Below are 144,179 nucleotides of genomic sequence, written 5' to 3' on the forward strand. Positions count from 1 at the left end.
GCAATACTACTCTACACATTGCAGTGGCAGAGCGGTTACACTTGATAATTTAGTTGTAAAAACAACAGAACATAACCACTCTGCCTCTGCAATGGAGGTAGAAATAAGAGAAACTGTAAATGAAATGAAAGCTATTGCAAGCACCTCCAATGATTCTACAGGATCTATTTTAAGAGAGGTTGCACAGCATGTCCCCAGTCATGTTGCTAGTAATATGCCTATAATTCCTAATTTGAGAAGAATTATTCAAAGACAAAAGCAGGCAAGTCACATACAATTATCTACACCACATACTTTTTCTGATATTAGAATTCCACATGATCTGTCTATTTCTTTTGCTGATGAACCTTTCCTTCTGCATGATAACGAAAACCCTCAGAAACGAATTCTTATTTTTAGTACCCCACGTAACCTTGCTAAGTTAGAAAATAGTGAAATTTGGATGATGGATGGGACGTTTAAAAGTACACCCCATCCTTTCACTCAAATTTACACTATACATGCAAAAATTAACAATAATGTAATCCCCTTAGTATATAGTTTGCTACCTGATAAGACTTCTGCAACATACTCTGAACTTTTATCAGTTATTAAAAGTAAAACTTCTCAAAGTCCTAGGAAAATAATAGTCGATTTTGAATTGAGCATGATCAATGTGATCACTAAAACGTACACGGATACCCAAATTCAGGGATGTTTTTTCCATTTTTCCCAGGCATTTTGGCGTAAATTACAAAAAACATCCCTAGTTGCAGAATACTGTCGAGATAGCAAACTACAGTTTGAATTAAAAAAATTAACAGCACTTTGTTTTGTTCCTCCCGATAGTGTGGACGAGTACTACACTGCTATTACAGAATCTGTTTTTTATACAAGTAATGAAGAAAAATTGGCACCCATCCTAAATTATTTCGAGGACACATGGATTGGGCACCTAAGCAGATCGGGTCGCAGGAGGAAGCCACAATTCCATGTGGAGTGGTGGAACTGTTACACGAGCTGTTTAGAGGGAGAAGCAAAAACAAATAATGCCATTGAGGGATGGCATAACTCCTTCAACCATACAATTGGCAAACCTCATCCTAATTTCTATTCTTTCTTGGAAACTTTGAAGAAGGAGCAAAGTTTTCAAGAAATGAGACTTTCCCAAACACTTGCTGGTAGTCTAAACCCACGAGTAACTCAAAAAACAAAGGAAATGTCTGAGAGACTATTGGCTATATTACAACAATTTACGTTGTGTGTGGCTCTAGACTACCTGGAAAATCTTGCTAACATTCTTTCTTTTTAAAAATAGTTATCTTCTTACTTTCCTGCTTTGCTAAAAATTTAAATAACCTTTAATTTCAATTGGCATACAAATCTTTCACAAACATTTTTTGCAAAATTTCGAGTCGAGTCTACTAATTTTTCCCTTTTTTTTCCAATCTTAAATTTTTTCCAAACTACCAAACTTTCCAAAACGACTTTCCTATTTTCCAAAATTTAAATTTGACTCATACACCATCCAAAAAATCCAAAATATCTGTACCTATCCAAACGTTCACATGTCAATCCATTTTACGAAATGCACATTGCTGCATAAACAACCATAAAAAAATCAATCTTTTTTTCACAAATTATGAATACGCAATTTTTTTTTTTTTTTAAATGAAGATTTAAATCATTTATATTAGTACCGAAGTGTTGAAATGAACCTTTTTTCTTGAAACATTTTTTAATGTCACAGTTAATTAAAAAATGTTTTGCTACAATTAACTTTCCTCGACCCGACATAGGCATACACTAATGACATGAACGTGGACATGCTTTTTTACAATTTAAACATCAATTAGTTATTCCGCAACCTCTCCTTATTCTTTATTTACTATATATGTATCATTTTTTAACTTTATATCTATAAATAAATGTGAAAAAGTTTCCTACCTGGACGCAGATCAGCTTCCTGCTGCTTCCTCCTCCGATGCTCTCCAAAATGGCGCCTTACGTTTACGTTCACGTCATGACGTCATCGCGTGCATCAATGTAAAAAAAGGACTATTTTATTTACTATTTCATTAAAAATATGTTTATTAATAATAATAAATAATGTATATTTTTTATTAAATATGTACATTATGTTATAAAAAAGAATAAAACTAAAATGTATTTCCTATGTTTTTTTTAATAAAGAATTATTTATTAAACCTTACTTGTTTACTGTTGTTTATGATTTATTTTTTAATTAAACATGTTTAATATATGTTATAATTTCTAAAATTACTAATTGTGTTCCTTACCTCCACTCTATTTTCTTTTTTCTTTCATACTTGCGTTTTCTTCTCTTTTCACTCCTTCCTTTATTGTTCCGCGGGTTGTATCTTCTTAAGCTGCCGAAATAAATGAAGGACAATTTATCACATAGACTTCAATACAAAAGCGTGGGAATTTTTTCAAAATAAGTTCTATTTTCTAATTTCTTTTTTGTTTTGTTAAAATTAAATGTTAAATTATTTTTAAAAAACTCAAATAATATTTTTAATATTACTTTAATTTTTTTATTATTTTAAAAAAATACTTTTTAAAACTATTTTAATATATTTATTTTTTAATAGAAACTTTTATGTATTAATGTCTTGTATCATTAGAATTTTTTTTTTAAATTATTTATTTATTCAACTTATATATTATTAAATTAATTCTACTAATTTTACAGTATACTCCAGGTTTTTTTTTTATACTTTATTTTATTTTTAATAATTACTCTTTTAATACTTAATTTTGTATATTTAATTTAAATTCTCTATTATTTTACATTATCTTTTTTAATATTGTAATACTACAAAAGTACTCTTTGTTTTTTTAAATTATTAATATTATTAATTACATTTTAAAAAAGAAAGCTAAAAATGCTCAAGTATTAATCTTTTTTAATACTACTCATTTATTTTTCTTTATTTATTTATTTATTTATACACAAAAAATACTCTTTCAAATTTTTAAAATACTCAAGTATTAATCTTTTATAATACTACTCATATGTATTTACTATTTCTAATTTATTTATTTTATTATAATCAAAAATTACTCTTTCATATTTGATAAATACTCAAATATTAATTAATTATTATTTCAAACATCTTTTTTCTTTATTTCTAAAAAATTAAAAAAAATGCGTTGTAAAGGTATATGCGTTGTAATAGTACTTACCATATAAAAGCATGCGTTGTAAATGCATGCGTTGTAAAAGCTTTTGCGTTGTAAAAAATGCGTTGTAATAGCACTGCGTTGTAAAAGTTGTGTTGTAAAGGTTGTTTCCCAATTAGAAGCTGTGTCCTTTCTAAACAATTCACTTTGAATCCTATTGTCTTGTACAAATAATTCTATGTCCAAATATGAGATTCTATTGCAATGATGACATGCAGTAAACTTGTCATGGTTGTATGACAGTGAACCATTGGAATTCGAGCACCTAAGAAAACAAATTTGGGGGGGAATTCACGACTTAGTGCTCACTGCAGAAACCCTTCACTGTCATTGGTTATAGATTACTTTTAAATCTTTTTCACTGTTGCTTACCTGTGGGGCTTCTTCTTTGCTGCTAAAACTTGCCATTTGCACAAAGTGGAGGGAGGGCGGCGGAAGTAACCAGAGGGGTCGCCATTTTGTCTGGTAGCGGTCTAGTGGTTGGACGCCAGCCTATTTAAGCAGTGCGCTGACACGGACGCGCAGCGCTGCCTGGGCGAAGCTGTGTTTAATACGCTTAATGCGTCATACTAAATGCCAGATCATTAATTAAACACAGTACAGAATGTGTGTTATTACTGAATAAATTTGAAATCAAGTTGGCCTTCATTACTGAGTCATGGGCAGATAATGCTTCAGGACCAGATCTAGTGAAGGCAACTCCCCTAGGTTTTCATTACTATACGTAGGACAGATCACACAGAAGGGGGGGGGGGGCTGGCTGTCATCTATCATGACTCGGTGGAACCTACTTTCCATGATGCCTCCAATACTTTCTGTGAGGCCTTAGTCTTCAGTATTCATACGGTACATTATAGCACCTTTAAAGATATACTGCTTTACCCTCCCCCCGGCTAAAAGCGGACTTCCGGAAACGCTGGGCACCCTGCTTGAGGAAGGGCTATGCCTAGACTCTTATACGGTGCTGGGTGATTTTAATTTCCATCTGGAGGTCCCCTTGGATCCAGATACCTCCTGACTGGAGCAAATTATGGGGGCTGGAGACCTTAGGCAGTTAGTGAAGGTCCCGATTCATGAAAAAGGGAACACCCTGGATGAGATTTATTCCAAGAACCAAGACCTAGTTTGTACTACAGCTCTCCCTTTGCTGTGGTCCGATCACTGTGCCATTCAATTTGAATTGAAGACTTCTGTGGGCTATTTAGCCAGTGTAAAGCCAACCCAGGAGATTGAAACTAGGGCATGGGGAAATGAGGAAAGGGAAGAAATTAGGAGAAACCCTGAGGCGCTCAATGCACCCCCTCCCCCCAGGAGTGGAAGAGGCCACATCAGCCTATACACAATGGCTAGATGCAACTTGTAACACTTTAGCCCCAGTAAAAAAGTGGACCCCCAAACGGGTTCAACCCTCAGCGCCCTGGTACTCTGAGGAACTTAGAGATAAAAATTGGCCTGCAAAGCATTTAGAATGGGATTGGTGGAGAAGGTATGCAAGTGCTGACAAGGAAAGGTATAGACACAGCATCACCATCGATAAACAGCTACTTCTCGAAACCAAAAGAAAGTTTTTCAGAAAACAAATAGCATTAGCCAAATCTAACTCGAAACAACTTTTTAAAACAATTAAAAAACTTGCCACGCCTAATGTCCCTAAGAGGCTGAGCAGCCCTGATCTCAGTGATAAACTGGGCAACTTTTTTAAACAAAAAGAAGAAATTATTTTCGCCTTGTTCCCCCTAGATGACAAAAGGGTAAAAGTGCAGCCGCTCATGGAAGGACGTGACAGTCCCTGCCCTCTACCGGTTTTAGAACAATTTTCACCCCTTGAGATACCAGAAACGATTAAACTTCTGAACTCTATTATCTCTGGAGCCCCTACTAATCATTGCCCAGGGATGGTTATGAAACAAATCCCAGAAGTTATTGGGACAGCACTCACACCCATGCTGAATGTCATATTTAGCTCAAGCATATTTCCCAGGAAGTGGAAGAAGGCCTCTGTTCTTCCTTTGTTGAAGAAACCGACCCTAGACCCAAAAGAAAGCAATAATTACAGGCCAATTTCAGGACTTCCACTCCCTGCCAAATTTTTTGAAAAAGCTGTGAATATCCAACTCAGTTCGTTCCTTCAATCTAATTACACTCTGGACCAGTCCCAATACGGGTTTAGAGCAGATCACAGCACTGAGCTGGCTCTAATAAAATTCACTGAAGAAATTAGAGAGGCCCTTGACAGGGGAGGCAATACCATACTGATCCTACTGGATCTGTCCGCGGCCTTCGACACGGTCCATCACGAAGTGTTGATGGACCGGCTGTTTGACGCAGGAATAGAAGGCCGTGCATGGAAACTCCTGCAATCATTTCTCTCCGATAGATTGCAAACTGTGGATTTGGACAGCAATATGTCAAAACCATTTTCCCTCCTGTGTGGGGTGCCACAGGGCTCGTCGCTTAGCACGACGCTTTTCAATGTTTATGTGGCACCCCTGGGAGGAGTCATTAGATCCTTTAGCTTCCAACTCACCTCCTATGCCGACAACACTCAAATTGTGTTGTCATTGACAGAGGGGGTGGAAAATGAAAAAGGGGCAAGTTTCCATGATTGTATGGGTGCCATCTCTGGATGGGTGTCCTCCAACTGTCTAAAATTAAACTCTAGCAAAACCGAGATCATAAAGTTTGAAAACAATCCGCTTGTGTGGACACCTGAGTGGTGACCAGAAGACCTGGGATCCTGCCCCTCACCCACTAGAAAAGCAAGGAACCTCGGGTGGTGGTGTTCAATAAGCTCACCATGGGTGACGAAATAAGTGCGGTGATCTCGGCCTGCTTTTTGGCACTCAGAATCATAAGAAAAATCACTGAAAACAGCCTCAAGACAGTGGCAACGGCCCTCATAATGTCAAACCTTGACTACTGTAATGGCTTATATCTTAATGCCCAAAAACAACATATTAATCGGCTTCAACTTGCTCAAAATGCAGCGGCTGGACTGCTATCAGGGATCCCAAAATGTGTCTCTGTAAAGGAGGAACTTAGGCAACTTCACTGGCTCCCGGTGAAACAAAGAATACGCTTCAAAGCACTTTGTACCGTCTTCAAGGCCATTAATGGAGTAGGACCTGATTTCCTGAGGCATAAATTTCAGTGGTATGTCCCTGGAAGAATGTTGCGCTCAACAGGAGCTAAACAAGTTCTAGTCCCCTCATTCAAAAAAGTTAATTGGGTAGGCAGGAGCTTTATCACCTGCGCTTCTAGGGCTTGGAACAATCTCCCCTTTTATCTTCCCTTTTATCTCAGGAATGCCCCGGATCTCCTCTCCTTTAGAGAAGGGTTGAAAACATGGCTCTTTTCCCAGTAGCACACATCTTCACATTCCCTAGCAGGCAGTGCTTAGCGCCAGGATACCCCAGGGTAACCGTGCGCTCTATAAGTGCGATTAACATAACATAACATAACATGAGAATTGGCTCCATGGAATTTCGTTGTTCAGTCCATTAGTATGGGTTCTCAAGAGAAAGACCCAACGTTGCTCTTTATCCAGGAGTTTAGATTCAAAGGGATTTGTTCCAATACAGTCCATTGTAGGTCTTGTACTGTGTGTCCCTAAAACAATGAAGCATGCAGACATTTTTGTTGTAGCCCTTCCGCAATGTAAATTACTTTTTTGTTCACAAATGCGTACTTTTACCATCCTAGTGGTCATCCCAATATAATGTAATTGGCACGGACAGGTAATCATATAGATTACGTTCTGAGTATTACAATTGGTGAAGCGTAGTTGTTCCCACAAAGTGTTGTCTTTGAACTGTATCTTCTTGCTCTTCTTTGTCAGATTACAGACACTGCATGTCCGACATAGATGATGGCCAGATAGAGGTGTTAAAAATGACTGTTGTATCTCACTATTGGTCTTTCGTGGCCTAGTGTGTACTAGTAGATCTTTAAGGTTTTTTCCCCTTCTGTGTGGGAACATGGGTTTAGGAAAAATCAAATCCCTACAATTTAACACACGCCACTGTGTGTTGAATATTTTGTTTATATGATTGCTGGCTGTGCTATATGTAGTAATACATATGGGTCTTTCTTCCTGGTTTTGGCATTCTGATTTCTAGTAGGCCCTCCCTGTTGTTGTTCCGAACACGTTTAAATGCTTTATTTACCACTTGTACGGGGTAATTCCTACTCACCAGTTTCTGGTGTAGGTCTGTTGCCTGTTCTTTAAAATCACTTATGTCTGTACAATTCCTTCTTAGCCATAGGAATTGGCCAAATGGGAGGTTGTTACGCAGGTGTCTAGGGTGAAAGCTATCATAGATCAGGAGGCACTTCTTTGCTGTCGGTTTTATGTGTGTGGTTGTTTTTAGGGCACCATTTTGGCAGATAATATTGAGATCTAAGAACACTAGTTCTTGGTCTGATATAGTGCTTGTAAATTTCAAGAAAGAACTCATTCTGGATATTCAGCCATTTCAGGAACCTTTTTGCTGTTTCTTAAATTCCGTTCCATATTACAGGAATGTCATCTATGTAGCCTAGAACCAAAGGCCAGGGGCCATTTTTCTGAAGACATCCCAGCATGAATCTATGCCAGAGGGTAAACAGCAATAGGTAAAAAACAGGGCTTTTTCACAACAATCATACAAAACTGGCAATTTATTAAATAGTAAATATCCTGAAAGATTTTAACACCTTAAACACCATAAACGATGATGGCTCTTTTCCAAGAAAATACCCCTCCCATGATGCATCATGAGTAGCCAACAACGGGGGCCATTTGTAATATGTTAGCGGTCTAGTAGATCATTGCAAGATATGTCCAGAACATGCAGCCCATAGAACACAGAACATAGCCCAATGGGTATTAATTATGACAACTCCACATCGGTCTTACACCGAACTGAAAGCATAAACCACTAAGGGTCATTCTTCTGGTTAATACTCCTTCACGATTATTAACAGCCAAACAACGGGGGCCTTTTGTAAAATGCTAGGGGTGTATTAGATCTTTTACAGAATACGTCCTGAACATGCAGCCCATAGCACACAGATCATAGCCTGTAAGGTAAAAATTAAGACAACCAAACAGAAAGCTTAAATAATGATGGCTCGTTTTTCCCAATAATACCCCTCCCATGATGCATCAGAAATAGCCAGTGATGACGGCCATTTTGAAAGTTAGCGAGCTAGACAAACATTGCATGAGGCATCAGGTACGTGCAACCTGGGTCTTTAAGGACAGAGCGGCAAGACACTTCCTCTATCCACGGAGCTACGGGCAGGCAGCGAATTCTGAGAGAGGGAGTAGCTTTGGAGTAGTAAGTATGGCATAGCCGCATTGCGCTGCAAAGCAGAAACTTGTTTCCGAATGCTTCCTGTAACCTGCATCAGCAATTTTAAAAGAACACTGTCTATCTTTTAGAGTGTGACTGGTGGCGTCCCTTCCCTCCTGTTCAGAGCTTATAGGGCATGGTTATCTCTCATGAAAAGTACTTTTTATCAACTTTGCTAAAATAATTAGCACTTAGCCATGACGATATTATAGTGTGTGTATTTTCTGTTACGCGTTGTATTGTCTTGTTTGTATTCAACTACTCACAGAGTTCAACGTCACTTTAAAAAAGTCACGCCGATTGAAAAATATACCACTTAAAAATATATCATGGTTTTTCCACTAGATGGTGATATGATTTGCATTGTGTTGGTAAGTTAACCCATGTTTTTTACATTATCATGTTTACATTATCATGTTTACATTATCATTCAAGATATGAATCAAGCAAGACAACCATATTAGGTGGTCATTGAAGCAACATACCTATTGGGTATTGTATGATTTAATTTAAATAATCAGTATATCGGCATAGAGTGAATACACTTACTTGTTGTAAGGAGTGATTACAAGGGATCGACTCTATTTGGTGCTGATGAAAAAGCCACAGGGGCAGGGTTTGAAACATGTAGACTGGGAGGCTACACATAAATTACATCGTGCACCTCCCAATAATTCCCTTTTTAATGCTATCAGCCACTAGATTCAATAAAGTTTAGGTTCCTAGTGGCCAGGTATTTTTACTATTTTTTCTCTCCACATCGAACTGACCCTTTTCACTCCCTATTCATTTTTAGATGTCGCCTAGCGGTGCAGCACAAGCGCTGCACACTTTGCAAGGCATGCAGTATACACTATAGGTGAGGGAGGCCCGCCCACTTTTTCATTGGCTTGTGGCTTTGTTGTTTCTAAATGCTGCCTTCTGATTGGTTTAGAGGCTGCTAGTCCCGCCTTATGACGGCCATGTCTCCTTCCATGGTTACTGGCCCCTTTACTGCGTGTTTCCTGAGCACTACTTTATACCCGTGTAAATGTAAATTGATACTTGTATAGCGCACTACTCACCCGCAAGGGTCTCAAGGCGCTTGTACGAATACCACTGTGGAACCCATCCTGGCTTTCCCTGTGAGGCGTCCACTCCTGGGCACCCCCAAGGTGAAGGCCAGGCATCCTTAGCGTTGTGGGGGCCGTTGTGGAGATTAAGCAAGCTATTGCCCAGAGTTGCAGAGTGGGACTCCATGATTGGAATGGCACCGAGGCGAGAATTATCAGGTCTGTGGAATTTTTGAGCCCAAGACACGCCAAGGCGGGGAATTGAACCCTGGTCCCGGGCTAGACCTCTGCATCAGGGTCTGCCGCTCTAATCATTGAGCCACACTTCTCCACCCCTGCCACCCCTCCCGTTCTACGTGCCTTCTCTCCTGCCCCACCCACTCCCATTTTACTTGCCTTAATCACGCCCGCCCACACGCACTCCCGTCTGCAATGTATTAGGTCTCGCGTAAATGCGAGTCCTCTTGCATTGCAAATGCATGTTTTAGTAACCATCACGGAAGAGAGGAATACACATATGCGCATCTATCTCTGCGCATCAGCAAGGCTTCTGCCCAAGCTGGGGCCATTTTATGATCAGGCTTAACGTCACTCACTCATATAAATAGGTCACGGGGTTCCGCCTGAAAAGTAAAGGTTCACCCTGACCCAAAAATGGTGGCCCATCGGGACATTGCTGCGCCTGCACGCGCGGGTATATGGTTGAAAGTGTGAGCATGCACGCTGATGGGGCCTCTGGCTTGCCAGTAAACATCCTGGCGAGATTTGAACACAGAATTTGGGCGGCAGGAAGAGGCACGTCCGCCATCTTGTTTGTTGTAGTAACTTGGAGGTGGATGGATTGTGGTGGGCGGTATCGTACAAACAGCTTTCACGCCAGAGGATTGTTGCATTTTTTTTAATCGAGGGCAGACCGGTGAAGAATGAGGTAAGAGCTGCTATGGTGTTATGCGGCAAGGGATGGTTGCCAGCAGACTCATCCGGGAGAGGTAGGCAGGCTGGGCTCATGGGGGCATGTTTTAAAGGAGGGCTGTGTTCAATGAGTGGCCTACACCCCCGGACTCAGTGCTTTCTCCCACCTGTCGTGTCCTGCTGGTGGAGGCCGTTGTTCTGGGGCAGGCGAGGGCTTTCAGTGTAAGGTTGGGGGATTCCGGCACCATTCCTGCATCAGCAGCCAGGCTCTGAGTTGCTGTCAGCCACTGCTTGTATTTGGAAACCGAAGTTGGTGTATTATCCAACATAACGAGTAGTTGGATGTAAAATTGTCAGCTTCAATGCACTCTTGTCTTGCTGCTAAAATCGTCAGCTTCAATGCACTTTTGTCTTGCTGGAGTTTATCAGTTGTGTGTCTATGGGGGAGGAGAGCTCCGCAATATGCACGCTGTAGCACCCTAAACAGTGTGTATACTTGAAGGCCATTCTCTTCTTCGTCTCTTTGGGTCAGGCCTCATTCTAATAAGTCGTTCTATTCCGGCCACTCCAGTCTAGGACCCCAGTACACATAGTTTTCACCAACTTTCTATCCTGTTAATGTGGCTACTTGGAGATAATTCTGCTGTCACTTTCCTCGTGCTGAGGTCTGGCGCGCGGCATGTCATTGTCAAGCAGCAGAGGATAATGGCTGCCCTGATTAAAATGTAGTTACGCTGCCTATTTCACAGTAATGAAAGTAAGCCCATCCTAGAATTAAAGTTACATTTCCATGTGGTTTTTTTCTCCTGTGTCCATATTCTTTCCCTCCATCGTTACGTTCGAGGAAGGAATGTGACTGTTCTGGCTCCTGTTGTTTTAAACGTTCTGCACAATGCGTGCCGAGGGTGACATTTATTAATTGGGCCCTGCTTTTAACTTTTGCACACATTTTTCCTCACGTTTAAAATACTAATTACTTTAACCTGTTCAGTGAAACCGTAAGTCCTTTCAAGCATAGAAACGCTCTCTTGCAGAATGTTTCAGTGACTCCGATGTTCTTACCATGGAGTTTATTGTTGCTTTTGTTTGTTTCTACTTGTAAGTATCCCTGCTCTTTCAAGTAGCTCGAGCAATTGAAAACATCCACTTGTCGATAACAAAAACTTCACGAGTTAATATTTAGAATGTATTCCTTGCAATAACCCAACACATATCACTGTTTCACTGCAAAAAGCTTTTTGTCTGTATAGCTAAAAACCTATAAGGTCCCAAAGGTGAGACCAATTGCATTGCAAATGCTTGTTATAATATAGTCCCCACCTCTCAAAAGTGCTCCCACGTCTCTGTCGGTCATAGCACGCCCCGCCCCGCAGCGGGGCGGGAAGAACCAGATAGTGAAGCATGCCACCAAGGGTCCTGTTGGTGGGTGAGGGTTATTTTAGGAAAAATAAGTATTTTCCCTCAGGGAATATCTGGAGTGAATTCTAACCTAGTGGATCTTTTTCCTCGGCAGTAATGCGCATGCGCGGGCTCCCGTGCATGCACAGTTCTCAGAAGAAGACGCGCTGGAGAAGGATCGAAGCTCAGGGATGCCGCTGATAAGGTAAGGTTACTTAACAATTGATTTTGTAATGTATTTAAGACTGTGGGCGGGAGGTGGGTGGGAGGCAGGCGGGAGGCGGGATGTGCGTAAGGGAACTATGCAGAGAGTGTGGAGATTGGTTTCATCTCCGCGCCTATCCGCGTAGGTCCCTTACGCACATTACGCCCACCCTTAACCGTGAGCCTTCTTCCTTTGGTGAGCTGCTCGAAGTCCTCTTGCAACTCTTGTGCCTCTGGCCCGTGGGTCATCTAGAAGGTATTCTTTAGCTTCAGTGGGCTCCCCTGATTGCTCAGGACCTGCTCTGACTTACCTGCTTGTGGTGAGTCACTTGGACCTTGCTGTTCCTGACACTGCACCTTTTTCTTCAACTATGTTGGTTGCCGTTGCCAAGACTTGTTGGTGCCCCTGCTGGACACTGACCCCTTGGCTATTGATTTTCGACCTGGGACAGCTTGCGCACTGTCCCTGGTCCTCCTCTGCATCCCCTGGTCCGTACAGCTGCAACTTCAAGGGCACCATCAACTCTCCTGCTTCGACGACATTGGTGGGCATTTCATCTTCCTGGTCACTCCTGAGTGGCGTAGACTCTGTCCCTTCTACTTGCAGGTACCTCTCACCTTGAATCCACCTTTAGGTTCCACCGGACACTTTCACCTTCTTCGCCAGCGGCATCTTTTCCAAAGTCCTCCATTGTGGTCTATGGCGGTTTCTGACGTCACTTCACACCTATGCACCTGGCTTCCCTGGTGTAGGTAACCTGGTTCCTGGGGTATCCATGGGTGGGGGACTCTCCAACTTTCCATCTTCCACTGGGATTATTCGGGTTCCGCTGGGAAGGGTCCTTCTTCTTTAAAATTGCAAACGCAACTTACCTATTGACTAACATTGAACACGCTGTCCTGTTCCCACTCTGCACACGACCTCCGTGGGGTTCCTAGATACTCACCTAAGGTGGTTCCTTGGGTCCCCGGCTCATCTACATCTTCTGGGTCCATTCTCGACTTTGGTCGTGGTTTGCATTCCACTATTTTAGTACATGATTTGGTCTCCCCTTTGTATTCTGGGGTATTTACGAATTCCATTGCCAAAGTATTGTGCGTATTGTGTTGTTTCTCTGGGTAGGAGATAATGCATTGTGTTAGTGAGTTTTAATAATAAATACATATTTTTTATAACTACACTGTGTGGTTCTTTTTTACTTAACCCATACCATAAGATGAAGTACTCGTAAAACAAGATGCTTTCCACTCCTTCTGGACTACGTCTGAGGGCTGCTTTCTACAGCTACCACTTAGAGAGTTTTCTAAGGTTGTCCAAAACCACTTAAATCACCTTAAGGGTTGTCTGGATGCTACACTTACATAAGTGAGCACCATATACCATGCCAGCTTCTCACAGATAGGTATCAATAATGCAGTTGTTTTCCATCTATCTGTTTCAAGTGACATGAAAGCAAATGTTGAAATATCCAAATGTCACTTGCAACCCAGAGGTTTTAGTTTAGTTTAGTTGTATTTAACAGTTTGATATCTTGCCAATACAAACATTTCATTGTATACATTAAAATACAACGCCTATCTTAAAAATCTCAAATAATCATAAAAACCTTACTTTGTACCTGTATACATATCGCTCTATAATACACTGGTCATAAGTGCACAAATATTCTAAATACCAATAGTAAAAAATATCAGTTGTGCAAAATGCATTTGTTTAGGTGCAAAAATATGATAATAGCAGGACTTCAACTCAGTGGCGGCTGGCACAGGTAAGAGCGTTGAGACGGTACAGGGTGGGGGGAGAAGTCGACAGACACCAGGTTAGTTAAAATTAAATAAAAAAATGAATAAAAACACTTTCCTAGCAGGATGCGGCGAGCGTAAGGTAAGTATTATTTTTATTTTTTATTTAATCTAAACTAACCCATCGTCTGTAGATTTTGAACCCTCCAGCCAGCCCTGCATATGCCCTGCCTCACCACTCTTACCTGTGCTGGCCGCCACTGCCTCAACTTCTTTTATTCAGAGGCAATTCAGTGAGAGACAGAACGCGTATGCACCAGCAATGATTTACCATTAATATAAAACTATCAAATTGTTTAGGTACTAAATGCCATTATAGCAGGCTTCAACTTCTTTTAAAGAATACAATAGGAGGCAGAGCACAGATCATATGTACAAAATATTCTAAAAAACACTATCAAAGTTGTACCGATGGTATAGCAATGTCATTAATTATTTGTACCAAATACAGTTATTTCGTTGAAAAATGCAAAAAGCGATATTGTTATTATTTGCGAAAAATTTGATTATTTGTGTAGAAAAAGCAATTTTTGCAGCAAGTGATAAGAACCATATAAAATAAAAAGAGTGGATACCTTAAAGATCCATGGTGTGCATGCTTCATAGCTTATACTATACTATAACATTAATAGATAGAAGCGATCTCACAGGACTCTTAATTCATAGATAATTGAATCAACCCATCTCATTCCAGAAAACAAATTTATTACTAAGAGACACAAATCAACTACCCGTTCAGCAGCCCAAGATTCACTCTATTGACAACCACCAAGGTACAATTTGATGTTAGATACAGCATCACACATCCTTCCCCTGTTCTGCTGGATGAGGGACAGTGGCGTCATGCGAGGGGCATACACAATATAGTTCCAGCACCTTACCCAGATGGTGTATGAAAAATTCATGTACAAACATAGGCAGGAAGAGGACAATCTTGGTCCTACACAAGCTTCTACTTGCAACTGAGGCACCATAGATCTGGCACCATAATAGAGCATGGGATCAGTTTCTAAGACTGCCAGAAACACACAAGGGTTGGCATAGCCTCCTGAGAGATATCTACTCCTCCTCAGCATCCATTCTTGGGAGGCAGGAACACTAGAAAGTCTAGTATGGTTGGCATTAAACCCACCATAGCTACATCACATATATCACAATGCCTCTCCCAGATGCTGGAGGGCATGCAGAGCCCTAAGCAGAGGCATGACACATGTCTTACGCCTAGTTTGGGTGGAGCTATTGAAGCTTCTACAGAGTGTACTGACTTACCCATTGTCCCACACACTGAAGGTGATGATCCTGGGCCTTAGGTGGGCAGACCGGAGAGCAATGATGATGTATAAATGGCATATGAGCCACCAGTGCCTGGGGATGGCAAATGTAATGATAACGCATAATTGGAAAAAAGCTGAATGCCTGCACTGACTATGCAGTAACATATACTATGAACTATACTTGCCATGGAATGACTGACTAGCAACTTGAATGGCACACATCTATTGTTTCATCGTAAATGGAAGCCTATCAATGAGCAGCTAAGCAGTGACATGTCTAACTCAGCTCAAGGCCATGCTGGAGAGCACTGGGACTCTTCCACTGAGGCACAGAGACAAGAACGCTCATTGGCCTATAAATGTCCCGGCCTGTACCTAGAGGGAACTGTGATACATTGTTGACTGAGCTGCCTAGTAGTGGGACTTGGTTGTAATTTTCTGGAGAGTGGACACTATAGGGTGGGCAGCCTTCTGTAGTTGGGTTTGGCAGAAGAAAGAGGAGTTGTTCAAGGGGAAGGGTCCAGGGACCGTACCAGAGGAGCTTGCCCTGTTTTTTTCTCTGACTATTCTTGTACTGAATGTGACCAAATATTGCGTATTACCTGCCCTGAAACCCACCCCAAGTGGAAGTGAGCTGGATGATTACCCCTATATACACAAATAAACTAATAAAAAGATGTAAAAAGAAAAGTGCATGTAACTGGGACCTGCCGCTGCACCCCGCCACACTTGTTAAAACACTTCTTCCTCAAAAACACACATTTTGTCTGGCATTCTTACATCCTACCTCCCCAACCTTAATAACATCCCCCACTCCCTTACCCATTCTAATATTTAAAACACAACAAAAAAAACACATGGGATTCTGCTACTCTTCCCCATCACCTGAGTAAATTCCCACCCAAGAAACCTGTCACACTCCCTATCTTTCGCTGCAGACTGAGTCTACCTCAGGAGTGGACCATCATTATGGATGGTGGGGCTCCACTGCCTCCATTTTACAAAGCATGTTGAGTATCTGTACGGGTTAGCAAAGTTCAGCCCGACAGACACTCACCATATCGGGGTCAGGCAACCAGGTGCTTTACGGGGGCTAATGCACAGACACCTGGCAGCTTGAGCCAAGTGCTGCCGGGCTGAAGATTTCACAGCCCCGAAGGCAGTAACCTCATCAGCCTCTCAAAGTCCTGTGAGGTCCTTCCCACATGACAAGAGGAAGCATCACCAACAGAGTCATCCCTGGGCGCTTCAAGTTTAATCTCTGAAGTGCCAAGGGCTGACTGTCTATTAATGACCCTTCATCACAGCGGGGGTGGGGTCAGAAATTCTTATGACCCAACTCTGTCAGGAGTTAGGGAATATTCTCCTCTTACTGGCTGAAACATGACAAGATTAGACACTGAGAGGAGGTGGCTGCTGGATCTTCTATGTTTCCTTCCCTGGCTAAGGTCTCCACCTCCTCCGCCTAACCTTGAGTTTCCCCCTCCTGCTACTCGCTGGCCCTGCCACCTCCGCAGCCAGGTAATTGCTTGTTTGAATGTTTGTGCACATGCACGTATGAATGTGTGTATATTTGTGCATGGGTGGATGAATGCTTGCAAGAATGTGCATGTGTATTCTTGTTATGGTAGGTATGTGTATGGGTGCTTGTTAATTCATGGATGTGAGTAAATGTGCTTGTGAATGGGTGGGTGGAAGTATTTGTGCACACTTGTAAAAGTATGGGTGGAAGTGAGAGTGCACACGTGTGCCTGCGCATGCCCCACTATTCCTAAAAATTACAAGACGCCACTGCTTTGCCTCCCTGTCTCAAGTCACACTCTGAAAGTCAGACATGAGAGAGACTCACAAAGGCGGGCAAGTTGACAGTCAAACTCTATTTCCCTCCTTCCTCGTGCTTCTTGAGAATTAGGGTAGGCTGTGAAACAGTATCCGGCAGAGCACAGGCTATAGGATAAGGCGTTATACTTTTCTGACATCAGACCTGTGAAAAAACGTGAAAATCCTTTTTACTGCTCTGATGTCTGAGAAGGAAATAACAAGGTTTTGAAGCCTCTTATTGCAAATGTCTTTCTATAGAATCCTTATATAACAATGAAGTTGTGATAAGACTATCAGAGGATGGCATTGGACAGAACTCCAAGTTTGAAAGTGAGTTATTCAGTGATCTGATGTAGGAGCAGTAAAAAGGAGTTTTGTTTTTTGGTTGTTTTACTTTATAGCAGTGACAATGTTTCCTCTGCATTTCCCAGACTTTAGGGGAATGTGGGTGATGCTTTGGTGTTACCAACGAAAGTATTCCCTGCACAGACATGTAGGCACAGTAAATATCTTTCCTGCCATCAGCAGCCCATCGGAGCCACTCAAACACTACTTGCTTTGTGCATAGTGTCACCGATTTGTACCTATTTCCTAATTCATATTGTGAGAAGATATCACAGCCCATGAGTTTGAAAAGGGGAAGGAAAACCCTTGGGATGTGATATATGGTGGCAGGATGCTAGGCATGTTTAACTTTATTGGAAATGTTTCCTACCACGGCCTGTTTCACTTGTTGGAAATAGGTGCTTCTGTATATACTGTTTTATATTTAAAAAAAGGGGTGTGAGGGAGTGAGGCCATCTAAGATGGCCGGGTGGATGTGATCCACAGTGGCTCTGCTACCACCATTAAGCAAATTAAGAAGCAACGGCACAGTTTTGCGGAACAAAGTCATAGAATGGCATTGTAACGACTTAGGCAACTGACGACAAGCCTTTTCCAGAATCAAAATTGAAGTTTGAAAGCCGATGGAGACAGAACACGGAACAACTGACCCTGCTGTAATTCCACTTAAGATGATACAGCGGTCGGAGCAGGAGACACCAGTGCGCTCTGATGGTGCCCAGTGAGAGTGGGTGAGAGGCACTTTGGTGGTCAGGCAGACAGACGCCTTAAGATGAGGGTCTTCAGTCACTGGTCCCACATGGGAGAGGCAACTTGAAGACCCAGGAACTCCAGAGGAGCCCAATGGCTGGGACTGCACCTGAGGGCCTGTAGCAGCGACAAGAGGGCCCCGACGTGCCTCCTTAGATGCCCATGGGGACATGGAGAGACACAGAGGGACCAGCCGAGTGCATAGTGAGAGACACCGGGTTTACCATGGTGCTTTACCTGACTTTAGCATGTCGGACTAGTAGTTGTGAGGGGAAAGAGTGAGGGCGGAAAGCATCGGCGAACCACCGCATGACATGCTTATCTGGCTGGGAGTCATGCTGTGGGAGTCATGCTATGAGGAGTTGAAATGTAGCATTGAGCCATCTTTAGCCTGGAAAGTTCACTACATGGGCAGCAAAACAGGCTCCCAGTCTCACTTTGATATGGTGGCTGCCAACAAGACCCATGAGGTGGCTCTGAAACAGGGTTAAGAATCATGAAGAGGGCACAGGGCCTCAGACCAGACACTGGAAGTCCACTTGGGCCCCATACGCACTAAGACCACCTCCTGCAATAAGTTATCCGATGTCTTCCTCGGCGAGGTGGAGGCTGTCTTGACTGGGCCAATAGCTCAAGTACTGCTCCTCCCCCAGTGAGGGTGTGACTACAGGAGACAGAAAAATCATGCTTGTTAGTGGTGTAGCCTCCACGTGGTGCCCTCAGTGGGCAGTCAGCGGTGGCAGAGGATCGTGGGTTATAGGAGGCGAGACGGGTCATGAGACGGAGGTGGCTGGCTGACTACCCCACATACTAATACAACAGCTCTTTATGCCGCTGAAAAAACAGCATAGGAGGGTCTCTAACTACTTCACCCCAGCGGAGAGAAGAGATTCCCAGGAGTTCAAAGAGTCAGGAAGTATAATGACTCTCACTAAAGAGGATTTGCTTTCTACCTTGCGAGATTTCAAGGCGGAGCACAGAGCAGAACTTAAAATGGATATGGCCTCATCCATGGACAAACTGAAGGCAGGTCTGATTGACCTCCCTTCAATAATATATAGATTCTTTAGCTACCAAAGTGCTAGATTTAGAAACCAAGACCCTGGAGCTGGAACAATGTACAAGCGACTTGGGTAACCTAACTCAAGAGTTTGCCGCCCAACTGCAAGTAGCCTTGTTGAAAAATAAAGATTTGGAAAACAGGTCCAGAGGGGATAATATCATCATTCGAGATCAGGATGAAGGGGTAGAAGGACCAGACCTGCAGGCTTTTGTTACAGGCCTGTTCACGGAAATACTTGGAGACAGTCAGACAAAGATTAAGGTAGAGAGTGTCCGTCCGGTGCGAAGACAAGTCCCTGGAGACCGGAAATGCACACAGGACATTAGTGGATAAATGCACTTGTTTAAATTGGAGGAGCTTAGCCTCCAAGCAGCCCAGAGAAAAGATACAATCATGCTTCAGGGATTTACGTGCTCCCTATACCAAGATGTAACTCACGCAACCCTTGCCCGCCACCAACAGTTCAGACTGGTGACTGAAAAACTGAGACTCGATTATATTATGTACTGCTGGACCTATCCCTTCGGTTTGATGTTTGATTTCTGTAATAAAACCCATCATGTAACCGACCTTACGGACCAAGAGAAAGGGCCCAGTGGCTTTCTCAACAACGTGTGCAAAACCCAAAGAATCATTGATCCAGACCACCACAAGCACAAAATGCAGTTGATACTAGACACCTCGGACACCGAGCACTGATCGTGCTACAGAAACTGGGCGAGACTTTTTCTCAGAACATTGTTATTGTTATTGTTATATGCATTTGTAGCGCGCTCATATACAAATATACCTGAGAGGATCAAATGCCAGAGTTTAAAACAAGAAGGTTTTTAGCTTTTTCTTAAAGGTCCGGGAATCTTGGATGCTGCAAAGAGCCAATGGCAATGCGTTCCATGTCAGAGCAGCTTTCCGGACAAGGGTGCATCCGCCAAGCCTTTGATGAAAAAAACGGGGGATCTGAGCCAGTAATTGGGAGGAGGAACGCAGCTGTCTCGCCAGGACATAAAAGGAGAACCTCTTTTGTAAGTAACTGGGCCCCCGGCCATACAGGGCACTATGGGCAATCGACAAGATTTTAACATGGCAAGGACAGAGGCATTGTGTCTAACCTTGGGCACTGTGGGGTTAGGATCTAAACCTCACTGAGACATTGCCTATAGAATAAAATACTAAGCAGGCGCTTTGTCAATCTGAGCCTGGTGCTAGCTAGGAGACAGATATGGATAGAAGGTGTTGCGGATTGGCTCAGGGATGTGAGCCAGTGGGCGAAAGCGGAGGAGGTATGCATGAAGTCGGCATGGAAGGATGAGAAGGTAGAGGAGGATTTGCTGGCATGGGATGCTATGTTGGCGGACTTAAAAAATGAAGCTACATCCTCATCTCAGGGGGTCCCTGAAGGGGGAGAATCCTCACCAAGGGGGTAGTAGTACAAAAACATCCAGGCCATGTTTATGATAATAGTTGAAGGGAAGACTGTGGTAAAGTGTAGCAACCGGACAACCTGACACAGAACATTGAGGGGGGGCCACCAGAGTAGTGGGGGTGTTGTTTGCTATGAAATGAGAAAAATGAAAAATCTGGTTCATATTTTGTTAAGACGGACTGCGCAAAACATTAAATGTTATGATATGGTAATCCGAAAGAAGGAATACTTGCACATTTGCTTGTAATGTCAAGTTTTATAAATGTCAATAAACATTTATTAAAAAAAATAAACTAACGATACCTATGTACACTGGGGTAGCATGCTCTGATCGAGTCACCCACCACAATGCGTGACCAATGTACTTGTAATGTTGGATTGGGACTTGTTGTCCCAGGGATTTGGATTATTTATTTGTTTTGTAGCTTTGGGGTCAGTGGATGGTTCTTCTCAGGGTTAATAAGAAAGCACAGTGGAGAAACTAGGGTTCTTCTCATTGACTGTCAGGTGGGGACAAATGGACTAAAATATGAGCCACAGGAGATTTCTGTTTCTGAGATGATCACCACATTATCATGGAATGTGAGAGGCTTAAATTTGCCTCTCAAATGTCAGAACGTATTGAAATACCTGCTGTATCAGCACTATGACGTTGTGGCAGTGCAGTAGACTCACTTCAAAAGATCAGAGGACTACAGATTGAAACTTAAACAATACCCCATAATTTACAAATCTTCAGCAAGTCCAAAGCAGAGAGATGTAGCCTTATTATTTTATTCAGCCATGAAGTTTCAGCCCGAGGGATACAAAACAGACAAAGAAGGGAGGATAGTGATGGTGAAGGGACGACTAAGGGGTAGGCTATGATTGTTTATGACGACATATGCACCTAACACTAACCAGATTCCCTTTATCACCTCCTTAATAACAATGGTAGGGGGCTACGTGGAAGGTGTGATCGTGATGATGGGATATTTAAATCTAACATGGCATTCTAGTCTAGACAGCACACACCCACACAGAACCCCCACAGGCAGCTTTTGAAAAGGGTTAAAACAGGCTATACAGGACTTATGACTCTTGGATGGCTGGAGAACATGATACCCCACCACAAAAGATTTTACCTTCTTCTCACACGTCCAACAGGCATACTCACGCTTAGATCATATTTTTATTAGTCAGGCCCTTCTGAGTGACTTGAGAGCATCAAAGATCGATTATGGTTTTGATCATGCGCTGACATCAGTGTGTCTCGACTGGGGAACTCTCTCACCCAGATACTCACGCTGGTTCACTAGTGCATGAGAAGCTTGCCAGAGATGACTTTGGAAAGCAATTCAGGAATATTTCCAAACAAACTTACCCCAGGATTCCACACCATCAAATAATTGGGACACTTTTAAGGCAGTTCTAAGGGGTAGATGCATCAAAATCAATTTGACCCTTAACAAGCACAGAACAAAGGCGCCTTGGAGGAGGAGTTGCGGGAATTGGAGTGTGATCACAAAACCATCCCTTAGATTACCCTCCAGCAACATCTGACTGCATTGTAGTGGAAATTTAAGGCAATCTACACTAATGGGTGGAACTCACACTCCTGCGTTTAAAGCACACCTCATATGAAAACGGCAACAAGGTGGGTGCCCACCTAGCAAAACAGCTAAGGGTTAAGAGGGAAAAGGAATGCATAGGGAATATTCTTGACTCTGAAGGGGAACTAGAGGGTTTAGATGTGGATAAGGCATACATTTTGACACATTTTATGAACAAATATACCAGACAGAAGACACAAACACACCATCTCAGCTCAAATACCTCGCTTCCACAGATTTGACACAAGTAACTCCCATTCAAAATGAGCTCCTAAGTGCACCCATTACAGAAGAGGAAGTGTGGCCGGCGATTAAAGCACTGAAATATCATAAATCTCCAGGCCCAGATGGACTGTCAGCCTCATTTAATAAAACATTTTGAGAAGAAGTGTTACATCACCTAATCAGACTCTTTAACCATATCGCACAAGGAGCAGCAGTCACCTCCTCCATGGATGAAGCTCTAATAACAGTTATCCCGAAACCAGGAAAGGACCTTTATCATTGTAGGTCCTACAGGCTAATACCACTACTTCACTTAGACGCCAAACTATATTTCAAAAGACTGGCCACTAGATTAGACGACCTGATGCCAGACCTTATCCATCCTGGTCAATCGGGTTTTATTAAAGTTTGACAAACCCATAATAATGAAAATAGAGTGCCCCACCTAATTGAGAAGGCTTCCAAAAGAGAGGTGCCAGTGGTCCTATTAGGCTTAGACGCCGAAAAGGCATTTGATAGGGTGGACTGGTCCTTCCTTTTCCGTATACTACGACGGTTTGGCTTATGTGAGGCCTTCATTCAGATCATTAGAGCTAACTATACAAAGCCCAATCTAGGATAATAACTAATGGAGTGGGATCAGAGCCTTTTCAGCTAGGAAGAAGGACAAGACAGGGGTGCCCACTCTCCCCGCTACTCTTTCCATGAAGTATTGAAACCCTGGCAGCGAGAATTAGCACTACACCTGCAATTAGTGGCATTAGGTTCAGTTCCGAGAAACATAAGATCGTGTTATTTAATGACGATGTCCTCTTGACACTCTCTACCCCGCACACTTCACCGATTGCCCTACTAAAGGAACTCCAGTGCTTTGAAGAAATTGCAGGCTTCTGTTTCAACCTATGTAAGTCATATCGGTTGAACATAAAATTATCAGAAACAGATATGGCAGTGTAAGTATACACTGTTAAAAATAAAATAAAAATTTCCCTTTTGTGTCACTAATTAATTCCTATATTGAAGTCACAATCAGTTTACACCGAACCAAAAAAATACATATAATTAATTATTAAGCAATGTAGCACAACGTAAACAAACTTTATGTTCTTGTCATTTTATTTTATGTATCAAAGTCAAATATAAAACAATATTCACCATATAAAGCTCATTTATAACACCTCTTTGTGCATATTGATATATAAACAATTGCAGATCAATAACCACTTTCCAAATATATTTTCATATTCTAATATTCCTTTATACAATTGTTGACACAATCACTGAAATGTATATACAATTCTGAGTGTAATATGTTCTGCTGCAATGGTTGGAATACATATGAATACAAGGACATAATTAATTTGTATTGTTTTTAATATATTGTTTTTAACATATTCATATGTATTCCAACCATTGCAGCAGAACATATTTCACTCAGAATGGTATATAAATTTCAGTGATTATGTCAACAATTGTATAAAGGAATATTAGAATATGAAAATATATTTGGAAAGTGGTTATTGATCTGCAATTGTTTATATATCAATATGTACAAAGAGGTGTTAATAATGAGCTTTATATGGTGAATATTGTTTCATATTTGACTTTGATACATAAAATAAAATGAAAAGAACATAAAGTTTGTTTACGTTGTGCTACATTGCTTAATAATTAATTATATATATATATATTTTGTTCGGTGTAGACTGATTGTGACTTCAATATAGGAATTAATTAGTGACACAAAAGGGAATTTTTTATTTTTAACAGTGTTATATAACCCGGTCCCTTTTGGTACAACTTGGGTAACTCTCTCTCTTTTTGGACAGTGTTAGTATACACTACCTCATTTCAATGGGCGAAGCACGACTAAATGTACTTACGATCGCCTCTACTATAGGGGGCTTACATCGAGCAAACTATCCCCCTTTTCTTCAACAACTAAAGAAAAAGCTCAAGTAATGGTCGCCAATGTACATTTCTTGCATAGGCCGCATACAAGCGGTTAAAATGTCAGCCCTCCCGAAACGGCTGTACCTATTTCAGGCGCTCCCCATTAGACTGGTCTGATATTTCCTCCCTACACTACGAACACACATAACACAGTTTATCTGGCAAATCGGATGGGTCCGCTATCTTTCAAACTGCTCAGATGGTCGAAGGAAGAGGGAGGCTTAGCTGTACCAGACTTTTATCTTTATTACAAGGCAGCCCAGCTACGGGTCATCACCGAATTGTCGTTAAGCGAATCTGATAAGCACTGGCTGCACATGGATATGGCAATTGTTGGTAGAGTTACTTAGGATGTGTTATGGAAACCTAGGGAAGACCAACCAACAAATACCTATCTAAGCATGCCGATAAAAATAACTCTTCAAATTTGGGAAGAGGTAAATAAATGCATGGAGTGGACAACATTCCCTCTCCATACACACCAATACGTTTCAATCCGACATTCCCTCCAGCTATGCACCAGGTTCCTTCAACACTTGGCGAGAGGGAGGGTCCCTTACCTTATTAGACCTTTTCAATAACAATGACCTATTGGCCTTTCAACACTGTCAAAGTAATTTTTCCCTTTCTAATGCTGAACAATTTCACGATCTACAACTAAAGCATTGGGCGTTGCATCCTGAAGTTAGGGCAGCAGCCACCAGAGAACTTACACCCATAGAACAGTTTGCTGTGAAGAGCAGACTCATCTAGAAGTGTGACAACCTTTCTTTATTCCCTTTTGCTCTCAGCGCTACATTACTCACAGCCACGCCACAAAGACTTCTGGGAACATACACTGGGAATAAAAAATACATGACAGACAGTGGAAGACATTGTTGAAAGATACAGCCAACACTAATCACTCTCTGGGCATGAGAAAAGCCCATTATAAGATAGTTTATGATTGGTATCTGTGTCCCACAAGGTTAAAAAAATTATTCCCAAACACCTCGTATCTCTGTTGGAGGGGCTGTGGTATGTTATGGGACTTTCGCTACATCTGGTGGGACTGTTCAACAATCCGTCCTTTTTGGACAGAAGTTTTAGCACAAATCAAGGATGTGCTTGGTTATCCTCTTCCTGATACCCCTGAGTTTGCACTGTTAGGTCTACAAGATGAATGTTTGAAACATTAAAAAAAAAATGATAGAGCAATAATATGGACCTGTCTAGGAGTAGCCAAACTAGCAATTGTGTCTGCTAGGAACAAAAAAGAGTCACTAGCCTTGACACAATGGCATGCTCGTTTGTGGAGGGCCCTTTAGATGGAAAGGATGGCAGACATCTTTAGGGAAGATTTTTTCAAGAACTTTGAATGTACGCAGGCCGTTAGTAACTTACCTCTTATGAGACCTCCCCCTGGTAGCATGTCCCCCAACTACAAGAGCGCTATACCTCTTTCAGTTCTAATCCCTCAACTCATAGTCTGAGTCTACTTAGTCGCTTGATACCTATCCCCACTCTCGATAATCTGTGACTTGTCCACAACCATCCATGCCATATCCAATACAATTACTTCTATACAGCAATCTTAGATTTATTTATTTATTTATGTTGTTGGGAAGGAAGGGAACCAGAGGTAGGAGGGAGGAACACGGGGTGTCAGGGGAGTTCTAATATGTTGAATTGTATTTAGAAGAGGCAGATTATAATTATTATACAGTTACGCATGAAACACTTCCATTATTGATTTGAAACTGTGTAACCTGTTGGACTAAAGTAGGAAGCCATGGAAGTGTCTCCAAACATGTCATGCCACTGTTTGCACAGTATGAAAAATTTATAAAAAAAAGTTTGAGAAAAAAAAGGGGTTGTGGTATGGAAAGACAGAGAGGAGTAATCGGTTTCAAGACTATTATTTGGGATGGATGGTAGCTAACCACAAGAAATAATGTCATTATTCTTGATAGATCCAGTAAAAGTTTCATTAATCTAAACCTAAACTCAACCCCTGGCAGCTGGGGTACAGAGCACACTTAACTTAAGAAGACGTGTAAATCATTTAGAATTTCAAAAATGGTAAACAGTCAAAAACACAACACAGTAAAAATCTCACTTCAATTTATGAAAATAGAGACTATCTTAATGAACAAAATGACACAGAGAGGAAAAAATCCCAGTACGGGGCGGACCGGAGAGATGTACTTTTAAAGTTTCAACTAAAAATAGTGCCACAAATAGCACAAAAAACTGCAAAACGCCAAACTCTGGCATGATAGAACAAGCACACTAGACTAGGTGAAAGTCAAAGGTTGAGGCTGACCATGAAGGATTGCTGGTCAGATACAGGGACCATCTTCATCCCGGTAGAAAGTTTACTTTTTGACTTAGACACTTTTGAGGAGAAAAAGTGGTTGTTGGTGGGGATATGATGCAGGCTGAATCCGAGCCAAGGCTTCAGTTTAAACTGGTCAGTCACGTTCAGTTGAAACTGGTCAGCCAGGTTTAGTTAAAACTGGTCAGCCAGGTTCAGTTCAAACTGGTCAGCCAGGCTCTTTTCAAGAAAGACATTTCCTTGCAGCTTTTATACCCTTACAACTTAACAGTAGGTAAGCCAACTGACCCTTGGAGTTTACTTCTTTGTCCTGAGTAAAAGTGGTAGCAGGTTGTGTTCTTACGGTTCTACCCACAGGTCACAAAAGCAGGGACTCTCCTTCTTCTGTCTTCCACAGTTACAGAAGTGTTCTGAAGAAGGTGGCCAGGGGTGCCAGATTTATGCCTTGCACTAGGCTTTGGGTTGGGGTGACTCCTGGCCCCTCCCTGACCAATAGGGAAAAGCTCTCAAGGGTCACCATACTCACTTTTACAGTTGTTCTAATGTGGCTTACTGTAAACAACCCCACAGTGCACCTCTCTTCCTAAAATCAAGATGGCATATAAAATCTTCCCCTGGGCAGAACGCCTGTTCCCAACCTAGTGTTGTGGCCAGGGAAATGAGTGAACCTTCCACTGTGGCAACTTAAAAGAAATTCTGGTGGCAGCTCCTCTCTCACTGGAACTGGAGCCTGGCTGGATAGAAGGACAATACAGGAAGCATTCCCAGAGTTGTGAGATCCATCTGCCTGTGACAGAGTAGGCATTCTTTGTAGATATGCAAGGGGCTGAGCATAGCCCGCAGGCCAACCTGTCACAGAAAAATAACTTCTCTCCACACCAAAGGCATTCTAGAAGTCAATTCAAACCTAATCAAGGAGCTGTTCAGCCCGAGGGGGACAGCTGGAAGCTCAGGCAAAGAGGCTTTTAAAGGCTATAGGCAGGCTATAGATAATTTAAAAAATATATATCTTTTGTTAAATAGTTGGTACAAACCCAACTTTACCAATAAATTGGATTTGTAATAACTATTTTAAAAAGTCCAAGAAAGAACTTTTTATATCGTTCCTTGGTGAAGGTAATTGTATTAACTTAACTAAGACATCCCAATGCTTTTCTATGGAACAGCTACTCCTGCTACAATGAATATAGATTTTAGACATTGTCACTGTAAGGAGATGTTTAACATCAAACGTTTACGTCTTGCTTTTAAATATCATGCATTGTGCACCATGGGCATTCAATGCCTAATTATGGGGGGCTTATTGATATTTAAAAATAGGGGTTAAGCTTGTCAAAAAAGGTTTATTTTGAAAGGTCGAATTTGCAATTTCAACCTACATAGCTAACTTACAGGTGACATGCCTACAATCATGTTTTGCATTGTTACTGTAGTGGTGACACAATAGGTGCTGCAGTCCACTAGTGACATTTAACTTATAGGCCCTGGGTACACTTCGTACCATGGTCTGAGGACTTTTAGGTAAGTTGAACATGCTGATTTGGAAAATAGACAATTTTGACTTGTTGTAAGGGTCAGAGTACATTCACTTAGGCCTGGTTAGCAGAGTCCCAGTGCACAAACCTAAAAATTCAGAAGCGTCAGTCTAAAACATTTGGGGCTGATCATGCAAAAAATGCATTTTCCTGCAAATACCAAATACTAACTTCTTTCATTGTTGGCTGACTGACTGAGGTGGGCAACTATAATATATTAAAATCTAGACATTAATATGACACTGAATTCCTGGAGGCATCTTAACAACTGAAGAAAGGGTTAGAAGAGAGAGCTCAACCCTAAAGAAGAAGAAATTGTATTGATTGTTTTAAAGAAATATAATACTTAATACACTTGTAAATTTGGCCCCACCTTCTAGTTTTAGAGGATGGGCACATATAAGCGTACACTTTGTTCTTACAAATGTTGACTAGCCAAAATTAGTGAATTTAGTTTAAAGCATAAGCGTATATAGTTACCTTTGTGATAAACTCCCAAGTGTTGTGTATATAGCATCAAAAAAAGATTCAAATCACTCTTGTGCACACCTCTGGAGTCACAGCATTGCAAGAGTGAATTTGCTTTCCACCACTCTGCCAGGAGTGCCAGCAAGGAAACACTTTTCTAGTCTCTGTCTCACCCAGGTTCGCCAAACTTGTTTGGTTCTACAGGGACTCGAAAAAAAAACAATGAGTGGCACATTGCATTAAAACACCATCGCTTACCCTGGCCACATCACGCGAGTGTATGCAGGTCCATGTCAGACAATGGAGTTATGGTGTGCTAAGCAGAGGCTTTCTCTCACAGAGGCTCGGCCGAGAACGATACTGCACTGCTCCCACTGTCTACAAGCAAGTTGGAGTAACATCAGTGCTTAAATTGGGGAAAAGTGCCAAGGCTCTCGTCAGGAGGCCAATGCAACTTGCACCACACATTGCCGCTACCATGCTGCCAATGATAATAACAACACAACTACTAACCATCACCCTCCTACAAGTGTGACAATTCGGACTGTTCCAGGCTCCCAAAGCTATATGAATGGTTTGTGTGGCAGGTAGTAGTAATTTTTTATGCACATTGAATTAATAATTAACTGATGTTGTGGTAATCTCTAAATTAGCCAAACAGCGCCACCTTGTGGCAGACTGTCACAAGCACCGATGTGCCGGTGTTGAGCACTGGAAACCTGCGTCTCAATTTAGGCACCAAGTAAAATACTCAGGTGTTTACGCTAAATTGCACCCCTGTCTTCCTCCTAACAATTAGCCCTCAGGATCTTTTATTTACCTACTAAAAGTGGTGGTGGGGAAAAATACTACATAACACAATGACCATATCATACCTGAAAGTACCACAGACTCCGACTGTAAGGGTTGTCAATTTATTATAAGGCGAAGAATAATAAAATGTATACACATCTTAAGATTAGCATATAGTGATATAGAAAAATCAATACAGAGCCGATTCTACGGACATAAGTAATTTGGAACAACAGGAATACAATGATGAATTCAAGGATCAGGATACAGCTCAAGATAGAAGCAGAGTCTAAATCCTTTTTCATTAGAAATAAAACAAATCTGTCCCTACACTATACTAAGAGGAGATGCTATCTAATACCCTTCCATCTATTCCCATCAGCACGTGTTGACTTCCTGAGAAGTACTCACGTCAAATGGGTTAAGGTGCTTACGGCTAGGAGCAGGTTCTAAGATGCTCCTTTCTCTCCGAAAGCTAGCAGAAGTCTGGGGTCACTGTCCCTGCGCATCATACAATATAGAATTCAATTCTTGGTTTCATCCTCGTAAAACTTTCCATTGCAACTTTTTCTATCTGGGGAGGTTCACGCTCTTTAATTAAGACTTCTTTGTTCAGCGTGGTGACCTTGATTCCCAGACCAGCCAGACACAAAAGATATCCTCCCTTCTCACTTCCAACTGTCTTCAAAGCATTCCTTGTATCTTCTCTGATCTGAAAATAACGAGTTGGCATTCCAATACCTGCAGTAGGCTGAGAACACTGCTATTTCTTGAACACAACAAGCATTTCATTATTTATTTCTCGAGAAGCCAAGGAGGTGCAAAAACAAGTACAGTCTTGGGCCTAGGAAGTCGGGCATCTTTAAACAACGAACAGTTACATTATATGGTTATAAATTGTCTTGCTCTCTGTATATGCAGGCATGACAATACATACATAATCGTATTATAACATTGCACTACCATGAATGTTAAATGTGTCTACTGAATACATGTTCATAATCATAAAACACTGCAAATGATATACTTGTGTGTAGGTGCATGACAATCATGACTATAGTGCACCCATACAAATAGAGTGCTGAAAGCGCTCTATCACAGGTATGGAAGTAGAAGAAAGTGGAAAGGGAAGAGAATGGTAAGGACCGTTCAAGAGGGCAGCAGGATGCCAGGGCAATTCCATAATGATTTAAGGGAAGGGAGTCAGGGAGTCTTGCTGAAGAAAAATGAAGGAATGCCCAGTTAAAAGATGTACACTTTGCTGACTTCCCATACGCGCGCTGTATACAACTCGCTGCTGACCCATTGCATGTCACATGGAGCGGTCCTATGGTGGCGCCGTTCTGGAACGGAGTAGAGAAAGAAATTACTGAGACCTAGGCATCCCAATTGAATTGACCCCTCCCCCCCATGGTGGCCTTACTGGGGCTGGTGGAGGAATTGTTCATAGGCTTAGCTTGCGTGGTGGCCAAGCGGGATATAGAGCGTGTATGGAAGCAACCAGCGACGCCTCCGCTATCAGTCTGGCGCGCAGGAAAGGACTGGTGTGCACAGCAAGAAAAACATATATAGGTAGCCTGTGGGTGTCAGCAAAAACATGAAAGGGTGTGGGAGAAATAGTGGGCTTATCATGGCCTGTATGTTTAGGGGGTTGGAGCCCGTGGGGCCGCTGTTGATGCTATAATTTAGGTTTATCGGTACGAACAAGTTGTTATACTGAATAAAACGTAAAAAGCATTTTAGAGTCTAATACATGAAAAGAATTTACAAACTAGTTTATGTTAAATGAGAGTATTTATCCTAGCAGCAGACAGCTGTCTTCTAATACTCTAAAAATATAGCTTTAATGAAGTTGCTGTCCTGTGCTATCTTAAGGCCCCCAATGTGGGGAATGTCTCTATGTCTTTGTTTTGTTTCTGAGGCTGGGATTTGTTTGATGTGTAAAGGTGGAAGAAGCCCTCTGTGCCACCCTAAGGTTGTGTTCATAACTTGCATGTGCATGCCATCATCCCTGACTCGCCCTGGCTCTCTCTGCAGGGCCCCTCGCTGCCTGTTCCAAGAACAAGAAATCGTTTAGTATCCTACAGCCTCCTAACATTCATATCTGGCGATGAGAAATATGACATTCAAAACACTGGAGACCGACCACTGCCAGGCTGGCCCTTAGATCACATTTCGAAGAAGAACTGGCATGCACAATCTGAGAGCAATTTGTTCCCTGGCATTTATTTGCAGTAGGCATGAGGGAGAAAATATAGTTGTTTAAATTAGGGACGCACCGATCTGTAACATTGGGAAAAGGTTAGCAAATCATAGTTGTGTGCTGTGCAATGGAACCGCAAAACAATTGACCTGCTGACTGATGATAGGGATATACGAATAAAAACCAGAAAGGCATTATCAAAACCAATGGGTTCGTGTATGGCACATTACTAAGCTTCGGTTGAAAATAATAAAAATTACAAAATATAGCAGGAGCAATGCAGGCCACCATAACACCAAAAGCCAGTGCAAAGCAGATGGTGATAGTCTCAGTGCAAGGTTCCCATAATCACACAGAATAGACTGGTGTGTCCTCCCTCACACAAGAGGACAGGCATTGCTTGTGCAGGAGAACTACAAGCATTACTCACATAATCAATCAATCAATCAATCAAACATTTATAAAGCACAGCAAGTCATCCATGAGGGTCTCGAGGCACTGGAGGTGTTGGTTGCTGTGCGGTGGTGTGCTCATTCGAACATCCAGGTGTTGAGTTCTCTCATTGCTGGAGCAACAATGTGGTCCTGAGGTGCAGGAGAAGGTTGCTCCATGCCTTGGCTGGAAAGGAGTGTCCTCTGCTGGTGGTTCGGTGGGTCCATGGGGTTTCTGCGGGGGAGATGGAAGCAGATCGAAGGCGTCTGGTCCGTCAGAAAGAATACAGTGCAGGTACTAACTGTGCATGTTTACTGGCACAAAAAATCTACACAACATGGCATCAGCCTCATTCACTCACTGAGTGGGAGCATAGTTAGCGTATTATGAGGGGTGAAACACAGGCTCTTGCTGCCCCTGTGGCGCAGGGGGACCTTCAGCCCTTCAGGGGACCCCAAACCGCTCAGAAGAACCCCTTTCAGCACCAAGGGCAATTCAAAGGTGTCAGATATGGCGGCTCTGGGGCCCCTCTTCACGTTCTGCAGGGGGGACCCATCATTTGCGTTACTCCACTGGATGGCAGCATGGCGGCGGTCATCTTTGACTTTAGCAACCAAAGGCTGCCTGCATATTTTATGCAAACAATCACCTCAAAAATCCAAGCTTCCACTGCAACCATGATGTTATGGGAGCAGTGTCCTTGCTATCTGGGCCGTCCCCATGCTTTCCCCAAACCTAGCATGCTCGCCATGCACCCCCTGAGCATTGTGCTCTCCCGGCAACCCTCATGTCTTCACTGCTGCCCCTTACCGTCTCTACAAGACCAACGCCCCTCTGCAACCTCAAGTTCTCCAATCCACGTCAATGGCTCAAGGAAGTAACCAGTATCAGCACCCAGAGGGAAAGGTAGGAAGATGGCCCGCCAACCAGAATGCTTCCCTAACAATATTTGTGCAGGTGCACAAAGGGAGCATTCTGAGGCCGGCAGCTCACAGCGTCCCTCCCGCAGCGCTGGAGCACGAGCAGTCTCACACCTGAATGTTTGAGTGACAGAAACGGCCCCATTTCCCCACAGCCCTGCTTCTGCCTCTCCTCAAGCAGGATAGGTTTGCAGATAGCAGTCACCGCTTCCCTTTGCATTTGCCTACAGAAGAACAAACGGACAAAGAAAAGGAAAAAAGAAATGTAAAAATACGTTTTTTCTTATGGAGTTAGATTATACTGAGATGAATTTATAGCCTAAAGCAATGGCATTATCTTATTATTATTTTTTTTTTTTTATTATTAGATCAAAGACATGTACAGTGTTTGAAGGAAATGAAGTGCTGAGAGTCAGACAGGATGGTGCAGCTATCAAAAGAGATCAGATCTTGGCAGGTAGTGGCTTCAACTGTATCCAACATCTCTAGAACACACAAACATGCAGCTTTGTTACATAAAATCCGGCAAATTTTCCATAAACAGGGGCTTATTTACAAGCCCCTTGCGCCACAGGTACGCCACTTTTCCCCATATTAAAAGTGACGTACTGGCGGGCGCAAGGGGCTTGTACATAAGCCCCCCAGTGTTTCAAGGCCACAGTGAGATCACGTCATTTGCATACAGCATTCTGCTGGACCGACCTCAAGCGTCCCTACTTCTTGAAATAAGTTCTAGGATGCACAACGGGTGCACATCCTCTAACGTTTAATGAGACGCACATCTCCCACTGAAGAAGCGTCCTGTGCAGCCACGGCCCGTATGGGCATGCCACCGGGCGGTGCCGTGGCTGGTCCTGTGAAACACATATTTCTTGACTCAGTTTTCATCACCCGTGACCTCTGGTTCTGAAGTTGAATGTGCCCCCAGAAGCCATGCAGGCATTCCGCTTCCCTTCATATTGGGCCCAAATAGCCCAGTGAAACTAGTCAAGAAACCACCTCTGCCGGTTCTTAAAACAGGTTCTGAGAGGAGAAGAATCAGAAACACGCGAGGCCAGAATACCTTCTCTTTCACCCTCCCCAACCTATCATATTCGGTCCAGTCTTCTCCAAAATAATGTGTGCGCGTTCCGCTGGCATTAATCTTGAACTCCAGGATCAACAGTGGAGTCAGTGTGTGTGAACAATCCCTTCTCCAAAAACGCGAACGTGATGACAGGGATCACAATTTAAAGATGTTGAATAGCTTGAGGTGACATACACCCTTCCTTTCCTGAGGATTCTGGGTGTGCCTCTCTGAGTTGGCTGGAGAGAGACCCCTGGGGTATTCCAACCACGCATAAAATCTATAGTAGTCAGAGGGGCAGATTTACAAGCCCCTTGAGTCATTTTTGCACCGCTGTTGCGTCACTTTGTGTAACGCAGCAGCAGAATAAAAATGTGGCCCATTTACATCGTGACGCATCTAGGGAGATGCGTCACGTTGAAAAAAAACCTGCGTCACATTATACCTGCGTCAGGTATAATGGGGCAGATTTATGTTGCACTTGCGCCACTTTTGCGCCGCCGTTGCGTCACTTTTGTGACGCAGCAGCGGCGCAAATCCTACGCCATGGTGCGGGGTATTTACAACGTGACGCATCTGGGAGATGCGTCAAGTTGTAAAGCCCTGCGCCACATGTAGGCGTTCCAGGGCAGGTGGGGGCGTTCCGGCGCAGGAACGCCTCCTAAAAGTGGCTGAGTGAAATCTACAAGATTTCACTCAGTCACTTTTAGGCCCATGCTGCGTCAAAACCCTGCGCCTGCTTGAAGCAGGCGTAAGGATTGACGCAGCATTGTAAAGATAGGGCCCCCCAGAGCATTGCTGGAGCTGCGTCGCGCTTGCGACGCAACTCCAGCAATGCGCCACTTTTACGGCACAGATGCGTCACGCATCTGTGCCGTTTTTGCCCCATGGTGCGCCGCATTATAAATGCGGCGCATCCATGGTGGCGCAGCTGTGGCGCATAATAACTGGCGCATCCCTGCTGATATGCAGGGATGCGCCAGTTATTATAAATCTGCCCCAATGTATGCAGGGTGGGCGTTCCAAAGTAAAAAAGCCTCGTAGAAGTGATGCAGTGAAATCTACAAGATTTCACTGCGCCACTTCTAGGACGCCACTGCGCCAAATTCTTACGCCTGCTTGAAGCAGGCATAAGGAGTGACGCAGCACAATGATGATATGCCTCCCCCTGCATTGCTGGAGCTGTGTCGTGCTTGTGACACCACTCCAGCAAAGCGTGACTTTTGCGTCAACAGATGCGTCAGAAATTCTGACGCATCTGTCAATCCTTGCGCCATGGTGCGCCGTATTGTAAATATGACTCATCCATTGTGGCGCAAGGGTTTCTAATGGTGGCGCAGGGAAAGTGACGCATCTTTATATATGCGTCACTTTCTTGTAAATCTGCCCCAGAGTATCTTTACCACACCTTCTAAGCTGGTAAACAAAAATTAATGACATTTCTTGTTCAATATACTTTAATATATTTAAAAATTTGTAATTGTATTGCATTTATTTTGGATTTACTGAATTTAGGTACTGTTGTCCATATAGGATAGTTATGGGGAACATTCTACAGAAGCCCCTGGACAGGGAATCAAATACATCTAAGCTCTGTTAAAAGAGAGGATTGTAAATAATGAATAAAAAACACATTAGGCATTTGGAAGGAGTAGAAATTAGCCTTGGGAAGTCTTGGAGATAAACAAATGTAGGGGTTTAGAATATGCCAAGCCAATCATCTCCCTTCTATTATTCATAACAAATGACTTTTAATAATAGAAAATGTGATTGCCATGAAATGACACACCTAATGTCTTTTCCAAATATTGCCAGAATTAGGAACATCAGTTAAACTGCGCTTTCCTCTTCGGAAGCAGATGGACAAAAATACATCTCAAAATATTTCATTAATTCTCCTAAATTTTGGCCAAAGATTTCTGATTACTATCATAAATATTTAGAGAAAATTGTGTATAAATAAAAAAACTGAGATAATTGCGAAATGGCAATAGATTTAACAAAATGGTGGTATCACATTGCCTACTTTTGAATAATTTCTCGCATACCACTTATGGATACATTTCCTATCACTTAGCATGCAAAATAAAGACTTAGGGACATAACAACAACCGGCGATAATTATCGCTAAGCGCACTTAGCGCTAGGATAATTATCGCCGGCTAGCGTTGATTTTTATCGCTGAGATAGCGTGCTATTAGCAACGCTTATCTCAATAGCAATAAAAATCCTCACGCTAAGTGGCTAACGTGAGATTATCGCTGGAAACCCAGCGATAATCTCACGTTAGCTTGTTGATAGGGACAGACAAACTTAGCCATGATATCCTCCTTCCATAGGATATCATAGCTAAGTCAAAAAATTACCAGACGTAAAAAAGCAGCGTTAACCGCGGTTAGCGCTGCTTTTTTTGTCTCTAACAGGGTTAGCGATATTCTTGATAATTGGAGAAATGTCGCTTAGCGACATTTCTCCTATTATTTTACTCTGGAACGCCCCCTTTGCATCTCATAAGAGATGCAAGGGGAAGCGTAGAGTAAAAGGGTGTAAACATGCGAATTTGCATGTTAGCACCCTGTTGTTGATAGGGTGCTAGTTTTATCTCTGCTTTTTTGGCTTTTAAAGCCAAAAAAGCAGTGATAGAGCCCTTGTTGATATGCCCCAATATTCGCATCCTTGCATTGACAAGAGAGAGCTGATTTATACCCAAGCCTTTAAGAGGTTTCTAGCAGACGAACCATTTAATTCAATTCCCATTTCTGAGCAATTAGATTGCCTAGCTTATGAAAGAGTTCATGCTATTGAATATCAAAAATGCTTTCAGAAATATCAATCTCATTTTTATGGATTTGTCTTTTACTGAGAAATAGGCTCGTGTTTCTTGCTCTCCCACACATTTAAAATGTTATCAATTAATGATAAAAGCATTTCTGTAACTTGCACTCGTACATGGAGTACTTCGTTTCTCTAAATGTAATGTCCCAATTTGAAAGTCTAGCTTATGGTAAATAAACAACATATACAAAGATGAAACAGTATATTACCAGAAATTATCGAACATATTCAAATACCATAGAATAACAGAAAGCACAATGACAGATGCATACCTTATTGCAACTTTATAAAACGGTCTTGTACAAATACAAAACATCTTTCCAACTTATGAAAATTCAGAAATGCCTCAGGAGGGAGTTGGAGATCTACGGCCAGGAAGTCTTATGAATATTATTAGCTGAAAGTACGTAAAAATAAATGCACAATATTCATAAATGATAAAAATTGAAGTTAGGCCCATCTTTTCAGCAAAACGATTAACATTATACACAATAATCTTTTAATCAGGTTCTTCATGTGTTAACACCATTGTCTCAGGCCAGCTCAAAACACCTAGGGGCATATCTACAAGGCGGCGATATAAAATTATCGCCGCTTTTGTGGCCGTTTTCGGCCGAAAAGTGGAGATAATTTTATTGCTATATTAGCAAGGTCACGCTATCGCGTGAAACCTTGCCTTAGCGCCTGAATTCCTAACGCCCATCTTTGCATCTCTAATGAGATGCAAAGTGGGCGTTCCTCCCCAGGATAACGGGAGAAATATTGCTAAGCGACATTTCTCCTATTATCAAGCCTCACGCAAAGCAGCATAGCGACAAGAGAAGTAGCGTTAACCTCTGTTATCGCTACTTTCCTTACGCCTGCTTTGAAACTGACTTAGTCATGATATCCTATGTAAGGTGGATATCATGGCTAAGTATGTGAGGCCCTATCAGCAAGCTTTCACTAAACTTCGTGAGATTATCGCTGGGTTTCCAGCGATAATCTCATGTTTGGCAGTTAGCGCTAGGATTTTTATCGCTTTTGAGATAAGCGTTGCTAATAGCACGCTATCTCAGCGATAGAGAAATCCACGCTAGCCTGCGATAATTATCCCAGCACTAAGTGCGCTTAGCGATAATTATCGCCGATTGTTGCTGATATGCCCCCTAATACCTGAGCAAACGAGAACATGGTGTTTCTGAAGTTACTTTGACTCTGTGTGATAGATTGGCAATTTAGCTTAAAACGTAAACCAATTCACGGTTATTATAGAATGCAGGTGATAGCCTACACAAATCAAATCAGTCAAATAAATATAGAGTATAGCTTTATAGCCCTTCTGCCTCGGGCAATACTGGTGGTAGTTAAAGGCCCTGAACTAGACATATAACCCTGAGCCACAGGTGTGGGCTTATAACAAGGGTGAGGACCTTTAACAACCAGTGAAGCCAGAGGCTATAAGGATGTTATACAAATTACACCCACCGAGGGTAGAATGTTCTAAATTAGAAAGGGAAAACAGAAAGACAAACATTGAATGTTTGAACCGAAGGCTTATACAAGCCATTATAAGCCTGGACCTACTCCATCGTCTTCTATTGAGTTCTCAACTTTCCAATGCTATAATACAGTTTACAAACAAGGGAAATTATAAAACATTCATTTCTCACTTGACAATACAGTTGTTTTACCAACAGAGCATTAAGTGAATCAAGGGATGAAGTAAAGAAACAAATTGGGATACTTGAAAACAGTCTTTGAAAGTAAATGTTTAAACACAGCAATTAGTTAATTGTAGATTTCAAAAACAACATTTGTTTTACCACTGAACCAAATTAGTGACACTTGCTGCCATTCAAAACAATAGTGTTATTTATTTGTGGCAGCCTATGTTCTTGTTCACTAGTGCCTGATGACAAAATGTCCATATCTTCAGGACTAGTTTTGTAAATCTGCACTGGTATACCAAATGTTTCTAGCCCTATTAGGAAGGCTTTTTGAACAATAGGCCATAGATTAAACTACAAACAGGTTTTCCCCACTTTCAGCTAGAACCAAAACCAATCGTGCAGTCAGCATTTGTTCTGTTGGTTTTCTTCCAGTCAAATGCATCGGTCTCTGTTCATAGGGGATGCTATGATTCCACAGCCTTGAGAAAGAAGGAAAGAATTCCTGAAGCATGTACTATTCTAAGATCTTCTGCCCCAGTTAAATCTCTAAATGGAAAGAAACTGAGTAATAGTGTTTAAAGGGGTCTCTCTGCCTTGATAATTTCCTAAATGAACCAGACTACCATTCCTACACTGTAGCTCCCTAGGTTTAACCACACCCTGAGACAGTTCATATCTCTGCTTTAGATGTGTGTGTGCCACAGTAATCCAAAATGATAGACCCAACCCTTGCTGAGAAGCCTTCTCTCTCTGACAATACTCACTTAAAAAACTCTAACCCTCAGAGGTTCAAACTAAAATTACATTCTTCTACATGTAAAGAAATGGTTTCTGCATGTCTGTGCAATCCACAGCCAATATTTCTCCATGTCATGGATCCCCATTCATACACAGGTGTGTAAGTAAGGCTACTGTATCCAGAGACAGTGTCAAAATATTTAACCCCCTTCCAATAGAAGATCTGAATGCCCCGAATTTTCCCATGAGTCACTGAGTTCTCAACTACAGAAAGTGGACGAAGCTACCAGCCAAGACTTTTCTGCTTAATAAGAGAAAATGGAAAACCATATAAGAGTGACTGTACTAGCACATATATCCAATGTGATTAATAGTTTTTCTTTTAATGTGTTAACTTTATGCTATAAAAATAACTTATTTCAGAACAGGACCTGGTAAAAATAGGTTTCTGCGCATATTTAAAAGCTTTCCACCTGAGTGATGCCAATTACCTGTAATATATAATAGAATCTCATTTCAGCCCTTTAAACAAAAGTTTATTTATTTATTTAGAGTTTTTTGTTATAGCGCTGGTTAGACCCGAAGGTATCGGAGCGCTTTACAACATTAGCAGTGGAGAGGTTACATAGAACGGCAGTAGTATAAGCATTGACTTGTGACAAGTCAAAAGTATCGGCGTGCTTTACAAAAATGTGTAGCATAGAAATCACATCAATATAACAATGGTATATACATTGACTTGTGAATGACGTCTGTTCGGGGAGGGGGAAGAAGTCCAAGGAATGAGACGGGGGTGGGCGAGGTAGGAGACTTAGATTTAAAGTGGCGGCAAGTCGTAGTGGTCAGGATTCTGAGCTTGGGCGACAGCTATCCATTTGGGAGGGATCCGTTGAGGAAGAAGTCTTTGAGCTGCTAATTTTAGGAAGGAGGGAGTAGTCCTGATAGGGACTGGGATGGCGTTCCATATTCTGGGCGCATTTTCTGAGAAGGACCGAGATAGGGTTTTCGGAGGAATGAGGAGTAGAGTGTTTGTACTCTTAAGGAACCTTGTTTAGCCTGCCTTCTTGAGTTTGGAAGCCAGGTATGCAGGTTTTCCAATGTGCAGGGCTTTGTGCGTGAGACAGGCAGTTCTGAAATTGGCACGCATTTCGATTGGGAGCCATTTTAGATCTCTGAGAGCCGGGGAGATGTGTTTGTATTTCTTGACTCCGGTGACCAATCTGGCTGCCGCATTCAGAGTTGATCTGAGGGGAGCAAGGTGAGACTTTGCTCTTCCTGTGAGTGTTGCGTTCCCGTAGTCTAGTCTGGACAGCACTAGGGATTGAATAACTTGTTTGAGGTCATTTGGAGGGATGAAGGGTTTTATTTTATTGAGAAGTTTTAGGTTTAGGAAGGCGCTGTTTGCGGTGATCTTGATGTGTTTCGTCATGTCTAATTTTGGGTCCAGAGTAATTCCTAGCGACTTTACGGAATCGGCCAGGGTGAGAATGTAGTTGAGAGCATCAATGGCTTCTAGCCATTCTGTTATTTGGGGGTTCTGTTCCTTGTTGGAAATGAGGAGGATTTCTGTTTTATCTTGGTTGAGTTTCAGGTGATTGAGGGATAGCCAGCGTTGGACTTCTCTTAGAGTGTCGTTTAGTCTCTGAATGTCATCGATGGAGGAGGTTTCTAGATAGATCTGTGTATCGTCCGCATAGAGGTGGAAGGGGATGTTGTTGTTTTTTAGTAGGATGGTGAGGGGTTCCATGTATATGTTGAATAGTTGTGGGGAGAGAACTGATCCTTGGGGGACACCCCTGTTGACGGGGATTAGGTCAGACATGTGACTTTTGATTTATATTCGTTGGGTGCGGTTCTCCAGGAAGGAGGAGAACCACTGTAAAACCACATCTTCTGCACCGACTCTTTCTTGGAGTACCTTAGTGAGTAGTTTGTGGTCAACCGTGTCAAAGGCTGGCGATAGGTTCAGGAGTAAACAACAGCGATCCGTATCGAGTGATTTGTGTACATCATCTATCACATTCAGTATCGCTGTCTCAGTGCTGCACCATTTTCTGAAATCCGATTGGTGGGGGTCAAGGAGGTTGGTGTTGTCCAAGTGTAGATTGATGGAGGACACATCTTTCCAGGATTTTAGCGAGGAATGGGAGATTGAAGATGGGTCTGAAGTTATTAAGATCGCTTGTGTCAGAGCCCGTTTTTTTGAGTAATGGCGTGACTTGTCCGATTTTGAGACAATCAGGCATGAGTCCGGTTCTCAGGAAACTGTTAATAATCTTAGTCCAGAGCAGGGCTAGTGTGAGCTTGAGTTCTTTGGCCAGTTGGGCAGGGATGGGGTCTGCAAAGTGTGCTGAGGGTTTGGAACTGGAAATCATTTTGATGATCTCTGATTCAGAGATGGGGTTGAAGGATTTCCATCTGTTAGGGTGGTGCTTGCGTGTGATATCTTCTGTCCTTGGGCCAGAGCTTGTGTTGGGGGGGCTGTGGTGACCGTCCAGGGAGAGCTCAATGTTAGTGATTTGTTCATTTAAAAAGTTGGCAAAATTATCACAGAGGTCTTTGGAGGGTTGCATTGAGGATGAAGGGGGCTTGGAAGTTTGTTGCCTGATGATATTGAAGAGTTCTTAGGGCCTATTTTTAGCATTGTCTAGAGTGTCACAGAAGACGGAAGTTTTTACTTTCTTGATGTGTTTTTTATATTTCCTACGTTCTGATTTGAGTCGATCAAGGAGTATTGTGGACGGGTTGTTCTGCCAGAGTCTTTCTGTAGTTCTTAATTGCCTTCTTTCCAAGTTTAGATCTGTGTTGAACCAAGATCCAGCTGGAATGTTCCTGGCTCTTTTTTGTTTCATGGGAGCTATTTGGTCCAGAATGGAAGTCATTATTGTGTTGTAATTTGAAGTGAGTTCTGTTGTGGAGAGGTCGCTTGTGTGGGAGGGAAGGAGTGAACTAGCCCTTTCTTCCAGGTCAGCTAATGGAATCTGTCTTAGATTTCTTGCCCAGTGGGGGGGTTACTGAGTGCTGGGCAGGCATGGGGTTGTTTGGTTGAATTAGAATATAATGGTATGGTGGTCTAACCAGTCAACAGAAATAATGCAGTCGATGGAGACTACGTCTACTTGAGCAATGATGGCATCTAGTTTTGAGCCTCTGTTATGTTGTTCTGTGCAATGTTGGGTAAGGTTGTTGTTGAGTAACAGTTCGGTCAGGGATTGGATCACTGGGTTGTTTTCATCCTCCCAGTGCAGATTGAGGTCACCTAGTATAATGTGGTTGGAATCCCGGAGTGAGCTGTGAGTTATCAAGTCGGACAGGTGTTTTCTGAATGAGGTGGTGTTGCCTGGCGGGTGCTAAAGGAGGTGGTAGTATAGTTGTTTGTTGCCCCCTGTCTTAAAGGTGACTGTTAAGTATTCAAACGTGTTGTATTTGAAGGAGTCGGTTTCCATTACGGCGATGTTGCTCTTGTGTATGATAGCGATACCCCCTCCTCGCTGTTTTTTTCTGTCTTTATTGATGATTGAGAAGCCTAGGGGCACAAGCCTGTTGAAGTTTGGGGAAGAGAGCTCATTCAGCCAAGTCTCAGTGATGAGCGCGATGTCAATGTCATGGGTAAGGATAGTTTCTGCCAGTTCTGTAGCATGCTTGGTGGCCGATCTGCAATTTATGAGAATGTAGTTGGTCTTCCCATTGTTATTGAGTTTCTTTTCAGGAGGGGCCTTGGGGATATTGTTGAGGAAGGCTGGAGGTCTTGAGGTTCTAGTGGGGGGGCGGTCTCTTCCAATTCCGTTGATGACCTGGATCTTGGAGCTTGGGGTGACAGTGGAGTCAGTACCATAGGAGGTGGCAAGATCAATCGCCTCTTTCGCGGACATTGCGGCTCTTGTTCATTTGGGTCTCTGTGGCTGGTTCAAGAGGGGAGTTGTGTTCCAGTAGTGCCATTGAGCCTTGGGGGAAGTTGAGATTTTGGTGTTGGTAAGTGTGGATGTAGGGTGTGGGCGTTTTTTTGAGGTCCACTATTACCGTTTCTATCTGGCTTTTCAACTTGAGTCTCTGAGTCGTCTCCAGGGTGTAGGGGGAGTCAGGGATTGGGCTGTCCTAATCGAGGTGGTCCTGGGAGGGAGAGAGCTTGTCGTCGGGAGATTGGCTATTGGTATAGGAGTTACCTATGTTGTCCCTTTGGGTGGGCAAGGACAAGAGGTGTGAAAGAACATGACGTGATTCAGGAGGCCACCTAATGCACGCTGGCAAAGGGAGGAGGTTCTGAGTCCTTGACTGAGGGTCAGTTAAGCTAGTTGTTTGTTGGGCGAAGAATATTGTGGAGGGGAGTGCATGGTTGGTCAGCAGGGGGTTGGAGAGTGTTATCTGAGATATAACTCCAATTAGTTGTGGGATGGAGGTAGGTATTGTGTGCATCAAAGGTGGGGAAGTGGGAGGTGAGATTAGTGTTCACCGGGGAGACGGTGGTGATTTGGGCGGAAGTCGTGAGATTATTATGTGAGTTCTCGGTGGGGGACAGTATGTCTTGTGATAGGGGGTTGCTCACGTGAGAGTAAGTTGATTGAGTGAGGGTGTTTTGCAGCGAGGGGAAGAGGGAGTTGAATGCATCTAGGTTGTCATTGTTGGCTTGGATCATGACTTTGCCATTGGTGTAGATTGTTGCAGAGGTGTTGCCACTACGTGTAGGGAGGTATGGGATTGAGAACGTCAGTTTGCAGATGAAGGGAGTGTTAGTTGTTTTGGATATGAGAAGGTGAGATCTAAAAGTGGAGTTCCACTTTCGGGGCTTTCAGTATGGAAAATGAGATCCATTTTCAACTGGCCTTTGGAGGAGCGATGGTATAAGTCAGCGAAAAGTGTTTCTGGGTGTTGTCTGATTCGTCTGTGCTTGAAGTTTATTTTTGCCTTTAGTGAGGGGTTGGGAGGGAGGATGATGGAGAAGGAGTTAGGGCCATAAGGTTTCATGCAATTTGGTGGAGAGGCACAGAGGGAGGTTGAGGTGGCAGGTGGCATTTTGTCTCATTAGGATAGGTGGATAGCTACCCCAAGCTCTACTCAGTTTATTGAACTTAGAAGAGTAAGGAATGAGTGGTGTTCGATGTTTGTATTTCTCTCAGTGGCTTAGTGGCAGCTGGAGATGACCCTATTTTATTTATATTTTTCTTACCGAGAGTACCTGCTCAGCATTCAATGCGCTGGCCTTCAGGTATAGGTCAGTTGGGTAGGAGATCCGCTTTCTGATCAGTGGTGTAAGATATTGGGTTCAATGTCGAGTTATTTGCCTAGAGGGCATTAACAGTTACGTGCATATTGTCAGCAACAAATTTGGCTCCCAACCTCAGTGTTGGTACGAGATTATTGACTACATTCCATTTCGCTCCAGCCTCATTGGTGGTGGATAGCAGTTACAGAAATATTGCCAGCACAATATTTGGCTTCAACTTTTGTCCTTAGCACCGTTACGTGCATGTAGTCTGCAGAGTATTTGGTTCCAGCCTTGGTAGAGTTATAGAAACAGTTGCAAGCATGTTGTCAGTAATATATATTTGGCTCCAAGCCACAGTGGTGGTCGAAAGACAAGATTGAGAAAAGAGGGGTGTTGTCACAATAGTGGGTGGGGTTTCTCATTAGTTTTCTCTCAGTTGCTACCCTTGCGCTGTTTTATTTGGGCTAGGTGTTGCTGGTGGCCTGTACCGCCAACTTGGGGCCAGGCATTAACTTTTTCTTTAATACAGCTTATGGGCACATTAACCACAACAAATTTGGCCACAGCCTCAGTGGTGGTTGAAAAACACAGGTGAGATGGGTTGTATTTTCAGGCTGGAGGTTGTATTCTCTTTCTGGAATAAATCTCGGGAGATTCCTCTTGTTGATTTTGCTGGATTCCGGTGGGTGACTGTTAGATCTGGCCTGGAGCCGCCATATTAGGTACAGGCATGGCGTCTTCCTCTAGGGGGCACGCATTGTACGGTCTGTGGACCACGTCACTCGTTTCTGAGGCTGCTCCCCGTCTCCCTTTACATCGGGACAGTAGTGATTAATCAGGGACCCGGGGAGAGGTGAGGCTCTTCTGGAGGGCTGTCAGGTGCAGGCTGTTAGAATGAGACTTGCTCAGCCATCTTAGGGACAGGCAAGGCTACTGCAGTGAAAGTTTGGCATGATCTGGTGAGCAAACCCTTAATTTCATTACTTGGGTACTCACCGGTGTATCCGGACTGGGGGAGTGTGCTGGGTGGCCGTCTTAGATGGGAGGGGGCTCCTCGCTCCCTCGGATGAATGTGCTTGATATCCTCTCCTGATCCGCCATCTTAGGTCCAGGCATGGCATCAGGCATGGCGTCTTCTTCTAGGGGACAGGCCTCGTGGCCACGTCACCCATTCCTGAAACTTTCCCACGTCTCCCGTTGCAGCGGGACATCGGAGGAGTGTGCCGGCGGACGTCTTAGACGGGAGGGGGCTCCTCGCTCCCTCGGATGCCTGCGCTCGGAGTCCCCTTCTGCTATGGAGCTGGTCACCGTGGCTGCAGCATGGAGTTGGTCTCGTGGCTGCCGTCGTCGGTTGTAGGAAGGGCCTTCAAACGTGCATTGAAACCGGTCCAAGCATGGCTATCGCGGGCCGTCGTTGTTGAACCCTCGGCTGATCGCTCGCCTGGGGCATCAGATTTGGCATTGGAGGCAGCGAGTCGTAGAATCGGCAGTCCCAGCAGGGTTGTTGGACCCGGCCTCGTAGAATGGCCCTCCGTGCCCCCGCACCACCGAACCCTGGTGCCTGCAGCCCAAGCACGCGGCCCAGCCGACCTTTCCCACCAGGACACCTGCACCAACCCCGGACATCCCCGTCCATGGCCTCTCTCCTTCCGGCCACCCCGGGCCCGCGTGCCCACTCCCTGCAACAAGATGGCCGCCCGGCTCCAGCGCGACCCGGGCCTCAAGGCGCCACTCCGGCTGGAGGACATCACGCTTCCAAGGGATGAGAGAGGGAGGAGCAGTTTCTATCGCACCTCTGAACTCCCCTGGGACGATGGGTTTCGATCGGCCCTCCGGCCTCCCTGCGGGCTGGCTCCGTGCCTGCTGGGTGTCTGGGACTCCTCCCGACCCGGCCCTGAAAGGATCAAAAGACAATAGCAGGAAACCCCGACAAGCGGCCCCCAGGTGACAAGAACCCTGCCTGCGCAGACTCCGGACATCAAAGCGGGGTCGACCTATAACAAGGGGTGCTCTGAGACTGTCCGGCAGATTCGACGCTGGAACAACGAGAGCCTGCTGACGTGGTCGCGGCTCCTGGAACTGGACCCCACCTGAGCCCTGCTGAGTGACTCGCGGCTCCCTGAAGATCGTAAGACCTCCGAACTTGTACCTGAGCCCTGCTGAGTGACTCGCGGCTCCCTGAAGATCGTAAGACCTCCGAACTTGTACCTGAGCCCTGCTGAGTGACTCGCGGCTCCCTGAAGATCGTAAGACCTCCGAACTTGTACCTGAGCCCTGCTGAGTGACTCGCGGCTCCCTGAAGATCGTAAGACCTCCGAACTTGTACCTGAGCCCTGCTGAGTGACTCGCGGCTCCCTGAAGATCGTAAGACCTCCGAACCTGCACCTGAGCCCGCTGAGTGACTCGCGGCTCCCCCAGACTCTCACGGTCCCGCCGGACCCCGACTCCGACCACGTATCCCCCAGCTCGAGGATTGTGAGCTGTGCGCCGGATACGTCCCTGCTTGGAACCGTTACCAGAGACAGTCCCGCTACCCCCTACCTTTCCGAGACTCTTGAGCCCGTGCTCATCTTGTACATATTTGCAGTGATACCTATTTGATAAAGCTTGTTTCTGAGAATACCCAGTGTGGTCTCTCTGTGTCGTGTGGTGCCAGAAGTACGATCCTAGTTGCGAGATTCCTCCCCCTGGGGAATCTCTCGCCAGTGCCCGGCTACAATACAACACGGGTGGGACTCAGGGAAGTCAGGACCCCTTTCCGGGCTCCTCTGAGGTCGCCGTCTAACATTGGTGGCAAGCGACGGGATTCGGGCCCATCACCTAGAGATCGTACAGTGGACAACGGACGCACGACCAACAAAGATGGCAGAAGGAAGCGCCATGAGCTCCGCAGAAACCAACGCCAACAGAGTGTTCCAGGTGGAGCATCTGGAAGAATACACACACAAAGAGCTAAAACAATTTTGCAAAGAACTTAAAATAGCTACCACTGGCCTCAACACTAAGGAAGACTTGCAGAAAGCACTGAAAACTTGGGTGGAGACCGGGGCATCCCGCCCGGAAGGCACGGGGGAGTGCCCCGATGAAGCCGAACCCCCTCCAAGTAAAAGCAGCGACAATCAGGTGCAAGGCATTGTACCAGACGGGGGCCTATCCCCGGGAGAACTCGCGGACAGAGAGAGGAGCCGCAGTCATGAACTCGAGTTAGCCAAACTCAAAATCGAGGGCGAATTGAAGTTAGCGGAGAAAAAGCTAGCGGTAGAGCAAATGCGCGTACAAGGCGAACTGGAAGAAAAGAAGCTCCAACGGGAGCACGAAGGAAGGAAGCTCCAACTAGAGCACGAACGCAGCTTAAAAGAACTCGAGCTCAAGGCCCGAAATGAGGACGGGAGGCCCTCGGGGAACCGAGAGACGGCCCCCCCAGCGGAACAGAAGGTCCACATCCCCAAGGATGTGGTCAAAGAATATTATAAAAACGATGACATTCAGCAATGGTTTCGGGCCTACGAGGTCGCCATGACCTCCCATCGGATTCCACAGAAGGACTGGGGGGCGGGGTTGTGGGGGCGGTTTCTGAGCGAAGGAAGGGACACCCTGCTCGACCTACCCCTCTCCCTGCAGACCTCCTACAGCCACATGAAAGAGGCTCTCCTCACAAGATACGGCCTCACCCCAGAAATGTACCGCCAACGGTTCCGGGACTGCAGGAAGATCCCGGGCACCACCTGGGTGGAGTATGTAAACTTTTTTAGTCGGGCCTTCGATGGGTGGGTCAAGGGCAGCAAGGTCACCACCCTTGCCGAACTCACTGACCTCATGTTATGGGAACATCTGGCTGCAAACTGCTTCGTAGAGCTACGCCAACATCTGCTGGATAGCAAGCTCACAGATCCCCGGAAGCTGGCTGTGGAGGCCGACCACTGGACCAACACCCGGGTCTCCCGGGGCATGGTAGGAGAGTACCCCCGAACCAGTCAGGGACCACCCCGCCAGAGAGGGGGAGGGAACCAGGGAGGGCCGAGAGAGTCCCAGCCTAGCCCCCCGAAGACACCACCTCCACCTTTCCCGGCGCCCCCCCCGCCAGTAACAGGGCCCCCTGGGAGACGAGGACACCGGGTGACCGTCACATGTTTTCGTTGCCAGAAACCCGGGCACTACGCCAATGACCCAGAGTGCCCCATGGCCACCCAAGTCACCCCTGCGAGACAGATAGCCAACGTAGCCCTGGGGGAGGAGGTTGAGGAAGCCGAGGAGTGGGAACCCGCCGCTATGGCCCTAGTATCCCTGGGAGATAGGGAAATGATCCCTGGTAGCCTCCTACCGTCCAACACACAGAAATATGGGCAGCTCGTCAAGATCAATGGCCACCAGGTAGAGGCCCTGCGGGACACCGGGGCCAGTATCACCGGTGTCCTCAGGCACCTAGTTCCCGAGGAGCAGATCCTCCCCAATGTCTTTTGCCCCGTAATCTCTGCAGACAATAGGGAAAGTATGTGTCAGGTAGCCCTGGTGCCATTTGAGTGGGGAGGGGTGATGGGTAAACTCAAGGTGGCCGTAAGAACCTCCCAGCCGGTCGACTGCCTCTTAGGGAACGACCTGGAGAGTTCTCCCTTGAAGCACGTAGAGCGCAAGGCCCACCTAGGAATGATGGGACTCCCCGAGTGGGTGTGTGCCACCACCCGATCTATGACAGCCCGACTCACTCCCCGGAGAGAAGTCGAGAGCATCCCGGTCAAAGAAGCCCGTACCGTCCCCGCCGAGGGTCCTCCCGTTCCCCCATCGGAAGGGTCCGTCGCCAGCGACGGACCCGCACCATCCGACCCCGCCCCGGTCCCCGAGTTGGGGGATCTACCCGAGTTGGCCCATTGGCGCCACGAGGGCGGGCCCACCCGGGAAGAATTTTGCCGGGAGCAAGCCACCTGTCCTTCCCTGGTCGGGCTGCGGCGCCAGGCCGAGGGCCAAGCCGCAGGTGACCAGACCGGAACGCACCGAATCTATTGGGAAAATAACATCCTGTATAGTGAGCAGAAATCAGTGGAGCTGGGATCCGGACGGGTACTGGTGGTACCCCTCCGCTTCCGGGATTTCCTCCTGGGCTTAGCCCACGATGTCCCCCTCGCCGGTCACCTGGGTCAGGACAAGACCTACAGCCGTCTCGTGACCCATTTTTATTGGCCTAAGATGAAAGCAGCGGTAGAGGCACACTGCAAGTCCTGCCCCACGTGCCAAGCCAGTGGAAAGACTGGGGGGAAGCGCAAGGCTCCCCTCCAACCCTTCCCGGTCGTCAATACCCCCTTCGAACGAGTCGGAATCGACATCGTGGGGCCACTGGACCCCCCCACCTCCCAAGGTCACCGTTTCATCTTGGTCCTAGTAGACCACGCCACCCGCTATCCAGAGGCTATTCCCCTGCGCACCATTACGGCCCCCGTGGTGGGCCGGGCCCTGATGGGGATCTTTTCCAGGGTGGGTTTCCCCCGCGAGGTCGTGAGCGATCGCGGAACTAATTTTATATCAAGGTATATGACGTCCCTGTGGCAACAATGTGGGGTGTCCTATAAGTTCACCACCCCGTACCATCCCCAAGGGAACGGCCTAGTAGAGAGGTTTAATAGGACTTTGAAAGGGATGATCGCTGGCCTAGAAGAGCCCCTCCGGCGTAAGTGGGACGTCCTGCTCCCCTGCCTCTTGTTCGCTTACCGGGAGGTCCCCCAGAAGTCCTTAGGGTTCAGCCCGTTTGAATTACTCTATGGACACCCCGTCCGAGGTCCCCTCAGTTTGGTTAAGGAAGGGTGGGAGGCAGCACCCCAGACCCCCCCCCGAGATGTGTTCCAATATGTCCTGGCCCTCCGGAACCAGACCAGGAGGTTCCGAGAACTGGCCGAAGCCAACCTGGAGGCAAGTCAAGAAGAAATGAAGCGCTGGTACGACCAGAATGCTACTCTGGTCGAGTTCCAGCCAGGCCAGCAGGTGTGGGTCATGGCCCCCGTGAAGCCTGGCGCTCTCCAGGACCGATGGACTGGGCCCTACAAAGTGGTTGAGAGGAAGAGCCAAGTCACCTACTTGGTGGACGTCCAGTCGCCTCGGGATCCCCTCCGGGTCCTGCACGTGAACCGCCTCAAGCCTCACTTCGTGCGGACAGAACTGAGCCTCCTGCTGGCCACCGATGACGGGGCCGAAGATGAGTCGGATCCCCTCCCGGACCTCCTGTGTGTCAAGGATCAGGATGGCTCCGTGGAGGGAGTGAACCTCTCCCCAGCCCTCACTGCCCAGCAACAAGCGGACTGCCGCCAGCTCCTCAGACAATTTTCTGACCTCTTCTCCCTGACCCCCCGGGTCAACAACTGGTGTGTTCACGATGTGGACACCGGGGACAGCCCGCCGGTGAGACACCGAGCCTACCGGGTTCCTGACCGGGTCCGGTCCTGTATTCAAGCCGAAGTCTCGAAGATGTTGACCCTGGGGGTGATCGAGCCCTCTGACAGTCCCTGGGCCAGCCCCGTGGTCCTGGTTCCGAAGGCAGCAGCCCCCGGTGTCGCCCCCGAGCTCCGGTTCTGCGTGGATTACCGGGGGCTCAATGACGTTACCCGAGCCGATGCCCACCCCATTCCACGAGCCGACGAACTCATTGACCGACTAGGGGCCGCCCGGTTCCTCAGCACTTTCGACCTCACCTGCGGCTACTGGCAGATTGCGCTCACCGAAGGGGCCAAGGAGAGGTCTGCTTTCTCCACCCCCGATGGGCACTACCGCTTCCGCGTGATGCCCTTCGGGATGAAAAATGCCCCGGCCACTTTCCAGAGACTGGTAAATAGGGTCCTGGCCGGGCTAGAACAGTTCAGCGCGGCCTATCTGGACGACATCGCTGTCTTCAGTTCAGAGTGGAGTGAGCACCTCCAGCACCTCCGGAGAGTGCTAACCGCCCTGCGCCAGGCAGGCCTCACCATAAAAGCCAGCAAGTGCCAGATCGGGCAAGGATCCGTAGTCTACCTGGGGCACCAAGTCGGGAGTGGCCAGGTCGCTCCTCTACAGCCAAAGATCGACGCCATCCTGGCCTGGGACCCCCCCATCACCCAAACGGAAGTCCGAGCCTTTCTGGGACTCACGGGCTACTACCGCCGATTCATTCAGGGGTATGGCAGCCTGGTCGGCCCTCTCACGGAACTCACGTCTAAAAAACAGCCAAAGAAGGTGCAATGGACGGCTGCCTGCCAGGAAGCTTTCGATGCTCTAAAAAAGGCCATGTGCACGGCCCCCGTCCTCCAGGCTCCCGACTACACCAAGGAGTTCGTAGTCCAGACCGATGCCTCCGAGCATGGCATTGGGGCCGTCCTGTCCCAAGTGAATGATCAAGGCCTAGACCAGCCCGTCGCCTTCCTCAGTCGGCGGCTGCTACCCCGAGAACAGAAGTGGAGCACCATAGAGCGCGAAGCCTTTGCCGTGGTCTGGGCACTCAAGAAACTACGACCCTACCTGTTCGGCACTCATTTCAGGGTCCAAACTGACCATCGGCCCTTGCGATGGCTCATGCAGATGCGAGGAGAAAACCCCAAGCTACTGCGGTGGTCAATCTCCCTCCAAGGAATGGACTTCACCGTAGAACACCGCCCTGGTACGGACCACGCCAACGCTGACGGCCTCTCCCGGTTCTTCCGCCTCAGCGACGAGAACCCCCCAAGGTGATGGGCAGTTCTCTCCGGCTTTCAGCTGGGGGGTACGCGTGTTGGACCCGGCCTCGTAGAATGGCCCTCCGTGCCCCCGCACCACCGAACCCTGGTGCCTGCAGCCCAAGCACGCGGCCCAGCCGACCTTTCCCACCAGGACACCTGCACCAACCCCGGACATCCCCGTCCATGGCCTCTCTCCTTCCGGCCACCCCGGGCCCGCGTGCCCACTCCCTGCAACAAGATGGCCGCCCGGCTCCAGCGCGACCCGGGCCTCAAGGCGCCACTCCGGCTGGAGGACATCACGCTTCCAAGGGATGAGAGAGGGAGGAGCAGTTTCTATCGCACCTCTGAACTCCCCTGGGACGATGGGTTTCGATCGGCCCTCCGGCCTCCCTGCGGGCTGGCTCCGTGCCTGCTGGGTGTCTGGGACTCCTCCCGACCCGGCCCTGAAAGGATCAAAAGACAATAGCAGGAAACCCCGACAAGCGGCCCCCAGGTGACAAGACCCCTGCCTGCGCAGACTCCGGACATCAAAGCGGGGTCGACCTATAACAAGGGGTGCTCTGAGACTGTCCGGCAGATTCGACGCTGGAACAACGAGAGCCTGCTGACGTGGTCGCGGCTCCTGGAACTGGACCCCACCTGAGCCCTGCTGAGTGACTCGCGGCTCCCTGAAGATCGTAAGACCTCCGAACTTGTACCTGAGCCCTGCTGAGTGACTCGCGGCTCCCTGAAGATCGTAAGACCTCCGAACTTGTACCTGAGCCCTGCTGAGTGACTCGCGGCTCCCTGAAGATCGTAAGACCTCCGAACTTGTACCTGAGCCCTGCTGAGTGACTCGCGGCTCCCTGAAGATCGTAAGACCTCCGAACTTGTACCTGAGCCCTGCTGAGTGACTCGCGGCTCCCTGAAGATCGTAAGACCTCCGAACCTGCACCTGAGCCCGCTGAGTGACTCGCGGCTCCCCCAGACTCTCACGGTCCCGCCGGACCCCGACTCCGACCACGTATCCCCCAGCTCGAGGATTGTGAGCTGTGCGCCGGATACGTCCCTGCTTGGAACCGTTACCAGAGACAGTCCCGCTACCCCCTACCTTTCCGAGACTCTTGAGCCCGTGCTCATCTTGTACATATTTGCAGTGATACCTATTTGATAAAGCTTGTTTCTGAGAATACCCAGTGTGGTCTCTCTGTGTCGTGTGGTGCCAGAAGTACGATCCTAGTTGCGAGATTCCTCCCCCTGGGGAATCTCTCGCCAGTGCCCGGCTACAATACAACACGGGTGGGACTCAGGGAAGTCAGGACCCCTTTCCGGGCTCCTCTGAGGTCGCCGTCTAACAAGGGTCATCAGTGCAATTTTGGTCACCTTCATGGCGGTTGAGATCAGGTGAGCCAGGAGGTCAGGTGAGCCACCATTGACGTAGGGTTCGTGGGTGGGGGTGGGGGGGCATAGGGATTTTCACAAAGTCGTGATCCCGTACCCCTGGAGCTCTTCCTCAGACCTCTACCCCCGAGGCCATTTTCTTTAAATGTCTTAAAGTATTGCTGCAGCTTTCATTTTAGATTTGAGCAGTTGGGTGTAACCTATTCAAGGTTACAGCTACTACAGTATTACATTTTGTATTTTGACAACTGATTTGTTTTGACTTTTGACATCAAGGCCTGTCCTGAGCTGTCGCATGGATGTTTCCAAGCTCATGTGGCCGGGTTTGCTCCAAATAATAGAAGAGAAAACATTTAGCCAGGCTGCAGCCAAGTCCAGGGAAAGGGAAAAACCGTCCAAAACCAGTTTTACGGTTAGACAAAAATGTGTCCCTCACCCACAGTCTGGCACTGGGCATAAAATTGGCATCCCCAGTACCTAAAATCAAAACACTTCTGTACCTGAGAAGATTCAGAAGTAGGACTGTCCCACTCTCTAGAGAAGGGCGATTGGCCTGTTTGCCGTGAGCCCAGGATTTCACAGGTGGGTCCCAGTGTCAGTTGGATGACATCCTGTTTGAGCTACAGGGACATAACAAACTTCCAGAGGTCTTTCCTGCTTCCAGAAGACTGGAACCACCTGGACCTCATCTGGTCCCCTTTACTGGCCTCTACAGGACTACGTCCAGACCCCCTAGTACTGTCCTCAAGGTTCTGGACCCTTGGCTGTAGTCAAAATGTACTTCTCTCTGCTTAACTGAAGGTTTCACCATGTTCGGATTTAATAAAAATGTCACACATTCTCCAGTTCAGCATTTAGGGACTACCCGTACTATTACCACCAGTGGCCACTGGTCACAAGGTAGGTAAAAATAAAAAAGATAGATTATTTACTTTCGAAATGCTGCACATTTATGAGATTAACATTACTAATATAAGTAGGTTTTATTTACTTGTTAAACCGTGTTGCCTATGCACACCTCCCAAATTATCCAAGGAGTGTGTGTTTGACAAATAAAATTAAATTCCCCATCCTTGTTTTGTAATGGTTATAATTACATTCACCATGGCAATGCGGTACATTATCCTGACATTTTGAAGAAATTAAATATAATTATGACAGGTATAGATGGGTTTTACTTGTGTGAATCTGGTCCAGACATTTAGGATCACACAATAAGAGACACTCTGGATTATTTTCCTCTCGAGTAGTGTTTTTAATGGGCGTTCTTGGACGAATCCTAAACTCCTCTTTCTACTTTACCGCTGGCGGATTATGATTAAACTGAATTCATGGGACATGGCTCCCTGTAATGTATCCATCATTGCAAGGTGCAAGAATCTGATAGCAGACTTTATCTCCAGCTGCAGACTTTCCAATTCGAGACAACAATTCACAGCATTTTTATGAAGACTGAAGTGGCTGTCAACTTAAAGTTTGTTTTGCGGTAATAAATAAGATGTCACTTTTACTGGAATACGTCCCAAGCATATTTGATCAGAAATAATGCTGTGTGCCAATGTTCTAGCTAAAGCGATGTGTTTTTAATGTGTTTTATATTCGTCGCTGTGCGCAGCGAACAAGAAACACAGTCACACTCGGACCCCAAAGGCAAGAACAAATGCTCAAGAACATGAATATAAAAAGAATTGTGCAGCAAAACACTTCTGTTTGACTGATTTCAAAGCCTGGGAGCTTATTGAAGGGAGGTGGTGCAAAGAAGCTATTATAAGAAACACAAGAGTTTAGACTCTATGATTTAAAATATATACATTAAATACGAAGGCACAGAATCTTTAATGTCGGTTAAGTTTGCGTAGTTTTTTTATTTGTAAGCCCATGTCAAACAATAAAATAAATCCACAAAAAATATGCACAAGCAACTCATTTTCTGCTTGTACCAATATTCATCAACTGTGTGTGAACAGAATATCATAAAACAGCCATGATGATCAATTGGATACAATCGCAAATAAAATTGCATCAATCTGATTCATGCATTTTGACTAATAGTTAACATCAGATCGAGTAAAATTCATAATTTTCAATGGCATTCACTCTATTAACGAAAGCAATATGATTTACAAGGGTTTGGGGCACATTTATGAAACTAATTTGCATTTGCAAATGGTGCAAATCGCAAAATTCGGCTGTTTGCGAATGCAAAATGGCCTTACCGAAAGCATCAATGAATGAATCAATCAGGCGTTTGTTAAGTGCTACTACTCACCCATGAGGGTCTCAAGGCGCTAGGGGTGGGGAGATGCAGGTTCCAGTCCATCACGAAGGGGGTCTGTCGAAGAGCCAGGTTTTGAGGTTTCTTGTGAAGATGGGAAGCGATGTCTGTCTGAGATGGAGCGGAAGGTCGTTCCAGGCCTTGGCCATGAGGAAGGAGAAGGAGCGGCCTCTCGATCTGGATTTTCTGGTGGGGTACCACGGCATAGGAGAGCTGGGCTGATCGTAGGGTCCTCTGGGGTGCGTGGAATTTGAGTCTGCCGTTCAGGTATGCTAGTCCGGTGTCGTGGAGTGCCTTTTGTGCGTGGGTGAGCATCTTAAAGGTGACTCTAGCCTCGATGGGGAGCCAGTGGAGTGCGCGCAGGCGCTGGGAGATGTGGCTGTGTCTTGGCAGGTTGAGGACCAGTCTTGCGGCGGCGTTCTGTAGCTTGCGGGTGAGGTTTGTGTTTAATCCGGAGTAGAGTGCGTTGCCGTAGTCCAGTCGGCTTGTGACCAGGGCGTGAGTGACGGTCTTTCTGTGTTCGAAGGGGGATCCATTTGAATGTCTTCCGTAGGAGACGGAGGGTGTGGACGCAGGAGGACCAGACGAGTTGATCTGGCGGTCCATTTTGAGCTCTGAGTCCAGGATGATTCCTAGGTTGCGTGCATGGTGCCGGTGGGGGTGGGCGGGTTTCTGAGGGCGGGGAGCCACCAGGTGTCGTTCCAGGCATCGTGGTTTGGGCCCATGATGAGTACTTCTGTCTTGTTGATGTTTAGTAGTAGGCAGCTGTTTCTCATCCATTTGGCAACGGCTTCCATGACTTCTTGAAAGTTGTGTCTGGCGGTGTTGGGTTAGTTGAATAAGGAGAGGATGAGTTGGGTGTCGTCTGCACATGAAAAGCATTCACAGGCCAAGCCATGGTAATCCCTAAAATAGTGATTCCTTAATTGGCAAACCAAATTGCAAATCGCGAATTCCAATTCTCAATTAGGTAATAGCAAAATACATGTATGAACCATTCGCAGTTTGCATATGAGTTCAAATGTGCAATTTTGCATGTGCAAAATACAACCAATTCAAATCAAGTGTTAACAGGGTGCAAGCTATTTAAACAGGCCCAGAAGGCCACAGAATGAGGATTCAAGCAGCAGCACAGAGAAGGAGGAGACAAGAGCGTATTTTTAGAACACGCCTCACATTTGTATGGGCAAAGAGGGTGAAATTGATGATAAATATAGATTAAATTCAGTTGTAATCTAAGGCCCAATACCTGAACTGCATCCACTACAAGAGCATTCATCTCGCAGGCCCATTTCCATAACCACACATGTGCAGGTCCTATGTTCACAGCACATCTTAGTGTAAAGGAGCTGCCAGGGGGTAATAGCAGCAGCAGGAGTGGTTTCTCAAAGTGCTCTGTTGCACTTTTTCAATGTGTTCCTGGACGCTAAGTGCAGAGTATACACCAGTACTTCAGGTTTCCCACAACACCACAAGAATTGCAGCAAACTAAACTACATTTTTACTAGATAGCTCAATTCCTCCATGAAATTGGGTGCATTGATGGGAAGCATGTAGCTATATGTCCCCCCTCAGGCAATGAGTATGTATACAGGAAGAGGAAATCATATAATTCATGGAACATCCAGGTAATATGCAATTCCTCACACAGAATAACTGACATAGTGGCATGATATCCAGGTAGTACACACAATTCGTTCATCTTTAGACACAGCGTATACATACACATCTCCTTGGGGGTGAATTTAGAGAAGAATACCGGATAGAAAAATTTATGCGACAAAGTCCTGCAAACTCTCTGGGTATGGAGACATATTGCAGTGAGTATTCTATTGCCTTTTCACCTATATGTGACAGTGCATATGCTGTGCGCTCCTTCATTCTCACCCCATACCTAAATTCAACTACTCCAAGCGAGCAGTGATACAATTCTGCGCACAAGACGACAAGCAACGTGATAGAGGGAACCTTCGGATTACTGAAGAGCAGATCTTCGCCGCCTACATAAAATTGGAGGTGCACTGCAGTACAGACCTGAGATATGCTGTACAATTATAGCCACCTGTGACAAATTGAACAACATTGCGACTTCCAAAGTCATACCCTTTGACTTATGTGATCCAGACACAGATGAGGAGGATAGGCCATGTAGTCTATGGCAACCAGAAGACAGATCATGGGCAGTAGAGGGCCAGTCAAGTTTGTGCGGAAATTATGTTTAGGGTGAATAATGATAAAACAAAACACCTAATGACGTATTTGTTACTGTGTTTAATTAACCTTAATCTTAGGTAAACTGTATGCACACAGGCGTTATCATGTTACATGTGTGATCATTTGTTCAAAAATATAGGATTTTCATATAAAAGTGCAGAACAGTCAGCACTGAGAATCACATGCAACAGGCTACCTCACCTATTGGTAGGCCTTGCTCAAATTCCTATCTACTTTTTGCGGGCACGGACAGCACTTGGCTCTAATTGATGAGGCCTCAGATGCTGTACCTTGCCTTGCGCCCGGCCGTATGGTCTCAGTCACTGGGGCAGTGATGCTGCTGAGGCTGGAGGCCTTCTCACTGTCCCCTGCACCCAATACACTTGTTCCTGCTATTGTAGCTTTTTGTAATTGTTTAGCAGTACTGGTGACCTGCACCAATCCCCTAGCTACATCAGAACTGCAGTGGGACATTTCCACCTGCATGACCACAGTAAGTCTGGACAGGATAGCTGTGGAATTGCTCAGATGGTTGATTGCCATGGTGTAACCACCCAAACGGCCCAAAAGGTGGTGACTTTGTCTGCATTGGGGGTATACTCCCTCTGTATGATGTTACAGAAGTCTCAGAGGACTTCTGTCATGTCCCTGAGGTTTTTAGCATTTAACCTATGGGCCGCCGCCACTGTGTTGGTCAACTCCCTGATGCTGTCCTTGATGATCACAATGTTGTTTTTCAGGGACAACAGCTGGTTCTGCATTAAACTTAATTGCAGGCACAGCACCTTCACCATGGTGCCCTTCTGACCAGCAAAGACAGAGGAGCCCTCTTCTACCTCACAAGCACTGTGTGCTCTTGCTCTTTATCTCCTGAGATAGTTGTCGTGAAGCTGCAATTGGGACTGGTCACCTTGGGTCTGTGCCTGCTCAAATGGCATTGACTGCAGCTCTTCCTGGGTGTCATCACTTTCTACCTCGAACTCCAGTAGTGGGTACGTGTACCTGCGTGTGATTTGTGTAGGTGTTGTTGGCATTGTGGTGACTGTTTCTTCATCCCGTAGCTGTGCCTGGGTCACCTCTTACTCACGTGTTACTGTGTTGTCAGCCTGTGGTGCTGGTGTATCTGTGAATGTAACAGAACTACTTCAGTATGATGTGTTTATAACTTTGTGACTGTCTGAGTTTAAATAAAAATAAAGATTTGATTTACTAAAACATGGTGTGTTCATTAGTCACTTGCATGTAGTGCTCATCTGTGCCTATGCTGCTAGCATTTGTCTGCTCTGGAGTGGGATTTCAAAAACATTTTGCTGGCCCTACTAAGATTGCAGTTTGTGACTTATAGGGGGCAATTGTACTTGCATCTTACCTTGGCTGGTGGTGTGGGTGGCTGAGGTGTTGATGTCCATGACACCACTGATGGACTCAGGCTGCAGGCTTGACTCCACCAATTCCTCAAGTGGGGTTGATGTATGCTGGGTAGATGGCCCTCCGCCGGTCTTCTTGGCGTCAGCAAGCCTGCTTGCCACCTTCTCCTTTGCCCTTATATGCATGTCATACCAGCGCTTGTAAATTTCTTCAATGGAGCGCTTTGTGACCCCCACTTAGCTGATTTTTGCTTGGATGCCCAGCCAGGTTTTCCTTTTCTCCGACTCTGGTACATGGAGGGAGTTCATACCAAACAATTTATCGTGGTTCTTGACCACTTCCTGTATCAGGACCTCCAATTCTTTTTCACTGAACTTTAATTTTCTTTTCCATCCTTCAGTCTCGTTTGCGTTATTCTGTGATGCCATGCTGGGTGTTTGCGCCTGCCTCTGCATTGTGGATGTGATCCTGAGTGTTGAGCTCCTGCTCTAAGCCTCATATACAGCCTCAAACCCTCTGCAGCAGTGTGGCAAGCCTCACTTCCTGGTTGTGAGGTCATCATGCTGCTCCAAACAACAGCATTCGCAATTAGCGATTACCTAATTGCGATTTGCTAATTGCAAACTTCGCAAATAGGTAATCACTATTTGCAAATGCACATTTTTGGTAATCACATTTGTTTTGCTTTTTTTAACATACATCATATTTAGTGATTACCTATTTGCGAGTCAGTAAAAAAATGTAATCGCCAAATGTGATTTTCATACGTGTTATGTTATGTTATGTTAAAAGTGATTTGTACACCAGGCGGTTTCTTGGCACTGAAGAGTGAATGGCTGCAGTCGCAAAGTAGTGAGTTCAGTTGTATACCTGGGAGAATAGCCAAGTTTTAAGTAATTTCCTGAATTGGGTGTAAGAGCTTGCCATACGCAGTGTGGGAGAAAGAAGGTTCCAGAATTGAGGAGCCAAGGTCGTAAATCTAAGACCCCCATGTTTCTTCAGTTTGAAAAGATTGGGGGATAACAGGTTCTTATTAGACGAGCGTAGGTCACGCGAAGGGGTGTACCACTGTAACTTTGAGGCGATGAAGACAGGACCACGTCATGAGAGAGATTTATAGATGGTACGGCCTAGCTTATATAGACAGCGTTGGGACACAGGGAGCCAATGGAGGCTTTTCAGCAGTGGTTTCACGTGTTGGTGTTTCGGCTGACCAAAGATCAGCCTAGCCGCTCGATTCTGGACCAGTTGCAGGCGATGCAGTTGGTACGCTGGTATGCCAGTGTACAGAGTATTTGCGTAGTCAATACACTAGATAACCAGGGCAAGGACGACTTGAGTCAGGGCCTCTGTGGACAAGAATCTACTGATTTTTCGAATTCATCGCAGATGAAAAAAACATCCGGAGACCACTGAGCAGATCTGAGCCTTCATGTTTAGGTCATTACTAAACACAATTCCCAGACTTTTAACGGAACTCGCTGGGAGTGGGGGGCTCCCCAGTATCGGAGGCCAGAAGTTGGAGTTCCAAAGGTTGGCCGACCCGCCAGTGAGGATCAGCTCGGTTTTGTCGGGATTTAATTTGAGCTGATTTCTATTCATCCAATCCCTGATGAAATTCATTGTAGATTGGAAACTCACAGCAGATGATGCAGATGAATCAATGTTAAACACCAGTTGAAGAGCGTCAGCATAATTAAAAACTATAACCTCGCTTTTACGCAAAGCCAGGATCAGAGGTAAAATATACAGGTTAAAAAGAAGGGGTGAGAGGGAAGAACCCTGTGGGACCCCGCAGGTCAGTTTTCTTTGTTCTGCACAGAAATTAGCGAGGTGAACTGATTGGCAGTGGTTGTCGAGAAAGGAAGTGATCCACTTCAACGGCAGACCCCGGATCCCAGCGCAGCCAACACGGTCGATCAAAAGATGGTGGTCGACCGTGTCAAAAGTGGCCGACAAATCCAGGAGTAATAAGAGGAATTTGATCTAGATAAGGGGGGTTTGTGTAAGAGAATGAGAGGACCAGGGGTAAGGAGGGTTTAGGAATACTGGCCTTAATGGTGGTAATTTTCTCGATGAAGAAAGAATTGAGAGAATTACATAGAGTTTGGGATGGAACGGGCTGTTTATATGTATGACCTTTTGCAATAAACATTTTGAAAATAGAAAGTCATTTTTGCAATTTATGACAACAATGGAATGCTGGAAATGTCATTGCACTGACTTTGCAACTAACTGCACAAAAGGGTTTTGTTATGGAGGCTTAACAAATGAACACAAAAGTGGAAAGTAGCAAAAAGTTTCAAAGCCAAGAACAGGTGTCTCCAACCTTTTTTGCATTAACAGCTACTTATGTTCAATGAAAATCATCTTGAGCTACTAGTATTATTAAAATTATAATAGAGATCATATCAGACAAGATTAAAATAGTGGGCACAACATGAAAGATTATTATCAGTAGTCGCGACAGTTCATAATGTTCATTGCCAGCAGTAATATAAAAAAAAGCTTCCTCACTGTAAAATTCCTCTATGTGGATAATACATAACAGTAATAGCTGCTATGCCCCTGGCACCAATATAGTAATATTAATATTAAGTCTCTCCACAGCTGCATGATTTACAACATAAGTATTTATTCATTTTTCTGCAAACAGCGGGATATGATTTCTAAAAATACTCACAGCTTCTCCTCAAAAACATGCTTTCTGAGTTTAGTATGCACATATTATTTCAACAAAGCAAAAGCTTCTAGTTTAGGAAGTTGGACTGGACACAAAACTACTTACAGACAGTGGGCTTTCAGGTACTCACAAGCTATTTGTTTTAGAAGACTGGCCTAGAATCACTCAACCCTCAAAGCATATCATTCACCAAGAGCCAGTATGTTAGCAGTTGTGAGTGACACATAAATGCTCACATTTTGCACATTAGCACAGGTGCACCACATAACGAATTGGACAAAGAATTATATAGAATACATGTCCACAAAATATTCTTCCAAATGTCTTTCTTTATTCAATGAAGTCTTTAAAACAAATGTTTAAACAAAGAGAGAGTAAGGGTTAATCGTCGGGATGAAACTCCCAGTCCCCTAGGGTCATGTATCAGGCGTCGAAGCACACCAAAGTGGCACTCGGTCACTTGGGTGGACCCCGATGATGAAGCATGTCACCAACCAGGTTAGTGAGTGAGGGGTTTCTTAAACAAAGAAAGAATCCTTTCTTTACCATATCTCTCTCCATTTCTACAGCACTTTAGGTCTTTAAAACATAGTCAAGGTGATTAAGACACAGCCGACGCGTTTCGTCCTTATCAGAAGGACTTCTTCAGGGCAAACGGATCTTTACTATAATGTCTATCTAGATATGTAAACCATCAATTAAGGGTATAAGGGATACTTCCGTTATTATATTGAGAATTATGATTAGCGCCTTAGGATAAAAATATTGGACGAACGGTAATGTGATGACTCCCAATCTGATTAATCCTAATCCCAGGTTAGGGAAATGAGAGGTGTGCATACTACGTTGGTCTCCGTGTGGTGAGGACTGCCCCGACTAACTCTGGTCGGTTACAGTACTGTGCAATTATCTTTGCACACCTCTCATTTCCCTAATGAGGCCTATGGGGTTCCACTGTTCAGCCTCTTTCTTTACATAAATGCTCAGTATTCAGAATGCAAATATCTAAATAGATTTGAAGAACGAGCAGTAGGGAGATGACATTTAGAAACAGAATTATGCTATTTAGAGTGATGTCCTGAAATTAAAGATCTAAAGGGACCTACTGTATGACCTTATTGGAGAGTTTTCACCTGCAATGGACCATGCAACATTGCATGGACATTCACAACTCAGACTAGCACAGATGCTGTCCTACATACACATTCAGGCTTTCATTCCACAGTGGACCTAGAAGACAGTGTGCCCCAAAAAATGCCATCTTCCTCTCTGTTTTAAGTCTCTAAGGTCATGGTAACCTATTTGGTAATATACAACTAAATTCCTGACATGTCATTCTGTATTAATTCTGGGCCTCCTAATCTGCTCATCTTAATTATTCCTATGCTTCCTGACCCTTTCGCTTGTGTACACATACCTTTCTGCCCCCCACTTTTTCACTGGTTCAAGTTCCTTGTCCTATTGGGTCTACCTAGCACATTCAGTGAAGTTTGCACATGTGGAATGTTTTGACAATGTGGTGCATTATGCCACAAATGGGCACTCACAATTTCCCATCTGTTCATAATTCAGCACATTGTCAAAACATTCCACATGTGCACTTCACTTGGAGGTATACATAAAGCCCACTGATAGAAATAAAACAGTGCTTCATTATTTTAGTGACCATCAACGGTTATTAAAAGAGATGTTCTACCACCCAGTCAATTTTTATGTAGCCAGTTTACTTGTAGCAACAGACATGGTTGTATTGAGCAGTGCTGAGACTCTACAGGAAAATTGAAAGAAAGAGGTCACCCTCGAATTGGTAAAGTATACGACTATGAGAACACTTACCAACCCAGACGAAATCTGCTTCCTCTTAAACCTACTAATTAGAAGACTCCTTTGGTCCCTGCTATCACGAGCACCTAAATGCATGCTGGTGAAATAATTGATATAAACATAATTGTTATGCCCTAGCAGCATTTGAATTTGAAGAATCTTATTCAACTTCAAAAGAGTTAAAATCTAAAAGAATCAATTCTATTTCACTTGAAAACCAGGGTTAAACTCGAATTTGACAATGGTTGTAGACGTTTTCTCAATATATTTATCTTTATATTGTGGAGCTACCTATTCAAATTACCTGATGCTGAGCAGTAAAAACGTACATTTGAACAGTAAATACTAAGACAGGATTAGAACAATTGCAGTCCAATAATAAGCATAAAATCTTTTATGAGGTCTTAGGGTCTTATTTACAGATTGTTGGACGGGATACTCTGTCACAAAGTTGGTGCATGTGCCTTCTTCCGTATTACAAGTGCATTAAAGCCAAGGACCACTTTAACATGAAGATTGGAATATCCATTTTATTTAGACAGACTATCCAATTAGACAGACTATCCAATTTGCCAGACTCTAAATAAGTCCCTTAGCATTCAAACCTATAGTTTCCTATTAGCATTTTGTAACATACAACATTGAATAGTTTCAATCTTGGTTTGTCACCAAGCCCAAAACAGCAAACAACCACTTTTTCTCCCCCTTATATAGCTTTCTCACATTCCCCGAAAAGAACATCCTATCATCTTATCTTCTAAGAAGGGGGGATCACCCTCTCCGTTGCAGAGCCTACATTGATGTAGGGCAATCATACCCTTGGATAGGACTTAAACACATCAGCCAGGATTTTGTCAAGGTCTGGGGCTTTCCCAGAGTTAAAGGAGGTGACTCCACGCTCCGTCTCCTCCAAGGAGAAGGTTACTAAGTATTGTGTCGTACTTGGTCTTCTACACTCATCTCCACCATCCTATTTACTGCACCCGTCCACACCTGGGGTATCCAGTCTCCCAAAGTGGGCAACCTACTCACTCTGGAGGATGGAAGTTTTGGCCGAATTGCCTGGATCCCCTTCTACTACCCCCTTCTAGATCCCTTTCTCCTGCTAACCAAAGGCCAAAACCTTTTGAGTCATTAGTAATTATAGCATCTCAAAGGTCCACCCACAAGTCATCATCCTATTGTAGTTTGGCTGCTCTCACAGTTTACCTGTACAGTGCCCTGCATTCCCTTATAACTTTAACATCTCCTCTATGTACAGCTTGCAAAAGGCTACTTTAGCTTTTTTGCACTGCTCATAAACAATACCCTTCATGCTCTTGGGAACCCCCACCCTCTTTAATTGAAACACCCCTCAATTTATCAAAAGCCATGGAATGCTCAGCCAGGATTAGAGTGTTGTTGCCCCAGTTCACAAACATTCTCTCCATATTGGCAACCACAATTTCATACAGGGTCCTGACTTGCTCCGGTGAAGCACTTACTACTTCCCATCTCATATTCCTTCTAATGTTTGTAGCCACAAGGTGCTCATAGCCCTTGTCCACTTCTGCCGCTCTAGAGAGGGTCATTGTAATTTTTAGCGTTGGAGTTAGTGGATTGTGGTCACTCGCTCCTCTTTCGGCAACAAACATATCCTCCTTTTGACTCCACCTTCGATGCCAAGCATTTATCATATGCGAAGAGCCAATTACATGCCCTAATTCCATGGACAATAACAAGATTCTTGACCTGGAGAGCTGCTCTTGAAAAGATCACCTTTTAGAGGGGACTAAGTCTGGAATTTCTAACACCAGGTTCTCATCTCTGCTCAAGCCACCAAGCAAGCTTCTAGGCTTGAATGTCAAATTATAATCCCCCGCTATGATCACCCTATGGGTATTTACATGCTCTTGAAGCACTCTGGCCAAAAGATGTAATACTTGGGATTCCTGCCTATAGCTGGTACTCCTGTTGTAGATGTTTATGAGCATGATAGGATCTAGTTTTGGTCCTGTAAATAACAGAGCTTGGACATTCGGGAAGCCCAAGTGAACAGACGTAACTGAGTAAGAAAGGGTGGTCCACACCAACACTAAAAGGCCCCCTTTGGGACACCTGGCACTTAATTTGATCGCTGGGATGTAATAACTTCTAAAACCACACATCTTTACCTGCTCAACCACCCATCGTTCCTGGAAGAGGCAAATGTCATAGCTATCCACAAAAGTGCCCGAATATGGATCGCCTAACTTGCTCCTGATTCCCGCTACAATCTAGCTTAACAACGACTTCTGTGGCACACAAGGGAAAAAATGACACAGCGAGGCCATAAACTTGTTGCTCATCAAGCTTTCTGCTTGGATCAGGGCATTTCAAGTCTGGCTGCACCAGACTCTCTCACATCCCCCATGGTAGCCGTGTGCCTCTCCTGTCCCTGAACAGAGTACCTTAAACTAGAAGGAAAAGGTGATACTTCAACAGCTTGAATACTCTCCCTCCCATTTACTATAGACTCATCCTGGATTGGGGGCAGTCAATTAATCTCTGCTAACATCGAATGCAGGATTGGTGGGAAAAGGTTGCTACTCGTGGTAGCAACTGCCCGCCAAGATCTACTAAGCTGGTTAGGTAAAAGAAAGGTTGCATTACAAAATTAGATCCTCTCTGGTTTAGGCGTGCACCCGAGGTAAGTAAGTGGTGGACAATCAATTGGTCCCTAAAATCCACAACAATACCGTTGCCCCATATTACTTGGGCAAGTGTCCTACCCAAGCAACTCTACTTACCATCAAAATTTGGCATGCATCGGCATGGGCAAAAACAGCATGGGAGCATAATCAATGCATTTTATTCTTAAGTTGGTCAAATGTCTCCCCTGCACCTTCTACTAAATTTGGAACATTGGTTAGTATAACAACATTGTGGGAAGGTCTCAGGGGGCAACCTTAATTTAGCAACCTCCTTATCCTTACCCAAGTGATCCAACGTTGCCAGTCTTTCTTCGTGAGTCCCTCTACTCCTGCATGGTACCACCAACCATTTATCCTTCCAACCCTTGCCCCACCCCTTGGGCACCCATCTCACTAGTACTAATCTCCAACTGTGAGTACACTCTCCGGCTACCTGGTTGCACTCTTCCCCTCCAGAATGCTCTTTTCCTTGCCACCCAAGTGGTGGAGGCCTACTGCAGTCAATGGATTATTTGGGGGTAGTGCATCCCTCAGCGAAGTAATCTCAGTTTCAGTTTTACTTAGTCACTTTAATAAGGGTTCTAAGCACTCTTTCACTCCTAGCACAAAGCCTTTAGTTCCTTCTGAGAGAAACACAATGAGCCACACCCCACATTCCCCCCCACATGAGTTTCATGGCATTGTCTCCACTAAGCCAGTGGAGCGAGGCTCCTCTGCCTTAGCGGAAGAGCCAGACCTGTTCATCTGTGGCCTCTGCCGAGCCTGAGTACTTACAAGTGAGCTTGAGGCAAAAAGCCAGTGATTCACCTAGTGGCACTGCAGAAGGAGTGGGAAATGCTTTTCTGTTGCAACAGCTGAGGACGGAGCTACGCACAGTAGACGTCTTAAATTGTATTTGTTTATTTTTTCAACAGCATGCTAGATTTGATAGTATTTTAAGAATTTTTTTTTATTTTTTACAAATACTCAGTTGTGATTTTTAGAACCAGCAGAAAGCCTTATTGCCTTGAAAAATAGTTTTTGAGATATAGGCTATGCTACAGGTCAATGTTTCCATTTGTAAAAAGCTAGGACAGGAACAGGAAGAAAAATATTTTATGATTATTATGGACAGGTTGGTTACAAGACTGGGCTGGGTGGTGTTAAGGGCATCCAACCACTGGGTTTGTGTCACTTTGTTCCGGCTGAGGAAGAAGGAATTAAGGGGGCTGGTGGTGGTGCACAGTCATCCTTCGATGGTGAAGTGAACAATGGATTGGTCGGTCCAGGTGGGATCTGTGACATGGCTGTATTTGACTCTGTTGCTGAACGTGAGGATTGGGTCCAGTGTGTGTCCTGCTCTGTGTGTGGAGTCTGTAACCAGGTAGGTGAGACCAATGTAGTCCATGCATTCCAGGAGACTGTCTGAGTTAGAGTCTATTATTGACTATACTGTGTTACCAAGTGTATTTCAAGGAGAGGGGAGAGTTTTAATGGGGAGTAAGGGGTTGCATTATTATGATTTTTGAAGGATCTTTTATCCTGCCTTTTAAAGCATTTTACATGAAATTCCTGCAGCAAGCATGTTATGTTTTTAAATGTGTATATATTTAAATGTTTAACTATTTTAATTACTTTAATTTCATTTAACATTGAATGAATGAATATCTTTATTCGATTATAATTGTATAATCACAATTTTAATCGAATAAAGATATTCATTCATTTAATGTTAAATGAAATTAAAGTAATTAAGAGTTAAACATTATTGAATATTTATCATTTAATGTTAAAAAACATATGAAATAGTACATAACTTTTATTTATTTATAACATATTTAACAGCAATTTTGAATTTTAAAATTGATGTAACAATACATGTTATTAAATATTAAATATAATTATATTATTTCTAATTATTTCTATGTATTCCTTTTTTTAATAAATAATAAAAAATATTTTTTGTACCTTAGGTGGGAATTTATTTTTTAATTTAGGCTCCAGAAAAATAATTTTAAGATCATTTGATATATGTAAATTTTTTCATGTACTGCATAATGCGAAGTTGATTCCAGTGGCATCATAACCCATCCCAGCAGCTTTGAATGAGGATGATTGCCCCTGGATAGTAACATGAAGCATTTAAATTGCTCAAAGCTCCTTTTACTTTGATCAGTAACAGTGGTCCACAAAAACGGGCTCATAAATACTTCTGCAAGGAACAAATGGAACACGAGTGCACAAAAGGAAGGGGGACAGGTGGAAGGATAGATGGATTTAGAGAAGTATGGCGAAAGGAAAGGATGGATGGAAGCTTTGAGGAATGGATAGCTAGTAGGATAAATAGATGAATGCAGAGAAAGAATGGATGGCTGGAGAGAGAAAAGCATGAAGAAAGGAAAGGTAGGAGGATGGAGACACGGACGCATGGACAGATATAAATAATGCATGGTAAAACGACAGACTGAATGGTTTAAAAAAGGAAGAATGTTAGCAAAGATGGGAAAAGGTAGAAGGATGGAGAGAAGGAATAAAACATGGACAAAAAATCCAAATAAGAATAGTGAGAATTTCCTCAGGGAGAACACGCTGCCGAATGACTGCTGAGCTAAATCTTTCAATGTTGTTCAGGATAAGGTGGAAAATGGATCCTAGTTTATTTTTTTGGCTACGTCCTTGGGTGATGTACATGGCATATTGCATTGAAAAAAAAAAAAACTGAAACCGGTCCTAGGAAGCTTGTTTCCGGTCCAGGGAAGACATGGCTTGGCAGTTCGGGCTGGACTGTTCCCATGAGTCACAGGCTCAGACTGATTTGCATATGGCCATGTCTGAACTGGGGTGGCAGAGTGGGCTAAAGAACGGTGATGGATTAAACCCAGATCAGTTGACTGGGGGTGAGTGCTTGCAATGTTCAACACTCCGTCCATCATTTCCTTTGGTTTTTGCTTTGTTCGCCATATTGCATTGAATCACACATTAAGTTCAAATATCTCCATACAACTTTGAAGAAATTAATTTGCACACGGGGAGAATCCCGAAAAGTGTGTGCGGATGACTTATGACACTGTCAGCCAGCCCTAAACAGTGTGTTAGCCAGGAACAGATTGGGAGACAGGCTCTCGATTCATCAAAAAAGAGCTACAATTCAACAATGAGGAGGTGGAAATCCTCATTAATGAGAAGAATAAACAAAATCAAAGTCTCTATGCATTCCAAAGTGCATCAGAATAAGCTGCATTTCATAAAGGCATCAGCGCACAAATACTTGCACTGGCTTTCACCAAAGGATATGTTGAAGAAATGAAAAAATGTGGTATGAGTGAAGGGCTATTATTAGATTCTGAAAGGTACTGTTGGGATTCAATGTCTTTAGTTTGTCCCATAGAGTTTTCTTCTTGTCTGCCAAGTCAAAGTCCAATGAGGAAACAAGAAGTCCAGAGACACATATTTCTTATTTGCTTTGGTGTACTAGAGTGTAACACCATGTTAAAAACTCGTGCATCCCTCCCTGTTATGGCTTAACAAGGCCAATGCCATCCAACAACTGATTAAAGATTGTTCAGGTAAACACCTTTGATGTAATAGTCAGTTGAGAGATTGGGCCATAAGAGTTACCGGCCGAAATTCGGTAAATATCCTGTTACCGACCGGTATTTAGGCATTTGCTATGTAGGGGGCTGATTAATTAAGGAATCAGTAAAATACCGATTCGGTAAATACCGAATCCAGAAATGCAATGTAGGGAGCACTCTAAAGAGTGAAAATCAGTATTAAGAATTCGTTATTTACCACCAAATACAGGTTGGTGATAAATAATGAATACCTTGCAAAAAGCAATATTTTGCTGATTTAAGAGTGCCATGTGGCAGACATACATGCCCTTAGGGCATGTATGTGCGCCACATGTGCACACATGCAAGATTCAGGGGTGCAACAGGGTGTCAATGTGACACCCTGCCACCCTTGTATATGCTCCCCCCATTACCGAATCGGTATTTACCGAATCGGTAATGAGGCATACCTTCCCATTGATTCCTATGGGCCTCCAGGCCCAAAGGAATTAATGGGAAGGTATGCCTCATTACCGAATCGGTAAATACCGATTCATAATTTCCGAATTTTTCCGATTCGGTAAACTTTACCGAATCATTACCTACATCACATTTACCGATTCATAAATACCGAATCGGTAAAATTCGGTATTTATGAATCGGTAAATGTGAGGCTACCTACATATGGCCCTTAGTGTCATCAGCTCTCCCTTAAGCTGAACCTTAATTGAGCAACACCTTTATGCCATCAAAGATAAATTATTAAATAAATATTTTCCCTAATATGGCTTTTAGCAAGCCAATCAGCAGATGCCGGCAAAGGGTACACTTGTCATGCATGCGAAAGAGAGAAACACTTTCACAATATTCCAGCCAAAAAACAGAATTCCGCGCCTGCATTGCAGCAGGGGGGAAGGAATTGCTGCACTGGGATTTGCACATAGGTGTCACCCTGCTGCCAGACAGCATCTACTGACATCCTCGCCCTCTACTCTGTTAAGGATAATCAAATCAGTGGTCAATATTTTATGTAGGCCTTGCTGGTGCTCACCTGGATTAAGGGCTAGCAAATGTAGGAGGAGTTTGTAGAAATGGACTATCTGAAAGCTGGCATTGCCGCTGCTCAACCTCTTCTGTCTTTAATGCCTCAAATCATGTGATTCCATGAGCCCTCTCCTCTCAATATCAGCCTCCCAATTGGGCCCCACTCTTCCACCTAATTGATGTTGCTTCATTTGTTTATTACCTCCTCATCATATCCCTTTGTCTAAGTACCTCTCTGTGCTAAACCCCACACACAGAGCTGATTTGCAATATCCAGCAGCTCTGAATTCACTGATGGGGGCGGATGACTAGAAAACGGAATAGGTCTTTACATATCGGTGCCTTAGGTGAAAAATTAGGATAAGAATAATACACCTGTAAACCACCAGGTTAAATGTATGACCAGTATTTGATTTTATTATGAAAGCATAGTTACAGCTTATCTCTGGTCCTGATGAATGTTTGTGAACTTTAGATAGTCATCTAGGGGCAGAAACATGTTTACATATTGAGAAATGGTAGCTGTTACCCCCTGTCCTCACATGTATATAATTTTTGTTCATCCTATCCAATGAGGGCACCAAAAAAGAATTACTGTTTGCCCACCAGGAGATAGTTTTAATCACTATTATCTCTTTCTTTTCTTGCACTCTGCCCCTCACACACCAACATTGCCATCTTTCTCGTCAAAAACACCTCAGCTCCTCCCAGTGCATTCGGGAGTTGTAGTCCACACAAGGTACCTTGCGGTCCTTGTGTGAGGAGGGAGCCCTATGATGAAGCATGTCATCTTCAGGTGAGTGAGGGGTCTTGTCCTTAACAGCTAAATTCTCTTATTTTGATCCTACCGGACGTACAAATATTAGGTGAGACGTTTAAAACTACTTGCCAAGCCTTAAACTCCCCTTTTATTACACATAAGACCCACCTAGTAATGGGCCTAAGTAACCCTAAGGGTAGGGTGCTAAGTAAGTAAAAAGTAGGACATGTACCTTTATGTTTTGCATGTCCTATCAATCAATCAATCAGCTAATTTGTAAAGCGCACTACTTACCCGTAAGGGTTTCAAGGCGCTTGGGGGGGGGGGAGGTGCTGCTGCTACTGGTCGAAAAGCCAGGTCTTGAGTCGTCTCCTGAAGGTCAGTAGGTCTTCGGTTAGTCGTAGGTTGAGGGGGAGGGTGTTCCAGGTCTTGGCGGCGCGGTGGGAGAAGGACCTGCCTCCGGAAGTGGTTCTATGGATGCGCGGGACTGTGGCCAGGGCGTGGTCAGCGGAGCGGAGTTTCCTGTTGGGTACGTAGGAGAGTCGACTGTTGAGATAGGCTGGGCCAGTTTTGTGGAATGCCTTGTGGGCGTGGATCAGGAGCTTGAAGGAGATTCTTCTGTCGACGGTGAGCCAGTGCAGGTTCCTCAGGTGGGGGTTGATGTGGTTGCTGCGCGGGACGACGAGGATCAGGCGTGCAGAGGCGTTCTGGATTCTTTGCAGTCTGTTGATGAGTTTGGACGGGGCTCTGGAGTAGAGGGCGTTTCCGTAGTCGAGTCTGCTGCTGACTAGGGCCTGGGTGACTGTTTTCCTCGTGTCTGTCGGGATCCATCTGTAGATCTTGCGGAGCATACGGAGGGTGTTGAAGCAGGTAGAGGAGACTGCGTTGACTTGTTTGGTCATGGTGACTTTCGAGTCGAGGATGACTCCCAGGTTGCGTGCATGGTTGGTGGGAGCCGGGGGTGTCCCCAGTGATGCGGGCCACCAGGAGTCATCCCATGCTGAGGGGTTGGGCCCGAGGATGAGGATCTCCATCTTGTCTGAGTTCAGCTTAAGTCGGCTTTCCTTCATCCAGTCGGCGACAGCCTTCATTCCCTGGTGGAGGTTGGATTTGGTGGTGAGGGGGTCCATGGTGAGGGAGAGGATCAGCTGCGTGTTGTCAGTGTAGGAGATTATGTTGACGTCGTGCTGTCGGGCGATGCGTGCGAGTGGTGCCATGTAGACGTTGAACAGCGTCAGGCTGAGGGAGGATCCCTGTGGGACGCCGCAGATGATCTCGGAGGCTTCGGACCGGAACGGGGGGAGGCAGACTCTCTGAGTTCTGCCGGAGAGGAAGGAGGTGGTTCAGTCCAAGGCCATGTCTCGGATCCCTGTGTTGTGGAGGCGCGAGCATAGTGTGCGGTGGCAGACGGTGTCGATGGCGGCGGAGAGGTCCTGGAGGATGAGGGCCGCCGTCTCGCCATTGTCTAGCAGGATCCCGATGTCGTCTGTGGCGGCGATGAGGGCAGTTTCGGTGCTGTGGTTGCTGCTGAATCCTGATTGGGAGGGTCCAGGATGCTGTTGTCTTCTAGGTGACGGGTGAGCTGGGGGTTGAAGCTGTCATGGATGTCGGTGATTTTGCGGTGAAAGAAGGTGGCGAGGGAGTTGCACAGGGCTTGCGATGGCGGGATGTCGTTGGCGCTGGAGCTGGGGTTGGAGAGTTCCTTCACGATGTTGAAGAGCTCCTTGCTGTTGTGTGCGTTGTTGTCAAGGCGGTCTTTGAAGGAGGTTCTTTTGGCAGTCCTGATGAGGTGGTGATGGTTGCGGATGGCGTCTTTGTGGGCAGCATGGCTGTCCGGTGTCTTGTCGCTGTGCCATTTGTTCTTCAATTTCCGGCAGGTGCGCTTTGATGCTAGGAGTTCCGGGGTGAACCAGCTGGCTCTCTTGCTGGTGTCTCTGTTGGTTGGCTTTTTCAGCGGGGCTAAGGTGTTGGCGCAGTCGTCCATCCAGCGTCTGAGGGTGCGTGCACCATCATCGGGGTTGGTGGGGTTGGTCGGTGGGTTGAGTGCGAGGTTTGTCTGTAGTTGTTCTTCAGTGACTTTGCCCCAGCAGGGGCGAGGGATCTGTAGGGTGCGGTGGTGTGTGAGGGGTTTTCAGAAGGTGAAGTGGATGCAGTGGTGGTCTGTCCAGGTAACTTCGGAGGCGTGGCTGAAGGCGACGTGGGGGCTTGAGGAGAAGATGGCATCCAGCGTGTGAACGCCGATGTGGGTCGGCGTCGTGACGAGCTGTTTAAGTCCGAGGTTGGCGAGGTTGTCGATCAGGGTGGAGGAGTTGTTGTCGTTGTTGTTCTCCAGATGATAGTTCAGGTCTCCGAGGAGGATGTAGTCGGTGGAGGTCAGCGCGTGCGTGCTGATGAGGTCGGCGATGGAGTCGCAGAATTTTGGTCTGTAGACGAGGGCGCCTCTTAGGGTGGTCTTGGGGTCCATGTGGATCTGGAAGTGCATGTGTTCGGCGGTGCTGAGGGTGTCGTTGGTGTTTGTTGAGACCCTGATGGTGTTCTTGTGGACGATGGCGATTCCTCCTCCGGCTCCGTTGGTGGGGTCTCTGCGGGTGATCTTGTACCCGTTGGGGATGGCTATGGCGATGTCTGGAGAGGAGGCTTCGTTCATCCAGGTCTCGGTCAGGAAGGCGACGTCCGGGGATGCGGTGTCGAGTAGGTCCCAGAGCTCAACAGCGTGTTTGCGTGCAGAGCGAGTGTTGATCAGGATGCATCTGAGCTGGTTGGGTTCCGTCGTGGTGGGTGTCTCAGTGCCTTTGAGGCAGGAGAAGCTGCAGTTTCGGCAGGTGAAGGAACTGTGGGTGCGCTTCGGGGTGGCCTTGCAGCAGGTGTGGGTCCTTCCTGGGTTGAGAGCGACGAGGCTGCTGGCGTTGTAGCGGAGGCGGTCTTCATGGCTGGTGTGGGGGCCAGGGGTTCTGGCACTGGGCGCTATCCAGGTGCGGACGGGCGCAGACGGGACAAACAGCCTATTTCGGGTTTCACTACTCTGAGGCCTACCCCTCTCATTGGCCAATATTGGGAATTCCTTAATATACTTTTAAGCTGTTATTCCTGATCAGAGAGGTGTAGCTTTTTCGTGTCTGATATATTTGGAATGGTAACGGTACATCCTCCTTACTGGTAAAGTTGGATTTAACATTACAGTTTTAGAAATGCCATTTTTAGAAAGTGCAAAAAGAACAATTGATGGACAGAATGTTGAATCAATTGCTTTTTTTGCTTTTGTCACCCCGAGTGGGAAGGGTATGTCAAAATGTGGGTCCCATGCTCATTGTGCCACTAGATTAAGGGGTAAGGGGTGATACCCCGAAACCAGTCAAAGGATGCTTGTTTCCATTCCAGGGAGTATCTGGCTTGATAGTTCGGGCTAGACTGTTCCCATGAGGAGCAGGGTCAAGACTGATTTGCATGTGCCTAGGTCCAATTTAGGGTGGTGTGGTGAGCAAATAAAATGATGGAATAAACACAGATCGTTGTGACTGGGTGAATGTTTGCATTGTTCAGTTTTCCGTCCATCAATTGTTCTTTTAAATTTTATAATGTGAACATTTCTCTGTACTTATTGCTCTGCATACCAGACATCTGGGTAAGGTGACAGCTAAACTTTGTGCATTCCCTCTAGACAGCCACAAGCACAGTAAGGTGAGGCTCATTCCCTCTAGACAGCCACAAACACAGCAAGGTGAGGCTCATCAGCATTCTAAACATTCTTCTGCATTTATCTGCATTCTGATGGGTCTTCCTTGGCAGTGAAGGAATGGTAGGGGCTGAAATTTACACTTCCATAGGTCGTGTCCTCAAGCAAAGCACTGATTTCCCCCCCAGTGAAAGGAATACTTGAGCATTTCAGAGAGTTCTTTTGAAGTCAGCCCCTTCATCAAAGGCACTTTTGGGTTTACGTACTGGGTCTCTGACCCACTAAAAATCAGAAACGTCTTGATCTTGAACTGAACCTCTGTCAGAAGGACTGCTGTGCTGCTTTAAGAACTGAACTGGACTGCTTATGTGGATGGACTGCTTTTCTGCTTGTTGCCCTACTGTCTGCTGCTCCCTGACTCTGCATTCCCTCAAAGTGATCTCCAAGGACTTGCCTCCTGTTTTCTGAAGACTAAGGGACACAAAAGACTTCCTACAATTCTGCTGGTGCTGCTGGACTCTACCTTTTGTGAGTCTGACCCTTGCCTGAGGTTCCCCCTCCAAACTCTGGGCCTCAGAAGGGGATTCTGCAGCTGTTTTCATCAAAACCTGACACATTGCATCAACTGCGTGAGAAATTCCACCGCATTGCCCTTTGACGCCGATGCAGAGGCTGCCCGACGAGACAACAGCGCATTGCCTTCACTTCAGCAAAGCTCAACGACGATGTAGTCACCTGACTGCATAGAAAGATCAACGCATTTTCCCTCAGTCTTGATGCTTTGCTTCATCCAAGGTATTACGTCAGCGATCCCTGCGTAGTTCCTGTAGCTGGCCTGCCCTCCATTGAGTCAGCCTGAACTTTGGATATGCACCTTCTGTCGTGACCTCAAGTAAACGTTTGGCTGCTGGAGACTTGTAACCACTATTTTTGCACTTATGTTTGACAATGTATTTCTCAACGTCAACTGATTGGATTTTTTTGTTTTAGTCTTATTTTGCTCAGATAAATATTCTTTATTTTTCTAAATCTGTGTGGTATATTCATTGTGTTGATGATATGTGTGTGTGTTACACAAATACTTTACACATTGACTTTGAGATGTGTATGTACTGCTGGAGGAGCTGTATACCTATCTTGAAAATCTAGAAGCCCACCTGCTTCCTGAGAGATGGAAGGAACCTATCAACTTTGTAAGAGAAACTGCGCAGGTATCTCCAATGGTTTTGGAGTACCCAGAAGAGTAGACTTCTGCACAGCGATCTATTGAATCCGACCATGAGAGGCCCAGTTAAGTTCATGATTGTGTATAGTGATTATCATTCTGTGCATGGCCATAACTGCCCAATCTGAGATCATGCTGCATGTAACCTTATCTATCGAAGTTGTGATAGGCCTGCGAGTCATCTTAAAATTTAGTTACAAATTTCGCTCTAGTTTTTCTGTTGTATTCTGGATTATTAAACTACGTTATTATCTTAAATAGCATTATTTTATTTTGTGAACCGTTCTTGATGACCTTACTGGGGATATTCTTTCCATTTTATGACCTGCTAGTTATCTAGGGGTTGTTCTTTCTTCTTCTTTCAATTATTCAATCAATCAATCAGGTGGCTTGTACAGCATGGCTACTCATCCGTTAGGGTCTCAAGGCACTGGTGAAGGGGGAACTGCAAGTCTGTCATAGGCGCTGTGGTTCAGTCAAAGAGCCATGTCTTGAGGTCTTTCCTGAATTGATGCAGTGACCATGATTGACTGAAGTGAAGAGGGAGGGTGTTCCAGGTCTTTGCTGTGAGACAGGAGAAGGGTCTTCCTCCGGCCGTGGTTTTGTGAATATGTGAGACGGTAGCCAAGGTGAGCTGGGCAGAGCAGAGGTCTTTGGTGGATGCATGGAATGCGAGGCAGTGGTTAAGGTACGCAGGTCCTGCATCATGTAGAGCTTTGTAGGTGTGTGTGAGGAGCTTGAAGGTGATTTTTTGTTGACTGGGAGCCAGTGGAGGTCTCTCAGGTGGTCGGTTATGTGGCTGCCAGTGTTTGCTCTAACGTGCGCGCCTGTGCACCTATAAGGCACCGAGCGTGCATTGTCCTGTGTGAAGCACGCACACGTTCTCCCCGCTGCCCACTTTTAAAATGCGCACGGTGAAAAATGGCAATTTACCAGTTGCCTGAGGCCTTTGTGAAAGGATTCCTGTTAATCACAGCAATCTAACACCTTGGCATCTATGTACATGGACTTTGCATGTGAATTATGTGGGCATTTGTGAAAGTATTCCTGTTAATCACAGCGCCCGTCATGCGCTGAAATTAACAGGAATACTTTCACAAATGCCCACAATCAGCCCGCAGTCTGTCTCTATTGAGAAAAGACATGCATCAAGTCCAAAAGCACGACGTGTGCTTTACACGTCGTGCTTTCAGACTTGCTTAATTTCTTTTCTAAATAGAGCACGGCTGGGTGCTGTTTGTGGGCCATTGTGAAAATATTCCTGTTAATTGCAGCGCATGACGGGCGCTGTGATTAACAGGAATCCTTTCACAGAGGCCCACAATCAGCCGCAATATATTAAAAATGCAGCAAGTCCAAAAGCACGACGAGTAAAGCACACGTCTGACTTTTGGACTTGCTGCATGTCTTTTCTCAATAGAGAGGGGCTGTGGGCTGATGGCACGCTCCACTTCAGCTTTAGTTTCAGTCCGAATTATTAGTGCATAAATAGCAGCCAGCGCTAGTATTTGAGAGCCAACAGGCCCTATAATTATGCGTGACATTGCATTTCAGTGCGGTGATGCTGACCACCACACTGTAATGCGTTATTCTAATGCCTGATGCGTGATACTTGGCAGGCCTGCATGTAAATCCAGATGACCCATACTGAATGCAGAAAAAGCTCAAAAACTATTTCTTCAAAAAGTACTATACACTCACTTCATCAAACTAGTAAGTGAATTAACGTCATTCAATTCACAGAGCCAGATAGAGTTATAGCACCAACATTCAAGATAAGCGGAAGCGGAGGGTAATGTGTGAAATGAAGGTTTTTCAAATGGTTCCATTATGACACATAGGACTAAACACCATGTTACAGCGGCGCGTGTAGAAGAATCAGAGATCTGCGCATTTCTCTAAAAGCTCCATGTGTTGTACATCCGAAAGACATTGCCTTTCCTTCATCCCCTCGGTTGTTTTGTTTAAAAGTTCAAAAGACATAAATAATAAGTTAGTGCTTTTATTGACATATGATTCATAAGAAAAAGCCAGAAGTAATCATTCCACAAGATTAGAACCAATACCCCCTTAAATGATTTACTCCCAAAGCTGTCATCTGGTAGTAAGAGAGAGTTGGCTGTGGGCCCCTCATGCCCTTCGGCTTAGGGGCCATTAACTTTAAACCTTTCCCTAACCAGGCCTTTCCAGGTCTCATCTATAGACAGCCTTTAGCTGTTGTCTAAAACGTATTGTGGACACAGGGGTAGGCAAAAAGCAAACTAAAATACCCCCCCCCCCTTCCCCCCCAATTCGATCGTTACCTCAAATGCAACCAGGAGAGTGAAGCTAGTAAGGTCTGTCCTCCCTAGAAGAGATCCTTTCATCCCTCCTATCTATTAATCTCTCCACCCTTTAAGCCTTTCATCCAGCGTCCATTTCACCTGTCTATTCATGCTCCCATCCGTCTGTCGTTTCATCTAATCCATCCATCCTTCCTTTACCATTCCATCCATCCATCATTTCACCCACCTTTTATCAATCACCCATCCTTTCACCCTTCCATCCAGGTTTCCATCCATCTATCCAAACATTCATCCTTCAATCCATTCTTACGTGCACCTGCTGGAGCAGAGTTTTCTGTTGAAAATTCATTGGGTTTTGAAGCTTCAGTTGTCTAAACGTGGTAAAAATAAAATTACTAATTTTTAATTATTAATTATTTGTTTTGTGTAAATGTTTTTTTATTTAATCAATACGTATGTATTAACAAGAGAAAAACCGACACGAGGGAAATGCTTATATGTTGCTATTGACAATGTGCATGTTTTATTAAATAAACGTTGCTGAGTGCTGTTTATTTTTAAGCACGAAACGCTTTTGAATTAATGCTTTTCTGTGTTGCTAAAGCTAGATAATTGCATACACATAAGGGTATTAGTGGGGTTAACACTGTTTAATCATTATGCTGTGGTAACGTTGTTTTGTCTCTTTTAATTAAGATGGTCTATTGTGGCCTATTGTGGCCTACTAAAAGATGGCTGACTTTTGAAGCCTGGTTTCGAGTAAGAATTTGTGATGGAAAAGGCCTTGCTGAATATGGACGCGAGTCATCTGTCCACAGTCCTTGCCTGGTTAAAACTTTCCGTGAGGACAGCAGCAGATCTGGGCATGTTTCCAGATGCACTGGACAGCAGCCTTGGCAGCCTTGGAAAACAAAGGAGCTTTAAAGGAAGACTCTAAGCTGTGAGCTCACCAGAGGAAATATGTGGAAGTTGAGAAGAAACATTTGTAGACTTAGTTCCTGTTCTGTCTTTTTATTTTTGTGACTTTTTCTGAGCGGAGATTTTTCAAAATGTAGCGATGCTACATCCTTTCCTTCTCGCTCTGCTCAGCGGTTCGGCGGATGAAGAGGAAATTAAATGTTTCTTTCCTTTGTTTGAATTATTATAAATATATTAGACCAGAGAGGGTTCCATTCCATTGCGGTTTTACTTTCTTCCTAAACCTGCGTTGGTGAGGATCGATGCTGTAAGGACGGTGACTTGGGAGATTTCTACCGAGAGACTTGTCCTGATGACCCATTCTGACATTTAGCTAGAATAGGTAATTATGAGAAAATGATTTATTCTGATTAATTTCTTTTGACTAACTTTAGATAAAGAATCATAACTTTAATACGGTGTTGGTGATTATTTCTTGTCAATTATTGAGTATTCTATTTGATTATTGATGTATAGATTGTTTAGATCATTACAATTGCAATAGCTAGGTCTTATTGACCTCGGTGTAGGTGTGGGGTTTAAGTTTAGGAGTTGGAGTTTTCTTTCCACAGGTTCAATGTTAGTAGAGTATTTGAGTGTATGTTAGTGAAATGGGCCCTAGTGTATGGTGAGTGTATGTGCGTGTAACTGTGAAATTACTCTATCCGTGGAAGTAGGGAGATTATATACACCCCAATCTGCATCAAGTTCCTGGTAGCAGAGGATGGTTATTGATGATTGTCTTGATCTGATTAGATTGCTTGTACATTAGCTAATTGATTATTGATTGATGTTGGTATATGTACTAATACTATATGTTGGAGTCGTCATGTTGAGTTATATGTAGTGCTTCTGGAACTTGGAAGCTAGTAGCAGTTCCGTAGTAGGGCAGAGGGAAGTATATGCTGCTCTCGGGAAAGACGGGATTGTTGGTCCTGTACGTATGCAGGAAAATTCACATTGTCTGGGTTCGGAATCAGTGACATTGTTATATGTTACTATTAGAGATATTTCTGGTATATAAGGAGTGCGTATGGTAGTGAAGGTTATCTATGAAACTCTGGTTTTAAGTCCCAGGGATCCGTAAGGTTCGCCGTTAAAGATTATCGCGGGAGAAGTAATAGGTATTCTCTGAGCTTGTTTGAGAAACTTTGATGTGTGTTATAATTCTGTAGTGGAGCAGATTGTTCGCTGTTCTCGGGAAAAGCAGGATTCTGTGTGTATGTACTATATTTTCTTGTATGAATGTGTGTGAATGTTTATACATTTAGTTGATTGTAAGACTCTTTGGACAAGTCCTAGAGGAAACAGTTAATGAATGTATGTTAGAAGGGCAGAGTAGAGGGATGTGCTACTTTGTCAACCAGAGGTTTCTTGTGAAATATTCTTTGGTTAGCGAAGCGGACAATGGAGATGTTTATATGTTGTAACTAATAGATTTTGTAGAAATTCGACACGAAGTCTACTGAGAAATTTTGTAAAGGAGGGGTAGACGACTGACAGGAGACAGGAGCGAGAAACTGCAGCGACTGCTGACGTCAAACAGACCGCGCTCTCATTGGATATTAGATCAGAATAGTGCTCGCGCTGAGATTGGTGCGTTGGTGTGAGCCGCGCAAGGATTGGTGGAGCTATTTAGTGACGTAACGTTCCAGGACTGGTGCGTTAGTGTGAGTCGCGCTGTTATTGGTTGAAAAATCATATTGTGTAGTTGTATTACGGAAGGGATTAGAAAGTTTTGGTAAGCGTTAAAATGTATTACCAAGAGGAGAAAAAGAAAAAATCTTTGTTCAGAAAGATTAAAAATTGGTTCGACAAGGATAAAGATGTTAAAACGAGAGAGGGTGAATTGTTACCTCCATCGAAAACGCCTGCATCCTTCATGGCTGCGAGATATGGGTATCATACCTGTATATGGTTGGAGAATTGGGTTAGGTACACCAAAGAAGATGGAGTTTTAGCACTTCCAGAGCATGGTTCATTTAATCTGGCCGTGTTGAAAAATTTACGGGAAAAGATGTTATGTCTTGACCCAAGACCAAGGCCGACACAATTCGAGGCTTTAGTGGAATGGGAAGAGGAAGTACATGAGCGAGAGAAACAGAGGTCTGGAGGTAACTATAGGTATATGTTTGGGAGGAGACATGGTCGTGAAACTCATCATGATCGAATGACGAGATGGCGAGATGCTAGTATGTCAGAGGGATTATATCCTGTGAGAACAGTTGAAGAGGGAGCAGAAAGGGTTCCTGAGGCAGAAGTGAGAAGATATGGAGTTAATGAATATGAGGATGAGGTTTTAAATGACATGATTTACAAAAGACCACCTCCATATAGACCGGAACCAGAAGAAAGTACACCAATTGTTTCTCCGATAAGAGATACGCATCGTATCATTGAGACAGAAAATGTGACACCTGAGTTAAGAAATGGTAATCCTTTCAGGGAGAGAGAGAATAGAAGCAGTGGCGAAAATACGAGAGAATTAGCCAGAACTACATCGGAGTTGACTGAAAAGATCAAGGAACTGACAAAAAATCTAGATGCTGTTACGGTACCAGTAACCATAGGTCCGGTTATGCCTGTTTTTGATAAGCAGAGGAAGGGTGAGAATGGTTTGGTTATTCCATATGTTGGGAATAGATTGACAAGTTTGGCTGGTCCTTCAGGAGATTCAGGAAAAAGGGCAGGAAAATTCAGACATAACACCTGTAATGAAGAATTAGAGGAGTCTAATTCAGGACTGGATGCTGGTGAAGCTAGTTGTTCAGGGATGCCAATTTTAGAACCGCAGAAGAAAGTGGTTCCAGTGAGAAAATCTACTGAAATAACAGCTGAGGATCTGAATGAATGGATGAAAGTTCTTCAAAAGAGGGATAAAGATTCACAAGCAATTGATGTTGCTAGGTTACGTGTAGAATTAGAAGAGCTTGTTGCAGGGACAGTTCCAACAGAAATTCTAAAAAATCATCATGATGGTGAATTATTATTCATGTGTAAAAATATTACCTGGAGAGCGAGAAATACACATGACAGATTAAGAGCAATAGCAAATGACTATGGAATTGACATTGATAAAGTGAAAGTTTTGCAGAAGTCTTACAGGATGGATTTCACAGACAAGGATATAGAAAATTTGAATGGCACTGGTAGAACAGGACAGATTAAAGAAATGATCGCTTTATTGCGAAAATGGGGTGATGTTGAAAAGTGGAAGGATAGATGGTACAAAAAGAGAGAAGAATCAGGGGATAGGACTTATTCAGCATTTCCTGTGAGAGAAAAGGAAAAAACAGTGGATACTTATCCTATGAGAGAAATACCTGGAGGAGGATATGTACATGTTCCATGGACCAGACAGGATATTTTGTCATTTACGAATGATTTCCCTCGATTGAGAGAAAAGCCCGTCGAGTGGTACAGGCAGGTAGACAGGTTTGTGAAATTGTCAAAAGTGCTGTGGATTGACCTGAATAGTCTGTTTGATATAATTGTTCCAGCAGACTTGTGGGCTGAGTGTAAAATAGTTGTGAGTTGGCCTACTGAGGAATATCCAAGAGATCAGAGAACAGGAGCACCAGATCCAGAAGTAATGAGAAAGTATGAGCAGGTGATTGTATACCTGAAAAATAAAGTACCTCCAAAAGAAACAGACTGGGTCAAAATAGATCGAACACATCAGGAAGCAAAAGAATCAGTTCATGCTTTTTACGAGAGGCTGATACTGGCATTTAAACAATTCAGTGGAGATGAACACCTGGGTGACAAGGATTTGAGTCATTTTGTATACAGATTTGTATATGGCCTGAGACCTGAGATTAGTGAAAGAATTCGTGAGCATACTGTGGATTGGCAGAGTAAGAAAATAGATGAGATTCTGAGACATGCAAAATACTTCAGTGATGAGATTGAAGCAAAACAAAGAAAGCTGAAAGAGAAAGCAATGTGGGCACAGGTGAAAGTTGCGGAAAGACAGGAAGCACAGTTGGTGGAACAGGCCAATAATCTAGGAAATAATGCAGGGAATAGACCTAGGTATGCAGGGAAAGGAAAGGGGAATCTTGAGGAAGCAAAAAAGAAGTTTCCATGTCACAACTGTGGCCAACTGGGACATTGGAGATCGGAATGTACTAATCCACCATTAGTGAATAATGAGGGAAATTCCTTGAATCAACAGGTGCAGAACGAGGGAAAAAATCAACAGCAGCAACAGCAGAAAGTTGTGAGACAGCAGAGTCAAGAGCCAAAACCGCCCTTGCCACAGAATAGAGGAGCACAAAAGTATAATCCGGATTCGGGATTCTACAATGATGAGCAGGTAAACAAACCAAGGCGTTCTAACCAGGTACAACAGTACTTGTTAAAGAATGAAGGGAGTGAGTCTGAGGGTGATTATTGACGGTGCCGAAGAGAGGAGGAAGAGTGCATACTTGGTGCAACTCTAGAAATAGACCAGACAGGACCATTTGTGGATGGGAAAATAAATGAAGAAGGTGTTACTTTTTTAGTAGACACAGGTGCGACAAGATCAACTGTCAGGTCAACAGATATTAGAAATCTTCCTCTCTCGGATGAAGCAATCCAAGTAGTTGGTGTAGCAAATACACAAATCAGAACACGTCTTACTGAACCAGTAAGAGTACAAATAGGGAAATTCTCAGACATGCACAGATTTATCGTCTGTGACACAAGTCCAGTGAACCTGTTAGGTAGGGATCTACTGTGTAAGATGAATTGTACAATTTTTTGTACACCAGATGGAATAGCTTTTGAAACACCAGATGAGGATGTTTTGTACCGAATGACTCTAGAAAATAGAGAAAGTGAGTTAATTGGTGCATATGCTGTGTTTGATCCAGAGGATTTGCCTCAAGAGCTGAGAGACATAGTGAAAAGGACAGTTTGGGATTTTACTGGAGAGGATGTGGGATTGATGAATAATGTAGATCCTGTGAAAATTTCAGTGAAAGAGGGAATTACTTATCCTAACATTCCTCAGTACAAAATGACACCAGAAATAATTGAGGGAGTAACTCTTATAATTGAGAAAATGATTCAGCAGGGAGTTCTGAGAGAACTACTGAGTAGTCCGTGTAATTCACCGATAATGGGGCTAAAGAAGCCTAATGGGAAATTCAGGATCGTACAGGATTTGAGAAAAGTTAATCAAATTGTGGTGGCATGTTGTCCTATTGTGCCAAATCCATCAGTGATTTTGTATCAGATTCCACATGATGCTGAGTGGTATACAGTGATTGATTTGTGTCATGCTTTCTTTTCAATTCCATTGCATCATGACAGCCAGCCGATTTTTGCATTTAGATTTGGCCAGCGTATTTTAGCATGGTGTCGTATCCCACAGGGGTATACAGAGAGTCCTTCAATATTCAATCAGTTATTGAAAAAGTCATTGGAGAGTTTGATCATGCCTGAAAACTCAGTACTAGTGCAATATATCGATGACCTACTTGTGGCATCAAAGACACGTGAAGCTTGTGAAGTAGATACTATAGCTTTACTGAATCATCTGGCAGATGGAGGGTTAAAAGTATCTCCAGCTAAATTGCAGTTCTGCAAGAAAGAGGTGCATTATCTTGGACACAATATTGAGAAAGGTCTGAGAAAAGTGACTGATGACAGGATCAAAATTATCAGGGAAATGAAAGCCCCAAAGACCCAGAGGGAAGTGAGAATGTTCCTGGGAATGGTGGGTTATTGTCGTCAGTGGATAATTAATTTTTCGCTGATAGCAAAGCCACTGATTAAGCTGACTAAAAGTGAGATGACAGACCCATTGGAACTAGATGGAGAACAAATGGCAGCATTCGAAGAGTTGAAAAGCAGAATGTGTGAAGCCCCTGCTTTGGGTATGCCTGATTATGAAAAGGAGTTTGAATTGTACTGCAGTGAGAGAAATGGATGTGCACTTTCAGTGTTAATTCAGAAGCATGGATTACTGAGAAGGCCTATTGCGTACTTCTCATCGACACTTGACCCTGTAGCTGTGGGTTTACCAGGTTGTCTGAAATCTGTGGCTGCAACATGCAGAAGCCTGGAACAGAGTGAGGGAATCATAATGGGATATCCTGTAAGGGTATTCGTACCTCATAATGTGGCAATTCTTTTGACAAGAAGCAGAACTCAGTACATGTCACATAGTCGGTTGACTAAATATGAAAAAGTCATTCTGGGAGCATCAAATGTGACTCTTGAGAGATGTGTGAATGTGAATCCAGCGACATTGTTGCCGGATATTGAAAATGTGGGTGTGAAAACAGAAGATGATCACAATTGTTTGGATGTGCTTGATTACTGTACAAAACCGAGACCAGACATAAGGGATCTTCCCTTACATGAGAGTGATCATGTGTTGTTTGTGGATGGATCATGCCTGAGGAATGATGAGGGTGTGCTGCGTGCAGCATATGCAGTGTGTAAGGTTTCAGAAGTAATGGAAGCATCATCATTGAAAGGAGTGAAATCTGCGCAAGTTGCTGAAATAATTGCATTGACAAAAGCTTGTGAAATTGGGAAAGATTTGAGAACGACTGTGATGACTGATAGTCAGTATGGATTTGGAGTTGTGCATGACTTTGGCCAACTTTGGCTACAAAGAGGTTTCTTGACGTCGAGTGGGACTCCAATAAAGAATGCTGAAGTGATTGGGAAATTGCTTGAGGCGATACAGCTGCCTAAAGAACTAGCAGTTGTGAAATGTGCTGCCCATGGAGTAGGAGACGATTTTGTGACAGTTGGAAACAGATACGCAAACGATATTGCACAATACTGTGCAAGAAATAATCAATCTATTAATCGGGAACGAGAGAGTGAAATGTCTTTTTGTTCTGTGATGTTTACTAATGTCTTAGAGACATGGGATGAAGTGAAACAGTTGCAGGATGAGGCAGAGGAGGAAGAAAAGAAAGATTGGATTAAGGCAGGTTGTGCCCCGAGAGAGACAGACCATGTTTGGGTCTATAGAGATGGCAGACCAGTAATGCCCAACTCCATGCTGTCAGCAATGGCAAGGATGTATCATGGCCAGGGACACTTGGGGAGGGATGCGATGATTAGGTCCTTCAAACAAACCTGGTACAATGCAAAGTTCAGGACAATTGCAGAGAGTATCTGTCAAAGATGTTTGATTTGCCAGCAATTTAACACTGGGAAGAAGACAGTGGTGAGTCTGGGAACAATAGGCAGAGAAGGAGGTCCTTTTACAAGAATGCAGATTGATTTCATTGAAATGCCCCAAGTGAACAGACTGAGATATGTACTAGTTGTAGTCTGTTTGTTTTCAAGATGGGTTGAGGCCTATCCGACTAGGAGAAATGATGGAGTAACAGTGGCAAAGTTACTGTTAAGAGAGTTGATTCCTAGGTACGGATTTCCAGTAACGATTGAGACTGATAGAGGTGGACACTTCTATAATGAACTCATGAGTTTGATTTGTGAAGCATTAAGCATACAGCAGAAGCTACATTGTGCATACAGACCAGAGGCTTCTGGTGTTGTTGAGCAGATAAACGGCACAATCAAGAACAGGATTGGTAAGATGTGCTTAGCCACTGGCATGAAATGGCCTGATGTTTTGCCTCTAGTGCTAATGACTATTAGATCTACTCCAGATAGAACTACTGGTTTAAGTCCGCACGAGATAATCATGGGACGTGCAATGCGACATGCATATGTACCTGTCAATAAGTTGATGACAATAACTGATGACATGATTTTGGATTACTGTAAAGGCCTGGCTGACGCAGTTCATTCTGTGTTTCACCAGATTGGAGAAGAAGCTACTACACTTGAGAAGAAGCAAGCTCATGATCTGAGTCCAGGGGACTGGGTGAGGATTAAGGTGCACAGAAGAAGAAATTGCTTGGTTCCAAGGTGGGGAAGACCAAGACAAGTCATTCTAACTACGACGACTGCAGTGAAGTGTGCTGGTGTGAAAAACTGGGTGCATGCGAGTCATACTCTGAGAGTTCCAAACCCAAAGGATGGGACTGGTAGAGAGTATTTTGAAGAGTCAGATTCCAGTGATGATGAAGACCCAGAACCAGTAAGAAAGGATCAAGGTTCGGGAAAAGAAGCTTTTCCTACAAGTTCAAGAGAACCATTGAGAATCTCAGAAAGGAGATCTGATTCTGAAAGAGAGCCTGAAGTTCCAAAAAGCAGTGGAGGAAAAAGAAAAGAAAAGAGCAGTTCCACAGAAATTACTCCTGAATCAGAAGAGGAGGAGATTGAAGAACCACTTGAGATTATTTCTGAAGAAGTAGGGTCAGAAGAAGATAGAGAGGGACAGATTGCGGAAGACCCCCGAGGAGGTGTAGGGAACTCTTCTAATAAGCTAGGTGAAGGGACAAGTAGACAGCAAGAAGATTGCGTGTCGAAGACCCGAGGAGGGAAAGAAGTAGGGAAGTCTCAAAGAGTGGTGAAAAGGACTGTGGAGCGAAAGAAAACTGCTGAAGAACAAGAGCGAAAGAAAACTGCTGAAGAACAAGAGGCATTTGAAACAGAATCGGATGAAAGTGAAAGTGAAGAATCAAAGGGTCGAGTTCTGAGAAAAAGAACTTGGATTGGAGAAAGAAATAATACGGAGATAAGACCGAAAAAGGTCATAAGAGGAGATTTTTGGCCTAATAACAGAGTAAAGAGGCTGAGATACAGACTGATAAGAGGAAATACATCGAAAGCTGAACAAGTGAATGAAGTATCGAGTCAAAATGAAGTAAAAAGGAAGGAACAAAAGAAGTCAAGAGAACCTGAGGAAATAAAGAGAATTAGAAGACCCAACCAAAAGTACAGATCACCGGAATGGTCTTATGTGGCACTGTCTGAAGAAGGAAAAGAAGAAACAGTGACTCGAGATAATCCGGAGGGGATCTTGAGAAAAGTGGTTGAGGAAAAGGAAGGATCTGTTGGAATCTTAAAAGTTATCCTGACTGACATTGGAGAAGAGTCAGATGCACAGGATGTTGTTGATGATCTAATACAGTTTGATGTTGCTGAAGAAGAAGGAGTGAAAAGTGATGAATATCCAAATTGAGTGAATTGAAGAAGTCACTTGGAAAAAGTGAAAAGGAGAAAGTCTGAAACTCAGCTGTCTGAAGTAATCCAAAGTTTGAAGAAATACAGTAGTGGAGTAGTAGAGGCTAAGTCAAAAAACAAGGTCAAAGTAGTAAAATGGCTAACATAGAGAATAAACAAAGTAGATGTGCCTTCTTAAAAAGATGGTGTAGAATGTGCTGCTGCTGTACTGGATTATTAATGCTACTATGGGGTATTTTAGCTTTATTAGTTACATTTAGAGTTTCAATAGGTACATTTGGAATACATACTGAGAATGAGACAAATGTAGAGAAGAATTCGCAAAAAGTAGTTCCAATTAGAATTAGTAATACTTACATGCATAAAGATAGGTCAATTAATGATTTTTCTAGTAATGTTTTTTCAAAATTGTTATACGAATATGTGAAAACAATGGAAGTAAGGGATTGCTACGTTTGTATGCAATTACCTGCATCCGTTTCAGAGGGTGTTACTTATCATCATTTACCAGCTACGTATGGAATTTCTTGTAGTGTATTAAGTAGTGTTTTTTATTTGTTAGGGAAAATAGATTATAAGATGTCTAACAAAGATAGTATTTTTGGGCACTTGCCAATGAACAAAGAGCTGAATCCAGCTAAAGAAGCTAACATTTTTGGTGAGATTTTTATTGAAAAAGAAGAATTAACATTAGATTACATTTTTAAGAATAATTTAACTTGTAGTTTGGAAGAAGAGGAGAAAGCTTTCCTGAACATGGTGGAGGAGAGGAGATTGAGCATGCATGAAAAGGCAGGGAAACATAAAGTGAGTGAGACAATTTGGGACATTGAGATGGGAAAAGAATTGAGAAATGGAGCTAGTCCAACTTTAGCTTTAGATGCACCACAGAAGGGTAAGCTGTGCATTACAAGAGGGAAATCCCAATATGATACATATTTTGTTGGGACTAGTGAATGTCATGATACATACTTCATTGCAACAGGATGGGGTTTCAGAGGTGGAGAAGATACAATTTTTCCAGGAGTATATTATGTTTGTGGGAACAAGGCTTATTACAAGTTGCCTGACCATTGGTATGGCACGTGTTATGTGGGCCTGGTTTTTCCAAAGATTTTTCATATAGATAGAATAGAAGATGTAGAACATATTAATTTACTAATGCGCTTCAAGAGGGAAACTTGGTCTGAAATTGTGGGTGACATTTTTGGAGCTTTAATTCCAGCAGTGGGAATTTCTTTAAATGCTAATGGGATTCGGAAACTGTCGACAGTGGTGGATCGCTTATCGACAAATACCGCTGGAGGGTTTCTTTTGGTGAATACGGAATTAATTGCCGTACGTGCTATGTCTATGCACAATAGACTTGCTCTTGATATATTATTGGCTAAGGAGGGTGGAGTTTGTGGAATGCTGAAAGTTCAACATTGTTGCACTTACATTCCAGATGAAAGCAAAGACCTGAAGGTCTATATCAAAAATATTACTGATTTGCATGAAGAATTGGTACCACTTGAAGCTGAAAGTATCTGGACTAAAATAGCTAATAAGGTGATAGCTGTTAAGAGTTTTATTGCAAAAATAGGTAGTACTATTATAGGTAAGATATTGTTTCCTTTAACTTGTATAATTGTTGCTTTACTGATATTGAGATTAGTGTGTGTGTGTTGTAAAAACAGGGGAGGGAGAAAGAAGTTAATTAAAAGAAACAATGAAAAGAGAAATAAAAAGTTGAAAAGAGAGCCACAAGAAATTGAATTAGAAGAATTAAGGGAGAGTGTCTACTTAGAAACAAAGAGGGATGATGAAAGAGTGTCTGGTGTGTAGTGTTGTGTAAGGAGGAAAAAGACATTTCAAATTTCTCCTAAAATGGGACTAAATTTTCACTAAATTTTTTTTTGTGGATTATTTGGTGATAAAAATCACCAAAGGAGGGATTGCTGGAGCAGAGTTTTCTGTTGAAAATTCATTGGGTTTTGAAGTTTCAGTTGTCTAAACGTGGTAAAAATAAAATTACTAATTTTTAATTATTAATTATTTGTTTTGTGTAAATGTTTTTTTATTTAATCAATACGTATGTATTAACAACAAGAGAAAAACCGACACGAGGGAAATGCTTATATGTTGCTATTGACAATGTGCATGTTTTATTAAATAAACGTTGCTGAGTGCTGTTTATTTTTAAGCACGAAACGCTTTTGAATTAATGCTTTTCTGTGTTGCTAAAGCTAGATAATTGCATACACATAAGGGTATTAGTGGGGTTAACACTGTTTAATCATTATGCTGTGGTAACGTTGTTTTGTCTCTTTTAATTAAGATGGTCTATTGTGGCCTATTGTGGCCTACTAAAAGATGGCTGACTTTTGAAGCCTGGTTTCGAGTAAGAATTTGTGATGGAAAAGGCCTTGCTGAATATGGACGCGAGTCATCTGTCCACAGTCCTTGCCTGGTTAAAACTTTCCGTGAGGACAGCAGCAGATCTGGGCATGTTTCCAGATGCACTGGACAGCAGCCTTGGCAGCCTTGGAAAACAAAGGAGCTTTAAAGGAAGACTCTAAGCTGTGAGCTCACCAGAGGAAATATGTGGAAGTTGAGAAGAAACATTTGTAGACTTAGTTCCTGTTCTGTCTTTTTATTTTTGTGACTTTTTCTGAGCGGAGATTTTTCAAAATGTAGCGATGCTACATCCTTTCCTTCTCGCTCTGCTCAGCGGTTCGGCGGATGAAGAGGAAATTAAATGTTTCTTTCCTTTGTTTGAATTATTATAAATATATTAGACCAGAGAGGGTTCCATTCCATTGCGGTTTTACTTTCTTCCTAAACCTGCGTTGGTGAGGATCGATGCTGTAAGGACGGTGACTTGGGAGATTTCTACCGAGAGACTTGTCCTGATGACCCATTCTGACATTTAGCTAGAATAGGTAATTATGAGAAAATGATTTATTCTGATTAATTTCTTTTGACTAACTTTAGATAAAGAATCATAACTTTAATACGGTGTTGGTGATTATTTCTTGTCAATTATTGAGTATTCTATTTGATTATTGATGTATAGATTGTTTAGATCATTACAATTGCAATAGCTAGGTCTTATTGACCTCGGTGTAGGTGTGGGGTTTAAGTTTAGGAGTTGGAGTTTTCTTTCCACAGGTTCAATGTTAGTAGAGTATTTGAGTGTATGTTAGTGAAATGGGCCCTAGTGTATGGTGAGTGTATGTGCGTGTAACTGTGAAATTACTCTATCCGTGGAAGTAGGGAGATTATATACACCCCAATCTGCATCACACCCACCCATGCAAATATAACTTTACTCTTCCTTCTCAAACCTTTCACCTTTGTTTCCATCTTTTTATTGGCCTCTCCTTCTTTTCGCAGTTTCTTCCTTCTTTTCATATTTCCTATAATTCATTCCTCCTTTCTGCCCTCCCTTTCTCTTTCCCTCTATTTTCCTCATTCTTTCTCCATCTGTTATGGTTTCTACCCCACATTTAGAAAAGAAATGCAGCAAGTTTTTATATAGTGCAAACTCAACCCAAAAGTATTGGATCGCTTTACATGATTTATTATTATATATTTGTTTGTATGCATGGGGAGATTAATTGATTTGCCCAGAATCACAGGATGTTAGGCTGAACTGAGACTAAAAACCCATCTCCTAAATCGACAGCTCGAGCATTAAGCCGCAACCCCAACCACAAGAGCAGAAGCATTTTCAATATTATATACAACTTGATGCAAAAAACATCCATTGACAAAGCCAATAGTCTTTGCTTCTTATAAGTGTAATGTTACTTGTATTATATATCTGGATGCAATGACAGACGCAGCAAAATATCAGTAGGGTGGCACACTATGCGATGCACATATTTTTAGCGTAATTGCTTTTAAGCCACACTCTTAATTGCATCGGTTACGCCCCTTTGAAAGATCCCCGAGTATTTTCATCCAACTCAAAGCCCTGGTCTACACACACCGTCAGGTTCTTGGTGCACATAGCCTTGACTGCAGTGCACAGAGCCCTTACTCTGCCGCACACAGAGGAAAATAATTAGAGGGAACATTGGGGGCTGCAGCAGGGGATGTTGAGGATAAGTCTGGCGGAGGTGTTTTAAATGCTCTGCAGTTTCTTGAGGAGTTTCTGGAGTGAGTTGTCATAGTCGATTCTGCTGCTAATTAGTGCATGGGTGACCGTCTTTCTGGACTCAGTGGGGATCCACTTGAAGATCTTTTGGGAGCAGGCATAGTGTGTGGAAACAGCACTGTGAGACTGCGTATATCTGGTGACTCATAGTGAGCGAGGAGTCTAGGATGATTCAGAGGTTTTGTGCATGGTCTGTGGGTGTGGGTTCCAAGTGCTGCAGACCACCATGAGTCGTCCCAGGCGAGTGGGTGTAGCCCATGATGAGGATTTTGGTCTTCTCTGAGTTGAGCTATAGGCAGCTGTTCTTCATCCAGGTGGCAATAGCCTTCACCCCTTTGTGAAAGTTATTCTTGGTGACATTGAGTTTATGGGTGAGGGAGAGGATCAGCTGGGTGTCGTCAGCGTCGGAGACAATGTTGAGTCTGCGGTTCCTGATGATGGCTGCGAGTGGGGCCATGTAGATGTTGAAGAGAGTGGGGCTCAGGGAGGAGCTCCAAGGCACTACACAGCTGATGTCTGTGAGTTCAGAGTGGAACAGTGGGACTCTGACTTTCTGTGTACAGCTGGTGAGGAAGATGCATATCCATTCTAGGGCTTTGTCGAGGATGCCAGCATCCTGGAGTCTTGTGCATAGGGTTTGGTTAGAGACGGTATTGAAGGCGATCGAGAGGACCAGGAGGATGCTGTTTAACCTTAGTCGAGGAGGATGCGGATGTTGTCTGTGGGTGGTCTCGGTGCTGTGGTTGTTTTAGAAGCCAGATTGTGAGAGGTCCAGGATGTGGTTTACTTCAATGAACTTAGATAGTTGGCCATTGATGGCCTTCTCGATGACCTTGGCTGGGAAGGGGAGAAGAGAGATGGGTCTGAAGTTCTTGAGGTCTGTCGGGTCAGCGGAGGGTTTCTTCAGCAAGGGGTTGATATCTGCATGTTTTCAGTCTTCCAGCACAGTGGCACAGTTTATAGAGCATTTGATGGTGCAGCAAAGTTCAGGTGCGCTGGTGGCTGAAGATGTGGTGCAGGCAAAGGGTCCGAGGCTGCTCTGGAGTAGATGCTCTTCATGATCTTGAGAGTGTTGTCAGCGGTGAGGGGAGTCCACCTGAGTGGGGTCTGTTGGGGTCCGTGTCCTTGGGTGCGATAGTTGCAGGTAGGGGGAGGGTTTTCTTGGGGATAGAGGCTGTCAAGCCTGTCATATGTATACTTAATCTTGTGGTGGAAGAAGGTGCTGAGGTTGTTGCAGAGGTCTTGGGAGGATGGGATGTCTGCTGTCTCTGTGCTGGGTCTGGCGAATTCTTTGACCACGGTGAAAAGTTATTTTCTATTGAGTGCATTGACGTTGAGCCTTTCTTTAATTTAGATTTTAAATTAGTGAACTTTCTTTTGCTTTTAAACAGTTTTAGGGGATGCAATTTTTAAGTTTTGGGGGAGAATATTTTGTCAGTGTGTAAGAAAGGAACAATTTTTCAAATGTCATTGCTTGACTAGGTTTGGTTTGACAGTGCAGCTTTATGGAAGACCTATTGTTTCCCCAATACAGAGCCTGAGCTTTGGACCTACCCACTACAAGCTTGGATTCTTTCAGCCACTGACTTGAGACTTTCTCAGCCAAATATTGAATTAGTCTAGAAGACTAAATTTCTCATCTCATGCTATTTGCAATTTGGTGTTTCATTCTACCTTCTAGTGATTGTTTCCAATGCAATTCATTAGACACTAGTGTCATGCCCTTTAGGCTAGTCCTGTCATGTATACCCCTATATACATACATTGTCCCATCCACACGACAATAACGGTTCTGAACAGGTGACCTTTTACCTAGTAGCTTGCTCCTGTCTCTTTGACACCAGGCTCCTAGTATCATAATCCCTGTACCTGACATACATAAACAAGTTTTCAGGCACAGCATAATTATTCTGGATGAGGGTCACTACTTTTTTCATCCTTTGCCAACAACCCGCCGTGTATGATCACATTTGTTTGGAAAAACATTTATGATTTTTTTCAAAACATTTATGATTGTTTTCAAAACATATCAATTCTAGAAGAAACCCTGGAGTGACCACTCTAGTATATAAGACCCCCATTCCTCCTTACAAATCAGAGGAGAATTTCTTCCAAGCTGACATGGGGTCCTGCATACTGAATCTTCTACACGCAGAGGTCTGACATCCCTTGCGGGGTGTCATCCTCGAAGCAGAGACGGAGTCCTTCGTTCTCAACCATCAGGTGAGAGGACTGGTTCTTCTCTAGGTGTTTCTTGGCTATACACATATATACATATAGCTACACACATATACATGCTACACATACAGATCTAGGCTAGGGTCATTGGGCGAATTAGGGTGCACATTTTAGGAATATGCAAGTGCTTCTGTTTTTATCTCAATTGCGTATGTTTATCCTATTAGCACTATGGTAGAAATGTATCTACTATTTACTATATTGGTACTTGCCATCTCTTTCGTATGCTTCTGTCTCCTGATTCTCGCAGCAAATATTTTTTGCACAAGACTGATGCTGCACCAATAAATACTTATTGAAACACCCAGATCGCCATCCTGTGTATATTCTGAGAATAAGTGAGCATGAGTGATTGAGCGAAAAATGCTGACTGTTTTCCACGATCCCTGAGGAATCAGATTTGCCATGTTTAGTGGTTGCCAGAGACTACCTACATCATTGTAAGATACAGGGCGGTGGTAGTGGCACTGTAGAGCTAGCTTGTCTAATGCCTGACATATCCTGTGGGGGTGTCCGTAAGCGGTTGTGACACCAAGCCCTTGGTTTAGGCCATCCAAAACATGCAGGACCTGGGAATTCCTAGGAGCTATATGACACTAGACCTATTTGAAAAGTATGCACCACATTTGCCCTTCAAAATCTACATCTTATGCAACATTTCACCCCACTACCTATAATGTAAGTTTTGCTGCAGATTGATGATGGCATTAGAGGCGCTCATGAGGGGGCAGTGGACCAGAAAGTCTTGCAGGCTGCCATAGTTTCCTGCTGCTGATAGCACTGTGGAGAACACAGGGAGTTCTAGGTTGTATCCTACCCATATTGCTAATAAGGACTTCAGCACATGTTCCCCGTTCTGGAACATGTTAGGTCAACCTAATTACAGTAACAGTGACACATCCCTGTGCAGTACACAAGCTGCTTGCAAGCAAAGTTTAACCTAGTGGAATGGATTTGCTGGGATATAAACTATTAAGCAAGTGGAATTTAACTAAGGGTTTGATTTAGATCTTGGCAGATGGGTTACTCCGTCACAATGGTGACGGATATCCTGTCTGCCAAAATATAAATCCTATAGTGTAGTGCAGTTCCTATATCCCTGATAGGCTCTGCCCATTGGAATAACATACACTATAGATTTGACATAGGACTAAGGTCAGTATGTCTCTATTGAGTATATTAAACTTAATTACTTGTGTGTGCCAGCTAACTCAGAGGTCACTAGAAACTTCTCAAATATACAAGAAGGCATTAGTCTCCGACAACTGCATAAACATGACAACTTTGTTTCCTTTTATTTTTTTTTATCTTTATCTTCTTTGTGCATATTTTATATAGCGCAAACTCGACCCGAAGGTATTGGAGCGCTTTACACGAGCACCGTATTTACATTACACATTCAGGCACGGGGAGATTAAGTGATATGCCCAGAATCACAGGATGTGGACGCGACCCCGAGGCTCGAATCCTGGTTTCCAGCACCAAAGTCGGCAGTCTAGCCGACGGGCCACATCCCCTCCCCTTTTAGAATCGGAACAGTCTCAGAATCGTGGAAACAATAGATAACAGTTTCACTCAGTCAATCGTGCATGCTTCGTTTCTACAGAGTTGCACAGAAAGAGAGAGATGGGCGTTTCAATAAAAGGGTTTATTGAACAGTCTTATTCCTCATGCAGGAGATATGAATTGCTACAATCGTAAGACAGACTGCAAAGTACAATATTTACAAGGTTAGCAGTAAGATAAAATAATACTGCAATAGCATGGTTTGTAGCTATGACATATATTAATCAAAATACATACATAAATAACACAAGCTAAAATGTGATACTCATCTGATGCTTGTAAATTGTTCTACCCTAGTGTACCTAACCTAAGTGGAGTACGACATTTAAAGTAGGTGCCATTTCTAAAGTATAGCTAGCTATATTTTAGTTTAGCCTAGAGTTGCCAAACGTTTCTCTAAGTTCTAGTCAGCTCCATACCTTAGAATGAGAGAGGTTGGAATCTCTTTTCTGGACTCGATAGTCTTACCCCCCGCAAGGGAAGTCAGAGAGCACTGGAGCTGGATTCTCTGCGAGGAGGATGGCAGCGTCAGGTCAGTGCATCAGGCTGGAACTCGATCTCTTTCCGAATTTGCCGTGGTGAGCCGCGTAGTCTGGGTTGGATCGAATCCTCCGGGTGTGGTAAATATTCTTTTTACCTTGACTGAATTTCATACGGAATCTAAAATAAAGTAAAATAGCTCAGAATAACAAGAGGCAGAATCCGTGGTATAAGAGATTTTCTGAATGGGCTTTATTCCAAAATGGCCGACTCGAGTGGCGGCCTTCAGGTTCCGTCACCACGAGGGTTCAGGAAGTGAAGTACAATACTTTATTGACAAGAAGTAACTTTTATAGGTCATACATTACAATGAAACGAATGCAAAAGGCGTAACAATTGATAAGGAAAATGACATAGTAATACGTAATCGAAACTAGGCGTAATAAGGAGCAAAAAGAAACATGATTGGCTCTGATTATCATACATAGGTGGATCTATAAGATAATACTTAACATAGATGCGCGCGCAGCAGCATGACGTGTGATTGACGTGCAACTAGGGGGTGAAGGGGACTTGACATTTAGCTCTACATGTGGAGACAAGAAGTCTGGGGGGTCAAGTCAACCTAATCCCAAATCATATCTAACATCCTATGTTTAGAGAACTATGTTATCCGCAAGGAAGGACTCTCGGACAGAATCTATTCTATACTGACTGTGTGTGCGTGTACAAGCGTCTAAGTGTCTATATGAGATGCGAGGGGCAGAAAACTTTCCATGGCAACAGGGCTATGAATTACGTGCAGGAGGACGGAAAGGCCGAGTCCTTTGCTTGTGAGCTAAAGGAGATGTTTACCTAAATCACTAGACAGGAATGCATCGGCTGAAGAGCAAAGTAGATAATCTGAAGGTGAAATACAGCTTCTTGGCAGGCAGGCGAAACTGGCCGAGGCAGGCACTGTTAGCTGCACAGGGAGTAGGACAAAGTTCATGGATACAGATGCGAGCTCAAGCTGAAGCTGTCAGAGACAGAGAGCAGGGAGAGGCTTTGAGGACAGGATCGGGCCTACTTGCCTGAACTGTAAAAATGGAGTAACTTAGCCACATAAAGTCGGTGGCCTTTCATACTTAGGAATCGAATATCCAGCCCATTGATGGCGGATCTGACAGAGAACATATTGACGGTGGACGCACATATGTTTGCGTCTTGGAAACTGGAACTGGAGGGAACATACATGTACTTGTGACATGCACATAGAACCGTTGGGGTCCAAGATAGGGGACATAACTGATCAGGAAAATCCACATTTCCACATTCCCTCCTTGTCCCCTACTTGCCCTTCAAGAGATATCAATCTTCATCATTCCATCGATTTGCTCATGGAGCATCATTTCTTCTTCCTTCTTCTTCCGGCATTTTGAACGAGAACCTTGATATGGAATGCATGATGTGGCACACAGACCACAAATCGCTGGTCCACATTGCAGGCATAAACAACAACTGAAGAGCATAAGAAGGCCAATACCTAGGAAGGATAGAACTCTCCATCCCCAGGCTGATATCACACTCCAAAACCACCCGGACCACGTCCAAGTGCCTGGATTCTCGTGTATCTGGCTCACAATCTTATGAAGGCGTGTTATAGCTTTATATACAGATGGCGAATTTTCTGGTATGAATATGCAGCAGCTGGATCCGATGACCCTGCAAGCTCCGCCCCTATCGGCCAGGATGACGTCAAGGACAAGACGATTCTGGAGAACAACAATTCTCATCACTGATTGTTCCTCTGTCAGATTGCCTAGGGCGGCTATAGTCTCGTTTACTACAGCTTCAAGAGTCTTGGTTAGTCTACGTATCAGCTTACTATTTGATATTGTACCTATATAGGGAAAGATACCTTTATTGAAATCTACATACTTGTCCCATGCCGTCTCAGTATAATCGACAACTGGGAGATCTCTTCGCTCTCTATTGTGTACTAAATGAACATTTCGATAATAATCAGGAGGAGCTAGGAAAACAGGTGGCAAAAGGAATGCTATGTAACAGGTACCATCCCAATCTAGAGGCAGATGCATATATGCCGTCTGACCACATATAAAGTAAGAATGGCGGGAAACTCTAAATGACGATTTACCTTGATCACTATATTCTACTGTAGTAACGCATTGGCTATGGCCCATATGTATGGAACCAACTTTTCTTACACATAATTCACCCTTGATTGGAAATACTGACATAGTGGGCAGAATTAGTTCAACTTCGGATTTGACATTCAGAATCATAAGATTAGGTGTAAAATTACCTAATTTATACACTTCATTTTCTAGATCAGTTCCTGTTCTACTGGGGTGACCCTCCTTATTAGGGTGACAGACTTTGAATAAAACTAGATTCAGATTTCCCCATATCCAATGTTGTTGATAAACTGCTGTGTCTGGGTCTATGGAATTTAGTAAACTAAACCATGCTCCACAGGAGCCATTATGTGTGAACGGATGTGGAAAGAAAGGCAGAACTCCTTTGTTATTCTGATAGGGAGGGAGTCGGCCACACACCCAACAATTGGTGGCATTACTAGTCTGATGGGAATGATGTAACATACTAATGAAAGTGTTATTGCGCAGCGCAAGTCTATAAGATAATTCATGTGGCGGTAGTTCACTAAAAGAATGTTCAGCAGCAACATTATAAACATGTCTAGAAATAGGATGATATATGTGCAAAATCACACTCGTAATAATTATTAAAAGACTCAATAAAAACAGAATTAATAATGTCCTCATACAGTAGCTACGCAGTGATTTACAATACGCCTGTCGTTTCAACATTTCTCGGGTTTTTTCTCTACTCAGGTCCAAGGGATACATGTCAGAGACAATTCAACCGCTTCACCTTGGAGAGGACTTAAACAATCAAATTGCTCGACTGTTTGGGCCTAAGCTTTAATTTATAGTTCTGAGAGTCGTTCTGCTCAACAAAGGGAAGTTTTGAATCAGTCTGTGAGGTAGTGCAGGGCACAGTGTCTATATCCGAAGGTAGTCCATGAAATTTCTTGATGTGGCTGGAATGTATCCAGCCCTTGCGGCCCTCAACTTTCACGGCTGTTCTTGTGGTCAGCAGGACTAGCTTCGGTGCTTTCCACCTGGGCTCCAACTGGGTCTTGCGATCGAAATTCCTCACAAACACCAGATCACCCGGAACAACGTCATGGGGTTTCACCTCAGTGTTGTCAGGAAAGGCTGCAGCTACCTGTGAACGACAAGATTGTAGTGCAGACATCAAGGAAGCCAAGTAATCTGTTAGCATATCACAATTAACATCAGTTATTTTACGTGGTATTGGCGTCCCCCACATATTTGGTGGTCTTCCGAAGATCACCTCATACGGGGATAGCCCTGTTCGAGAGTGTGCTACCATTCTTATGTAAAATAGTGCATCTGGTAAGGCTACTATCCAGTCAACACCTTTCTCCTTACATATTTTAGACAATCTGATTTTCAAAATTTGATTATGTCGTTCCACGAGACCTGCTGCCTCGGGGTGTCGGACACAGTGGAATTTCCACTGATATCCCAACAAAAGTGAGACATGTTTCATTAATTCGGATGAGAAAGGCTGGCCGTTATCTGAATATACAACACGTGGTAAACCGTACCGTGGGAAGAATTCTCGGACTAACTGTTTGGCAGTAGTCGGGGCCGTGTAATCTGATACTGGGTACGCCTCAGTCCATCGGGAGAGAGCGCAGACAACTACAAGAACATATTTGAATCCTCGACATCGTTCCATCTGGATATAATCCATTTGGAGCACTTCAAAAGGATGATCAGGAGTCTGGAATCCACCCTGTTCTACGGGAACACTTTTTCCCGGGTTGAACTGACAACATATCATACAGGTACGGACCTTTTGTTTAGCTGCTGCTCGTAAATGTTTATTGAACCAAATGTGTTGAATGCTATCTAGCATAGCTTTCTCTCCTAAATGTGCCGGGCTGTGAATTGTAGCTATAATGGCTTGGACCATAGAGTCAGGAAGAAACCATACAGATTTCTCTTTCGTCATCCATCCCTGATCTGTCTGGATCCCTCCTAGTTCAGTCCATTTCTTTAATTCTTCTGCAGTAGCATGTGTCTGTATGTCAATTACGTCGAGTGCGGGATCCTTAATTGTCATACACTGTGTTGGTGTCTGAACTATTGGCTTTGTCATGTCTAATGTGCGATTCTGAGCAGTCTGTTTAGCTGTTCTGTCAGCTAAATCATTGCCTTGAGAAATGATATCAGTAACCTTCGTGTGTGCTTTACATTTCATAATCGATATAGCAATGGGTAGATGTATTGCGTCTAATAAGGCATGAATGAGGGATCCGTGCTGAATGTGGGCACCATGGGAAGTTAAATAACCTCTCTCTCGCCACAGCACGCCGAAGTCGTGTACAACTCCGAATGCATAACGTGAGTCAGTGTATACATTAACTTTCTTATTTGTGGCTTGAATACAGGCTTGTGTTAGAGCAATAAGTTCTGCTGCTTGGGCTGACAAAGTATCTATACAGTTTGTCTCAATAACTTCAGTGTCTGTTGTGACTGCATACGCGGCCACTAAATCTCCTGTACTTGTTCTCATGCACGATCCGTCTACATACAACGTCAGGTCTGGATCTAACAATGGAACGTCTGTCAAGTCTTGTCTAGGTTTCGTCTTTATTTCAATAATTTCAACACAATCATGAGCTAGTGGGTCTGTTCCAATTACAGGTAACAATGTAGCAGGATTCAATGCATTACAACGTCGGATCTCTATGTGTGGCTGAAACAATGTCAGTTCATAACCGGTAAGTCTTGCTATGGTCAAGTGTTGTGTTTGTGTTCGGTTCACAAGAACTTCTACTGCATGTGGTACTTGTACTGTCAATGGATGTCCTAACACTATGGCATCGCTTTGTCTGATTGCTAAAGCTGTTGCTGCCACTGATTTCAGGCACGCGGGCAAAGCCTGAGCTACGGGATCTAATGTACTGGAAAAATAAGCACATGGCTTGTGTGATCCTGCTTGTTCCTGAGTGAGTACTGACAAGGCAGTACCTTCGCGTTCTGTAACAAAGAGTGTAAAATGTTTGCTATAACATGGTGTTGCTAAAACAGGTGCTTGACATAAAGCTTTCTTTAAGCTTTCAAAAGCTTGTGTATGTTCCTGAGTCCAAGGGAGAATAGTCGATGTGGCTGCCTCCTGTGTGGTTAACTGAATGAGTGGTTTTGCTAGAAATGCGTACTGAGGGATCCACTGCCTACAATATGAAGTGAGGCCTATGAAAGCCCGCACCTCCTTTTGTGTCTGGGGTATTGACATGTTAGCAATTAACTGGATGCGATCTGGTGTAAGCTGCCTTCCCTCCTTGGACAGCGAGTGACCAAGATAAATAACTCGCTGGACACAGAATTGCAGCTTAGAAGGAGACACCTTGTGCCCCTTGTCGGCTAGAAAATGTAAAACTGTCAGAGAAGCCTTTTCACATTCGGGTTCGCTTCTCGCGGTGATCAGCAGATCATCGACATATTGAAGCAGTGCAGTATTGACTGGCATGTGGATACTGTCAAGTTCTCGTTTCAGTGCTTGGCTGTAGATGCTGGGGCTTTCTGTGAATCCTTGGGGAGCGCGTGAGAATTTAAAGCTGCGCCCATTTAAACTGAATCCGAACAAATATTGGCTTTCCGGATCTATTGGGACGCTGAAAAAGGCATTCTTGAGATCAATTACAGTAAAGAATGTTGCTTCGGAATCAATTGCTGTCAATAATGATGATATATCGGGGACCACAGGAAATTGTGGCACAATGCACTTGTTTAGTTCACGCAAATCAATAACCAATCGGTATACTGGCGGAGCAGTAGGATCAGTTCGTTTAAGAATCGGAATTATCGGTGAATTACATACATTGGAGTCTGTTTCTACAACTACTCCTTGGGCAATTAGCTCATCAATGATTTTCAACAAAGCCACTACAGCATCTTGCGGTAACTTGTATTGTCGCATTCGTGGTAATACCACTCCTGCCTTGAGTGTAACTCGGTATGGTGTAATGTTCATGTAACCTACATCAGTAGGGCCTTGTGCCCATAGATGCGCTGGTAAAGTCTGTAGTCGGGGATCCATGTCTCTAGACACATAGTGACCTTTAAAATCACGTAAAAACAACCTTACTCCTTCCGGAGAACAACATATTATGGCTCCTAGGGCTTTCAGAGTTTTAATTCCTAACAGATTTTCTGGGCATGATTTAGTAAGCAATAAATCTGTAGTTCGTGTCAAAGGTCCTATCGTAAGTGGAAGAGGCTGTGATACTTCATTAACAATAGGTTTTCCTGAAAAACCAAGGGAAACATTTTGAGAGCCTGAGAGGGGTGCCCCTGGAACTTCACTACGTTTTATAGTTGTTCGACTTGCCCCTGTATCGAGTAAGAATTTTCTATCTTGACCTAATAATTCACTATGTACATAAGGTCCTTCTTGATCTACAGGAATCTCGATAAGGGGTAAGTCAACTTCCCTCTCTAGGCTGGTTCATGCGTAACGCTGATACTCAGGATATTCATACTGTGCAGTCTGATACATTTGTCGTGTTGTGGTTTGTGTGGCAGTAGCAGGCAACGGTGGTGCAGCTGGCACAAACTGTATTGGCTGTTGTGCGGCTGGCATGGCCTGGGAATGCGGCATAGCTCCTTGTTCATTCTGATCTTGTCTGAGTGGCCGTGATCTTTCTTGTGTTTTACCTATGGCGATATTATGCTTTAAAACTGGACAATCGTGTACGTAATGACCTGGCTTTTTGCAATAATTGCAGGTCCCTTTTACCGGTCCTGCTGAATCGGAATGTGTCATACCCTTTTTATGTCCTTCAGCTGGTACTGTCTGAGACACTAGCATTTTCATTTTTGTATCTTTCATGCGTCTTTGTTCGTGCTCTTGTTCATCTCTAATTCTATTGTGATGATACTGTAACATTTGTAGCATTTGTGACGGAGTGTTACTTTGCCAGGTACTCTCGAATTTCAATATTCTATTCTTTACTGGAGGTAATGCATTTTCTACTAATTTTGTCACAAATAAATGTGGATACGACTCACTACTTGTTTTTATACCACTATTTATTCCAAAACATTTTTCAAATCGGGCATAATAATCACTTGTGTCTTCATCATGTTTTTGTTTACAGGCCGTGATTGCACCCCAATCTTCCTTTTTCGTAGTTAATAAACGTGGCAGTACTTGTACTAGTAAACCTGGTAATGCTTTGACTTTATCCCCGAGCCCTGAACCTGCAGTTCGGGCCTTTTCTTCCGTTTCTAATGCTGTCCAATCTATCTTTTGGTCTCCCACTTCCCACTCTTTCTCTTTCAGTTTTTCATAAATGCCAGCAGGTAAGAGCACCTTTAATATCGTCATAATATCAGGATAGGTATACTCTCCCATCAGTAACATGTCCTTAATTTCTCGGTGGAAACCCGCTGGGTCTTTGTCATGACTGGGTACTACTTTCTTCATTTCTAACAATTCAATTTTTGATATGGGTGTGTATACAAATACACGGTGAAACTGATTGTCTTCGCCTTTTATTGGGTGCACTTCTCGTAAGGGATTTTGTCTATCCACACAATACGGCGTTCTTTCTCTGCGGGGCAGCGGGAAAGAATCCGGACTTACAAAAAGGACATACTGTTTACGTGACACTAATATTTCTTTAATTAACTTATTACTAGAACCTCTCCATCTGTTCGTGAGTAGTTCCGTTAATATATCAGGTAAAGGACCAGGGTCAGCATGTTGGCTCTTATATAATATAAGGAGTTGCTGAATCATATAGATTCCAGCTAAACGTTGTTCATCTGCACTGAGGTTAAAAAACGTGTGTGCTACGGTCTCATCACCGTATTTTTCAGGACTGTCAATCCAGTGAACGGCTGATCTAGCTAATTCTTGCTCATCCATGGAATCGAGGAGGTGGTAACCCCTTCGTTCTCGTAGTATTTTATATGCGGCTTGAAACAAATGTTCAGGAGACTTCAGATTTATTACAGGCGTCGGATACGTTCTGCTATTATTTGGACATACAGAGTGTATGGGATCAGAAAAGCATCTAGTATTATCACAGGATCTTCCTCTGCCTACGTAGGCTATGGTCTCTGACTGTCTTGCGGAATTCCCTGATTCGGACACTTCATCTTGCTCGAACTCGTCTGTTTCCAATCTTTCTTCATGAATACGTTCTATTTCTCTACGGATTTTTCGGCACATGGCTATTATACAGTTTTTCTTATCGTGTCTCCCTTCTGATATATTCTGGCTCCATCTTGTAAGCATAAGCATTGCATTCGGGTCTACCCCCGGTCGGTCTTGATTTCTGATCACACAGTTTATGAGGAAACGTAACAGTTCCCCCTGTATCTCTACTTTCTGGAATTCCATAGCTCTGTTAATACATTCTGGGTCTCGCCCTGTTTGGACAAAATGATATATTTTATCTAGATGCGTAATCATTCCTGGTAACCTCGCTAAATACTCTGCGGCTCGTCTGATACGTAATGATGCCAGGACCATTTCGTCCTCTTTACCGGCCACCGGGTCATATCTACAATCTATAAGGAGTTCCTTAAGCGTACGTTCACTTACGAATTTGGGTGTACGTGAATGCGCTGACTCTTGGAAAACAAGTTTATTTATTCTAGGTGGTGTAAAGGTATTGCTAGCACCTCCCGTGGCCCCATCTGGGGTGTCGGGTGTGAATGGATTCGTCGAACGTGACACAGCAACTATAGGTGTCGATACCACTGTCGGATCGATTGCGGGGACAGATGAAACAGATGTGCTTGCCGGAGCTTGTGTCGGAATTTGCTGTTGCACGGGGACAGATACCTGATCCTGACGTTGAACCCCTCCGCCAGACGATCCATGTGGTGCGGGGTTAGCATACTCGGGAGCTGCGTCATCTAGATATGAGGAAAGAAAAACATCTTCTGCGGTTCGGGGATGCCCTTTTGGATGTACCTTAATTGGAAATAATGGGGGTGGCAAGTCTTTTGGCATCTCTGGAACAGCCTTAGGTAGTCCTTCGGCTAGGAGGGGATACATACCTTTCATAAGAGCATTTCTTTGTCTATCTATTTGTTCTGATTTCACTCGGATACCTTCCTCAATTAATAGATTTTCTTGAACTTCCTTTGAACTTTCTTTACTCCTCTCTTCTTGTCTACGTGCTTTTTCTGTACGTCTATGAGATTCTTTACGCCATAACTCAACAGCGTCTTTCTGTGACTGTCTGACTTTTCTTTTCCATAACTCTTCCTCCACTTTCATGATGCACTCTGCATCCCAGGTTCCCGCTGCGGGCCACCTTTGACTTTCCGGCAATCCCTTGGTATAATCTACCCATAAATCAAGAAATAATATGGCATCTAAGCCATGCTTGTGATACATAAAATGCCCTGGAGTGTCCCTAGGAGGAATAGGAACTGCTTCTTCAAGCACCCCTTTTCTAGTAGTAATCTGTCTTAACTTCGAGAAGAGCGGCATATTGACAACTGATCTGATACTTACTCTTGAACTCACTTAATACGAAAAAAAACACAATAATGAACAGTGAACAATGAACAATCATTCATACCACAATATGCAAGACATTTGAACAATTTAAACATTAAACATTAAACATTTTAAAAAAATGACCGACAATGATGACAGTCTGCATAACTAATCACCAAGCTGAATTCTTGACAATAACTGAATACTTCGGAATACTTGATATACTGCTAAACAGTACATATACACTGCTAAACAGTGCAGACCGGATTTGTGTACCCAAATCCGTCTTGACCGGCACAACTTATGTGCGCGTCAACACGCCTCCCCGGCGATGGTACTCACCGAGTAGCTCCTTGAAACGGAAGGCCTCAGAGAATGGACGGGACTCGATGACTGCGGACAGCGGACCCTCTGGACATCGGGATTTCGAAAACCTGGTGGGCCTCTGTATACCTCGGATCTTGCTCTCTCAGCTAGGCTCTGGTCGGGATACTTCGCACTTCTCACCGCCTCGTCTGGGTTGATCGCAGCCTCAGTCGCCCCCGCTTGACCGGAGGGAGCTACAGGAAATCCTGCTGGTACGCGTTTATGGTCCGTCCAGCTGTGGCAGGAGACCGGGCCTGCAACGCACCGCCGGCGCGTGAGATGAGAAAGTGTCCCTATTCGGGCGCCATTATGTGGTAAATATTCTTTTTACCTTGACTGAATTTCATACGGAATCTAAAATAAAGTAAAATAGCTCAGAATAACAAGAGGCAGAATCCGTGGTATAAGAGATTTTCTGAATGGGCTTTATTCCAAAATGGCCGACTCGAGTGGCGGCCTTCAGGTTCCGTCACCACGAGGGTTCAGGAAGTGAAGTACAATACTTTATTGACAAGAAGTAACTTTTATAGGTCATACATTACAATGAAACGAATGCAAAAGGCGTAACAATTGATAAGGAAAATGACATAGTAATACGTAATCGAAACTAGGCGTAATAAGGAGCAAAAAGAAACATGATTGGCTCTGATTATCATACATAGGTGGATCTATAAGATAATACTTAACATAGATGCGCGCGCAGCAGCATGACGTGTGATTGACGTGCAACTAGGGGGTGAAGGGGACTTGACATTTAGCTCTACATGTGGAGACAAGAAGTCTGGGGGGTCAAGTCAACCTAATCCCAAATCATATCTAACATCCTATGTTTAGAGAACTATGTTATCCGCAAGGAAGGACTCTCGGACAGAATCTATTCTATACTGACTGTGTGTGCGTGTACAAGCGTCTAAGTGTCTATATGAGATGCGAGGGGCAGAAAACTTTCCATGGCAACAGGGCTATGAATTACGTGCAGGAGGACGGAAAGGCCGAGTCCTTTGCTTGTGAGCTAAAGGAGATGTTTACCTAAATCACTAGACAGGAATGCATCGGCTGAAGAGCAAAGTAGATAATCTGAAGGTGAAATACAGCTTCTTGGCAGGCAGGCGAAACTGGCCGAGGCAGGCACTGTTAGCTGCACAGGGAGTAGGACAAAGTTCATGGATACAGATGCGAGCTCAAGCTGAAGCTGTCAGAGACAGAGAGCAGGGAGAGGCTTTGAGGACAGGATCGGGCCTACTTGCCTGAACTGTAAAAATGGAGTAACTTAGCCACATAAAGTCGGTGGCCTTTCATACTTAGGAATCGAATATCCAGCCCATTGATGGCGGATCTGACAGAGAACATATTGACGGTGGACGCACATATGTTTGCGTCTTGGAAACTGGAACTGGAGGGAACATACATGTACTTGTGACATGCACATAGAACCGTTGGGGTCCAAGATAGGGGACATAACTGATCAGGAAAATCCACATTTCCACACGGGAACCACAATTTGCCAGGACAAGTGCTGGTATATTTATACCTTGAAGGTGTCTAGGAATGCCAATATTGACGTAAAAGTCAGGCAGAGGAACGTCATGAATGAACCCCTAAGGAATAGATGTTAATGCATACTTAATGAGTTCTTGGAGAAATCAATATTCAAGCTGAGGGAAATTCCTAAAGGCTTAAGGGTCTGGTTTTCCAAGAATTCTTCGTGACGTGGATGGATGGATGTAGGTGGCCATGCCTGTATTTGGTTTGTACGGACAATGTCTAAATAAGGGCTAGATTTCTATGTCCAAATAAAGACAATGTGAATTGTACCTATATAAGGGCATAAATCGGGAAACCTATATACGGAATCTAAAACTGCACACAACAGAAGGGTGAAATTTATATTTTGGTAGACAGGATATCCATCACTGTTGTGATGGGGTAACCCATACGCAAAGATCTAAATAAAGTCATTAGTCCTGCTCATTTAGCATTCAATATCCCAGCAGTCTTTGCTCACACCCTCTTAGTAGGACAGCCAAGCCATAAGCTGGCAGCAGAGCAATTGCCACCTAACAGGCCAGCACAGCTTCTGATACTCTTGTTTGCCTTGGGGCAGATCTGTGCAGAGCTAGTATTTCACCCTCTCTGTAATGTGTAATGAATCAAATAGCCTTATCTTAGACAGAACCACTCAAAGGTCTTTAAGGAGTCCACACAAAATCTGACAGTTATTCATTAAATGTACTGTGCATGATCAGGGGATAATATGACATGAATGCAAGCTGACTTATTTTTGGTCATTTGCCATCTCACACATACAAATTAACATGAAGAATTACTGAAAATGTATTAAATCCAGAGTTAACAAAGGCAATCAAAGTTAAATAAAAGTATTTCCAAGCAATTTACTCAATTGACATTATCCATGAATGCACAGCATAGATATCTTTACTCATGCAGCCATTAAACAGGTACTTAATGGAACAGTTTCCCATTGACAAAGTGCAGATTACAAGGATGTTTTCTTCGTGTCTCCCAAGTGAATCATCCAGAGACTGTTTTGAGCCAAGATAAGAAATGGTATGCATGAATGCTATATGTCTTGTTTGAAGTCACAGAAAGGGAACCAGAGCCGTCTGGTCTGACCTTTTCCGCAAATGGTGCTATGCCAAACAAAACACAGGATGCATAGTAGCAGCCAGTGGTATGGCTGGTTTGTACTGTTCATGTTTGGGATCTGCTCTGTTTCAGGATGCCTAGCACTGAAAAAAGAACATGGTTGTTTCTTTCAAGGATTAACACATGAATGTATTTTTGTTGCATGCCTTTGTTTGCATGATTTAGCACACTAAAGTTAGGCCTATTGGCTTTGCAAATGCTTTTTTTATAGCGTTGCTTTTGTGATGATGCTGTCTGTTTCCAATGTAATGGGATTTGAAATATTTCGATGTTTAATGTTTCTGTAGGATTTGATTACCAGATTTGTGATTTGTTTGTTTGCCTTTGTATGTGAATTGGTGTGAAATACTGATAATGGGACATCATTTGTGTTTTTCTAATTTCTTTTGAGTGAACAGTCAAATCTTCTGTTGGTTTTCTATCCATTTTCAAGATGTAACTGTTTATGGTGTGTAACAAGGTGACTCCAATAAAATCCAGAGACAACGGAGATCTGAACTTGAGGTTTTTTCCTTATTCAAAGTGTCCCATCCATCCTCCAAAACTGCTCTCCATCAACTCTCCTTCTCTCCCCCTACTCACTTTATGACCTCATCAAGTTCCATCACCATCTTGTCTCTCAAGTGCTGGTCACACACACTAGCACATGAGATACCACAAACCTTCCCCCTTAAACAACAAAAAAGATATTTAACAGTATATATACAATGTTAGATAAAATATTGAAGAGAGGTGTAGAAGCATAACACAAGATGAAACAAAGTATTACCTTAATTTATATAATAGACTTTAAAAAGCAAGGGAACTCTACTGTCTCTGGTAAACTTTCTCAAAGGTACATTTGAAGTGAGTATCACCACAGCACCCTCTCCAACAACATCACCTCTGAGAACAACTCTATTGAGATTCCATATGCGGGAGTCTTGTGTCTTAATAGCAATGGTTACGCTTTGATAACTCTCTGGGGCTTATGAAACCCAGCCGAATCCTTCCCATCACATGGTTTTCTAGCCATGACCCAATCTCCAGCCTTGTCACTTGTTGTCTTCATGGATTTCCTTGCATCATAATTGCTCTTATGAGCCTTTATTTTCCTTGCGTCCCTAGATTTCCAACTCTCATCACCTTTCAGCACACCTGCCCTTGATTCCACATCATTCACCCATGGGGGTGCCACCAAAGTAATGGGATGCCTTCCCGTAAACAACTCAAATGGTGATCTCCTTGTGACTACATAAGGAAAGACTCTGTAAGCTTCAACCTTTTTAGCAATCTCCTCTTTCCAATCCAATGCATTCTCCTTAGCCATATGAATGGTATCTTTCAGCACCCGGTTGAAGCGTTCCACTATACCATTTGTTTCTGGGTGACATAATTAACACTTCTTGTGCTTGATCCCATATTTTTCTAAAAATTCCTCCATTTCCTTTGAGACCAATTGCACATCATTACCCGTCAGCATAACATTGGGTATGCCTTCCCTTCCAAACACTCTTTCAGGAAGTGTAAAGCATGTTTCATTTCAATGCCAATATAGATTTTCATTTCCGGCCACATTGGAGTACATGCCAATAAGTAGTAGCACATATGACTTGCATCCACCCCCATGTATTGGTCCCAAAATGTCTAAGGCAACTTCTTCCCATGGTTTTTTCGGACGATCCCTAACCACCATGGGCTGTACCTTAGGCTTTACTCCATTCTCACTCATGGCACACAGAATACATTCTCTAACCATCCTTTCCATGTGAGTGTCCATTCCTGGCCACCAATAAGTCAGCTTGAGCCTCTCTTTAGTCTTAAACATTTCCTGGTGAGCAGCATGTGCTAAAACCAAAGGCTCTTCCCTAAAGGAAAGTGGCAGAACCAACCTGGTGCACCCTAAAAAACAATCCGCTCCTCTCTGACAACTTGTCCTTTACATGCCAACATTTCTCAGAGTCCCCCTTACTTTAGAGTACCAACCTTTCCTCAACATCTTGCATTTCCTTATCCAACATGCAGGCATTACGCCATCTCTCTTTCGTGAGACCATCACACTCAGTTTTGCACACCAACTCATTGCCTTCTTCACTACAGTCAAACTGGACTCCCTTGTTGACTTCCACCACTCTCTCAAGAGTGTCCGCCACTTTATTCTTTACCTCAGGCAAATACTTTATCTCAAAATCATACTCCTGTAGAGCAACAACCCACTTTGAGATCCTTCCTGATACTGCATCAATTCCTTTCTTTTTAAATATTTCACCCAATGCCTTATGATCTGTGCAGACCTCAAACCTGCTACTCCACAACGGATTCTTCAATTTCTTAACAGCCAGGGCCTTGCTCTCAATAACAGAATATCGCGATTCTGCCCCTTGAATGCTACACGAGAGAAACAAAATTACGTTCTCAGAGCCCCCTGCCTCTTGATGCAGAACAACTCCCAAACCCTTCATGCTAGCATCAGTAACTAGCATAGATTTACTGCCAGGGTCAAAATTCCGCAATTTGGGAGCCTTACTTAACCTGTTTTTCACCTCTTCAAACTCTGCCTCACATGCTTCAATCCAGACAAACTCAACCCTTTTACATAGTAAACCTCTCATGTTCACACATATCTCAGCAAAACCTTTAAGAAACTTGTCATAATTCTCCACCATTCCAAGAAATTCCAGATGCCTTTCATATGGCGTTCACAAGATCTTCCTTAGGTGTTACGCCTTTTCCAGTTACTGTGTGGCCTAATTAATCAATGGACGTCTTCCTAAACTTACGTTTGTCCAACCTAATGGTAAGATTAAACTGATCTAACCTCTCTAATATATGTTTCACCCTCTAGTCATGTTCAGCATTATCTTTGCCAAAGACCAACGCATCATCCTGATAAATCCACATGTCCTCAAGTCCCTTCAATACTTTTTTGAGGGCCCTCTTAAATACTGATGCCGTCCATACCAAACCAAAAGTTAATCTAGCAAACCTAAATTTACCAAACGGTGTGATAAATGCCTTAAGATCTCTAAATTCATCATCAAGTCTGATCTGGTGGTAGGCTGACCTGAGATCTGTACTAGAAAAACCTTAAGTGCCTTGCAACAACATAAGCATATCTGAAATCTTGGGCAGCAGTGCTGGTCTACCACCACATGCTTATTTAACTCTCTTAAGCCTATACATAGGTGCAGACTCCCATTTGCCTTACTGGCATCCAATACTGGATCTAACCACTGTGTTCCTTCCACTTCCTCAATAATCCCAGCACTGTTAAGCTTCTCCAGCTCTGCTCTCATTTCTTCCCTCACAGCAATCAGAACTCCACGCACCTTTCCAGAAAACCATGTGTGTCTGTAACGCTGCCACAGCGCCGACGGGAGCCAGGGTCCCTCGAGTGAGCTCTCCATCATAGTTCGGGAAAGGGCGGGAAGACGATACACACCGCTGGTGTGTGGGGCGGGGCCAAACGGGAGGGGCTTCCATGCAGTTCACATGCCTCTTGTTTATAAAGGGCTAGAGACCGATCAGAGCAGCAGATGAGGAGACAGAACCTCCTGGTGTCAGGAACTACACGGGGATTGCGCTCGAGAAACTCATGGGTGCATAGAGCTCCATCAAGGATTACAGCAAATTGTTGACGGTAGTAGATATGGGGAGAAAGCACACCTGCCTAGGTGACAATTTCCGTTCCCTCGTGGATCGCGGAAGTTTCGACATTTTCGCGTTCCGCGCAGAATGCGAAAATGTCGAATTTTCACAATTTCCGAGAGCAGAACGGAAATTGTCGCCCACCCTTACAAATCAACCATCACTCTTCTCTTCATAATGCATCCCAGCATAAATTGGTCTCATCTTCATTCTTCTATCAGAGGTCCAAACTTACAGGAGGAGGCTAACTCCCTTAAAGCAGTGACATAATTCTCCACAGATTCTCCTTCCTTTTGATTTCTGCGGCCAAAATCATAATGCTCCAAATGGTGCTAACCCTTGGTATATAGTGTCTATCCAATTTCATAATGCAAACTTCATACTAATTCAGATCTTCCCCTACTATGTCCAGCAGATGATCAAAAAGTTCTTGTCCTTCTGAACCTAGACAATGCAAGAGCAGGGCAGTTTTCCTCTCAGCACTCAGAGATTTCCAACACACTTTTGAGTACCCTTCAAACACCTTCTGCCATTTTTGCCACCTTATGGGTGGGTCCCCTGGTGCCGTAAAAAAATGGAGAAACAGTAACACTCTGCTTTATAAATGTTTTTTTGTTACGTACAAGTACTACATGAATAAAAAATAAAAGTGGAGAATGTACACTCAACAAAAGGAAAATAGAAAGTTGCATAATTGTACCACAAAATTAAATTTGGAAAGAAGGTAAACCAAAAGTGAGTAGGTTGTAAATGTAAGGTCCTGAAAAATACCCAGGCAAAATTTGAGTGGAAACAGTGTGAAACTATTTGAAACAATGAATACTAATCAGAAATTTAAAAAAATGATGCGCTTGTCACTGACGAAAACCCGGAAAACATGCCTCTCACTGCTTGCACTGTGATGTCACTGCACCTTATAAGCACCAGTACAGTTACAGTAATAGTCACACTCCTTAGTATAACAGTATGTTCAAAGAAACAACCATGCGCTGATCAAAGTGCGCACAACACAACGCCAAGTGAGCGCATCACTCCTTAAGTTACACACCAAGACGAAGATTCATGATCAGAGATCAAGAGCAATGTCCAGTGTGTGTATCACAGTTCAAAGTGTACACAACATGCCAAGTGTGCGTATCACTGCTTGAGGTGCACGCAAAGCCGAAGGATCCTGATCAAAGATGGCGCCTACGTCGCATTACATCACGTGAATCATGTTGGCACCGTGGGTTACTCCTGCGGGAAGGACACCTGAGGCAGTGCGCAGGTGCTGGTGCACAATGGAAACACCACACTCAAGAACCTGCGAGGATTCCCCAAGAACCAGCAATGACATGCAGTGCGGGTGCTAGAGCACGAGAGAAATGATAACTCCACGCGTGTCAGCGTAAGCGCTCCCTCCTGTTGTCAGCTCCCAAGGCGTCAGGAGCAGTTGCTGGCTCGCTCACAAGACAAAATGGAACAGTTGTTGGTAAGCTTGAGCGATAGACCTCGAGGCCCGCCACAATATTGAAATGTAAACAAACACAAAATAATTTTCTAAAAATGCTGTGCAAGATGTATTTATAAAATCCTTTGGTTATAGTTGAGTTTTCAAGATGACGCACGCCAGATTATTAAAAAAAAATCCTCTGGTTGTAGAAGAGTTTTGATACATTGGCGGGTTCCCTTGTCAATATCCAAATGAAACACTCAATAAATACACAAAGCGCTTCAAGCAACTTGGATTTCCCTTCTTGAGCAGTGTGAAGCACAGCAATGAAATTTCCTTTGATCCAACGATGTAAGTGGGCTTGTAGATAGGATGTTGAGACAATTTTGTTTGCTGCTAAGTGACATTTATCCCTCGCTTATTGCCAGTGTAACAAGTTGACTCCAATAAAATCCAGAGACAACGGATAGTTGAAGTTGAGATTTATGCCTTGTTCAAAAAGTCCCATCCATCCTCAGCAACTGCTCTCCATCAGCTTTACTTCTCTCCCTCTCCTCACTTTATGACCTCATCAAGTTCGATCACCCTGGTTTCTCTCAAGTGCTGGTCACACCGCTCACCAGCACACGAGATACCACATGGTGGGGTTGTCTAGAAATAATAACATTTGTTATAAGTGTGTCCTCTTTTTAGAAATACCATTATTGTTAGAGATGAGAACACATTTTTGTGTGTGTGGATAAATGTTGATAGTGCTACTGAAAGGTATACCAGACTTGGTATTAGGTAGTAGATATGGCTATTTCCCTATATTGCATGTTTAGTTTATGGCTCGACATTCAAAACATAATGACTTATCTCTAGTATGTTCTATAATCATGATGCAGGCATTTATGTTATAGATAGTCTGCTTCTCGTTTTCAATTTTCTGTAATACTAAATTATTGTGTTTGTCCATTGATTTGTGGAGACTGATTTATAATGGTATTTGCATCTCTAGGGCTAGATAGAGCTTTTACCTCTCTGGGCATTTCCCGGCTGAAACCCTTGAAGGTCAGTTTTGATGGTTCACTAACAGAATATCGACCTCAAAAATATAGAAGTAAAACATATCAAGGTAAAAATATAGAATGCAAAAATATCGACTCTCTATACTTAAACAGGTAAGTACAAAAATATTGAGAAAAATATTTGAGGTAAAAAATATAGTTGTACAAAATATTGATTTTTATATATATTAATATATATAAAGTAAAATGATAAATATTAAAAATATTAGAAATAAATTAGATTTTTCACATTTTAACAAATATAACAAATAGACGTAATTTTAAAAAGTTGAACACATATACATATTAATTATTATACATATATATATTTAGTTTAAAACAATTAATAAACTATTAATTGTAATTTTTTTATAATTTTTAAATTATATAAAAATTCACAAATATATATATATCAGTGATGTCATTTGAGATGTCATAAGTGATGTCATCAGTGATGTCACTGACCATGTCACGAATGATGTAATATGTGACGTCATCAGCAGTGCATTGCGGGGAGTAAGTTATAGTTAGCTGAACTAACTATAATGGCCAAATTTCTCAGGTTTTGTACGAGTGAAATGTCCAACTAACTATAGCGTCCCTTAAACCTCTGTTTTTTTCAGTGAATTTCTAAGGTTTTAAATGCTAATTTCGAACTATAACGTGCCTGAAACCTATGGTTTTTTCAGTGAATTTCAAAGGTTTTTTACATGATAATTTCTAACTATAACGTCCCTGAAACCTATGGTTTTTTCAGTGAATTTCAAAGGTTTTTTAAATGCTAATTTCTAACTATGCCTACAGAGGTAGGACATGTGAAGAAAGAGGAACAAAGGCACAGAAAGACGCAAGACACATGCAGAAAGAGGCAACAGAAGTCCAGAAAGATGAAGAAAAGTGCAGGAAGAAGCAAGAGATGTGCAGGAAGAACCAACAGAGGAACAGAAAGTCCTCCTGTGCACCCAACATTTTGCTGACGGCTACGGGTGGTAACTGACTCAGACTAACCAGGCCTAGAGCCAGTGCTATGCTAAAAGACACTTAGTATACAGTGAAAACACCTACATACACTAGGGAACAGTATGCTTTGGGGTACCCCTGTGATTAGCATGACCTCCTCTATAAGGCCCTAGTACAAAATAGGGTAAGGGGATTAAAACTACCTCTAAGTCAGAGGTGTAGAAAGATGCATCTTTAAGTAGTAGTCACGTTTGCAGAGTGGTGGAGAAAGGGTGCTGGTCCTCCGGCCAGCGCTCAGGAATTCTGCTGCGTAGGACTTACATGAGGTACCAGGAGGGCTTCTTGACCCCCAAACTCCCTCAGGACTAAATTGGACGTCATCCCCATCCCGTAGTCTGCCAGGAGGCGCATTTGCAGAGTGGTGGAGAAAAGGGGACATGGCCTCCGAAGACGTCCTAGCAATCCCACTGTGTTGGACTTACTAGAGGTAAAAAGAGGGGTAGTTGGACCCCAAGGACATCCTTTGGGGCCAACTTCCCCTCATTTTACCTCCAGTAAGTCCCACACAGCAGCATTGGTAAGTACCCATACCAGGCCACACCCTCTTTGCCCAACAGTCTACAAACGCACTCCCTGGCGCGCTCTTGGATGGATGGATTGCTGCTCGGGGGATGAAGTCCACTTGTATCCTGAGGTCCTCAAGACACAAGATGACCTCATCTCCCCACCAACAGTGTGCCAAGAAGCATGTTTGCATCGAGGGCATCCATTTGCACAGCCCTGGGAGGTGGTGGTCCCCAGGGCTGGGGGTCCGTACTGGACCCCCGTATTTAAATATTCAATGCCCCGGGGAGGTGGTATTCCCCAGAGCAGTGTGGGGAGGGACAGGAGCCCCCCACACACTTTTATTATTAAGTGCAGCCCCGGGGAAGTGGCAGTCCCCGGAGCTTGGAGGGCCAACAAGGCCCCCCTCCTTTTAAAATTGAATGACCCAGGGAGGTGGCAGTCCCTGGTGCAGCGTGAGGGGTTTGGGGCCCATCATTCCTTTATAAACAAAGCCCTGGGTAGGTGGCAGTCTCCAGGGCTGCTGGGGGGGCCACATGACCCCCCGCATTCAAATTAATAAGCCCCAGGGAGGTGGTGGTCCCTGGGGCTGTAGGAGGCCCCACGGGCCCCCGCAAATTGATCATCGATTGCCCCCGGGGCCTGGCCCACCCAGGGGCTTTTTGAAAACGAAGCGTGGGAGCCCAGGCTTTATTTGTAAAAAAATTTCACAGCAGGATTCGCGACCCCAATGCAAATTCTGACATTTTTTTCAAAAACAAAATGCTTTTTTGGGCCCTGGGGGTCCTTTTGGGACCCCCTGATTAGGCCTAGGGGGTCGGGGCATTTCTACCCTGCCCCCTTTTCTTGTTTTTTAACCTCTGTTTCACTGTTTTCTTGTGACTCGATTCTACAGAGTCACAAGATAGCTGCCAACATTCCAAACCAGGAGTGAAGCTCGTACCCGGGAGGGTTCGCGACTCCATCTTGGTGCTCAGATATCGATATTTTTCTTTTTCAAATTTCTCCGGAACTACTGAACGGATTTACACCATTTAACAAAAAGCCCCACAACCCGCACCTAAAATGAATTACACAATTTCCATATTTAATTTTCAATAATAAATTATTACTAATTACCAACTTATTATTAATTAATTAAAAATAAATTACTTCCCACCCTTTACCACATTAAACCCCACAACCCGCACCTAAAAAAATTACACAATTACCATAATTAATTAGCAATTCATTCATTAATATTAACAACCAACTGATAATTAATTAATAATAACTAACTTCTCACAATTAACACTTGAAAATCTCAATTAAATAATATTAATAAATAAAAAATAATCATTAATTTATTGTAATTAAATAACTTCCCACCCTATTCCTCTATAAACCCACAACTCGCCACAGAACTAAAAAACACAGAATTTAATAAAAATAAAATTGATAACTACTAAACATTTAACATATATATTAAAATACATAAACAATTCTTATACAAAAAATACATCACATACATTTAAAACATATACTAAAATACATAACACTAATTAAAATTGGATATTTTAAACAACTTTATTTTTGCAAAGCTTAGGATTTCTAGTCTGATTAAGAGTGTAGGGTAAACAGTCCTCCCATGTGCGCACCACTCTATGAATTTTTGATTTTAGATACTGTGTCGTACTGTCATGTGAGCTTCACTTCGAGATCCCTAATTTACTTGCGCTATTGCTTTAACTATATTTTTGCAAATTATATTAATGACTTCTATCTTTTTAAAAATCGATATTCTTGACCACATTATTCTTGCTGTCGATATTTCTGACTCGCAATATTTAGGACTCGATATTTCTGTAGTTCGACATTTCCAACTCAACATTCTGTCTGCACACCAGTTTTGATTGCCCAGGGTCACTACTGTTGCCTCTGCGCCTTACCCCAGATCCTCCCGATTAAATACAGAAGGCATGGGGAGGCTTCAAGAGAGAGAAAGTGATCAGACAGGAGAAGAGAGAGAGGGGGAAGGAGAGAGAGACAAGGGATGAATTGATAGAAACTGTGCGGGGAGACTGTGGCTGATTTGAGCATTTTTGTCAGTGCTGCTTTTGGTTCCTGTTGGGACTTAACTGTTGCATTCCTTTTCCTTAGCTTCACCCTCCCTACTGCTCAGCCACGATGAGTGCTAGAGTGCTTGGTGATGAGTGAAATGCTGAACCCTTGGTGATGTCAAAGAATGAATGGGTGCCTGGTGATGTGCTGAGTGTCAGTTTACGTGTGCAGGCTGAGCAGCAGGGAGCCTGCTCCTAGTGAGGCTTTCAGTCATCATTTACCTACTTAACTGAAACTTACCTTGTAACTAAGCTTAAATAAACCATCTACAGAATATACACCTTGGCTAAAGGACTTTGTATTACAACATTTTGGCGTTGATTTGAACAAGATCCTACATGTTGTTGACTATGTAATGTAAGGAAAGTGTTGAAGAAACTGGAATTAAGGATTCTGCTGAAGAAACTGGAATTAAGAAACTGAATCTTGAAGGAAAAGCAATGCCCTGGTCAGCCCCACCAGTGTCCCTCATCACCAGGACAATCTGCAGCCTGGGGCATTTGACTTTCTTGGCATTAATGAACTGATCCCAGCTAGCCCACTTCCTTGTGTGCCCCGTCGTAGTGAAATAGACTTCAATGAGTTGTGCAAGCACCGGGAGTTACTATACATGTCCTATTTTAATGCTATGAATCTGGATAAATCTGGATAATTCGGCTAAAGCAACCAGCAGTCTTTACTTTTGGAGGAATGGGCAGCATTGAAATTGGTTGAGACAGCTGCGAGTATTTGGAGACAATCTGCAGCATTTCTTTTTTTTTTTAGTTTAGAAAGCTTCATTGGATACAATAAACATAGTAAAACATCAGTACAGAGAAAAATATACTAAAAATTGAAAGAAACTTGTATAAAATTAAGTCCCAAAAAGGGATATAAAAACTATACTAATTACAAAAATCATTTGAAGATTTTTACTTTTTTAAAAAGGAAAAGGAGAGAGAAGAGAAAAAAGAAAGAGAGAGAGAAGAAAGAAAGCAACATATCATATAAATTCAATATGGAATAATTGTAAAAAAAAAAAAAACAGAAGGATAAGAAAAGTTAGATGATAATAACAACTAGGAGCATAAACAGGTAAAACTTCTAAACAACATGTCTGGAAAGAAAATCAGTTAGTGGTGACCATAACAGATCTTTTTTAATTAATAAAGATAAAGAGGTGGCGTAGGCACGATCAAGTCTATGATGATGGCATAACAAATTCCACCAGGCATTGTAAGAGATTTTCGAAGTGTCCTTCCATTTGGTTGTGATGATCTGAAAGGAAATAGCTATAAACAAATCTATAAATTTGCGCACATTACAAGAAACATTCCAAATAGGAGAGAAACCACCCAAAAAAATATGTACAATCTCAAAAGGAAAATCTGTATTTAAAATATCACTAAGCTTAGACCATATGTGAGACCATAGGGACTTAACCAAGGGGCAATGAAAAAACATGTGAAGGAAGTCACTATCAACATGTGGGCAAGACCAACATTTTTTGGATTTGATTAATCTGAATTTATGAAGATCGGAAGGGGTGAAAAAAAGTCTGTTATAAAAAAAATATAAAGGTGCCGATCACGATCCGGTAAAAACCGGGTACGAACCGTCGGACGGAGCATATTCTCCGTCCGACGCGTACCCGGTCTTAAAAATATACAAACATGGAATTACGATTCGCACGGAAACACCATTTCCGTACGAATCGTACAAAACCCCGACCGACGAAAATAAACATACAAATGTGATCCGGGAAAGCGCCGACGTGACGTCGGGACGCACGCAGCCTGCCATTCACGAACCAGGAATCACGATTCGCACCGACGTCATCCCGCACGGTGAATATTTTCCGGCAGCCAAAAACTGCCGGGAAATCAGGACGACGCGAACAAGGAGTACCTGTACGCGACGGACAGACATGGACCCGAACCTACGTGTCATCCCGGCCCTCATAGCAGTCAACCTCCTCTACAGGTTACGACGCAGACGCCGCAGAAGGTCAGAACAACAAAGGGAGGGGGGAAGGGGGGAGGGGCAGGACCAGGGGCAGGCCACAAAACCCCCATCAAAGTCACACAGCACACATGCCCTGGACATACCTGATCCCCAGGCCCTGGTCACTACGAGGGGGTGGGGGCGTGTCCAGCAAAGCCAGCGTCCGCCACAACGGAAGTGCTTGACGATGCGAACCAGCAATACAACAATACAGGTACGTCCCGTACCCACGCCTTAAGAGCGTGGGTACGAGTCGTACCACGCCCACACCTACGTCATCCCAACAATGGCGGGACGGCTGTACCCACGTGGCAAAGGCCTGGGTATGGCCCGCACAAGCATTCCATAGCGTGGGTACAGATATGTACGGACCGTACCCCCACCCCCGTATGCATGGAGCGTACCCCCCACCCCAACAGTGTAAGTCCGACTCGTACCCTCACCCGCGTATGTATGGAGCGTACCCCCACCCCAACAGTGTAAGTCCGACTCGTACCCTCACCCGCGAACGTATGGAGCGTACCCCCCACCCCAACAGTGTATGTACAACCCGTCCCCCCACCCCAACCGTGTATGTACGATCCGAACCCTCACCCACATACGTATGGAGCGTACCCCCACCCCAACCGTGTATGCACGGCCCGTACCCACACCCGCGTATGTATGGAGCATACCCCCACCCCAACAGTGTAAGTACGACCCGTACCCTCACCCGTGGACGTATGGAGCGTACCCCCACCCCAACAGTGTATGTACGACCCGTCCCCCCACCCCAACCGTGTATGTACGATCCGTCCCCCCACCCCAACTGTGTATGTACGATCCGTACCCTCACCCGCGTACGTATGGAGCGTACCCCCACCCCAACCGTGTATGTACGACCCGTACCCCCACCCCAACCGTGTATGTATGGCCCGTACCCACACCCGCGTATGTATGGAGCGTACCCCCACCCCAACAGTGTAAGTACGACCCGTACCCTCACCCGCGTATGTATAGAGCGTACCCCCACCCCAACAGTGTAAGTACGAGCCGTACCCTCACCCGCGTACGTATGGAGCGTACCCCCACCCCAACAGTGTATGTACGACCCGTCCCCCCACCCCAACTGTGTATGTACGATCCGTACCCTCACCCGCGTACGTATGGAGCGTACCCCCACCCCAACCGTGTATGTACGGCTCGTACCCACACCCGCGTATGTATGGAGCGTAACCCCACCCCAACAGTGTAAGTACGGACCCTACCCCCACCTTGTATGCATGGAGCGAACCCACACCCGTGTATGTTCTAAGCGTACATATCCTGAAATAGGAGGGGTGGGTGCAGAGTCCTCCCAGCAGTGCCCAGAGACAGGAGGGGTGGGTGCAGAGTCCTCCCAGCAGTGTCCACAGGAGGGGTGTGTGCAGAGTCCTCCCAGCAGTGCCCAGACACAGGAGGGGTGGGTGCAGAGTCCTCCCAGCAGTGCCCAGAGACAGGAGGGGTGTGTGCAGAGTCCTCCCAGCAGTGCCCAGAGACAGGAGGGGTGGGTGCAGAGTCCTCCCAGCAGTGCCCAGACACAGGAGGGGTGGGTGCAGAGTCCTCCCAGCAGTGCCCAGACACAGGAGGGGTGGGTGCAGAGTCCTCCCAGCAGTGCCCAGACACAGGAGGGGTGGGTGCAGAGTCCTCCCAGCAGTGCCCAGAGACAGGAGGGGTGGGTGCAGAGTCCTCCCAGCAGTGCCCAGAGACAGGAGGGGTGGGTGCAGAGTCCTCCCAGCAGTGCCCAGAGACAGGAGGGGTGGGTGCAGAGGCCCCCAGCAGTGCCCATGGAAAAAAAAGGCTGGAGTACCCACAGATCCAATTGCCACGATTGTCAGTCAGGTGCACAAAGACCCTGCAGTACATGTAACACATGTGTGCGAGGCTGGGAGTACACACATGCATACAGCCTAAAAGGGAACATTTCCACATGAAGTTATGTCAACAGACTACATACACAAGTACAGTGATCACCAAGGATGCCACGAATGATGCAGGTGGAGACATCGCTCTGCATGCATGGCCAAAGTTGAAGGGGTCTGTCACACACCCAGCTAATGTAGACACAGCTCAGCGCAAAACATTGGGAACACCCTGCAGGGAAGATGTCAGGGTACACAGAGGAAGGAATACACCTTGGGACAATTTCACCATGCAGTAACTGCTTACATGAACAGAGAAACCTAGCTAACACCTTGTGATGGCACACAGATACCAGGGTACCCCCTATGACCAGCACACTACTACATTTCCCACACACCCAACACATGATCACCACCCAAAATCATGTAGCAGCCCCACCAACAGCAACACCACAAAAGCAGTAGTGTTCTAAGGGGAAAAAAAAGGCTTTATTCAGCATTTCCAAATAAAGTGTGTGTGGATAAAGTTCAATATTTACAAAGCCCATAGGGCAGTCCATGAGTCACAGCTGGATGGGGGACACAGTGGGACGCGTGTCCCCTAGCTTGCCTGCACAGTCAGACTCCTTCGTCTTCCACAGCGGGGAGGGCATCATGTGGGGGGGAAGGACCAGGCACCGCAGGGACATGAGGGCGAAGGGTAGGCGTCGTGGGTGCAGGGATGGAGGACTCCACCACAGGGGGTGGGGCAGGGCCAAAGGCAGAGGCCAGGAGGTCGCTGCACACCTTAGCAAGGTCCTCCAGAGACTCCCCTGCACCCGAAGGAACCACAGGCCGCAAGGAGGGGGGGGGGGCGGAGGGATGGGTCGCAGCGCCACTGGGGGAGGGTGTGGACAGGGGGGGGACTCAACCACCCTGACCGGGGACTCCCTTGACCGCTTGCGGGGTGGTGTCACAGTGGGGCTCAGGGACAGAGCGGGCATGAAGGAGTCCTTGCCGGATATGTGGCCAGGAGAGCTGAGGGGAGGGGATTTGGAGGGAGTGGATTTGGTGGAATGCGGATTCCCACTCTGGCTGCGTGACTTACGTTTGCCCCCCCGACCCAGTGGGTGTGCCTACTTCACCCTGTGTGTGCGTGCCAGGAGGTGTGCGTATGACCTTCCCTGCTGGTGTGGTGCCTGTGTCTGTTGTGGTGGGTGCATGCTGATGTCTGGGTGTACGTGGGACAGGCATGGGAGTGGGAAGTGTGGATGGCTCAGGGGTAGGGGGTTGGACGTAGCGCTGCAGGAGACCCACTGCTGCAGTCAGTGTCGAGTCAATGGACCTCAGCAAGTTGCGTTGGTCAGCCTGCGATGAAAAAATGCCCTCCAAGTATGCCTCCATGTTGCTCAGCACTTGGCTGTGGCCATGGAGGACATTAAGGATCGCAGCCTGACCAACCTGCAACTGCCGCTGGATGTCCACAGACTCGGCATTGGCGGCAGCAGTGGAGACAGGGGCAGGGGGTGCGGTGCCTGGCAGGAAGGAGACATGTGGTGACCGGGCATGCTGGGAAGGGACACGAGCAAGTGGGAGGCGGCTGAGGGCAATGGAGGGGGCGGGGTGAGATGTTGTGCCGCTGTCAGCTGCTGGTGCAGCCTCTGCCCACTCGGAGAGATCATCCTCGGACCCGTCAGCTTCATATTCTGTCGTGCCAGTGGACAGGTCCTCGGCCTCACTCTCCTCCGCCTCAGTACCACTCAATGTGCCAGCCACGATATCAACGCTGGCACTGGTGCTCGGTCCCTCCGCTCCGTCTGTGCTCATGTCTCCCTCTGTGTCACCCGACGATGCTGTGGGCAAGGTGAAGAGACAGCAATTAATCACACACCTGTATACATATGTCACATGAGTCCAATCTACATAGGTTACAGTGCATAGCCTGCAAAGAAAGATCAGTAACATCTACAAAACAAGGTACAGATGTAGGGCATGCAACACACAGTTGGTTGACCCACCATGTCACTGAAAATCCATGGAGAGCATGACACAATAGCAAAGGACATGAAATGGAGTTTGACATAGGAGCCAGGCCCTGAGGAAAATCCAGCACTACATCTGCACCACACAGCGGTGCCGAAAAGAGGGATGAGCAGGGACCATATCCATGAACTTGAGGCACATGCTGCATAGGTAATACTGAAAACATGCCCACCATGACTGGCACACTGCACCTTGAGTGTATGTCCAGACAAACATCACACACTGGCCAGACCTAGCAAGGAGAATTCTGGTTTTGACATGTAGGCTTGGCCCGCACCAACCACCCCCTACATGAGACAATTTGTTGAGACACAGGTGGCACTTACATCTCTTAGTCTGGGTGAAATACACAGGGGCTGCATAAATGCAAGATTGGACGCCAAATACCCAAGGTGCGCCTGTCCAAATAATCATGTACAAATGGCCATCATCAGATGATTGTAACAAGACACACAGGCACTGGCCACTGTGAGTATGAACAAGGAAAATCAGGTCAGGCTGTACAGTGGACACTTGTACTACATTTCACGTCAATATACATGGTACCAGGGGACAATGGCACAGAGCACAACCTATGCTGTAGACACTGAGAGTGTCCACGTTTTGTGATGACACACATGACACCTATGAAAATATGCCCCAGGGGACAGTAGTGGCCACACAACTCCATGGTCCTGAATGGGAATGACTGCAACACACGCCACCATCCCTGCACTATGCGTATCGCACACTCATGCACATCATGTCACAGGCCACAACATAGGACATGCGCGCTGTAAGGCATGACACTTGAGAGACTAACTCCCATGTCTGGACTCAGCATCAGTGCCAACTGACATGGAACCCACATGTACTGAACTGGACAGGGCACAGGCAAGGTCCCAAAACCTGTTACACACCACCCCCACACATGATGCTACAGGCATAGTTCACGTGGAGAAAGCGCCAGCCTACATTACCTTGTGAAGGAGTGACTACACACAGACCAGGGAACACATTGCAAGAAGGGGAAGGGAGGCAGGAGAGCACCGCTATACTGTGGGTAACAGGATCTGCACAGCACCTTTAAACCCTGGCAGTGTATCCATGCAACTGTGCACTTACAAATGCTGGTGACACACAACAAACACACATGTACCTACCCCCTTCCTGCTGCTGCTTCTCCTGTAAGCGCCTCTCCAAGTCTGGAAATACCACCGCCAGCACACGCTTGTGGATGTGGGTCAGACGGCGGCGCCCGCGGTTCTTATGGGTCTCAGGTGAGTCCCCCAGCAGGACCCGTGCGATCCTCCGCGTCCAGCACCGGATATCCTGCCAGCGTTTCCTCACCTGGGCCAGGCGCCGCTTGCGACCATCCGCACTCCTCAAGGCACTGACGGCGGTCAGCCATATCTGCTTCTTGGCAGAGGCGCCTACCTGTGAGGATGAACAAGTGACACTACATCAATACACCAGGCTACACTCCACATATGCACCCACCCACATGACAGGGGACTTACACACACACCGATGTCCAGGGTACGAACACATCATGTGGACACTCTCAGCACAGGTACACTGAACAAACACACATCTGTGGGTACAGTCACCTGTCACACTGGTGTGAGCACATAATCACATGAGGACTGTAGAGGCTACATTCCCAGGAGGACAAGACAGGCAGAATGTGGCATGCACCATGCAGTGATTGTCACAGTAAACACAATGCAAGTGAGGACGGCAGACATGCACCACAGCATGCTCTGGCTGGGAGACATCAGGCATTCCCCCCCCTGGGATCCCCCCTACAGTACATAGCATGTGTGTCACACCTGGACACAATGACAGAAGTCACACTCACAAAAAAGGGACACAGTCTGTGCTAGTGGACTCTGCACTCACCTGATACCCTGGTCGCCCATACAGCAGGGGGTACTGTGGGAGGATCACATCCAGCAAAGCCAGGTTCTCCTCCAGGGTGAAAGGCTGTGACCTCTCCACAGACCTTGACATGGTTCCAGGGAATCAGTAGCAGCAGCTGGGTCGTCGAATACAAAGATGTGCAGGCAAGTGCTCCCTCATGGGACCTGGCTGCCTTATATCTGCCTTGCTGGCCTGTTTCATGCACAGGAGTACAGAGTGATTGGTCACTCACATTTGCATCCTATGTTTCCTCCAATCCCTTCAAACCTAGCATAGTCAGTGGGTTCTTATTGTGTTTAATTCTTGAGCATGATATCAACTCCAGTACCACATTGCAACAAAGTAGATTCATTCAAACTGACTACTGCTGTGCACCTGCTTAAAAAAATTCAAACTTTAAACTTGGTCTCCATGACAACCAGCATGCATGTAGGCCTTTATACTTGTCCCTCATGTGTCCCCTATGTAATTTGGAGCTTCACACACAGGTACGGTGCATCCCGGGGCCCTACGGCACCCCAAATGCATATCAACGGCCCGTACAGGCGTGTGTACGGTCCGTACCACTATGAGTACGCATACGCGACAACACAATAGTGACAGTGAGCGTACATGCGTGTGTACGGTCCGTCTCACTATGGGTGTTCTCGCGTATGCGTACTCATAGTGATAGTGAGCGTACAGGCGTGTGTATGGTCAGTCTCACTATGGGTGTTCTCGCGTATGCGTACTCATAGTGGTACGGACCGTACACACGCCTGTACGCTCACTATCACTATGAGTATGCATACGCGAGAACACCCATAGTGATAGTGAGCGTACAGGCGTGTGTACGGTCAGTCTCACTATGGGTGTTCTCGCGTATGCGTACTCATAGTGGTATGGACCGTACACACGCCTGTACGCTCACTATCACTATGAGTACGCATACGCGAGAACACCCATAGTGAGACGGACCATACACACGCCTGTACGCTCACTATCACTATGAGTACACACACGCGAGAACACCCATAGTGAGACGGACCGTACACACGCCTGTACGCTCACTATCACTATGGGTGTTCTCGCGTATGCGTACTCATAGTGGTACGGACCGCACACACACCTGTACGCTCACTATCACTATGAGTACGCATACGCAAGAACACCCATAGTGAGACGGACCGTACACGCGTGCGTACGCTCACTATCACTATGGGTACACATACGGCAGCACTCCCATAGTGATAGGGAACGTACACAGTCCCTCTTAGCGAAAGTACGGTGCCTTTCACACATCACAGTGGTGACAGGCAGCACACAGGAAGGAATAGGGCTGACATACTTGTCCATGGATGGACATCAAGGCATTGTCTGTGCAGTACTACATGTGTGGGGCACAGGTGTGAAAGGCTGTGATGTGGCACATTACTCCTGAGTGGAGAAGGCACCAGATGTATGATGAGGTGTGTACAGATGTTATGTGTGACGGTGCAATGTGTGCCAGGCATGCCCTTAACTCCTTTGACATGTGTGCATGTCGTACTGCACACTTGGGATGAGCGTCACTTGCATGGCACAGTCAACAACACACGCAAGTGTCCCCTGATGCCCGCTACAGGGGTTACCACACCAGACATGTCACTACCCACGGTGCACGATGTGACTATGTCATGTATGTGTGGGGGGTTCCCATTAGCTTGATGTTGGAGCTCTCTCAAAAGCATCAGCTGTTGCAGCAACCAACATGTGTCTGTGTGTAGATGGACATGGCACACTGTTCCGCACACCAGGCCACATGTGGTATCGGATGTGAGGTGCGTATGTATGCATGGGACACGGAGTAGCGTAACAAGGACATGTCTGCATCCTCTCTATGAATGTGTGGTGAGTCATTACATGTACTCCTTCATTGCAAGGTGTGTGGGCTGTCCTAGTGTAATGTCATGTGACCTGTGGCTCTAGTGTTCCACTACCAGTCTCTGCAATCGACATCCTACTTCTGCTGATGTGTGGATGTATGTCACTCCTGTGTTGCGTCTGGCTGTTCACTTACACTGGGACACAGCTAATCCCATGCCATGGCATTTGGAGGTTCACAATCTCCGTGTGTAGCTGGGTCTTGGTAGGAGTGTCACCTGCCAGCCATACGTGTCCAGGGCATGTGGCACATACCTGACTCCGTATGTCACATATGTGTATTGACAGATTAACATGTGCTCAGCACCAAAACATTGTTGTTGTAGTGCACTCACTCTTGCTTGTCACTTCCAAATTACTGCAGAGCGCCGCCTCTTCCCCGAGAAATTCCGGACTTGGCTGACATGCGGGAGAACGACTGTATCCGGTGCTACCGCTTCCCCCAACCGTTGATTCTGGAGTTGACGGCGAGGCTGGCACCACACCTGCAACCGCTGCACAGGTATCCTACGGCACTGACACCCAAGCTGAAGGTAATGGCAGCCCTACATTTTCTTGCCACGGGTACCTTTCAAAATACCATAGCTCATGTTGGTGGCATGTTCCAGAGCATGTTCTGCCGTGTGCTGCATGATTTCTTAGAGGCCATGTTGCTTCACCTGGATGAGTTCATCCATTTCCCAACCCCTGAAATGTTGACTGGTGTCAAGCGTGGATTCTATGCCCTGGGAGGGATGCCCCATGTCATTGGGTCCATGATGGGACACATGTGGCTTTGGTACCACCACAGGCACAGGAGGTAGCATACAGGAATCGCAAGCACTACCACTCCATCAATGCCCTTGTGGTGTGTCTGTCCAACATGGTGATTTCACATGTCTGTGCTAGTTTTCCAGGATCAGCACACGATGCCAACATCATGAGGCGTAGCAGGGTGCATGAAATTATGACGCAGCTGCGCAACGAACGAGCATGTGTTGTTGGTGGGTACACTCTGTCTGTCCTGTATTTTGCGTAGACTTCCAGCACGACCGCTTCTCCTGTCCTACTTATGTCCATCTGCTTTCCATGTAGGGGACGCTGGCTATCCCAACATGCCATGGCTGATCACACCTCTCCGCAACCCCATCACGCCAGCCCAGCTCCGCTACGACACCGCCCATGGCCGGACAAGGCGAGTGATAGAGAGGACATTTGGCCTCCTGAAGAGCCGATTCCGATGCCTCCACAAGACCGGCGGCGCCCTCCCATATGCCCCGGCGAAGGTCTGCAAAATCTTCATGGTCTGCTGCATGCTGCACAACATGGCAGTTGAGAAAGCTGTGCCACTCATCCTGGATCAAGAGGATCGGGACCATCCACCCGTGGAGGACGAAGGTCTTGGCAATGGGGCTAGTGATGTGGAGGATGTGGTTCCGCAAGAGGACATCCGGACTCGGCTCATACGCGACTTCTTTGCTTAGTGGTGAGTACCAGTGTCTGTGTGTGCACGCATTGGTCCCCGTGTGGCATGTGTTGCGATGTGTGTGTCCATCTGCATGTATGCCACGTGAGTCAGAGGTGTGTGTGGATGTGTCACTGGAGTGATGGTGCCAGTGATGTGTATTTCCCCAGTCATAATTGTGACCTAGCATGTTGTCATCCTTACATGTGTCGAGTACATGCACATGCAAGTGGCTGTGCTTTTTGTGGCTGACTTCTTATGTGTCTCTGTTCCCCAGGTACTTGCGCATGCCGTCTGCTGGTTGCATTGTTGTGGCACTGCTATTCCTCATGGACACGTCATCGTGTGCTGACTCAGCGTTACACGCACGGACAAGTTTGGAAGTCTCCTTAGGGTAAGGGATGCATCAGGGGTGTATTGGGTGTGGCAGTTGTTTACGATGTATGCACACTGCCCCTGTCGATGTTTGGTTCCTCTGCAGACATGTCGCATCACCATGGTACACATGACATGCAGCTGGGTACACCTGAATAGATGGTCAGGCTTGTTGACAGTCATCAGTGATGGGATTGTGGAATGTGATGATGGCATCAATGTGTGTTACACTGCCCTCGGACACATACGGTTTGCATTGGCTTGACATGGTGTGGGACTTCCACATCAGCGGATCAATGGTGTATGGCAGTCTCTCCGTGAGCAGCAGGGGGTGTTTAGCTGTTAGCCGACACTTGTGTGCCACTACCATGGCTATCACGCATTTGTGCTGCAGAAGGGGGGTGCCAGTGTTGGACCCATATGTTACTCCACATGACCCGTTCATGTGTACTCCGAGTTGCCTCTGCAATCCCGAATACATGACTAATAAAGGTGTCCCTATGCCTCCAAGGTGCCTCTTCTCAGTCAATGCTGGTGTGTTGCCACGGTGCATCTGGCATGTCTGGCATGGTTTTCCGTGATAGTGGCTATGTGTCTATGTGTAGAGTAGCAAGATGAAAGCTGTTTGTGTAGGATTAGACTGTGTATTGTGCATGATGTCCATGACTGTGTGGGTATTGTGACATGTGCCATCCCCATGCATCCAAGGTTGGCCAGGCCACCATTCTCTGCATCCACCTGACTCAAGCTTGCAGGACATGGTTCTGCTACCTGTCCACACATACCTGGGTGCCCCCCAGGACACTCCACATGATCCCTGACCTCTGCGCATGGCTGTCGCTGTACTCAATATGTCTGTCGGCACGGTTGTGCGGCCACCCCCTCAGCTGGTTGGGCCCATCACGGGTGTGTATGGTGCTCCATGTCTGTCTTGCCTAATACAATGTGACCCATGTGTGTCCTGTGCCAGACTCAGGCCCCAGGGTGTGGATGGTTGAAGTCAAATGAGAACTCAGGCATGGTTAGACTTTACAAGACACATGTAAGGTAATAATTCAATCAGTAGGCATCTTCTCTTTATGGTGTGACTTTTTATTTTGGTTGGGGTAGGGGGGGGAGTTTGACATGAGGGGCTTTCCGGGTGTGTGGAATCCAAAGTTCACTAGGGGAGTTGGTGTCCTTGCCATTTGAAATCCTTAGAGTCCATGCCACAGTCTTTGTCAACATTGGTCAGACAGTGACCAGCAAGTCCATGTGGCAGAGAATGTCTTTTGCTGCTGTGCTGCTGTTGCTCCAGTGGGCCAGGTGCCAGGCCAGGTGTCCTGGGAGATGGTGCTGTTGCGCCGACCCTCACGGTCTTTTCCGTGGACGACCCGCCCTCCTGCGGGGACCCTCAGAAGCAGGCGGTGACGATGTTTGGGATGCTCCGTCGGATGTCTCCTCCTCCTCCTCCTGATCCCTCCCTGTGGGTGGTGATGGCACAGGGAGGGTTGCCCATGTTGTCGGCTATCCGACGGAGTGTACTGTGAATTCCCGTGAACACCGTCACGAGCTCAGCCTGTCTGTCCTCCATCCGCCCTTGGTGTCGCAGTAGACAGGCATGTTGCTCCGCATGTTGCTGGGCCTGCTGGGTCTTGATCTCATCGAGGGTCCCCTTCATCTCGTTGAGGGTGGACACAACCTGGGCCATGCCCGTGGTGTCCTGCCGGTATGTGTCCAGGATGTTTCGGACATGGGAATATACCGGTTCCCCAGCCAACTGGTCAGGCTCGCGCCTCCGCCGTTCTCCACTCCCACCACCCCTGCCCACTTGCACCTGGCCTGCCCTTGTGGGCACATCGGGTCTCTGGGACCCCTGAGGGGTGGCATTGGCGTTGTCGCCTGCCTCCTCCTGGGTGCCCGGGACACCGTGTCCCTCCTGGCCAGCCTGGCTGCATTGTGGTGGTGGGGCAGGGATCCTGGGTGTCTCCTGGGATGTGGCAGGAGTGGGGGTGGTGGTTGGCCCAGTTGTACCTGACGCAGGTGCTGCAGGTCGTTGGACACCAGAGGGGCCAGGTTGGTCGGGGTCGGGTTCGTCCACAGAGTGGTGAGAGTCGTCGCTGCCGGTGGCTCTGTCATCCCGCCGAGCCGGGTCCTGTGAGTCTTCCCCCCCCAGTGTTGGGGGGTGATCCACGACGTTGACCTGTGTGTGAGAGAGACAAAGTTAATTTCGTTCCATGCAACATCCATGTTTCATTGGTTTCTCAGTTGGCACATTTCCTCTGGGAATTTGGATATGTCTTGCATTCCACTCACAGTGCACTTGTGCATGGGTATGTCCCTTGGCCACAGCTTTTGCGACTTTACCTATGTGTGGCACAGTTTTACTTGCTGCATCAATTGTGACTGCAGTCAGCAGTGGAGTGGGCAGGTGTGGCGAGCCATGCATTGGTGCCTTCCGTGTTGCACTGTACGTGGGCACATGGAGTGGTTCCACACACTTAGATAATGCAGGTAGCTGTTGTTGTGCTCTGCACAGGTTGTGACATGGCCCTGTGTTTTGCCATGGAGAAGAGGGGGGGTTCTGGCACTGGCCACCCTTGTCTACATGCACGCAGTCCACCTGCTGACGATCAGACATTCCCACACCCCACAAGTCTGATTTGTTCTCCCTGTGTGTCCCTTTCTCGCTCCCTCTCTGTCCCCCTCTCCCTCCCTCTGTGTGTCAGCCTCCTCCCTCTGTCTGTCTCCCTGTGTCTCCCTCCCTCTCTGTCCCCCTCTCCCTCCCTCTGTGTGTCACCCTCTGTCACCTCAGCCCAGCTTCCTGGGCACACACTGTTAGCAGATCTTTGAATGGCCCTTGGATTGTTGATGTGCGTTTGTTTCTGATCTGCAGGCACCCATTGGGTGTAGTGTCTGTGTGTGCGCTGCTGCTGTGGTGGTGTGTGCTGTCACTCTTTCACAGTGTTGGCTGTTCATTAGCTGCTGTCATGTGCAAGAACGTGCCGTCACCCCCATGTGTTAATGCAAGGCGTCCGCCATTTGCTGGCAAGTCTTTCCTGTGTGGGGACACACTGTTTGTCTGGCTGTGACCTAGGCCATATGGGCAGGGGGCATTGTTGTCTGCTTCTGAGTTGCACTATGTAAGTTTTTGGGGCCCACACTCCCGCCATCCGGCTTACCGTGTCTTGTGTTGATGTTTTCTGTGGCCTGTGACTTGACATTGTCCAGCTGGGTGCATGGGGCATGGTGGCGCCAGTGGCATGTGCGTGTTCATGGAGTGTGGTTGAGTCATGCGATAGCTTGGGGTGGTTGCGTGCCTGTTTGTGAGTTTGGTTGTGGATGACGTTCCCCCCATGTGAGGTGAGTTGTTTGTGTACTCACCCGGGTCTCGGAGTCCTTCTAATCCGTCCACTGCCACCACCGGCAGTATGGCCATCACCCTCTTCTCCCAGGGATGGTAGTGTACGGGTCTGCGGGGCGGCCCTCCTCCAGTGACGTTGGCCTGGTTGTGGTCGTTGGTCATTTTGGCTCGGACCCTCCTCCGCAGATCGTACCACCTGGCTTGGCATTCATGCCTGGTCCTTCTGGTGTCCGCAACAGCATTCACAGCATCGACAATCGTCTGCCACATGGCTGTTTTTTCTGAAATGCTGGTCTGTCTGACCAATGTTCCAAAGAGGTGTGGCTCGACTCTGAGGATTTCATAGACAAGGACCTCCAACTCTCGGCTAGTGAACTTTGGATTCTTGTTAGTGGGCATGGTGAGGGGTGTGGGTGTGGATGGTGGGGGGGGTGTGGATGGTTGTGGGTGTGTGGGTGTGGTTGTGCAGGTGTGTGTGTGTGAATGTGATGAGGGGGTGTTTGTGAAGGTGGGTGTGTGAAGGTGTGCAAGTGTAAGGTGTAGTAAAGGTTCTAGTATGGTGCTGTAGGTTGTCTGTGGGGTCTGGCAGCAGTGAGTCTGTTGCAAAGGCTCATGGTTTGTGTGTGTGGGCCCTTTTTATTGGTCCATTGGTGGGTGTGGCTGTGTTTGAAATTTGGGTGGGTGTGTTATAAGGAGTTGTTGTGTTCTGGGCCTCTGTTTTGGATTTTGGCAGTTGCAGGTCAGTGAATGTGTTGTTTTTGTGCTTGTTGGACATGTTTAGTGGCTTTGTGCCATTCGAATGATGTATTCTTGTGTTGTTTTGCTTTGTCCTGGTTGTGTACGTGCGTTTTTAACGTGTGTACGGTGTGTACTTCGGGCATTTTGTTGTACAGTGCTGTCCTTGTGTCTGGCTTGGTACGACTCGTACATGTGCGATGTTGTGTGAAGGTGCTGGTGTTGGGGCCTGGGGTGCGCTCCGTACTTAGAATGTTGGGGTGGGGGTACGCTCCATGCATACGCGGGTGGGGGTACGTGTCGTACATACACGGTTGGGGTGGGGGTACACTCCATGCATACGCGGGTGGGGGTACGCGTCATACATACACGGTTGGGGTGAGGGTACGGGTCGTACATACAAGGTTGGGGTACGCTCCATGCATATGCGGGTGGGGGTACGTGTCGTACATACATGGTTGGGGTGAGGGTACGGGTCGTACATACACGGTTGGGGTGGGGTCCGCTCCATACGTCCGCGGGTGAGGGTACGGGTCGTACTTACACTGTTGGGGTGGGGGTACGCTCCATGCATACGCGGGTGAGGGTACGGGTTGTACATACACGGTTGGGGTGGGGGTACGGGTCGTACATACACGGTTGGGGTGGGGGTACGCTCCATTCATATGCGGGTGAGGGTACGGGTCGTACATACACGGTTGGGGTGGGGGTACGCTCCATTCGTACGCGGGTGAGGGAACGGGTCGTACATACACGGTTGGGGTGGGGGTACGGGTCGTACATACACGGTTGGGGTGGGGGTACGCTCCATACGTACGCGGGTGAGGGTACGGGTCGTACATACACTGTTGGGGTGGGGGTACGCTCCATGCATACGCGGGTAGGGGTACGTGTCGTACATACACGGTTGGGGTGGGGGTACGCTCCATACGTCCGCGGGTGAGGGTACGGGTCGTACTTACACTGTTGGGGTGGGGGTACACTCCATGCATACGCGGGTGAGGGTACATGTCGTACATACACGGTTGGGGTGAGGGTATGGGTCGTACATACACTGTTGGGGTGGGGGTACGCTCCATGCATACGCGGGTGGGGGTACGTGTTGTACATACACGGTTGGGGTGGGGGTATGCTCCATATGTCCGCGGGTGAGGGTACGGGTCGTACTTACACTGTTGGGGTGGGGGTACGCTCCATGCATACGCGGGTGAGGGTACGGGTCGTACATACACGGTTGGGGTGGGGGTACGGGTCGTACATACACGGTTGGGGTGGGGGTACGCTCCATACGTACGCGGGTGAGGGTACGGGTCGGACATACACGGTTGGGGTGGGGGTACGGGTCATACATACACGGTTGGGGTGGGGGTACGCTCCATACGTACGCGGGTGAGGGTACAGATCGTACATACACGGTTCGGGTGGGGGGACGGGTCGTACATACACGGTTGGGGTGGGGGTATGCTCCATACGTCCGCGGGTGAGGGTACGGGTCGTACTTACACTGTTGGGGTGGGGGTACGCTCCATGCATACACAGGTGAGGGTACGGGTTGTACATACACGGTTGGGGTGGGGGTACGCTCCATACGTACGCGGGTGAGGGTACGGATCGTACATACACGGTTGGGGTGGGGGGACGGGTCGTACATACACGGTTGGGGTGGGGGTACGCTCCATACGTCCACGGGTGAGGGTACGGGTCGTACTTACACTGTTGGGGTGGGGGTATGCTCCATGCATACGCGGGTGAGGGTACAGGTCGTACATACACGGTTGGGGTGGGGGTACGGGTCGTACATACACGGTTGGGGTGGGGGTACGCTCCATACGTACGCGGGTGAGGGTACGGGTCGTACATACACGGTTGGGGTGGGGGTACGGGTCGTACATACACGGTTGGGGTGGGGGTACGGTCCATACGTACGCGGGTGAGGGTACGGGTCATACATACACTGTTGGGGTGGGGGTACGCTCCATGCATACGCGGGTGGGGGTACGTGTCGTACATACACGGTTGGGGTGGGGGTACGCTCCATACGTCTGCGGGTGAGGGTACGGGTCGTACTTACACTGTTTGGGTGGGGGTATGCTCCATGCATACGCGGGTGAGGGTACGCGTCGTACATACACGGTTGGGCTGGGGGTACGGGTCGTACATACATGGTTGGGGTGGGGGTACGCTCCATACGTACGCGGGTGAGGGTACGGGTCGTACATACACAGTTGGGGTGGGGGTACGGGTCGTACATACACGGTTGGGGTGGCGGTACGCTCCATACGTACGCGGGTGAGGGTACGGATCGTACATACACGGTTGGGGTGGGGGGACGGGTCATACATACATGGTTGGGGTGGGGGTACGCTCCATGCATACGCGGGTGAGGGTACGGGTCGTACATACACGGTTGGGGTGGGGGTACGGGTCGTACATACACGGTTGTGGTGGGGGTACGGGCCGTACATACACGGGTAGGGATTCGACTCGTACATATGAGGGCTGGGGGGGTGTTGGGCACGTATGTGGGCACATGTCTCCATGGTTGCTATGGGAGTTCGGTGCGGACGGTGTTTTTTCCATACGGTTGTAACATCGGACGCACGGGATGGATCGTAATTCTGCGGTCGGACTTCACTTTTCACATTTGTACGGTAAATCGTCCGTGGACGTGTTGGACACACGTCCGAGGACGTGTGGGGAAATATTCCCAATGCGATTCGTATGGTCTTTTTCCCATGCGAATCGTAATTGGCAGTTTGTACGGCACTTGTACAATTCGTACGGTAAAAAGACCGGATACGAGTCGTACGGGAATTTTTTTACTGGATCGTGATCGGCACCAAAGTCTGTGTAGTGCTTGCAGAGCGAGAAACAATGTGTATATTCAACCAAATAGAATCCCAAATTTGAAAGGAAAATTCCTGAGCTAAATCCTGTTTCCATAAGAGTTCTAGTTTAGATTTTACCCTGACAACTTGTGAAAGGGAGAGAATTTTGTATATAGCAGCAGCTTTGAGAGGAATAGAGAAATCTGTTGAAGGAGAGAGGGATGGAGCTGTAATGGGCTGAGGGATGCTTTGAGACAGAACTGAGATTAGGGCATTTTTTAATAAAGGGTATTGGGGAGAATATGTATCTGAGACGTGAAAAGAGTCACAAATGTCTGAAAAATCTCTCGGGGAGTTATCTTTAAGTAAGTGGTCGTAAGCGATAATGCCTATATCTATCCACTCCTTCCAAAATAACGCCCTATTGTTAATTTTTAAGGATTTATTATACCAAATCGTAGTCTGGGAGAGAGAATCAATATGTAGAGTAAAAAAGTGAGACAACGAAAGAGTGAGTGCTTTGGAGTGTTTCAATATGGGGGTGATAAAGCGTTTTGGAGGCAGAGATAAACGAGTCGCTGTAAGAAATGAAAAGGGTGAGATTTGTTCCAGCTCGATTTAACTCCAAGCTGTTGAAGTAGGGCAAGAAGAATCTGAAAGAAAAGGCCAAATCTGTTTTAACGTAAAAGCGGAGTGGTATCGGCTAAGGTTAGGAAAATTAATTCCTCCTAGATCTTTGGGTTGTTGAAGACGGGACAAAGAAATCCTAGCTTTACGATTGTTCCATACAAATTTGATAAGGATGCGATTGATAGTTCTAAAGAAAAGAAGCGGGAGAGAGATGGGAAGCATGGAAAGATAAAAATTGACAATGGGGAGGAGCATCATTTTAATAGTTGAAAGTCTACCGCATCAGGATAGGAAAAGAGGGGACCAACCTTCAATGAGAGTAGATAGCTTTTTCAGTATATCTGTGTGATTGATATTAATAGTTTCTCTAATATTATTCGCGTACAGGACACCTAAGTATTTGATGTTCCTAGAATTCCATTCAAAGCCGGAACCATGAAACATATGAGAGAGGCAGAATTTGTTTAAGGCTAAAACCTCAGAGTTATCAATATTTAGCTTGTAACCAGAGACTAAAGAGTGTTCGTTTAACAAGGAGAAAAGGGAAGGCAAGGACGTAGTCAGGTTAGAGATGTAAAGAAGAATATCATCAGCGTAAGCAGTATATTTAGGTGCCGATTCCGATCCTGTAAAACCTGGGTACGAATGGTCATACGGGGCGTATTCTCCGTACGACTCCTGCCCGGGAAAACCACCTTACAAACGTGCAAGTACGATTCGTACAGAAATACCATTTCCGTACGAGTCGTACAAAACACCGACTGGCAAAAAAATACCCACAATTCCGATCCGGAACATCGCGTACGTGACGTCCGGACGGAGTCAGGCAGCATTTTACGGACCAGCAAGTACGATCCGTGCCCACGTCACTCCGCACCGCTCATTTTTTACGGCAGCCAAAAACTCCCGGGAAATTGAGGAAGACGCGAAGAAGGAGCACCGGTACGCGACGGACAGCCATGGACCCCATCCTACGTGTCATCCCGGCCCTCCTAGCCTACGACCTGGTGCACAGAAACCGACGCAGACGCCGCAGAAGGTCAGAACAACACCCAGGGGCAAAGGGGGGGCCAGGGGCAGCAAACATAACCCCCACCCAAGTAAAAATGTTAATATGTCCTGTACATACATGACCTCCATGATCTGGTCACTTCGGTGGGGCGTGTCCACCAACCCCTACGTACCGTCACAACAGAAGTGGACGTGGACGCGCACCCGTCACCACGACAATGGTGGTACAGACCGTACCCACGCCCCCAAAGCGTGGGTACGGCCCGTACCACCATTGGAGTGGTGCTGTAGGGGTACGCACCGTACATCCCCACTCCAATGGTGGTACGGGCCGTACCCACGCTCTGGGGGCGTGGGTACGGCACATACCCCTACATCAACACTCCAATGGTGGTACGGGCCGTACCCACGCTCTGGGGGCGTGGGTACGGTGCATACCCCTAAATCAACACTCCAATGGTGGTACGGGCCGTACCCACGCTCTGGGGGCGTGGGTACAGTCCGTACCACCATTGGAGTGGCGATGTAGGGGTACGTGCCGTACCCACACCCTCAGAGCGTGGGTACGGCCCGTACCACCATTGGAGTGGGGATGTAGGGGTACGCGTGGTACGGACCGTACACACGTCCCCAGAGCGTGGGTACGGCTCGTACACCCCATGAATGTGGGGGTACGGTCCGTCCCATACCCCTATGGCACTAGTACAGAATGGATACAAGGCGTACACACGCCACAAATGTTGTCTTAGGGCCTGGTGCAGCATATAAGCAGTATATTGGTGTGTGAGTATGCACAGGACAGCAGTGTACTGCACCAAGGGGGCGGGTGGGTGGGTGGCTGGGTGGCTGCAGAGGACTCCAGCAGTGGACAGAGACATGGGGTGGGTGCAGAGGACTCCCAGCAGTGGACAGAGACATGTGAGGGGTGGGTGCCTATCACTCCCAGCAGTGGACAGAGACATAGGGGTGGGTGCACAGGCCTCCCAGCAGTGGACAGAAACATGTGAGGGGTGGGTGCCAATCACTCCCAGCAGTGGAGTGAGACATGTGAGGGGTGAGTGCCTATCACTCCCAGCAGTGGACAGAGACATGTGAGGGGTGGGTGCCTATCACTCCCATCAGTGGACAGAGACATGTGAGGGGTGGGTGCCTATCACTCCCAGCAGTGGAGTGAGACATGTGAGGGGTGGGTGCCTAACACTCCCAGCAGTGGACAGAGACATGGGGGTGGGTGCACAGGACTCCCAGCAGTGGACAGAGACATGTGAGGGGTGGGTGCCAATCACTCCCAGCAGTGGACAGAGACATGGGGGTGGGTGCACAGGACTCCCAGCAGTGGACAGAGACATGTGAGGGGTGGGTGCCAATCACTCCCAGCAGTGGACAGAGACATGGGGGTGGGTGCCCAGGACTCCCAGCAGTGGACAGAGACATGTGAGGGGTGGGTTCCTATTACTCCCAGCAGTGGACAGAGACATGGGGGTGGGTGCACAGGACTGCCAGCAGTGGACAGAGACATGTGAGGGGTGGGTGCCAATCACTCCCAACAGTGGACAGAGACATGGGGGTGGGGGCCCAGGACTCCCAGCAGTGGACAGAGACATGTGAGGGGTGGGTGCCTATCACTCCCAGCAGTGCCCAGACATATGAGGGGTGGGTGCAGAAGAACACCCAGTAGTGGACAGAGACATGTGAGGGGTGGGTGCCTATCACTCCCAGCAGTGGACAGAGACATAGGGGTGGGTGCACAGGACTCCCAGCAGTGGACAGAGACATGTGAGGGGTGGGTGCCAATCACTGCCAGCAGTGGACAGAGACATGGGGATGGGTGCCCAGGACTCCCAGCAGTGGACAGAGACATGTGAGGGGTAGGTGCCTATCACTCCCAGCAGTGCCCAGACATATGAGGGGTGGGTGCACAGGACTCCCAGCAGTGGACAGAGACATGTGAGGGGTGGGTGCCAATCACTCCCAGCAGTGGACAGAGACATGGGGGTGGGTGCCCAGGACTCCCAGCAGTGGACAGAGACATGTGAGGGGTGGGTGCCTATCACTCCCAGCAGTGCCCAGACATATGAGGGGTGGGTGCAGAGGAACACCCAGTAGTGGACAGAGACATGTGATGGGTGGGTGCCTATCACTCCCAGCAGTGGACAGGGACATGTGAGGGGTGGGTGCCTATCACTCCCATCAGTGAACAGAGACATGTGAGAGGTGGGTGCCTATCACTCCCAGCAGTAGACTGAGACATGTGAGGGGTGGGTGCCTATCACTCCCAGCAGTGGACAGAGACATGGGGGTGGGTGCACAGGACTCCCAGCAGTGGACAGAGACATGTGAGGGGTGGGTGCCTATCACTCCCAGCAGTGGACAGGGACATGGGGGTGGGTGCACAGAACTCCCATCAGTGGACAGAGACATGTGAGGGGTGGGTGCCAATCACTCCCAGCAGTGGACAGAGACATGGGGGTGGGTGCCCAGGACTCCCAACTGTGGACAGAGACATGTGAGGGGTGAGTGCCTATCACTCCCAGCAGTGCCCAGACATATGAGGGGTGGGTGCAGAGGAACACCCAGTAGTGGACAGAGACATGTGAGGGGTGGGTGCCTATCACTCCGAGCAGTGGACAGAGACATGGGGGTGGGTGCACAGGACTCCCAGCAGTGGACAGAGACATGTGAGGGGTGGGTGCCAATCACTCCCAGCAGTGGACAGATACATGGGGGTGGGTGCCCAGGACTCCCAGCAGTGGACAGAGACATGTGAGGGGTGGGTGCCTATCACTCCCAGCAGTGCCCAGACATATGAGGGGTGGGTGCAGAGGAACACCTAGTAGTGGACAGAGACATGTGAGGGGTGGGTGCCTATCTCTCCCAGCAGTGGACAGAGACATAGGGGTGGGTGCACAGGACTCCCAGCAGTGGACAGAGACATGTGAGGGGTGGGTGCCAATCACTTCCAGCAGTGGACAGAGACATGGGGGTGGGTGCCCAGGACTCCCAGCAGTGGACAGAGACATGTGAGGGGTGGGTGCCTATCACTCCCAGCAGTGCCCAGACATATGAGGGGTGGGTGCACAGGACTCCCAGCAGTGGACAGAGGCATGTGAGGGGTGGGTGCCAATCACTCCCAGCAGTGGACAGAGACATGGGGGTGGGTGCCCAGGACTCCCAGCAGTGGACAGAGACATGTGAGGGGTGGGTGCCTATCACTCCCAGCAGTGCCCAGACATATGAGGGGTGGGTGCAGAGGAACACCCAGTAGTGGACAGAGACATGTGAGGGGTGGGTGCCTATCACTCCCAGCAGTGGACAGGGACATGTGAGGGGTGGGTGCCTATCACTCCCATCAGTGAACAGAGACATGTGAGAGGTGGGTGCCTATCACTCCCAGCAGTGGACTGAGACATGTGAGGGGTGGGTGCCCATCACTCCCAGCAGTGGACAGAGACATGGGGGTGGGTGCACAGGACTCCCAGCAGTGGACAGAGACATGTGAGGGGTGGGTGCCTATCACTCCCAGCAGTGGACAGGGACATGGGGGTGGGTGCACAGAACTCCCATCAGTGGACAGAGACATGTGAGGGGTGGGTGCCAATCACTCCCAGCAGTGGACAGAGACATAGGGGTGGGTGCCCAGGACTCCCAGCAGTGGACAGAGACATGTGAGGGGTGGGTGCCTATCACTCCCAGCAGTGCCCAGACATATGAGGGGTGGGTGCAGAGGAACACCCAGTAGTGGACAGAGACATGTGAGGGGTGGGTGCCTATCACTCCCAGCAGTGGACAGGGACATGTGAGGGGTGGGTGCCTATCACTCCCATCAGTGAACAGAGACATGTGAGAGGTGGGTGCCTATCACTCCCAGCAGTGGACTGAGACATGTGAGGGGTGGGTGCCTATCACTCCCAGCAGTGGACAGAGACATGGGGGTGGGTGCACAGGACTCCCAGCAGTGGACAGAGACATGTGAGGGGTGGGTGTCTATCACTCCCAGCAGTGGACAGGGACATGGGGGTGGGTGCACAGAACTCCCATCAGTGGACAGAGACATGTGAGGGGTGGGTGCCAATCACTCCCAGCAGTGGACAGAGACATGGGGGTGGGTGCCCAGGACTCCCAACAGTGGACAGAGACATGTGAGGGGTGAGTGCCTATCACTCCCAGCAGTGCCCAGACATATGAGGGGTGGGTGCAGAGGAACACCCAGTAGTGGACAGAGACATGTGAGGGG

At 45.5% G+C, this 144,179-nt stretch overlaps 1 long non-coding RNA gene across 1 annotated transcript; it reads left to right on the forward strand.

Moving 5' to 3' along the window:
- The first annotated feature begins 8,460 nt into the window (after positions 1–8,460).
- LOC146783895 (uncharacterized) lies at positions 8,461–80,303 on the forward strand. The gene is made up of 3 exons (XR_014970927.1): positions 8,461–8,507; positions 12,000–12,089; positions 79,801–80,303. It is a non-coding gene; the product is annotated as an uncharacterized LOC146783895 (long non-coding RNA).
- Positions 80,304–144,179: the final 63,876 nt, after the last annotated feature.

Source organism: Triturus cristatus, chromosome 11 (genome assembly GCF_964204655.1).
Source record: "Triturus cristatus chromosome 11, aTriCri1.1, whole genome shotgun sequence".
NCBI classification, from domain to species: domain Eukaryota; kingdom Metazoa; phylum Chordata; class Amphibia; order Caudata; family Salamandridae; genus Triturus; species Triturus cristatus.